General features: G+C 40.4%; 3 protein-coding genes, 1 long non-coding RNA gene and 1 other non-coding gene across 6 annotated transcripts; 2 read left to right on the forward strand and 3 right to left on the reverse strand.

Moving 5' to 3' along the window:
* Positions 1-2,497: 2,497 nt before the first annotated feature.
* On the forward strand, positions 2,498-32,311 carry nacad (NAC alpha domain containing). 2 transcript variants are annotated; one of them, XM_017695784.2, is made up of 9 exons: positions 2,498-2,778; positions 21,321-26,279; positions 26,972-27,241; positions 27,355-27,443; positions 27,600-27,671; positions 27,782-27,928; positions 29,174-29,305; positions 31,534-31,656; positions 32,118-32,311. In XM_017695784.2, exons 1-9 carry the CDS (start codon positions 2,715-2,717, stop codon positions 32,130-32,132), a joined length of 5,871 nt encoding a protein of 1,956 aa, XP_017551273.2. In that variant the 5' UTR covers positions 2,498-2,714; the 3' UTR covers positions 32,133-32,311. The 2 variants fall into 2 exon arrangements, with proteins under 2 accessions (XP_017551273.2, XP_017551274.2); XM_017695785.2 differs by having other exon boundaries at positions 26,975-27,241.
* Positions 32,312-38,072: 5,761 nt separating this feature from the next.
* Positions 38,073-38,179, forward strand: LOC119262404. Its single transcript, XR_005129609.1, has one exon. It is a non-coding gene; the product is annotated as a U6 spliceosomal RNA (small nuclear RNA).
* A 4,423-nt stretch (positions 38,180-42,602) lies between these two features.
* Positions 42,603-57,647, reverse strand: glipr2l (GLI pathogenesis-related 2, like). Its single transcript, XM_017695787.2, has 5 exons — positions 57,297-57,647; positions 54,681-54,789; positions 51,809-51,912; positions 49,704-49,781; positions 42,603-44,537 (listed from the first exon to the last, which is right to left on the reverse strand). Exons 1-5 carry the CDS (start codon positions 57,307-57,309, stop codon positions 44,377-44,379), a joined length of 465 nt encoding a protein of 154 aa, XP_017551276.1. The 5' UTR covers positions 57,310-57,647; the 3' UTR covers positions 42,603-44,376.
* A 3,135-nt stretch (positions 57,648-60,782) lies between these two features.
* Positions 60,783-61,875, reverse strand: LOC108426365. Its single transcript, XR_001857765.2, has 2 exons — positions 61,783-61,875; positions 60,783-61,325 (listed from the first exon to the last, which is right to left on the reverse strand). It is a non-coding gene; the product is annotated as an uncharacterized LOC108426365 (long non-coding RNA).
* Positions 61,876-105,950: 44,075 nt separating this feature from the next.
* On the reverse strand, positions 105,951-136,701 carry si:ch211-107n13.1 (uncharacterized protein LOC798535 homolog). The gene is made up of 3 exons (XM_017695788.2): positions 136,434-136,701; positions 110,599-111,576; positions 105,951-109,618 (listed from the first exon to the last, which is right to left on the reverse strand). The coding sequence occupies exons 2-3, from the start codon at positions 110,904-110,906 to the stop codon at positions 108,682-108,684; spliced, it is 1,245 nt and encodes a 414-aa protein (XP_017551277.1). The 5' UTR covers positions 110,907-111,576; positions 136,434-136,701; the 3' UTR covers positions 105,951-108,681.
* Positions 136,702-144,179: the final 7,478 nt, after the last annotated feature.

Raw genomic sequence — 144,179 nt, forward strand, 5'->3', positions numbered from 1 at the left:
GTCTAGTTAAGAACATAAGTTGTCAGCCACTCAGTTTAAACAGTAAATGGGTTCTTACTTCATCAATATTCTGGGTGATCCATGTGAGCAGCATGGGTGTCAAAGATTCCATTAACAGCACAAGGTTTTTGGGGCAGTGATACAGAGTTCAGTCACTGTGAGGCGTCATAGGTGTGGATTTTACACCGGCTTTGAACACGACTCAGCTAATTAGATTTTAGGAACCAAACTATCCATTTTTATACTGGTCCTTTTCATACATATACCACCCAATTTAGTGAAACAAGAGTAACTGCACAACTGGCTAGAAGAATGCTTTCATGCTTTCAGCTATGAATAACAATATCCACACTGGAAATTAGGATGAATCCTGCATAAACATATAAAATACACTGGTACACTAATGATAAAGCTAAAGAAGGTAAACACTTCTGGGGTGAAGTTTTTGACTAAATGTAGAAAGTGCTGTTATTGTGAAATGGAAGGCTAGTTAGGCCCAATTCCATTTCTTATTTTGATCTATCTCAAGAACAATCGGGACAGCCTACCCCTAGCCACGAACGTGCAAAGTGGAGGGGTAGGGCTAAGTGGTAGGGGCAAGCCGTGGAATGGGATTGGGCCTTAGTCTCTCTTAGAATGAGTAAAAATGTTTTGTTTGTCGTTTAGGCCCAAGCTAAGCCTGAAGCCTTACTGGTGATTGCACTGCACAACTGTATAATACATATTTTGGATTCTCTGTGAAGAACTTTTGATGTTTTGTCTCATTATTACACATTACACACACATTCAATAAGCACACATTTCACATTCTAGACCAGGGGTCAGCAACCCAAATTTTAAGGAGAGCCACAAACACCTTGGGATCCACAACATTTCACATCTATTTTACCATCCTGGCTGTTCATTTGTCTCAGTATGTGCTAATGTACTAGTATAGGATAAAAATATCATGTATACAAAAACACAGACTTCATTTGCTCTGCTTTAAGCTTTGACTCTGAGTTATGGTTGCTTTTCTCACATCTCCAGCAGGAAACTTTTTTTCCACAAAAGTGGCTAAAGTCTCTTCTCAATCGCCAGTTTCTTGTCTGAATTTTCCCATTCCACCTTAAATGGTGCCTGAGGTGACAGAATGTAACCGCTGCATCGTTTAAGTGGAACGGCGCAGTTCGAATGCGAAACTGACTTTAGTGTTTGTCAGTTTATCATTGCAGATTAAATGAAACCAGCTGGAGTGATTATGAACGCAAATAAGTTATCAATGTTCACCTTAAATCCTTCTCTTTGCCGTTTTGTTAACTACTAGCGAGGCGAGACTGTTGTCTGTGTTGCTATGGTGACCAGCAGTTCGGGGCCAGCCTTCAAGGTTAAAGGATGAATTAGCAGTCCTACATTAACTCCAACGTTTAAGACCATTTACTGTTAAAACTGTGTTGAACGATCAGCAGAGCTTTATTTTACTGCGAAGGAGGAATATTTTATTTTTACCTGAGCATCTGATTCTGCTGTGGAGCCACAACAGAGCAGTAAAAGAGCTACATGCGGCTCCGGAGGCACACGTTGTTGGCCCCTGCCCTAGACTGTGTCATAACACTACCACAGCACATTGAAGCTGAAATGAAACCATGAATTTAAGTGCAAAGTGAAAGTTTTAATTAGAATTAAGAATTTACATCCGGGACTTAATGAGTGAGCCCAACACATTAATGCAGCTTCTCTTGTTCTCACACTCTCAGTGGCCCATGCATAGGGTCTCTCTGGGAATTGTCCTGGTCCTCCTGATGGCCAATTAGTCCCTCATAAAGGCTATACAGTTTGAACATTTTGACCATTCATCTTTTCCACGTTTTCAACCTATATTGAAATCATTACATCCCTGCTATCCAATACTTAAAGACTCCGCTGTATACACTGACTCTGAAGTTTGCTGGGTTTATTTGTAGTGTTACAAGCCACAAGTTTACCTTTAAGCAGCGATGTTTTAACTTTGTTGTTCAGTTGTTCTGACCGAGTATTTCAGAGTTTTAATGTGTTGACAGTAAACAGACGGCTGCAGCAGATGCCATGCCTCCAGGGAAGCAACAGAACAACCTACACACTCCCCAGATAGAGAGAGAGAGAGAGAGAGAGGGAGAGAGAGAGCGAGCAGAAGCCTAAACTACTAACTAAACTATTATAACTCTCCATCCCAAACCCTATCTCTCTCTCTCTCTCTCTCTCTTTCTCTCTCTCCTTGTCTGTGCAGATAACAAAAGCAGAAATCTGCTGACATCATTGTCCAAGATCCACTTGCCTATGGGAGAGAAAGGGGGGAGGAGAGAGATGGAGAGAAAAGGAGAAGGAGGAGGAGGGTGGAGTGGTAGAGCGAAGGAGGTAGAAAGAGACACAGGGAGGGAGAGCAAGAGAGAGAAAGAGGGAAGGAGGGAGGGTGAACAGCAGGGGGAGGGAGAGGTTATGAGACTGCAGGAGGGAAAGGAGAGCAAGGGAGGGAGAGAGAGAGAGAGAGAGAGAGAGAGAGAGAGCTCCTGCACTCACACAGAATACTGCAGCTCTGTCTCAGATTCCACACAGCCTCTGCAGCTCCCTCTCTGTCATACAGGCACGCTCATTCAGTGCGAGAGCTCACCGCCACTCATCCTCTCTTCTCTACCCCTCGCTCCTCTCCTCTTCGGACTGCTCTTTTAGCAAGTGCGTCAGAGGGTGGGGAAACAAACATGCCGGGGGAAACAGCGGAGGGTCTGCTGGACAGAGAGACGGACACGGAGCTGCCCGGACCAGGTGAGAGATGATGGGAATGGGGAGGGTTGAAGATAGAGAGAGAGAGATAGAGAGAAAGAGAGTAGTCATGACATGAGAGGCATATGTGGCTGAAAGCATGTGGGTGGAATGACAGAACGTCATAGAGGCATAAAGAGAGAGAGAGAGAGAGAGAGAGATAGTGTGATACATGAGGATGTGTGGCTGAAAAAGGCCTGTGCTTGACCCTGATACTGATATAAGCAGCATTATGCATTATATAAGGCACTGCAACTAATAGTTAACACTACTGCCTTGTAAAGAGACAGCGCAAGAAAGAGGGATAAGAAAAGGCTAGGAATGGGAGATGTTGGCATTTCACAGATGAATGATGGTGCAGTTGAAAGCATGTGGTGGCCACAACAGCACAGAGAGAGAGAGAGAAAGAGAGAGAGAGAGAGATATGAGAGGTTTGGCCGCGCCCTGCAACATCATCAGCATCAGCATCGTCCCAAAACAGCAGTAGCGGTAATGCACCCACACCCTCCTCTCCTCCTCTCCACAAGCGCAGGAGCATGACACAGCATCCCTGGCAGGACCCGGCATACCCCCAGCCCCCCCATCCCCCACGCCCGTTACGGGCCCACTCGAGTGCCTGCTCAAAAATCACACCCAAAAATCACAGTGAAACAGACGGAAAAGCATCGAGCTTTGCCGTCGGATAAGACCGAGTTGGGACATGCGGAGACGATGGAGCTTTAGAATTAGCCCCAAGTGTGCATGTGAGTGAGTTCGGCTTCGGTGTAATGACTAATATTGATGTAAGTGTCATTAGAATTTATGCAGCCTGGCAGACGGACAGCATGTAGTGAACTCTGTGTTGAGGTTAGTGGGTATAAGAGTACATAATTCAAGTGCACTCAAAAATATATTTAAGCCCAAATTTTAAAACCTCTGTGTTTTAATTACAGGTCAATTTTCCATTCCATTTAAATACATAAATCCAATATGAAAAATGGTATTATAATTTATGTTTTTCCATCATGTTCAATAAACCTGAATGAATCAAATCATGTTTAAATTGGAAGTGCTTGCAGGATTTATGCAGTTTTTTTCCACAACATTTATGTATTTCTAAAGAGTTAATAGTACCTTCTGTATTCGTAGCACAATTACTCAGGCTATTAAATGACAAAACATGTTAAAGTCACAAAAATTTATTGAAGTCCAAACTGTATTAAACACTATTTGCTGAGTCTCATTATAAGACACATGTAAACTTTAAAGTCTAATGAGAAAGAAATAAACATCACTTTATAGATTTCACCTCAAATTCCCTGGTTAAGAATTTCTATTCACTCACAACTGAAACTACTAATTACAGCAGATGTTTATGTGCACCACTTCCCCCTTGAGGTGCAGCTCTCGTGCTGACCATCATGCCAGTTAGCCAGCTAATGCTATCAGTCACTTTATGCCACGCTAACATGTCGAGGTCACCTACAGTTACAACAACCGTGGTGTTGATTTGAATATTAATTTAATGCAACTTTACATACTGCTTCACAATAAATCACTGCCATCGTTTATTTAATCTAGCAAGGATGCTAGATAGCTAAATAAGATTTAGTGGAAAAATCGAAAAGGTTTTATACAATTCAATTAAATCAGTTTTGGATTTATCCAAATTGGGTTGCTTCAAATGAATATAAATAAGCAAAGTACATTTTAAAGTTTTAAAAATATGTTTGATGATGATGGCCATAAATAATTTTTTTGAGTGTACCAAGCCATATTCATATGAAGGTAGTTTTATGGCCGGGTACAATGATTTCTGATAGTCTACTTCTACGTAAATGACTGATGTTGATGGAAGAAGAGTCTCATAACCTTTACTATGTACAGCTCAGGACAGAATGGAAGGTTATAACTGTGATTTACGTCATAAATAAAGGTGCATCATGGTGCTAGATACGATCTTTGAAACTGTTTCTTAAAACTCTTATGGTTCTATGTGGCAAAACCATACCAATCTGGACAAAAGTTCTTTGTGGAACCTCTCATCCCAAACATTCTTCACTTATCCCTCTTCCTAGAACCAAAACCGCAACGGCAACTAAATCAAAACTGACCTTTATTCCTTGTTATTTCACGTCATGGTCATATTAAATAATTAAAAGACCACATTGCTCTTTGATATCTTTGATGATATCTGAAATCTTTGATACATCACCACTTTGAGCAAAAGCACTCAGCTAGTTGACAGACCCTCCTTGATGCCATTTTTCATTCAGGAATACTAAGATATAAAAGCTATACGATTCAGACTTACACATTTTTATAAAACCTGTTATAAAACCAGACTTAATTCTAACCAAATAACTTAGAGTCTTTACAAGTTCATCAAAGGCAATGTAAAATATCAAGGTTATAAAATGCTAGCTAGCTGTGCTAGTTACCATATTCTAGCTATCCAGCTAGCACTAATATTCCTGCTGTTATCTTGCTACTCAGTTGGCAAAATGTGTCTGGCTCACTTGTGGGCCACATCCTTGGTTTGTTCTGGCCCACTATACGACTGGGTCCTCAGCCTAGGTCTGGCCCACACACTATAAAGTCAGTAGAAGAAAGGATATGGCCCAAATCTGGTCCCAATTTGGCCCAACTACATTGTTGGTTCACAATATTCACGCCAGAATTGTCCCAAAAATGTAGACATTAGCCAAAACAGTATGAAGCTGTCCAGGATCTGACCCTATTCAGGCCCATATGCCTAACATCTACCCAGTAGTCAACCAAAACTCTACTATCTGGGTAATGAGCTGGCATTTTAGCTTACCAGGCTAATGTTTACTTTGCTGAGGTAAATGTCAGAGCTAACAAGTTAGAATGTAATGATTTAGGGGCCACATCCTTGGTTTGTTCTGGCCCACTATACGGCTGGATCCTCAGCACAGATCTGGCCCACACACTGTAAAGTCAGTAGAAGAAAGGATATGGCCCAAATCTGGTCCCAATTTGCCCCAACTACATTGTTGGTTCACAATGTTCATGCCAGAATTGTCCCAAAAATGTAGACATTAGCCAAAACAGTATGAAGCTGTCCTGGATCTGACCCTATTCAGGCCCATATGCCTAACATCTACCCAGTAGTCAACCAAAACTCTACTATCTGGGTAATGAGCTGGCATTTTAGCTTACCAGGCTAATGTTTACTGTGCTGAGGTAAATGTCAGAGCTAACAAGTTAGAATGTAATGATTTAGGGGCCACATCCTTGTAGATTTAATAGCCCCCTCCTGACTTTAAGGTGGCAATTTAACAAAATAAATGTTGATGTTTAGCATTTTGGTTTTGGTTTGGTTTCGTTTTGCACGATAGAGCTATTCCAAAATGAATACAGGATACATTAACTTCAAATAATGAGCATTTTATTACAGAAAAACCTACACAAATGTGACATATGGTGAATGCAGTGCTTAAAGGAATACATGCTGAAAAAAGTGGTATTTATATAATACGATGAATGAATATAACTTGAAATCGTTGGCTATGCATGTACTTTGAATAGCAATAATGCTAGTTAGTGCATTAGCAAATTTAGCAGAAGATTTAGTAATAGATATTACTTGACTGACGATATACTCGTCACTGCCACCGTATTGTTAATATACCATTGCCATTTGTACATCATTAGGTAATAAAGCACCCTGACAGATAGAATAGCCATGGTGTGCTGTATGGTTCACGGTTGTCAAGTCCAGTCAAATCAAGAGGCTTTTATTGTCATTCCATCTATGTACAAGTACACAATGGAGTGAAATTACGTTCCTCCAGGAACATCAACATAAAACAGAATAAGCAGTACAAAGTGCAACGTGCAGAAACAGTACAATAAATCCATTAAATAAAACAGACATTAGACACAGTAAACAGACTGGACAGTGCAGCGCCGACACAGCACTAATTTCTGAGCATGAGGTAGGATTGTGAAATAAGGTGCAAAGATTATTTAACGTACTGTGATCTGTGAGTAAACACAGTCAGATAACATACGTGAGCACAGCAGTTCCTGAGGTAGGATATACACCATAGTTGAGTAAACAAAGTGTAAATACTGTATTAGCAGCAAGTTCCAGATAGTGCAAAAGAGCATCAAAAGAGGAGAGCGTGTGAGTGTGTGTGAGGGGGGCTTTCAGTTCAGTCCTTGTGAGTTTAAAAACCTGATCGCTTGAGGAACAAAGCTATTGCAGCGTCTGGCAGTGATGGCACGGATGCGTCGGTACCTTCTGCCAGATGGAAGCAGTGAGAAAACTCCGTGTGAGGGATGGATGGGGTTGTCCACAACGCTGGTGACTTTTCAGATACAGTGTGTGTGGTGTAGATGTCCATGATGGAGGGGAGAGAGACCCCGATGATCTTCTCAACTTTCCTCACTGTAGGGTCTTGCATTCTGAGGTGGTGCAATTCCCAAACCAGGCGATGATGCAGCTGCTCAGGAGGGAGGAGATGAGCCTTCCTCAGTCTCCGCAGGAAGTAGTGGCACTGCTGCGTTCTCTTGGCTATGGAGTTGGTGTTGAGGGACCACATGAGGTTTTCTGTGATGTGGACACCAAGGAACTTGGTGCTCCTGACAATCTCCATAGCAGAGCCAGTGATGTTCAGTGGTGGGTGGACACCTCGCACTCTTGTGAAGTCAACAACCATCTTAGTGTTGTCTACATTCAGAGACAAGTTGTTGGCTCCGCACCAGTCCGTTAGCTGCTGCACCTCCTCTCTGTACGCTGACTCATCATTCTTGCTGATCAGACCCACCACAGTCGTGTGAGTCGTGAGGTGGTTTGAGCTGTACTTTACAGTACAGTCATGAGTCAGTAGAGTGAACAGCAGTGGACTGAACACGCAGCCCTGAGCAGCCATGATGGTGTTGAGTGCTGAACTGAAGTCTATGAACAGCATTCTGACATAAGCGTCTTTATTGTCCAGGTGGGTGAGAGCCAGGTGGAGTGTGGTGGAGACGCATCTGTTGAGCAGTTGGGGTGATATGCAAATTGAAGGGGGTTCAGTGAGGGGGGGCTGGTCTTTGATGTGCTTCATGACAAGCCTCTCGAAGCACTTCATGTTGATAGGAGTGAGTGCAACGGGATGGTAGTCATTGAAGCAGGACACTGGAGACTTCTTCGGCACAGGGATGATGGTGGTGGAATTTTGCATCTTGGAACGACTGCAGTGCTCAGAGAGATGTTGAATATGTCTGTGAGAGCATCAGCCAGCTGTCCAGCACATTCTCTGAGCACTTTGTCTGGTAAGCTGTCAAATCCTGGGGCTTTTCGTGGGTTGACTCTGTGTAGAGTTCTGCACATCAGCTGTGGACAGACGCAGTACCTGTTCATTTGGAGGAGGTATGGTTTTCCTCGCTGTTATGCTGTTCTGTGCTTCAAACTGAGCATAGAAGTTATTTAGCACATCTGGAAGGGAGGCATCATCATCACAAGCAGGTGGAGGTGTCTTGTAGTTGGTGATGGCCTGAATGCCTTGCCACATGCGCTGTGTGTGTGTAGTGTCTAGAAAATGTTCATGGATTTTCTTTGAGTAGGCACTCTTTGCCTCTTTGCCTCTCTGTTGGCCTGGGAAAGCTTGACTCTAGCTATCCTGAGACTTGCCTTATCCCCTGACTTGAAAGCCTTTTCATGGGTTCTCAGCAGCATGCACACCTCTGCAGTCATCCATGGCTTCTGGTTGGGGTGTGATGAGTGTGGAGACAGTAACATCATCAATGCACTTGCCGATGTAGCCAGTCACTGATTCTGAGTACTCCTCCAGGTTGATGGAGTCACCAGAAGTTGCTGCTTCTCTGAACATCTAGCAGTCAGTGTGCTAAAAACAGTACTGAGGAGCAGAGAGAGCTTATGGTGGCCAGGTTCTGACATGGTTCTGGTCTGGTTTGGCACGTCTGATGAGAGGTCTGTAAGCTGGAGTGAGCATTACAGAAATGTGGTCTGAGTAGCGTGGTGGGGGCAGCGCTCAGTTTGTGTAAACAAGATCCAGCATGTTAGCCCCCCAGGTTGCAAAGTCCACATACTGGTAGAATTTAGGGAGCACTGACTTCAGCTTGGCATGGTTGAAATCTCCAGCAACAATAAACAGTCCGTCTGGGTTTGTGTTCTGGAGGTCGCTGATTGCACTGTACAGCTCGTTCAGTACGCCGTTAGCATTACCACTGGGAGTTATATACACCGGTATTATGTACAGCATGGTCAGCTCTCTTGGCAAATAAAAAGGCTCTGACAATCGCAAACTCCACCAGCGGTGAGCAGTGACTGGTGACTAGCGCTGCGTTTTTACACCATTTAGTGTTGATGTAAACACACAGTCCCCCACCTCAAGTCTTACTGCACAGCTCAGCGTCTCTGTCCGCCTGGAAGCACAACAGGCCGTCAAGCTGAATGGCCACAGTGGGGCTCGTCATCCATGTCTCCGCAGTCTCTGAACTCACGCTGGGTTTTACGAATACTACACTGCAAAAAATGGTATCTTGTCAAGCAGAATGATCTTATATATAGTCCATATATCTAATAATTCCCAGTTTTGAAATGGTTGTGCACTCATTATAGGACTATTTACCTTATTTCTATATATGATTGACTTATTTTTAATTAAAAGTAAAAATCTCACTATAGTGTCAGATAATTTTGCTGGTTTCAAGCACATCTCTCAAAACAGGCAAAATTATCGGCCAATACAATGAGATAAATTTACATAATAAAACTACTTAAAACAAGTATAAATGTCTATAAATAGAAAAAATCATCTAAATTAAGTTTACAACAACCTCAATGGGAAAAACATTAGATGTATTGACTATATTTAAGATTATTTTACTTGACAAGATATCATTTTTTGCAGTGTATCTATTTAACATTCCTTTGAAGCTTAACAAACCTACAACTGTATTAGCTAATATGCTAGCTAGCTAGCATAGTGACATAGTCTCTTTCCTGTAAACACCACACCCCATGTAGCTCTTCAGTTCTGACCTTCAGACTGAAGGTTCTCCTGTAATGAGAGGCTCGTTTCTGAAAGCTTTTCGGATCGACTGGCTTTTAATAGAGTGTACTTTTGAGCAATATAGCTAAAAATCAGGCTAAAATAAAATTCACTATGGAAGACTCGAGGCTCGACTCAAGTGAGGTAACTTGTGAACATCTCTGGCTGCTTCCAAAGGAGAGTGTGGTGATGTGTACATGTGCATTAGCCACGTATGCGATAGGCAAGGCATACCTACTACAATGCCTATAATCCTTCAGCAAAAAAGCATCCAGGGTTTTAGGGTCTGTGGCAGGCTTTGCTGAAAACAAGCAGGGTATTATTCACTGTGACTAGTTAGCTATAATATAAAGAGAGTAGCCCCTTTAACTGTGTGGGAGTGAGTTCGTGACAGAGAGATTATTAGAGTAGGCCTAGAGATCAAGCGTTATTTGATCTCACCTCTCTTTATACATGATCAAAAGAGCTTAGATTTTTTTTTTCAGCGTGAGTTATGTGAAGATGTGCTAGACTGGAGAATCTAAAGTTCCACCACAAAAGAACCTTCCAAACAATGTTCTTCAATTTTTTTTTTTCATGCCAAGAATCAGAAATTTAAGATAAGACATTTTTATAGTGCAACTTTCTCTTAGACATTAAATTGCCTTTGTGTAGCGCAATAAAATGTTTGTCAAAGCACACGATCTGAAGAGGCAATCTGTGTGTGTGTGTGTGTGTGTGTGTGTGTGTGTGTGTGTGTGTGTGTGTGTGTGTGTGTGTGTGTGAGAGAGAGAGAGAGAGGTGGAAACATTGGCCTAAAAAAATAAAGACCTCTCATGTGTGCCAGTGTGTCGCCACTATCTTTAGACTACTGCACTAATGAGATGAGCAGGTAGGCCTCAGTGGGCTCAGAGCAGGCTAGCTGCAGAGCAATTGGTATCACTAATAAGGGAAGTATCCATATATAGTTTGTTAATACATACTACTACTCAAATATGTGATATAAATACTGCTTTGGGCGTGGAAGATCATATTGCGGTTATTGGAAGAAATGACAACTTTACAGGAGAAGGAAAAAACCTACTTTACTTTTAATATAAGTCTATGGAACCAGATGTTTTTACAAGTCATTTTGGGATGTTTATTTTGGTCTATTCATAATAAAATTTGCACACAATGTAAAGAGCAACAGGTTTGTTCAAATTATGTCCAAAACTGGAAAACAACAAAAATGGAGATACAAGGTTTTCTTCCGACAGCGGCAATATGCTTTGATAATACAATGGATGCAATGATGATTTAAACTCATATTCACACCGGAATCCTATCGACCTTTGCATCACGTACATTTTACATTTATGGCATTTGGCAGACACTTATTACTTGTCCAGATTAACTTACAATTTTGATCATTTTACACAGGTAAACGAAGGAAATGTTGGGAGTCTTGCCCAAGGACTCTTATTGGTATAGTGTAGGGTGAGGATTGAAGCCAAGTTTACAGTGTAGAAGGCATTATCATATTTCACTGAAGGTAGCAAGACCAATCTGCTTGTTTATAACCTTTTCAAGAAAAGTTCATTGAAAACCAATGTGATGTAGTGAATCAAGACTGATTCTTTAAAATGTATAAAAATGCGTAGCATAGCTAAAAGAGTCTGAGCAGCCATTTGGATGCTGTATTTTTATTCATACTGACTTAGAAACCACACTAGCAAGTGTATTTGATATTACTTAACCAAAACACAGTTTATAGTTTGTGAGGATCCAGACATGCATTTTTCACAATACTAATTAGTGGAACATAAGCTCCTATCACAAGTGCAACGCTGAAGAAGCTGACTTCATTCACCAAACATGTCGTGGCTTGTTGCGTACATTTGGGATAAGAGGGAAAATTGTATTTGCTGTTTTTTCTGGTATTTGCTTGTAAAGGTTCTCCGAAGACACTCTAATATTCCTCATGACCGAGCTTGAATGGGTACCGACTGATCTGAATGGATCTTGACTGGTTTTGTTTGGGCTACTCTTATTCTGTCCAGTCCCATTACATCACTCACAGAGAGTTCAGGAACTCAGTGTGAGGCGGTAGACAGGCAGACGACCAGGGGTTAATTTGTCTGTGAAGAGTGCCAGGGGCATTTGTGTTGTGCGTAAGGGTGCAGGAATTTGGGTGGTGTTTCATTTGGATGCAGAGAAAGAGAGAGAGAGAAAAAGACAGACAGAATAAAGGCCTCCTAGAGGGGGTACGATTACTACCCCATAGGATATAAACCTATTAGTACCCATTTTCTTTTCGGCACGAATGGGCATAACAACAAAACAGCAGACCATTCCTGAAAAATCTGTTTAAAATAAATAAACAGGTAGAAGCAATGTTTTGTGTGTACGGTAATACCATATTGGCCTGTCGTGATTATTACATGATCACTTAAACCCATGATTACTTAACCCTCTATTGCATGATGTTGCCTCAGGGCAACAAACTCGTTTTCCTCACTCTACAGTAACGTTATACACATTTAAAAAGAAAAACAGGGTTAACAATAAAGGGAAAAGTTTGAGTGATTCAATAAAAATCATGTACTTGGTCATACTATCTCTTAGTGGGCACATTTAAACCTCTTTTTTAACATTCAGTAACAATTTTTTTCTTATGAGAATTATATGTGTTTGCCTAGAAGCAACAACGTGTGACAGTGGAACAGATTAACCCAGGTCTCACCACTTCAGGGAACATGGCTCTGTGTCATTTCTTCCCATTATTTCACAACGTTGCCTCAAGGCAACACACTCCAAAAAGATCCCTGCACAAATAATTATGTTTTAAAAATGTTTCTGAAATAATTGGGTTGATTATTAATGATCATACTATGGTTTCTAATTATACAATTTAATAATCTGGACCACTTTATGCAAGAAAGTGAAGTTTTTCAATTGCACTTGTAATACAGTAATCAATAGAGCTGATTGCACTGACTGCCATTATTTTCCAGTTGTTAAGTTTTATAATCATATTTTACGGTGCAAGAAACAGAATGTGAGTTGGGTTGAGGCAAAGGCATTAATAGAGACATGTCATGGGTCTTATATATATATAGAGAGAGATCATCTATAGAGGGCAGCAGCGAGTAATGTTTGTCTATTTGAGCGTGAGCTGTTTCTGTTTATTTTTACCTTGGCTAATCAGCCAGAGTAGCCACTTTGTATTTTTATTCTAGTTTTTTATTCTATTCTAATTTTATTCCATTTGTATTCTATTTTTTCACATTTACCTAAGAATAAAGATCGGTCACACCAGTGACCTCCACGAAAAGCTTCACATGATATCATGAGCTAAATGAGTACATGTCTGATAACTGAAAGACACAGTGGACTGACCATGAGCTTTTCTTCACAGATCTTCAGAAAACAGGTTGAAGGAAGTCGTGTGATGTCATCGGTGTGACTTTGATTTCAAAATAAAATATAAAATGCGTCGTAACATCAGTGACACGACTTCTGGAACTTTCATTATACATTGTGTAATGTTTGTTTTCTTTATGTCAAATAAATCATGTAGTTCATAGTCAGGAATAGATTATTGCCTTTAAAATTGTATAAAAACATGTTTTTTTACCTCAAAATATGGCCTCAGCCTCTTCTGTGGTGCTTGGAATTCTAGATAATTGATTTGAAAAAACAATATTGCTGAATTGACGGCGAGGAGGTGTAACTGTTAAAATAAATTATTGTTTTATTTTTAAATATGAATAAATTGTTACCCTAATATGTTTTTCAAGTGTAATATATCAGGAAATGCTAGGGACACAAAAATGGAAAAAAGGTCATTTTTGACCTTTTTGTATTGGTCCATTCATCTTGAAATTTATACACAATGTGGAGTTCAGCTGGCAATCTAAATTATGGCAGAAACTAACTAAAAGTAAAGGTTTTGTTAGAACATAGCGATATGTTCCTCTTCATTGAGCTGAATCTTACACCAAAAAGAGTCAAATGTCTTGTACGTTGAGGTATAATAAGCTGCAAACATCCAATGAAACCTTTAATGCAGTCATTATAAAATAATAAGTGAATTTCAGGAGAAATGGAATGGGATCATTTGCTCCATCATTTCTGCGTTTGAGCTACGAGGCTAATGTAGCAAACAACTAGCGATGCAGTAATTCAGGCTGCAAAATGGTTGTGTCCTTTTAGCTATGCTAATGTGCTTTTTAGCTAAAATATTTGTGCCCATTTTGTAGATAACAATGTCAGAAGCGACATAAACAAGTTTATATGAGATCACTTCATTGCAAACGTTTGGAAGGGGGCACTTTGTGTGATGCTAATTGGTGTTATTAGCTTGCATGACTTGTCAGCTAGCATTAGCCTTGTAGCCTTGTTTTTATTCAACATTGAAAACATTAGTAATTTGTTGTTTTCTGCAACAGGGTCTTTTAAGCATAATATATCCATCCTATCACATAAAACTGACAGACTAAACAGTTTTCATGCCTTTTTTTGCAATTTAGCAGCCAGTTTTGCAAATAGCTCACTCCACCATATTCAGCAACTCAGTATGGTGGGATTGTACTCAGTGTGACATTTGTTAGCCACATTACTTTGGACAAACATGTCTTGGCTAATGGACTACGTTTATGATGACTACAAATGAATTACTGGCGCTGAGCATTAGCATTAGCATTGTTTAAATATTGACAGAGGAAATTCGGCCGAGCCCAGAAAACCAGTAAGTCCTCAGGCTGCGAGACAGAGAACGAGCGGATGAAGAGTGGCTTTATCTGCTGACTCTAGCTGTAACGTTGATGTTCAGGCCTGTGGATGGAGGCAGGAAGAGCTTTTATTTAGGACTTAGCACCATCTGCTCATTCTGTTCTGCAAACTGCGGGGGTTTGGTAGGAAAGGTCATTCAAGGAGGAGGCCACGCGCACACACACACACACACACACACACACAAGCAAGCAAGCAAGCAAGCAAACAAACAAACAAACTGAAACACAGAAACACTGCTGTTATTTAAGTACATGCCTTGAGCAGGTGGAACCTGCAGTGAGTCAAACTTTACACAAACTGCCTAGAGACAGATGGTCTCTCTCTCTCTCTCTCTCTCTCTCTCTCTCCCTCTGTCTCTCTCTCTCTCTCCCTCTGTCTCTCTCTCTCTCTGTCTATCTCTCTCTCTATCTGTCTCTCTCTCTCTGTCTATCTCTCTCTCTCTCGCTCTCTCTCTCTCTGTCTATCTCTATCTCTCTCTCTCGCTATCTATCTCTATCTCTCTCTCTCTCTCTCTCTCCCTCTGTCTCTCTCTCTCTGTCTATCTCTCGCTCTCTCTCTCTCTCTCTCTCTCTCCCTCTGTCTTTCTCTCTCTGTCTATCTCTCGCTCTCTCTCTCTCTCTCTCCCTCTCTCTATATCTGTCTATCTCTCTCTCTATCTTTCTATCTCTATCTGTATATCTCTCTGCCTGTCTGTTTGTCTGTCAATCTATCTGTCTATCCATCTCTATCTCTCTCTCTTTGCCCCTTCATTTCTTCACAATCTCTCTTTTTCTTTCTTTCTAGTGCCATTCTGTGTATAATGACTGGATGAATTTAACACAGAAAAAGCAAAACGCTCTTGACATTTAATTTCCACGTCTCAATGGTCTGAATTACTAAAAACAGAATAACAATCACCGAATTGCAGCTGCATTTTCTCAGTCGTGCTCAAGCTCAGCCTAAATGAACCATATTTGCAATCTGTTTTTCACTGTCAGCGAGGCTTTCTGTCCATCAAACACTGTGGGCGGGACGTCGAGACGGACATTTTACTGCGGGACGTGGTTTAAGAGGAAATTATGGAAAGAAATTGTGACAAAACTTCAGTTAGCAACTGCTAGTGGCGTTTTAACACTCGCCCACCAGGCTGAGAAAAATTCTGTCCAAAGTGATTTCTGCTGTTTCGTGTGGAAGTGATTCTTGACCGAGCTCGTGGCTGCGCAAACACTAATTTTACTGACATTGAGTATTCAAACTTGCATCAAGTAAGTGATCAGCTTCAAGCAAAGGCTCGCAGGACTGTTGGAGAACCTGGAAGGCCAGTGATGGATGTTCCGAATAAGGAGATACAGAACCAATGTGAGTTAGAGTAGTGTTTCCCATCCCTAGACCTGGAAGAACATTGCTCTGCACATTTTGATGTTTTGATTTTGATGGCCATGTGACCTTAATGTCACGCTCAGATCTGAATTCATGTGCTTTTTTTCCTCTGCGCCATCATTCAGAGTTACTCTGGCAGCAGCGCCGAACAGAAGTTACAGCCTGTAAACAGTGGAAAAGCAGCTCATCTCACATTTTCTCCTCCGCTCTAATAATGAAGCTGAGAGCTGATCAGAGTTAATGATCGTCTCAGCGAAGCTCGTTCTGCTCGTTAGTTTGTGCTGATGATGCAGTGATTCATTCATTCATTACTGAGTAGGATGAGCTCATGAGGGTCGTTTCAGGACGCCAGTTCGTTCACATTAATGACAGATTTGAATCACTTACCTAAACAAGTGTGAACGGTCAAATCAGAGAGATCGGATCAGAGCAAAAATCAGGTTTCAGCAATGAGGCTTGTAATGCGAACGTAGCTATTGACTGTGAAAGTGAAATTGCAAACAGGGTTGCAAATACAGTTTAATTTGGGCAGAGTTGGAGTGTGTTCATGAGGAAATGCGGTTCCAGAATTTTTATTCTGTTTTTTTCATGTCAGATTCAGACAAATATGTCAATGATAGTTCAAAGTCAAAAGCACTTTTTCATATTCATGCAGATTTTCATGTGCAAGCTTTGCAGTTGAATTTGGCTTATGTCTTAAATGATGCACACAGTGATGTCATGTGGCAAATGCAGTTGTAAAGTCTAGGTTTAATCAGCACTTTTGAATTTTCAGTCGGATTAGGGAAAGGTCTGGCATATGCTGCCATAGCTTTGCACAACCACTGCAATTGCAACAGCAAACAAAAAAGGGTCTTTCTTTCTCTCTCCACAACACAAACACACACACACACACACATACACACACACACACACACACACACACACACACACACACACACATACACACACACTGCCTCTGTGTTTCACATTCAGCTCCATAACAGACGTTCCCTGTGTGGGGTGTGACGGGATGATGTCACCATTTTGCATCATGACTAAGCATAACAATCCTCCTACAGCAGAGCACACACACACACACACACACACACACACACACACACACACACACGCACGCACACAAACACATAGCAGGGAACTCACTCACATGAACACAGAGAGTCGTGTCTGATTTAACATTACATAGCTTGGGCCTATGATGACATTTGTAGGACACTCAGGGCGAGAGACCCGGGTGTGTGCGAAAGAGAGAGAGAGAGAGAGAGAGAGAGAGAGAGAGAGAGAGAGAGAGAGATGTAAACATTTGAGAGACGGGTGAACGACGCAGTAAGAACAGTTAGGCGAAGCTGAAAGAACATTGTACATTTCTATTAGGGCTCCTACTATTGGATATTATCTAACATTGGTATAATCCAGGCTAAGAAAAGCCCTAAACGTTTTATTTTAATGATTGATTATATATCAAATCAACGTGTAGTTTGATGCTCTGCAGTAGCCATTTTGATCAATAAAAATGTCACTGGTGTTACCTCTCTTATGTGTAACACCGATGACAATCAGTAACACCAGTGACTCCTATGGATAGATAAAAAAAGCATACGTTTCTGTAAAATGACCCTAATAAGATTCACCTTCCTTTATGAATTATGCGACTGTCACATTTAGAAACTGGATTGAAATGACCAGCCAGTGTATGTCAGTGGGAGCTTGTTGATTTCAAACACTAAGGCTAAGCGATCTGTCTGCACGCAAGACCTAAGAGGCTTTACTGTAGTAAAGCTTGCTCATTAAGACCATCACCATAAAGAATGACAATTCAAGCTATAAAACTATGCACGTTGGGCATTCATGAGACAATGATTTTAGAGTTTGCTCCTTTGTTTTTCTCATACGGATTACATAGACACAGCCACTGACTGGAAGGACAGAGCATTAAAAGCGAGCACTCGAAATACGATGTAGATGATGTGGAAAAAAAGGTCACTTAGTAAAGCATTCAATGTAGTAAAGCCACCACACACTCAAACTGAAGGTTACTGAGATGAAGGATGGAGAAGGAGTTGCTTAGAGGAAGGAGAGAGAGAGAGAGAGAGAGACAGAGAGAGAGTGGGGCAAGAGAGATAATCCTATAACTGCTCAATGTGGCCCTAGGCGTACCTGTCTGTCTGATTATAAAGACTGCAGTGAGACAGGTGCTGACAGGAGCTCCACTGTACTAATCATGTCAATAGTTCATGCAAGACCAATGCAAGTGCACCAAATGTCCCTGGGAAGAAGGAAATTTTGAAATGTTTAATGCTGTGGGGACCAGTGATACTAAAAGGAATTATATTCTGTTCTACAGTTGTGCTGCACTTGTCGCTACACTTATAAATAAAGGATCTGTGCAGGTACATTTATTGTTCATCAAGGTACAAACAATGTAAATGTTCCCTTAATGGTACAACAATGGTTTTAAGGTCCAGTTGTGTGGCTTAAATGTCCCCAGGTGTGTGGAGTCAATACAATTTAGAGAATATAATTTTAATGCATTATGTTCCCTGACAAAAGGTACTGAGATGTACCCTTAAGGGTCCCGTCCTAGTGATTTACATTTGGCATTGAATGGAGAAGGAAGGCATATGCACTGTATTGCCAAAAGCATTAGCTCACATGCATATGAACTTGAGTGACATCCCATTCTTAATCCATAGGGTTTAATATGATATTCGCCCACCCTTTGCAGCTATAACAGCTTCAGCTCTTCTGGAAAGGCTTTCCACAAGGGTTAGGAGTGTGTTTATGGGAATTTATGGCCATTCTTCCAGAAGTGCATCTGTGAGGTTAGACACTGATGTTGGACGAGAAGGCCTGGCTCACATTCTCTGCTCTAATTCATCCCAAAGGTGTTCTGTTGGGTTGAGGCCAGGACTCTGTGAAGGCCAGTCAAGTTCTTCCACACCAAACTCACTCATGCATGTCTTTACGGACCTTGCTTTGTGCACTGGTGCACCCCATTCTTTCACAAATGTTTGTAGAAGCAGTCTGTGTGCGTAGGTGTTTGGTTTTATACACCTGTGACAATGGAAGTGATTGGAACATCTGAATTCAATTTGGATGGGTAACTAAATACTTTTGGCACTATAGTGTAGCTAATGTTACAGCTAGAAAGCTTAATTTCTTACTGTAGCAACTCTCTTGAAGTCATCATTATAGTGGGAAAAATGAATGACTCCAACAATAGAAATGACTCGTCAGAAGAGGAGGACAATCTGATTCGCCAACTTCTTGTTTGACTTTTCCTGTTCCACCTTAAACGGTGCAACAATTAGCTACATACTTAGCGACATTGCAGCACCTCTGGTATCATATAGGTGGAATGGGAAAATTCTAACAAGAAGCTGGTGAATTAGAAGCGACTTCAGCCTTGTGAAAAGCCGAACATTGAGAGACATTTAACAAGAAACTTCTAGTTTTGTGGAAAGGTTTCCTGCTGGAGATGTGAGAAAAGTGGCTATAGCTGAGCTAAAGCTTAAAGTAGACCAAAGCTAGTCTGCATTTCTCATTATATTTTTAGGCATACTAGTACATTAGCACATGCTGAGACATATTTACAGCCATGATGGTGAAACAATACTTTAATAAAATTGACAGGATATACTGTGACTCCCAGGGTGGTTAGATTTTTGTTGAAACTTGACAAAATGGCTCTTCTTAACATTTGGGTTGCTAACCCCTTATTTAGTCTAAAGCTCAGTGGTTGAACTAACAGTCAGGACTAGACACTGGAGGGATTCCCAATTCCATGCGTAATGCATGTTGAGTATTGCAGAGAGAAAACATTGACAGATGAAAGCACAAAAAGGACACAAAATCATAAAATCTGTCAAACTGAAGAGGACATGGATATAATGCTGTGCTACATAATATTATATACCATTATATAAAATGGTCGTTTTAGGCCAGAATTCCCCTTTTTTGATTATGGTTCAGTTTAGGATAAAATGTTGCATCATTTAGCTACAGTTATACTGAAGTCAGTGGAAATATTCCACAAAGATAGGAATACAAATGTATGTGTGTGTCTGTAAGTGTGTGCGTGTTAGTGACTTTTTTCTGCTGACAGTGCTGCGTGCTTTCCTCTGCATACAGTCATTACTGTCAGTCTGAGATGCCATGGAGGCAGAAAAGGGCCTCGCTTCCCTGATACAATTACTCAACAGACATTAAAATTGCTGCTTCCTACTGGCCAGCTTAACTGACCTACTAAATGCCCCTCACCACCACCTCTCTAGAGGGATGAGAGAGGTAAAATAACCCTCTTGGAAATGTGTTCTCTAAAGCTGCTTGTCTGCAGCATTACACATTTAATGAGATACTCCACTATTTATCTCTGCATAGGCTTCATTTCTAGGCTAATCTCAATTGGATTTCCTAAAAAGCTAATTAGGGTTAAGATCATCTTGGAATTACAGAGTGTTCTACATGATACTTCAGAGTCTTCCTTTCTATGACAGTGGTTTAGGGAAAGTCATTTCTGTTTTACTAAGGGTAAACTTACTGGTAGATGATTACAATCCAGTACTGTAATTTTAACAGTTTTGCTTTGTTAGAAAGAACAACATGCTCATATCTCAAAGAGCTTTTGCTAATTGTGCTAATGTATTCAGTCCACATTAGACCATGTGCTGTAACTAAACTAACAGCTTTATTTTAAACACCTTCATCACATGCTCCATTAGTGCATGTTCCTAGCATTTACTGTCCACTGACTGGAACAGGGGTGCACAACTCTGGTCCTGGAGTGCCAGTGTCCAGCAAAATTTGGTGATGTACCTGCTCAAACGCTCCTGATTCAACTCATCTGTTAATTGCCAGGGTGTGTTTGAGTAAGGAAACTACCAAACTGTGCTGGACACCAGCCCTCCAGGACTGGAGTTGTGCACCCCTGGACTAGAGCAATCAGTGAGAAAATATTACGTGGGCATTCTACTTGAAGCGAAACTACAATTTTCTGTTGATTTTTGCATGTATAACGTGACACTCTAACCACTGTAGCCAAAGCATTTCCATTTAGATGACCTTTCCAAGTATTACACTGAATATTTTATGTGACATTTTGCTGGCATTGTGACCAACAGCAACCTGACGTGATGAAAAAGTTCAACAAGGCACATTCAGTTTGAAGTTACTCATTGAAGGACAATCCCACCATCTATATTGCAGTCCAGCAATATAAACATCAAAAGTAGTGGCGATATATTGATGAATGTAGTAAAATGCTGTGAATGGATTGCAAATATTACATTTCTGTTGGTATTGTCAATAAAATGTTCTATTTGTTTGTTTTACTGTGAATTTTACATCTAATCCAAACAATGTAATCCATACATAAATACTGTTCTAACACAAAATTAACACATTTGTTATTGCTTTCTTTTTTAGACTTGTCCAGACAGGCCTCCAGTTCTACAGCCTCTACACCAAGCGACAGTGCCTCCACCCCTTCTCCTAGCAGCCCACCCAAACTCTCCCCACAATGTACCTCTCCATTTGGGCCGCGCTTGGTTATGGCAAAGCCAAATACTTCTACTCGGCCTCAACCAGAGGGCGCAAGCTTTGAAACAGATGGACGGTCAGTAGGCCGGCTAACAGGACGGTTCGGCAAAGGAGTATGTAGAAGGGGACCAGTAAAAATGGAGAGGATCAAAGTCTTAACTGGGGCTGAGGTGGAAAGTGACTACCAAGAACCTGAGTCCATGGATGCAAGGGTCGTTATGGGACAAGAAGCTCTGCTGAAGAACATGGAGACACAGATTGGTGTGCTGCTAGGCAAAAAGACAGGTGAGGAGATGTCAAGCTCTGAATCCCACACCTCTCAAACTTCATCACCTTCAGTGGAGGAACAAACTTGGGTGGAAGAGAAACTCAAACTTGATACTGGTCAAGAGAGTCCCAAATCTGAGCAGGATAAATCTTTGACCCCAACTCCTGAGCAAGAGAAAAGCTTAAATCAGCTACTTGAATGCACAGATCCAGAGCCTGAAGCAACAGACACTGGATTGCCAGAAAGCAGCACCTTTTTCCCAGATGATGAGGGAGACCCAGTCTCTCTATCTCAGGGTGAAGTGCCTTCCTTATCCTTTTCCGAGCCCTCATACCCAGTTGATCCCCAACGAATTGGTGTCCTTCCTGGATTGGACCCAGATCGTTATTACACAGCCCCTTCCACCCCTATTAAGATGGCCTATTGCTCACATCTCAAGCAACAGTGGCACCCAAACAGTCCAAGCACAGGTCCTGGTTCACCAACTGATGAGTCTGATCTGTGCTCCCCACCCACTTCTCCATCTGGATCTTACATTACTGCTGAGGGAGGCAGTTGGACCTCGTCCTATACCTCCAGCACCTCTCACTCCTGTTCCCCAAATCTCATTGCAGAAGCAGAATTGCAAGAGGCCCCTGCTTGCTATGTGGGATCTCTGTCCGAAATTGGAGATGAACTGGGAGATGAGCGACTGGGAGCTGATAGGGAGCATTGCCTGTGTAAGCCTGTCATGCCAGGGCTAGTCGAAGATGTGGAGTATGCAGAGGAGAGGATAACAAGGGAGACCTGCAGGCCTCACTGGGTGACTGAGAATGTTTCTCCACACAGGAGCAGTAGTGGCAGAAGCACAGACTCACAAGATGGGTTAGGAGGGTCTGAGGCTTCTTTAGTGCAGGCAGAAATTCAGCGAGCCACTGACATAACCCAGCCTTTTGATGATCCCGATCAGGATCTAGAACTGGACCTTGATGCCTGTGTCTCAGAGCACTTTGCCAGACTGGATGCCCCTCTAAGCCCAGAAGAGGACTTTCCCCCAGATTTGACATCTTCTTTTCCCTTCAGTCACCGACTGGCAACAGCTGCTACTGCCCTGGAGACAGGCAGCCTAACCCCTGCCACTTGCTCCTCAGAGATTTCAGACACTGACAACAACAGCTTGTACAGTGAGATGGGATCTTCTGCTCTATTCTTCCATGGGTGCTCTAGAGATGACGGACCCGGTGGAGATGGAATGATTCCTGCCTCCCTGCTGCCTGTCCATGCCAGCTTGATATTCCAGGCAGATTCCATGGAGATAACATTATTCCCAACAGATGAGGAACCTGAAAATGATGTCGATGCATATGCTGCTGGAGAGGAAGAAGGTGATGTAGACGAGTATGATGATGAGGATGATGATGATGACAATTATTTGGAAGAGCAAGCAGAAGCCTTAAAGACTGGGCCAAGGGATGTGGATGACCCAAATGAGGAGGACACATCTGCCTCTTTCCTAAATTCACTTTCAGAGAACTCCATAAATGAAGGGGTAGACGAGTCTTTTGCTTATCAGGATGACACAGAAGAGTCAATTGATTCCACTTCTTGTAACGGAGAAGAAGAAGACCATCTGTACAGCACAGAGAGACATGCTGAAATTGCCCAGCAATTTCCAGGACAAGATGATCATGTGGAGTCAATAACCCATGCACGACCAGAGTCTTCTGGAAGTGAGAGTGAAATGGAGATTTCCTCTGAATCCTCTGAGCTTCCAAATGTTGTGGCTCACGAGCATGTGCCAGTCTGCACTACAAGTACTGAAGACATGATCATGCCAAAATACATTGAGAGGGAATGTACAGAGACAGCCGAGATCATGGAACAAACTGGGGAAGATAGTCAGTGCACAGATCTCAAAGAAACAGGAGAAACAGACAATCCATGCTGTGTGGAGCCTCAACAGACAGGTCATTTAAGGACCCAGGAGTCAGAAATTCAAACAAAATCATCAGAACTAGATGAAGTAACTGAAACATGTATTAAACCAGTTCTTTGTATGCTTGGTGCCACTGCAGCAGGCATGGACCATGAATTCAATTTTCAGGACGACCAGGAGCTAGATCAGAAAAATGGAAACAACTCTGAGTTCTTGGATACTTCACTGAGGCTTGATGAGACTGCAACGAATGACCTTAACAAAGGAGTCCCTTTGTTGTCTTACCCTAAAGATGACTGTAGCCCCACAAACATACCAGTTTGTGCCTATCCTGAGCTGTCAGAAATACCAGATAACTTAACTCCAGCTGATATCTCCCCATTTGAACACTCTCTTGACCAAGATAACCTGACAGAAAATCATCCTGGCCCTGAAGATGTAAGTCTTGGCCCTTTAAATATGTCCTCTGCTACTTACAGCATGCTCGCCATTTCACCAAAGAAAGAGAACTCTGAAAATAGCATGTCAGAAAGGAGTGTTTCATCAGAGGGTTGGGCTCCAGCTGAGCCCTTGTCCCTGTCATTAGGGGAATGCTGTGACTTTGAGGCAGAGAATTTGCTTATGTGTGAGACAGCTGGGTCACTGCACAACAAGGGCCTATCTGTAACTCCCAATATTGCTGCTGGAGATGACATCATGGGTGACCTTGAGGACAACAACAGCTACTGTGACTTGCCAGAGAAGATGGCAGATATTGAGGCTGGCATGTTGGAGTCAAACCTGTCCACTTGGAGATCCATTGAGGACCTGTCAGAAGCAGGAGGGGGTGAAGATGATGCAAACATCCTTCAAAACCCAGAAAATAATGCACTTATACAATGCAATTCTGAAAAACTTCTGGTGACCACATGGGAAGATCCAGAAAAGAGCTGCATCCCAAGTGCACAATCTACACTAAATATACTTTCAGATGATGGGAAAGATGACAAAGATCAGACCCCTAACACAGAGTTTAACATTCCAGGAGAATCCATTTCAAACCTATGCAAGGACGGAACTGATGTTTCTCCTAAACAGTCACTGCAAGTCCTGGAATCAGCTCAAGAAGCACAGGCTCCAGCTTTGATTGGTTCTTATGAACAAAATGATCTCTGTGGTCCTACCACAACAACTGATTTACCAGACCAATCAAACAACCCAGTTGCTGTCTCAGATTCATGCCTATCACTGATCCATGAAGTCCCTAAACAAATTTGCCTGGTAAATGAATCCACAGTCTCTATAAATGAGACTATCTTCAAATTAGAAGGGGGGGCATTTGGCACCTTCACACCCAGAAAGAAATCAAGTGATTCAAAGCTTGAGAGTTCCTCTTCCGACAACTGTCTGACACAAAAGGAAACAGTAACATGCACTAATGAGAAAGGTTTGAATGAGAAACCAAATATAAATAGCAGACAGTTGCAGTCTAACATTACAAAAGAGGAAAGTCAACAGAATTATGGCAGTCAAGTCACTGAACCAAAGACTGAAATTGCCTTTGAGGATCAGATCAGGGATGTATGTATGTCACCGATGGAAAAGGAAGATGAGGAGGCTGTGAAAACATGTCCAGAGGAGGAGGTAGACAAAGATGCTGGAGAAAACAGTGAACTTTTGGAAATGAACCAAAAGGACACAGATGTTTTGCAGAAATTAAGTATCACTGTGACAGAAAAAACATGCAAAGAGCATCCAAAAGAGGAGGTGAACGAAGATGCTGCAGAAGCTACATCTGTTCTGGAGACAAAACAGGATGTTACAGACCCTTTTCCACAATCAAATATTTCTGAAAGAGAAAAAGGAGAACTGAATGACACCACAATAATTTTTGCTGAAGGAACAGTTGATTCAGATGATGGCACGAAACCAAAGCTACATGTACCTTTTGACACCAGCGTAGTTTCTGCCCTGGAGGAAAAGGAAGAGATCCAAAGTAAAGACAGCACACCTGAGACTCAGATGTGTCAAATGCCGGAAACCGATACATTCAGTCAGACTGAAACATCTATTGAAAATCTTCAGCAAACAGACACAAATTATGCTGCAACAGAGAAAAATGAACAAGACCAAACACCAAATCAGTTTATTTTCCACCATGGGAGCTCTATCTCCAACACTCTGGAAAGACAAGATAATTTGACAGAGTCAGAGAGTCTGACAAAAGCAAATAGTCTTGCCAATACAGATCAAGAAAAAGAACATGACCATAGCACTTTAGAGGGGCTGAAACTTCAAGAAAGCACACGGGACATCAATGATAATCATGTAGGGAGCACTTTGGAGAGCACATTTGAAACAGCAAGCTCAGAACAGAGCAGGCAGTCCCCTCCTGTCTCATCCATATATGTGCTGGATGAGGACCTTCCTACCCCTATACAGGAATCACAGCCTTCAAGTGACAGTTCCCACTTACACGGTCTTCTCACTCATACAGAATCAGCCACAATTGACCAGCCATGTCAAGATAAGTTACAAAGGTCCTCACATGTCGCCAATGTGGAAGTGTCAACAGTGGAGTCTGAGCAAGAATTACCAGCCTCCTTCCCCATAGAGGACATGCAAAGGGTGCATGAGCAGTTAACTTTACAATTGAAGCCAAGCAGACCAGGGAACTCAGAAGGTGAGCTATACTTTGAAATATAGTTTTTTGTGCCAATGAGAACATCTAGTGTCACAATAACTTTTCAGGAAGTCTAAATGAATGTTTCTTACAAAAATTATTGTAAAAATAGGGCTTGACTTTGACATCAACTCCTGAACAATGCAAACAAATTACGCATAAAACATATAATGTGAGAACAACACTCTACCACCCCACATAAAGAAATAGACAGCTAACAGGACATCACACAATGACAGTGTGTGGTATTTCGGACTAAATTTGCTACAGTATTGGATCAGATCATAATTTTTTCCCCTCCAATATATGACCAAGCATTTTCTGCTGATATCAGCTTGATATCAGATTGAATTGGTGTCAACATTTTCAGTCACAGGTTATCAGCCAATGACAAGGTTCTGGTGCAAGCGTGCATGCATACTGACTCACTACTTAAAATTTGGCATATTTAATGGTTGAAAAAGAGACGTGTACATGTGACAAGCCTTTCAAAGATTTAAAGAACCTTCACATAATACACCAGTTCTATACCAATTTAAATGTCTTTCATAGTTTTTTTACATTATGTGGTGGTTCCTCAAACTTTGGGCACCTTTATTTTTAAGAGTGCAGCCCTTATTGTGTAGCTGACATGCTGGTCAGTTTTGTACATATGTCATCGTTGATGAAATTCTTGATTCATTTTGTTTCAGCAGTATGCCAGGTACACAGAACAGAGCCTTCTAAAAGCCCCAAAACCCTTCCCACTGGATGTATGGGACACAGAAATGCTAGCCCTGCTCGCAGAACGCCCACCTTGACCAATGAAAGGGAGATCTTACCCTGCATTAACCCCACATTAAATTGCCCTGTTGAAACAAGGCAAAAGCCAGCCGGAAAGCACAGTAACCACCAGGACGGATGTTCAATCAGCTACAGAACAAAGGATTCAGATGACATGGATCTGTCCTTAAAAAACAACAGTATGTGTCCTTGCCAGTCTCCTGCATAAGTTCTGTCCTTGCTAGTGTGTCAGCATTGCACGCTTAGCACAAAGGGTATGAGGCAGTTCATTCTCTATCTCTTAAACACACAGTGGGTTCCTGTAATGATACAGACAGTGATGGTTCAGTTCCTGAGCTGGAAGAGCCAGATGGGAATCTTCTAAGACCCTCCGACCCACAGGTGAGTTATGAAAAATGAAACGAGTGCAAAAACATGAAACACTATTGGGTTTGTGCAAGTCCAACACACTGCAAATGAGATGCAATCAGACTTTCCTCTCTAGTTAGTATTTCTCATTGTCAAATTCTTCCATTTCTCTTGTCTAACTTCTCTCAGATATCACATTCTGCAGCTGATGAGTCAGTGAGCAAAACTAAGCAGAGCCGAAGTGAGAAGAAGGCTCGGAAGGTGAGGCATTATTGATCCCGTTCTGCAGATTGCTGACATGCCTGTCATGCTAATGCTGTATCATGTCTATTCAGCATTTAACTAATTTTTTTGTGTGTTATCAACACAAGGCTATGTCTAAGCTTGGGCTGAAACAGATCCATGGAGTTACACGCATCACCATCCGGAAGTCCAAGAACATCCTCTTTGTTATCACTCGTCCAGACGTCTTCAAAAGCCCTGCATCAGACATCTACATAGTCTTTGGAGAAGCCAAGGTTGGCATTTTTGTGTTAACGACTTTCTTGACAGATTTCGAGAGATTTCTTGTCTGAATTTTCCTTCTTCAGTTTAGCATTGAATGTAGCTAACAGTAATGGAAGCTTTTACCATATCAATTAGCGCTGTGCAAACCGCATGCTTAAATCCTCACTGTACAGAGTCATCAAGTCATCTCAAATACACTTGACATAAGTATGCTGCATAGCTAAAAAACGGTGAAAGCAGCTAAGCCTCTGCTATGAACAGTCTTGGGTGACCATGTGGAAAATAACTGCATGAGGTGCAGTTCAATAAAGGCTCTGCTTGTAGTATATTATCTTTAAATTGGCCATGAAACTGTACTCTAGTAAGGAAGAACAGAATTGCAAATGTCACACCATCTGAGAGTGTGCGGCCAATTAGCTTAGCACTTAGTATTCTTATCTAAAGCCATTTCACCTGGGCCCATTTGAAATGACCAGTTTTGCCTGGTGAACGAGAGCTGAGACATTTTTACTCAAGTGTTTTTCCTGATTCTGTGGTGTAGGGATGTCTTAAAATGTACAGCTTACCATAGAGGCGGCTTTTTGAACAGGCATGATATCTGCTTGCAGCACAGAGTGTGTTTAACCAGTGCAGCCGTATTTCTAGAACAATCTCATCTACACCGATCATGCATAACCTTGTTTCTACACTCATTGTCCATTTTATCAGCTCCACTTACTGTATAGGTGCACTTTGTAGTTCTACAGTTACAGACTGTAGTCCGTCTGTTTCTCTGATACTTTGTTAGCCCCCTTTTACCCTGTTCTTCAGTGATCAGGAGCCCCATGGACCCTCACAGAGCAGGTAGTATTTGGGTGGCGGATCCTTCTCAGCACTGCATTAACACTGATGTGGTGGTGGTGTGTTAGTGTATGTTGTGCTGGTCTAAGCAGATCAGTGTTTGTTAGGTACAGTAGATATGGTATTAATGTAGGACATCACCCAAAGTTTAAATGCCAAATGGCAGTTAAACAAGCAGTTAATAAATATTTTCTGGCACTGGAGGCTTGAACCAGACACAGGCCACCTTAAACCTTATTGGTGCTTTTATCCTTTTATATAGAAAACAGTTTGTCATGCAGAATGTTGTACTAACACAGGTAGTTGGGATTATTCATATTGCACAGTATAGACCAGCATCCTTAGACACAATGAAAGCAAACCATGAGCAATAGACTTAATTCATGAAATACATGCTCTCCTGACTTTTATTCCAGATTGAGGACCTGTCACAGCAGGTGCACAAGGCTGCGGCAGAGAAGTTTAAGGTTCCCCTTGACCCTTCGCCTTTGACCCCAGACATCATCCCCAGCCTAACCATAAAAGAGGAGAGTGAGGAAGAAGAGGAGGTAAAGAGTCATTCTGTCAGTGTCATTTGAACGTCTTGATGTTTTTTTTTTTAAAATTAGAACAGCACAGAGAGGGGGGAAGTACTTTGGCTTGAAGTGTAGTCCCTCCAAATTCACATATACACTATATATCTAAAAAGTATTCCGACACCTTTTCTAATTCAGATTTCAGATACTTTAACCCTTTTACACCATAGCCATAAAATGCAATTTCTGTTTTGAAGGATCAAGTTAATTTGATAGATCAGAATAGAGTTGTAGCGGAAAATACACTATATAGCCAAAAGTATTCACTCACCCATCCAAATCATTGAATCCTGGTGTTCCATGGCCACAGGTGTATAAAACCAAGCACCTAGGCCTGCAGACTGCTTCTACAAACATTAGTGAAAGAATGGGTCGCTCTCAGGAGCTCAGTGAATTCCAGCATGGTACTGTGATAGGATGCCACCTGTGCAACAAGTCCAGTCGTGAAATTTCCTCACTACTAAATATTCCACTGTCAACTGTCAGTGGGATTATAACAAAGTGGAAATGATTGGGAACGACAGCAGCTCAGCCACAAAGTAATAGGCCATGTAAAATGACAGAGTGTGGTCTGTGGATGTTGAAGTGCATAGTGCGCAGAGGTCGCCAACTTTCTGCAGAGTCAATCGCTACAGACCTCCAAACTTCATGTGGCCTTCAGATTATCTTAAGAACAGTGTAGAGAGCTTCATGGAATGAGTTTCCATGGCCAAGCAGCTGCATCCAAGCAATCCGATGGATGACTCTGGGTTTGGCGGTTGCCAGGAGAACAGTACTTGTCTGACTGCATTGTGCCAAGCGTAAATTTGGTGGAGGGGGGATTATAGTGTGGGGTTATTTTTCAGGAGTTGGGCTTGGCCCCTTAGTTCCAGTGAAAGGAACTCTTAATGCTTCAGCACCAAGAGATTTTGGACAATTTCATGCTCCCAACTTTATGGGAACAGTTTGGGGACGACCCCATTTCTGTTCCATCATGACTGCTCAAAGCAAGGTCCATAAAGACATGGATGAGCGAATTTGGTTGAGAAGAACTTGGTGTGGAAGAACCCGCACAAAGTCCCAATAGAACACCTTTGGGATGAATTAGAGCAGAGTCTGCGAGCCAGGCCTTATCGTCCAATATCAGTGTCTGACCTCACAAATGTGCTTCTGGAAGAATGGCCATAATTCCCATAAACATACTCCTAAACCTTGTGGAAAACCTTCCCAGAAGAGTTGAAGCTGTTGTAGCTGCAAAGGGTGGGCCGACATCATATTTAACCCTATGGATTAAGAATGGGATCTCACTCAAATTCACATGTGTGTGAAGGCAGACGAGCGAATACTTTTGGCAATATAGTGTATATTCTATTTGATAATATAATTAAAATGATCTGAAACAGATTCAGTGGCACGTGGCGTGTTAGGTCGCACTGTCACAGTTGGACATGGTAAATTGCCCCAAGGTGTGAATGTGTATGTCTGTCTGTCTGCCCTGCGATGGACTGGCGACCTGTCCAGGGTGTATCCTGCCTTCCGCCCAATGACAGCTGGGATAGGCTCCAGCACCCCCCATGACCCAGATGGAGAAGCGGCTTAGAAGATGCGTGTGTGTGTGAAACATTTTCCATGCCTTCGGTGGAACTGCCACTAGGGGGCCTGTAGAAAGAGGCTGGGGTGCATAAATTGTTGACACAGGCATTCATTTGCTCAACTTGTATAATCTCCATAGTAAAGCACTGCCAATAGAACGGGAGCAGCTGTGCACAAGCCTAAAGTCACCATGATGGCGAGCGTCAGCTAGAGTGCAATAGTACCCCCAAGTACTGAGCTACTCTTGTGGCTCAGATCCTCACAGCAATGTTCTAACATCTAGAGTAAAGACTTCCCAGAGGAATAGAGGCTGTTACTGCAGCAAAGGGAGGACCAAGTCCCTATTTTAAAAAAAAGCACAGCTGAATACATACAGTGCATACAGTGAAAACTACATTTGCTCATTTGTTATACAAATGTAAACATGCATGTCTGAATGATGTATTCAAAAATATGGAAATTGCATTCAAATTTGGCATGTTTTCAGTCGCATTTGAGAGAAATGTATACTATTGTGTTCCAAAGTTTTGAATAGTAGTGTGTTACCTTCCCTCATATAAATAATGCGGCAGTTAGGTTTCCACTTACTTGATTTCACAGTGTGACATGAACTGTTTTCACTTAATCAGGTGGACGAGAGTGGACTGGAACAGAGAGATATAGAGCTGGTGATGGCCCAGGCTAACGTGGCTCGCGCTAAAGCTGTCCGTGCACTACGTCACAACAAGAACGATATCGTCAATGCTATTATGGTAGGACCTTATTCAATTAAACTTTGTTGTCATTATAAATATGGCTGTTGTCGGAATAAAGCCTCGTTTTTCAATTGTTGCCATAATCTGAAAATGGCTGTTGTCCTATACATTTTTTTGTTGTTGTAAATTTCATCATGAACGGACCAATTGAAACGGCCCAAACAGGTCTGGTTCCATCGACTTACATTAACAGTAAAGTAGTTTTTTCCCTCCTCCTCTAAAGTTATCATTTTGGAGATACGAGGTTTGTTCTGACAAGAGCGATATACAGGGTATAGTATGATCTTCAGAGTACTCTGGTGCATAAACATGAAGACAAGGACATGAATTTATGTATTTACATATACTTCAACTGGCTGTAAAATTTAGTGTCAGCACTGTTATGATATATGAGACTCAGAAAAACACAGTAAACAGTTTACTTGCTTTAAATAAATGTTTCTCTTTATGTCCTTTAGGAGCTGACCATGTGAGAGAAGAGGTCTTGCCTGCCCCCCGCTTCTCTCCCTGGCATACCCATCTCCCCTCCCAGTAATGCTGCTACATTGTACCTTCGATACCCCTTACCTGCTGAATAAACTCTGTTAAAACCGGAGCTAGCTGTTGTTTCAGTTGCCCCTATGTAGAAACCAAATAAATCTGAGATCACCCACGCACAGTCTCATGAATATGCTGGGTTTGGCATGTATAGAAACATTCGTTCACACTTTAGTCCAAGCAAATGTGCTGCTTTGTAATGTCAGCCATGCAGCCTAAGAAGGAACCTGACACCTACCAAGGCTGTCATTACACCATCTCCCACAAGATGGTACTGTAAAAAACGATAAAGGACCACACCGCCTGCACAGTGCGCACTGCTAACCCCAGTATTAAAACCATATGTAATAAAAATTCATTTCTATATTCATCTATTTGAGTTTATATTTCAAAATCAGCCATCATTCCTTTTTACATGACAAACCTCTCTTTATCTCTTTCAAGTTAAACAGGCTGTTTTTGTTACCGTGTCTTTAAGATCGACATATGTAAATGATCTGAGTTATGACTGGCTGCCGTGTATTATGGCTCGTTCAACTGTAGTCTGTGCTTATAACTTGAAAGATAGAGCTGAAGTGTAGATTGAATGGGTGGGTATATGGAAAGTTGTTGAGTTTTTTTTTTGTGACATCACAAAAGCAGTGAATTCAAAATCGGCAGCTATCCATCTAAAGCCTTGGGTTCACTACACAACTTTTAACGTCTGAACAGATTCTAAAAAGCCTGGGCATCTCGCACCATCACACTGTTTTTTGCAGATATTTTTTGGGTGACTGAAATATTGGCCATCACACACTACTCAACTCCTTAGCTTCTGCTGAACCGAATAGAACTGACTGAACTCTCGCAAACTCGCGTGTTTTCCTGTTACTAAGGACACGCAAATAAACAAACGTGTTTCATCTGTGGTTTGCGCCGACACAGTAAGGAAGCAGCAGATAAACATGTCTAAATGAGGGTCATGGATTTAAAAATGTGATTAGTGTGGGATTTTTAGAGTTTTAAATATGCATAAACTCAATTGTGCCTTAAGTCGGCTCATTAAAAAGCTTCGCTCCACACGTGACAGACTTGTCGCCATTTTTCTTTGCCTGCTTGCCGTGTTTTCTTCTTTTACACTCTCAGTTTTTCATAGGCGGCTGCAGGAATCCGTTCAGATTGTCGTTGATCAGTTTACTCTAGATTTCGCTCACAGTCGGGTCAAAAAAAATCAAACATGTTTGATAAACACTGACTGCTCTGAAACGCAATTGGGAGGAAAGAAATCAGAGTCTGCGCCCCTCAAACACCACTCGACTCTCTCTCCCACTGTCGACCAGAGCCAACCAGCACAGGCTCGGCCAGAATCGGGGCTAAAATAGGGGTAAAGTTTGTGTAGTGTAACCCCAGCTTAAGAACCTAATGGGCAAGGAAGTGAATGGCGCTGTATCTTTTTAAAATTTTAACATTGTTGACGTGATACAAATGATTTTATTTCAGAAAATCAAAGACATCTAGTTTTCCATCAAATGATTCCTTTGTCATCAGTGTAATGATGACGACAATTAAAGGACCCATATTCTTAAAGATCTTCCCATACAGTATTGTACAGTACAAATACAAGTTAGAAGTACAGTTAGAAGAACACAGATTAGGTTCCTGACTTCTCTCTGCACTTTATTCATTGCGTGGATTTGTAAAATTCCATTTGCAGGACATATCTTTGCCTATCATCTTCTCAGATTGCTGGTATAGTGTAGTGGGTAACACCTCTGCCTTCTATTCTGTAGACTGGGGTTCAAGCACCCTGCACTATACCAATAAAAGTCCTTGGGCAAGACTCCTAACACCACCTTGGCCTACCTGTGTAAAATGATCAAATTGTAAGTCGCTCTGGATAAGAGTGTCAGCCAAATGCCGTAAATGTAATGTAAGACGGCCTAAGAATTTTGAACAGAACAGACTGGCTAAACATTTGTGGGGAAAATGTAAGTGGGTCCTCAAGGTCTTTAATCTGATGAAGAGAGGTTTTGCTTGAAACACATTACAGCTTTGAGAAATGGATCATTTTGATATTGGGGGCAACAGTGCGCAGGCTTTTCTGTTGGTTTATCCTTTTAGATGGCAGGCCATTACGTTTTTCAAGGATTTGCATGCCTGGTTACTGTAGAATGGTAATCAAATAATCACCTAATCCGTTAGACCTTACGGTCCTATAGCTCCAGTGTTTTTCAGGAATGCCATTATATTCAACTGAAGGAGACTAATGTCTTGACACTCTCTAATATTAATGACTTTTGGGGAACAGACTGGACAAACAGTCTGAAATCTTTTAAAAACACATCCTTTATAAAAACAGGGTAAATCCAATGGTGACTCAGGACTACTAGTATGCTTTCAGTTTAGGACAAAAGTATCTGAAGTCGGTAAAAAACAAGGTAAAAAACACGTCTACCATCATCCTAAATTTCTGCTAGCACCCCTGTGGGTCAGTAGTCATATGTAAGTGCTAAGCTAATGCCAATTTACATGGTTTATTTATTTATTTTTTGTCTGTAACAGATATATTGCCAAAGCCCTAACACAGGGACGGTACAGATTTCCCCTGTGGTTGAAACGCATTGAACAGGCTACCACTCACACTCTCTGAGTTCCACAAGACCTGGGGATACACAACTCCAGTCCTAGAGCGCCGGTGTCCTGCACAGTTTGGTGATTTTCCTGCTCAAACACACCTGAATTAACTCATCCGTTCATTGCTAGGTTTCAGTAGCGAACCATGATTCTTAAACATCAGCCCTCTGAAACTTCCATCTTTGGTCCGAGAGCCCCTCTCCGCACCAAACAGCAAGCAATCCCAGCTGCTGCGCCTCTCCTGCTTGGACGATCCTATCATCCTAGGGTTTTGCAGTGTAATTGCTGGAGTTGAAATGCTTCTCAAAAGCATTTTTTGCACCAAATTAAGCTCTGGCTTCTGTCACGAACCAACAAGCTAGCTAGCTAGCTTTTTTTGCTAGCTTTGTGTCCTCAGGGCCTGCGTGCCTCCACAGTGGGCAGAACTTGGCAGGGCTGGGCAAAGTTAGTGATAACAAAGCCCACTCCTGTAGAGAGAAGATATAATAAGGTCAATTCTACTGTCATTTGAAATGGGTCTCATTGAATTACTATTGCTTGGCCCTCTGAAAATGTACAGTTGGACAACCAATCACCATCATTTACCATCACCCTCAGAAACTACCAAACTGCGTTGGACACTGACCATCCAGGACTGAAGTTGTGCCCTAGAGTGATGTTTTTTCCACAAAAAAAATAACGATCCCACTTACTGCAAATCCAAACACGATTGATTCCACTGCCAGCTCCTGGTTATGTGGGTGGTTTAATATGATACTTCAGGAATTGAGTTCAGCTCATGAATGACTAACCAGCTACCTTGGCTGCATGGAGGCTACTTAGATACCTCAAAAAAATTCTGTTGGGCGTTTCGAGAACTTAACCCCTGTGTTTCCACCCAAATCCTAACAACAGATTAAGCATCATTTCAATATTTATTTGGGTCATTCTACAGAAACGTCCACTTTTCTATCTATCCATAGGAGTCACTGGTGTTACTGATCGTCAGTGGGGTTACACATAAGAAAGGTGACACCAGTGACATTTTTAACGAATAATGCATTTTACAAAATGGCTGCTACAGAGCATCAAACCACATGTTGTCAGTCATGGAATATCCACTAAAATATTTAATTTAATCCATTTGTGTTCTATTTTTCCACAATTACCTAAGAATAAAGTCGGTCACACCAGGGACTTCAGCTAAAAGCTTGAAATCATATGAAATCGTGAGCTAAATGAGAAGATTTCTGGTAACTGAAAAGACACAGTGGACTAAGCATGTGCTTTTCTTCATGGAGCTTCAGAAAACAGGTAAAAGGAAGTCGAGTGAGGTCATCGGTGTGATTGTTATTTCAAAATGAGAGATTTTTTGTTACGTGGTAACACCAGTGACACATGGAGCATTCAATATATATCTTATAACATTTATTAGGCATTAGTTTTTTATGTCATCTAAATCCTACATTTCATAGTCATTTATAGACTATTGCAGTTAAAAATGCAGAAAAACATGGTTTTTCCTTCAAAATAGGGCCTCAGCCTTTACACATGACTGTGAGGACGAGCTCTATTGTGGTGCTTGGAATTCTAGACAATTGATTTAAAAACCAATATTGCTAAATTGATCAAGAAGGTGTAATTGTTAAAATAACTTATGTTTTATTTTGAAATATAAATAAATTGTAACCCTAACATGTTTTTCAAGTGTAATATATCTATAAACGCTAGGGACACAAAAATGGACGTTTCCGTGGAATGACCCATTTACATTTAATAAGTATATTAACTAAAAATTACAGACATCTATTCATTTTTTATGTCACAGAAATCATTTTGTCAAACAGAGCACTGAATTATGCTGAGAAGAACTATGAGTGTTCCCTACTGTGTGATCCATACTCCCTGAAATTGGAGCCGTCTTGCAGTCTTGCCTTCCCCTACAGGAGAGTAACACTTTTTGTTGAAATATAATGACCTCATCATGATCCGAAAAATTGGCAGGCGTGCAAGATTTTTTCACATAAACAAGTCCACGTCAAATGCATGAGTGATCGAGTCTCAGGTGTTATTAAAGGGGATTTATCAAAGGGGTGAAAGGAAACAGCAGAAATTAACATTATTTTAAGATTAAGTGACCCTTATTAGTCCTACAAGAGGGAAATTCTACTTCACCTCTACTTTTAACCCATCCGTGCAGTGAAACACCACACACACACTAATGAAGACATGCACTAGGGGGCAATGACTAAATTTCCCTGGAGCGTTGGGCAGCCCTATCCACAGCGCCCGGGGAGCAGTTGGGTGGTTAGGCGTCTTGCTCAAGGACACCTCAGTCACAAACTGTCGGCTCAGGGGATCAAACCAGCGACCTTCCGAGCACAGGGCTGGTTCCCATTATGATTCATTTTGATTAAAAGATTCTGTTGCTTTCTGGTGGCGTCTAAAAGTGTATGAATTTTTTTTGTGTTTGCCTGATGGCTTGATATCACAGTGGAAAGAAGGATTCGAATGGGTTAACAGGTGTTCTGGGACTGCTTTCAGATGCATTTTGGGATGCATTTAGGATTTGGGACCTTAATAGGGTCTAACAGAATCCTGCTAGTGGTCTCTAATTGTAACAATTAAGTCAATTTATTATTAGAAAGCAAACCATTAGGTTTTGTTCCTTATGGTTTCAACGATCTTTTTCAGCAGGTAGGGGTCACAATGGCTTCAGCTCAAGCCGTTTTATTTGCTATCCAAAATGACCAGTAAGCCTACATATCATTGCTGTTGTAACAAAACCTCGTATCTCCATTTTGGTGAGTTTTTAGTTTTTATCAGCATTTGAAAGTGCCTGTTGCCCTTTACATTGTGTGCAAATTTCATGATGAATAAACCAAAAGAAATGGGTCAAAATTGGCCTCTGGTTCCATTGAATTACATTAAAAGTCGAGTGTTTTTTTCCTTCTCCTTTAAAGTTATCATTTTAGAGATACAAGGTTTTATTCTCATGTTTGTTTACTGAGTATTTGTATATGCATATATTCTTATTCTGGGACTATTTTGCCTTACAACACCCTGCATGTACCTCTCTTTCATGAATGCATTACAAAAATACATTTTAAACCAAAAGCTTATCTTAAAATTATAATAAAACAATGTCTCAGCCATTAGGCAATGTATTCATAACTATTTCATGTAACGTAGTGTTGGGGTAGCTGTTAAATGCATGAAATGCTTCAGACATTTGGCTCCAATGGTGGTGCTTCCAGCCACCACCATTGGTGGTAGTTCCAGTGGTGCTCGCTACGGCAGCACATATACTAAAATTGGATTGATACAGAGAAGATTAGCATGGCCCCTGCGAAAGGATGACACGCAAATCCGTGAAGCGCTCCATTTTTTTGGGGGCAGTCATGGGCTGGAGGTTAGGGTTCTGGCCCTGTGACCAGAAGGTTGCCGGTTCGATCCCCAGGGCCGACAGTCCATGACTGAGGTATCCTTGAGCAAGACACCTAACCCCCAACTGCTCCCCGGGCACCGCGGATAGGGCTGCCCACCGCTCCGGGCAAGTGTGCTCACTGCCCCCTAGTGTGTGTGTTCACTGGTGTGTATGTGGTGTTTCACTTCACGGATGGGTTAAATGCGGAGGTGGAATTTCCCCGGTTGTGGGATCAAAAAAGTATCACTTATCACTAATCAATCACCAACACTGTGAAGAAATTTGACCTGATAAGTTTTTCTATGATGTCACATTTCAAGTGAAACTACTCTGAATGACTTTGTTTATATACTAACAGTTTAATCATGAAGCAGTGAAATTCTCATTTAGGTACAACTGTTCAGATATAAACTGTCCCTCAAAGTACTACAATATAGACCCACATATGCTGAGGTGAGCTGAGCAGTGGTCGACGAAGTACACAAATCATGCACACGAGTTAAAGTAGAGATACCCAAGGTGAAATATTACTCCAGTAAAAGTAGAAATTCCTCCCTTTAGACCTCCACTTGAGTAAAAGTACTAAAGTATTTGCCTTCAAATGTACTTAAGTATCAAAGTAAAAGTACTAAAAGAGTAATTCTGGCTCTGATGTTCTGCTATCATCTTTATAACAAGACTGGCTTCATGAACTCATTTCAGGTGAAAGTCCTCCAGCGTCTCTGTTGGTAAACCAGTCTTTTAATAGAACGTCATTAATTAGTGACGCTGACGTCTATTAAAATGATCATAAGCACAAAACACTGAAGGTAAACAGTTTCCATCAGGGAGAACCGAGTGGCTCTGAAATCACTTTTTACACACAAGCAAAGTTTCAGTTTCAGATTTATTTACAACTTTAGTTCCAAGTTTAAGTTGAATAAAAACTGGCTTTAAACTCAGGATCACAGATGAGCTCCTTTACTATGTTGATCTGTAGGCCTCTGTTCATAAACATAAACCAGCCCAAACTAATTTACTATAAAATGAAATGGTGTTTGTAGAAATTCAGAAAAAAGCAGCATCAGTCTCGACTGCATATGTGGACATATTTCTATATTGAGCTCTATTTACACAAAGTTAGGTTAGTTCATCATTTATGTTGAACAGACTCTCCCAAAATTTTACGCTGCTGCGCTGACGTTGAACCGTGTGCTGCATTGGGTCGGTATGACCAACAGGTCAAAACCAGCTCTAAACAAAGTGACCACTGTGCCCTGATTGGTGCTCTGGCTTTGTGCTTCTTTTGTTTTGACGTGTTACGTTTTTATACACACAGAAACCAAAAGGAACAAAAGATTTCTCAAAATGTAGGAGGAAAAAGTCAGATATTAGACTTTGAAATGTAGCGGAGTGAAAGTAAAAAGTCACCCAGAATGGAAAAACTTCAGTACAGATACATGAAAAAATACTTAAATACAGTAACCAATTACATTTACTTAGTTACTCTCCACCACTGGAACTGAAACACTTCCACAGTTTAGTGTTCATCTTGTTTGCACATGTCGTATGTGAGCCCACACCTACAGCCAAGGATGTATAATCACTGAAAACATAAGTTCTTACATGAGGTTCTCTTTCTGTGCTCAATAGGAGAATCAGTGTGGAGTTAGTGCCACCTGCTGTCGTTGAGTGGAAAAGCTTTCCAGTAGCCTCGACCAGGATTGTGTAGCTGTGATCAGCTGATTTTTGTTAGGAGAACAAGAAACACACAGTACTGTGCAAAAGTCAGAGACCACCCATTCAGTCACTCAAGTTTCAGCCAAAATGACCATTACAAGTTACTTAGTCAGAAGAAAACAAACATATTTAACCAAAAGTGACAAAGGCCTCCATTGCTATGTATATCAAACTTAGCATTTATCATTTGTCCACTCTCTGAATGCATATATGGAGCATTTTAAGCTGTTCTCTGACATCTACGTTGAAGATGACCTTAGTCAGGGTGAAAAATGCCCAGATGTGGTTTCACACGCTCTGATTTGGGCCTAGAATGAAACAGGCTGTTGTCTAGTTTTCCTTTTTGCTCGGTGGGCTTATGAATAATTTGACGAGCTGTGCTCTGATTGGCTGGTTTACAGAGAGGCCCTGTGAGGCAGCCCAGACCCAGGCAGAAAAGTAAAATGAACCTCAGGGCTAGGCAAGGCTACCAAGTTAATTGGGTCATTGTATACTAAACTTTTTTCTCAAACGTTCACTTCATCTATCTATAAGAGTCACTGGTGTTACTGATCGTCACTGGTGTTCCACATAGGAAAGGTAACCCCAGAGACCGTAGCACCATAATGGCTGCTACAGAGCATTAAGCCACATGTTGGCAATCATGGAACATCCACTAAAACATGCAGTTTAATCCATTTGTATTCTATTTTTTCACAATTACCTTATTGTGGAAAAATACATACGGTCAGCTTAGGGGATCAAACTGGCGATCTTCTGGTCACAAGGCTGGTTCCCTGGCCTCCAGCCCACGACTGCCCTGCCATAACTACCCAAACTCACCTTAGCTGCCTTCTCTTCTTTCTCAAGTGTATCTAAAACAGCCAAAGGAAATATTGCTGAAGAAACTGAACGATTCACTTACGTAGGGAAGAGCAAAGTCAAAAGAAAAGTGGGAAAACAGGAGTTTCCACAACTGGAGCTCAAAAAATGATTAAAAGATAATAAGAAGATGGGAACAACCGCACAAGACCTGATGGAAAACCACACCTTGAAGCCTTCATCTTTATGAAAATAAGAGAAATTGAAGCCCCACTCTTGCTGCAGATCTGAAAACATCCACAGATGTTTCTGTCCATCCTTCCACTGGGAGTGATACTGAGTGATTTGGGGCATCTCGGTCCCAAAGATATTACAAATAATAAAAGAAATGCTGTTTCGCATTATGTATGTTTCATCTACTAGTTAAGATACATAAACATGGCAAACTAGCTCATTCAAACTGACCCATATGGCACATAATACAGCAATACATCATTATTTAACATTATTAAACAGCACATTGGGATCACCAGTAAGCCCCAGCTGGCAAGCCCTGCTTTGTACTGCAACAACAAAGACTTTCAGCTGGGAAATGTGTGCGCTTTTGGGGGTGGTGGGGGAGTGGCGCATTTATCTGCTTAAAACACTCATAGCCATATCTCAGAACAGGACGCTTGTGGGTGGAGGGTCCCGGAGCATGAAACCACACACACGCTGACTTTCACCCACAACCCCCTCAGTCACCAAAAAGAGAGCTCAGAAATAACTGCAATGTAATTTAATCGAAACTATCATAGCTTGTTTAAAAAGGGGGCAAACAATAACAAACTATGGCAGATTGCAAAATACTTTATGGGCAATAACACTATGCGGCTCAGAGCTAACTTTGGCAGGGCGGGGCAATGTGACGAAATTTATCACCGTCGTGATAAATGACATCATAATGTGTCGCTATGTTTTCGGAGCATATTGTGGTTATCGTCAGTACCAAGAAAATCCTTTCCAACTACTTGTTTGATTTAAAAAAAAAAAAAAAAAGTATATCACTTCCGTCAGAACAAAACCTCGTATCTCTAAAATGGTAACTTTACAGGAGAAGGAAAAAATCTACTTTACTTGTAAATTAAGTCAATGGAACCAGACGTCTTTCCAAGAATTTTGGAATGAATCTTTTAGTCCATTCATCATGAAATTTACACACAATGTAAAGGCTAACACGTTTTCAAATCCTGTCAAAAATTGAAAGACGACAAAAATGGAGATACAAGGTTTTCTTCCCACAACAGCAATAACATTCCTGGATTTTATTGCAATGAAGTATGGAAAATGTTGAATATAAAGAATAAAATAACAAGAATCATTTTTTATGGTAACTTATATGTTAAAAAAAAATACCGTGACATTGTGTACTGTGAAAACATCTTGAAGTATTGTGATTTTACATTTTTGCCACAACACCCACCTCTACTTTAGGGCTTTGTTTGAAATTATGTATCGTCGCTGTCCAATGAAAACCATGTATCTAATATTTTTACTTTTTGGCATCAAAAAGAGGAGGCAATGGATAGGGCAAGATGGAGGCAGATGATCCGCTGTGGCGACCCCTAAAGGGAGCAGCCGAAAGAAGAAGAAGACTTTTTGGCATCATTTGACCTCAGCAGCTGTCCTTTACGTTGTGTTAAAATTTCATGATGACTGGACCAATAGAAATGCTCCAAAAATTGCTTAGAATAAAAACTTTTTCTTTTAACTTACATTGAAAGTAAAGAAAGGTTTAGCCTTCTCCTGTAAAGTCACTATTTTGGAGATACTTGTTTTTCACTGGACAGCAACAATACTCATATCAGTACAAACCTAGCATACCAGGTTATTTCAAAACAGCTATGAGTTTAATACATAATACACAAGCAACAAATGATATTTCTGTGCAAGACATGAAAAATGGTCAAACAATGAAGAGCACAAGTTGGACATTTAGAATTTATGTAGCAGTCATTCCAAATACTTTGGCTATGTTCACATTACCAGGTTGAATTCGTGCAAATCTGATTTTTTGCCCTAATGTGACTCACATCTGATGTTTTCAGGCCTATGTGGACACAAACCTGATCTTTGCAAAACCGGCCTAAGCCACTTTCATATCTCATCCTAGTTCGCATATGTAGCCGATTCCATGTGACCTTAATGTGATACTCAGAACGGAATTCTTGTGCTTTTTTTCCACTGCGCCATCATTCAGAGTTACTCTGGCAGCAGCGCCGCAGAAGTTAAAGCCTGTAAACGGTGGAAAAGCAGCTCATCTCACCTTTTTCTCCTTCGTCTGGCTCTAATAATGAAGCTGAGAGCTGATCAGAGTTAATGATCTTCTCAGCGAAGCTCGTTCTGCTTGTTAGTTTGTGCTTATGACGCAGTGATTCATTCACATGACGATACTGAGTAGGATGTTCATGCAAGTCATTTCAGGATGCCGGTTCATCCGCATTATTAAAAAATTTGAGTCATTTACCTAAACAAGGTTGAACCATCATGTCAAACAAATCGGATTTAAGCAAAAAATCAGATTTGAACAATGAGGCCTATAATGTGAATGTAGGTTCTGTAACACTGAAGAATGAAGATGTTCCCTGCGGAAATAAGCATGTGTACAATACTGTGCACCATTTGTTTATTTAACTTCCAGTCAAAATGGCCATTATGTGCAAGATATTTAATTTTCAGGGGATATTTCTGAAGAGTTTAGATGTAAGATAATCCACTCACATGAAGAAGGGAAAGTCATCTTGAAAAAGCAGGAGTTTACAAAACTAGTGGTTCAAAAATTATTATAAGATAGAGAGAACATTGGGCCTCTTGGATCTGGAGAAGTTATAAATGCGACCAACTTCTAAGACTGAACTTTTCAGAGTATGTGTCTGCAGATTTTTGTGAAATACTGAAAGCAGGCTTCCCAAAATAATGAGAACAGTAAAAAAGGCGAAATATGTTCGTACTAAATACTTAAAAAAAGAGATTATATTTAGTTTTTGAAGTTGATTTTTATTAAATATATTTTTTGTTTTTTTCTCAGATGTAAAATGTAATTTGTTCCTGATGGCCTGTACTTGATGGCTGTATTTCCAGACTGGAAATTAAATAAAAAGTGATTCCTGACTTTCCCACTGTATTGCATGAAAATGAATGAGTTTCCCTCTGGCTAACAACAAACATCAGCCATAATACTTAAAAGCACTGTGTGGACTATGTGAGACTTTGTTGGAATACAAAAAATGTAAAGGCACCTCTCCACTAAAGATCCTGCATCCCACATTACATTCAGTCCATCTTCAAGTTCTTAAAATGTTCTGAAGATACAATTCTCCCCATGTTCACAAAGATCAGGAACAGCGAGTGGTTCGTTAGAATAATAAAGATGTTAAAGAGGATGGACACCTCTGAACAGATATGAACTGAGGGTCAGCAGATCTACATGTGCTGATGTTTGTGAACACAGGCTAAACTTAGTATTCAAGTAAGTTTAACAGGTTAAGGCCGTCAGTGTGATAATGCTTGGCCCTCCAGGGCCTCTGTTAGCTGTTCTTAGACCTTCATCTCTCTCCCCATGTCCATGTCTTCTGTGCTCTGGCTCCATGGCTTTTCTGGGGTCAGCTCTTTGGCGGTAGGACGTTGGCCTGGAAGTGGCCCTGATTGGTGATGTTGCCGGCAGGAAAGTAGCGAGCCACCACAAAGGTAGAACCATCCGACGCCACTGCTTTACCCACGCCCAGCTTCTTTGAGCTCTTCCACACCATCGCGGTGAAGTGACCTGAATCAGAAATGGATGTTAGGCTTTGTTTACACAGCAGATAAAAGTGGCCTGAATCTGAGCTTTTTCTTCATGTGTGATGGATGTGTGTCTGTGTGTTTATGTGAACAGCAAAAACCACTGAATCTGACATTTTCAATTCTGATTTGAAACGCTTTTATAATTAGAAGACATTTATCACAACTGCTCCATGTTTAAAGAGTTTTTTAAAGAAATGTCTGAACGCGGCTGTAGGAGAGTGAGGCTGCAGCGTCAAAGAACAGTTACAGGTTTAAAAGCGATGTTTAAAGAATCCGAGGACACGAACCAAAGAAGTGACTGCGCCCTTTTTACGGATCAAACACATTCAGGGTGATGAGCCCAGCTGTCAGTCAGTGAAGCTTCATGATGGCTCCTGTTGTGCTGGTGAAGATGAAGCTGATCGGCGTTTGTTGGCAGTCGTGATTGTTTACCTCTGAATGAAGCAGCGTAAAGCTATGTTCTTTTGCGCATGTGGGTCGGTTTAGGAGCTGATCTGTTCAGACTGATGTCGTATACAGATCCCATTTAAAAGACAATGTGAACAGCCAAACAACAAAATCAGATTTGGTGAGAAAATCTGATTTGGGCCACGTTTACCTGCTATGCGAACATGGCCCAAGTCAAAGAATTAAACCAAATGTTCACACAATTGAGTAATTCCTGATTCCCAGGCTGCCTCGTATCACACGATAGTTACTCTAAAAAAATAAAAGGTGTTGCAATGATGCCTTAGAACACCCACCTTTGGTTTCCTCCTGAAACGTTCAATGGCTGTTTCTTCAAAGAATGATTTCTAACTATCACTTCATTTGGAGAGTCCACTATAGTCCCCTATTGATTTTCTACAGATGTTCAAATTGTCAACAAACTATCAACAAACCGAGTTTTTAACTCTGTTGATTCTAAACAGTGGTGGGGTTGGGATTTGGACCAGGGTTAGGGCTAAGGCTAAGGGTTAGGATTTGTTTTGGGAAGAGGTTAAGGTTAGGATTAGGATTAGAGCCAGGTTTAGAGTTAAAGACAATCATGGTCAAATTAGTAGATATTTAGTTGAACGTAACTTAAGAGTAATTAAGTATCTACAAAACATCTAAAGTGGACTATCCAAATAAAGTGTTACCTGATTTTGTAAATCAAAGTAAAGAACCATAAACTTTTTTAGTACAGGACATTCAAGCCGAGAACCAGTCAGAAACTTTTACAGTGGTGTACAAAAGTATGAACACCTCTAAAAAAACAAAAAAACAAAATATGGCCTGTGAAAAAGTTAAGGTACATTTTGTATTTTCATATGTTGTATTTTTCCCAATGTTTAAACTTTGCAAATAAGCAGAAGCTATGCATTAAAATTTGCAAAAACAATGCTACATTTAATGTTATTCTATGTAGAGGATGTGTTAACTTATTTTTCGCTTAGAAAAGGCGCATGTCCTTCCACCAAGATATGTAAAGCCAGTCACTGCATCTTTCTCGAGCGGCTGCGTTCTGCGTTAATACATCATCAAGATGTAAAAGTCATTCAGAATTGATATGAAATGTTCTACAGAAACTTAATGAGTCAGAATTATTCACAGTGGTGATAGGAACCAGAGCTCTGGGACCTTTTAAATGAAGCTTTTCAGATTAGGGGTGCTGATATAGGATCTGTTCCAAAGTCAAAGTCAAAGTAAATAATTGAGGAATCTGCTACTCTAAGAAGCTTTGTGAATATGACCCTGAGGCAGAAGGTTATTAGACAAAATGGTTATTAATATGCCAGAGACATTGTTTTGTGATACTTTTGAGCTAAAACGATGCTTTTTTAAAAAGCCATTCATGGAAAAGAGGTCAATGCAGGGCACTTTAACTGGAGCTTATTGAATTTTAATTTAAGACCTCTGGCCTAGAGCAAACTACCATTGCAACCAAAAACCAAAACCATTATAAGTCAGTCCACTGTCAACTCCTAATTATATTAGTACAACCCCATTTCCAAAAAAAGTTAGGATGCTGTGCAGAATGTAAATAAAAATAGTGCAATGATATGCAAATTATGTAAACCTTTAAAGGAAAATACTAAAAGACAACTAATCAAATGTTGAGAGAAATGTTATTGTTTTTTGAAAAAGATATGGCCATTTGTGTTTGGGAACTGAGGAGACACTGCTTTAATTTTGAAAGTGATGTGAAATGTATTCTGTTCTTGTTTGATGTAGGACTTCAGAGGCTCATCAGACCAGGATCTCATTTGTCATATATTTAATTTCATAATGCACCAGATGTTTTCAGTGGTGACGGGTCTTGACTGTGAGCAGGTGAATTTAGCACCCAGACTCTTTTAAAACAGATCAATGCTGTTGTAATATGTACAGAATGTGGTTTGACATTGTGTTGCTGAAATAATCAAGGCCTTCCCTGAAAGAGACGTCATCCGGATGGCAGCATATGTTGCCAAAACATGTATATATCATTCAACATTAATGGTACTTTCACAGATGACGGCGCTTCTGGAACCTGTTTATATATGATTTGCTCTTTGCATTTTAGTTTTAACTTGCATTTGTGGATGCAGCGGCAAACTGTTTACACAGATAGTGGTTTTCAGAAGTGTTTCTGAACCCATGCAATGCTTTTCACTTCAGAATCATGTCTGTTTGTAATGCAGTGCCACCTGAAGGCCCAAATATCACAGCCCTGCAAATGCTTCTTTTTGGTCTTGTCCCTTGCATCCACAGATTTCTCAGAATTTTCTGAATCTTTTAATGTTATTTTGTTTTGGAGATGATTAAAAGCAAAACTTCTTTTCTGTTTTACGTTGGGAAACGTTATTCTTGAATTGTTGCATCATTTGCTTGTGCGGTCTTTCATAGAGTGGTGAACCCCTCCTCATCTTTACTTCCAAAAGACTAACCCATTTTGGAATGCTTTTTATACTCAATCATGTTACTGACCTGTTGCCAATTAACCACTCGTCTTTTCGTTTTTTTGCATTACACAACTTTACCAGCCTTTTTTGCCCCAGTCCCAACTTTTTTGTAATGTGTTGCTGCCATCAAATTCAAAATGGGCATATATTTTCCAAAAAACTAAGATTTTTCAGATTTAACATTTGATTTGTTGTCTTTGTACTATATCCAATGAAATATATGGTGTAAAGGATTTGCACATCATTGCATTTTCTTTGTATTTACATTTTGCAAAGCATCCCAACCTTCTTGGAAATGAGGTTGTAGTTAATCTGACATATTAGGCTCTCAGTTCAGGTTTTGAACACCTAACCAATGGGAGAGCTCGCTTGGCTGTATCTACCTAGATACCTACATATAAACTGAATTACATCGCACATGGCAATCATCGGGGTCCAAGCACTATGTGCCTTATGGAGCCAGGAGAACGCAGGGTGGGTTTTTAGAAATGCCTCAGTTTATCACAGACATGGGGTCTCAGTAAAGTTTGTGCACACTGACCTTGGTACAGTAAGCCGATTTTAAACAAATATTTTTAAATGCCGGAAAAAACAAACAGTAAACTATTTGGATATGACATATTTGTGAAGTTGATAAAAATCACTAAAACTTTCTCATAGGACAGATGGTGCCAGACGCGATGCAGGGATTTTAGTTTCTGAACTGGTCACCTTTTTCACTGCTCGTGAGTTTTTTCTGTGTGTTAGTTACTTAAGTATTTGTGGCATGCAAGTCTGCACGAACGTCTGATTTGCTCTGTGTGTGTGCATTGCTAATATAAACCTCATGACAACTATGTGACTGCAAACGTAAATATTTATATGCAGTGAGAGGAGGTGGAAAGGAATGGATCATATTAATCACTCTCAACTCAAGTTCCTCCAAGGCTTTCTTTGCTTCCCTTTGCTAATCCCACATCAATGTTATGAAAGGCTGGTTGAAAGAAGAGTGGTAAGGGGGACATGATCTGGTGTGTGTTATGGTGGAAGGGACTGTTCATTAGTGAGTCTTTAAGGGAACATCCAGGGAGAAGGAAATTTGCGAAACATCTCATGCCAATCTGATGAATCATAAGGCCTCTTACAAAGTATCCTGTTACTAAATTCCTGCCTTTTTCAGAGATATTACACTAGTATAGTTCATAGCTTAAGTGACCCATATCCTGCCTACACACTCTTATCCATCTTATAATATTAGTGTGGTTTTATGAAAAAATAAATATAATAAATTATAATTTCATTCCATAATTCCATTGTACATTTTCCAACCTCTCTTTATCCCTTAGAATTAGACTGCAGACTGTTTTGAGCCTTGAAGACTGATATGGCCAAATGCATGTGGAAACCTGACCATCATACCTTTATGGGGTTGCTGAACATTATATTTTAAAATATGGGCATTCATATGAAGTCACTCCCTTTTTTGCAGCTTTAATAGCCTCTCTTTTCTGGAAAGGCTTTCCACAAGATTTTGGAGTGTGTCTGTGGGAATTTGTGCCCCTTCAGTCAAAAGAGCATTGGTGAGTTCAGGCGCTTAAGGCCTGGCTCACAATGAACGTTCCAGTTCATTCCGAAAGTGGGGTTAAGGTCAGGGCTCTGTGCAGGCCACTGGAGTTCCTCCACACCAAACTCATCAAACCATGTCATCATGGAGCTGCTTTGTGCACAAGGGCTCAGTCATGCTGGAACAGGAAAAGTTGTTCCCCAAACTGCTGACACAAAGTTGGAAGCAAATAATTGTCTAAAATAATGTGTGCTGTAGCATTAACATCACCCTTCCCTGGAACTAAGGAACCAAAACCCTGAAAAACAGCCGAAGCTCATTATACCTCCTTTACCAAATGTTACCATTGGCACTATGCATTCCAGGAGATGGTTTTCTCCCAGCATCCACCAAACACAGATTTGTCCATCAGACTGCCAGATATTCCAATAATAGCACGTACAGTAATGCGAAGGTGGTGTCATATGATGGTTTAAAGTCATAGTTTGTGTAGAGTGACAAACACGGCTATGTGCTTGATGTATTTTTACACCTGCAGTAATGGTTGGAAGACTTGAATTTAATAATTAGGAGGTGTGTCCACATACTATATTAGGCCAAAAAATGTTTTGTGAAACTATCATAACAATAGCGTTAGCAACAATTTCATTTCATAATTTTGCGAAGTAGCTTTTACAGATTATAAGTGCATACGTACCGGTGCCGGAGGAGAATCCAGGATGGTTAAAGTTGTACTGATTCACCTCGTTATACCAGCGGTCAGACACGTCTTTACCTACAAGCATAAACACAGCTATCAGCAGTAAATAACAGAAATCATATGGACCAAGTTCACATTTGCAAAATCAAAGTTTAATGCAGGTTAAGCAGTCATGGTTAATCTGCCAGTGGGTCATCATGTGCCATCTTTCTGACTGACTGAATGATCAAACCACTGAAGCTGAAAAGCTGAAAATAATTACAAATCTGATATTTATTTAGTTGGACTTAGAAAAGATCTGAAAACACGTTGACTTGAAACACATTATAATAGAAGCCTTTGTGCAGATGCTGCATCAGTAACAATTCCAGTCATATGTAAAAGTTTTAACACTAATGGTCAGATTACATGATTTGTTGGTTTTAGACGTGAGCACAGGTTTACACATCTTCTACAATGTAAATATGGCATGTTTCTGCAAATATTGATGCACAATTTTGATTTATTGCTTGAGTACTGAACGTTAGAAAAAAGATAAAACATAAAATGTGAATATCAACTTTTGCACATGCTACATTTTATATATTTATTCTCAATATGTCTAATTCAGCACATATTTAGCAAAAAAATTGCTGTTGTCAGAAGCAAACCTCGTATCTCCGAAATGGTAACTTTACAGGAGAAGGAAAAAACTACTTTACTTTTAATCTAAGTCAATGTTTTTTCCAAGTCATTTGGGTCCATTTCTTTTAGTCTATTCATTATGAAATTTACACACCATATAAAGAGTTAATGGCATTTTTAAATTATGTCAAAAACCACCAATAAATGGAGATATGATGTTTTCCACCAACAACAGTACAATGCATTATAATGTGTACCAGTGTACTCTGTAGAGCAGGGGTGTCAAACTTAACCAGTAAAAGGGCCACATTAATAAAATGTTTTTATTTCATTTTTAATTAATGTTGTACTGTAACCCCAACTGACCATTGTTTATTCAAAATATGCAAAAACCTCAACAGTAAAATGCAAACACTTGTAGTAGACCTTAAAATCTAGTTCATTAAGACTTGGACTCCGCTGTCCCATAAACTGTTGTTGGGGTAGGTGAGTCAGAGCACACATTATGTTGGAACATAGTGCAGTACATTGTGAAATGAGCTATTATTAATGGAAATTTAAAATATTTTAGCGTGCTGAATAGGATTGTGTGATGGGCCTGATCTGGCCTGTGGGCCTTGTGTTGGACACATGGGCTATAAAGTCGTTAACAAGGTGCAAACATGCACCTAAGCTTCTGCATAAAACTACTTTTATACAGGGAAGAATTGGTGGTAATATGTTAGCAGCATAGTTGTGTGGACAGAAAATGAGAAAACGAGAAAAACATGTCATTCGTTCATATCTTTTCCATCCCAAGACCTGTGCAGTGCACAACAGCTGTAGTATTGAATTTTGCATTATGTAGTCAAATGTTTAGTCAAGAAATTCAGCAAGTGGCCAGTGGCGTCTACTACAAAGTGATCTTCAGTTCTTTTCTATGAAAGACGAAACTGAAAACAACTGCCAGTGGCAATCAATGGTAGAAGACAGATGTGGCGGCCAGAGATGAATATTGTTGTCCTCAACATGAGGTCATGAGGATAATGGAACCCCAAGAGAATTGAATGCCTTGAGTTTGAAGACTTCCAACCATAAAACAGCCATTAAAATTTAATTACATTTGACTTATTGAGTTTCTCAGTCAAAAGGTGTCTCCAAAACGTCATTATTACTTAACAGCTAATTGTTCTTTTGGTGGGGTCTCTGGCCAGACTGTTGGGCAGTTCCAGTGATGCATCATAGATTCTCAGGCATGAAATGGCTTTTCAGCCAAGGCAAACTCTATATGACCCATGATACATAAGTGTTTGACACTTTATAAATCTCCTTGGACTGGCCAGACATTCCATTCCACTTACTCACCCAGTTACAAAGTGAACATGGAGACTGTCACTACAAAATCAGTCCCAGCTGTTGCGAGAGGAGAGAAGAGGGTTTTCTGGTCACCTCATAGCCAAAATGTTCTCAACAGAGAGCAACCAAAACGGTAATCCTACCTGATTGATCGTAAGATGCCCAGGCTAGGTTTTCTCCACAGCTTCCTCTACTAGACTCAACACTGTGCTTTAGAATCCTTGTGCTGGCCAGACTCTCTGCATATCTACAACACATACACAGGCAATAAAGTTTAGCTGAGAAGCTGAAATGTATTAACTAGGGGTGAAGAGGGGTCGTTCTTAGCACTGCAGTAACACTGACGTGGTGGTGCTGTGTTAGTGTGTGTGGCGCTGGTATGAGTGGATCAGACACAGCAGTGCTGCTAGAGTTTTTAAACACTGTGTTCACTCACTGTCCACTCCATTAGACACTCCCTACCTTGTCAGTCCACCTTATAGATGTAAAGTCAGAGACTTTAGAGACAGCTCATCTGCAGCTGCACGGTTTGTGTTGGTCATCCTCTAGTCCTTCATCAGCGGTCTCAGGACGCTGCCCACAGGATGATATTGGCTGGATAGTTCTGGTTGGTGGACTATTCTCAGTCCAGCAGTGACACTGAGGTGTTAAAACTCCAGCAGCACTGCTGTGTCTGATCCACTCAGACCAGTGCAACACACACTAACACACCAACACCATGTCAGTGTTACCACAGTGCTGAGAAGGATCCAGTACCCAAATAGTACCTGCACTCTGAGGGTCCATGGGGGTCCTGACCACTGAAGAACAGGGTAAAAAGATGGACTACAGTCTGTAAGTGATCTGATAACTGAGCTGATAAAATGGACAATGAGCATAGAAACCAGGAGGTGGTCATAATGTCATGCCTGATCAGTGTATATTGCTCATTTTATCAGGTCCACTTGTTATATAGGTGCACTTAGTTCTACAATAATAGTCGGTGGTCTATTTGTTAGCTCATCTTTACCACATTCATCAGTGGTCAGGACCCCTACAGGACCACAGCTGAGCAGGGATTATTTGGATGGTGGATCATTCTCAGCACTATGACACTGACATGGTAGTGGTATGCAGCAAAGGTTGCTAGATCTGGAGTCCTGTGGAAACTGCCCACCAATGTGTAGGACTAGAGGATGGCTAACATACTGCAGCAGCTGATAAACTATCAGTAACTTTACATGTCATCTACGAACTGAAGCTACAAGTCAGATGTGTCTAAAAGGGTGGTCAGTATGTCTTTAAACCCTGTGCCTGATGTACTAAGCATTTTATGCCAGGTTTAGGTACAAACGAAACCCATTCTGTTCATGTACACAAGTACACAAACTGTTGAAATAAGTTAAAACATCCTCTACACGGAATAAGCATAAAAGGCCCAGGTCAGGTAGTTTCATGTAGTGTGTAAACACTGTCAAAGTGTCAAAATGCACTGTTCACTCCCCAGTTAAGCTCCGCCCATTTACATTGACGTTATAAGTACTGTATCAACATGGCCTGCTTTTTGAATGAGAACCCAATGCAAGGCAGTCAATTAGAACAGTTGTAATATACATACACTACATTTCCAAAAGTATTTGCTCATCTGCCTTCACACGCATATGAAATTGAATGACATCCCATTCTTAATCCATAGGCCTTAACATTATGTCGGCCCACCCTTTGCAGCTATAACAGCTTCAACTCTTCTGGGAAGGCTTTCCAGAAAGTTTAGGAGTGTGTTTATGGAAAATTAACCTGCAAAAATTGGTTAAAATATGGACATTTAATCAATCAATTATAAAAGGACAAATATTGTTAATTACAAAAATAACACCTCATACTTAAATCAAGCTCAGTCATTAGGCCAATTGCTAGCTATTTATATTTTCAGTGCAAGTCAATGAGACATGTTTCACTTTTCAATCAACTCATCTAACATGTATAAATGGTTAAAGGGTCTATCAAAGGCTGAGCCATCTATAAGCAAAGCGGCCTCTGTATCTCAGACTGAGAAAATGAAGCATAAACTCAAATACAGAAAAATTGAAGATATGCCTGTTTAAGGTCCTGCCACAGGATCTCAATGGGGTTCAATTTAGGACTTTGACTAGGTCAAACCCCAATTTAGTTTCTTTTGAACCATTCAGAGGTGGACTTGCTCTTGTGTATCCGATCGTTGTCTTGCTGCATTACCTAATGGGACTTGAGCTCGAGAACCAGACATTCACCTGCAGGATTTTTTTGGTAGAGAGCAGAATTAATGGTTCGGTCAATTACAACAAGCTGCCCAGGCCCTGAAACAGCAAAGCATCCCTACACCATCACACTGCCACCACCATGTTTCGCTGTTGGTATGATGTCTTATTCTCTTTCAAACGTTGGAACCACGAGTGCTGACCTTATAGGTGAGTGTGGCCTACAGTTCCTTAGATGTTCGTCTGTGATCTTTTGTGACTTCCTCGATGAGTTGTCACTGTTTTCTAGAAGACTTTGGTAGGCTGGACACTTCTGGAATAAGATTCACTAATGTTCCAGGTTTTCCCTATTTGGAGGGAATGGCTCTCACTGAGGCACAATGACTTTCACAATGACTTTTACATAGGTCAGCTGATGTTGGTGTTTCGATTAATAAAATGGTTATTTCAACAAGGTCTCTGTTGAAGGTTCAGGGGTATGTGTGTAGGTTTGTACCTAGGGGCCCAAAATGCATTAATACATTCCTGCTAATGAGAATACAACAGGAAGTGCAGAGATGCAAACTGAAATTGAGCTTTGATAAAGCTATAGCAATACAGTCTTAAAAATAAAATTGTCATGAAGGCTTTTTGGAGCAATGCCGTAGAAGTTCCCCAAAGAGCCTTTAAACAATGAGATAATCAAGTGTGAATATCCTCTCTAAATTTTTACTGTCCAAGAACCATTTAGGAACCTTTACATTCAGAGTGTAGACTGACAGCATGCCATGGAAGGCCTGTGAAGTGGAACTAGCCTTACCTCTCTGCATCTCTGCTTAGCTCCTTGCTGAGCTTTAATGGTGGGGCCTGGTGCTTCTTCCTGTACTCATTATGAGTCTTCAACACCTCCTCACAAAACAGCCTGGAGGCTGGAGACAAAGAGAAAAGGACAAAAATGCAAAGAGAGGTAAAGATAACTAAAATTCTAATCCGTTGACGGTCAGCTGTGCAGTTAGCAATATGTAAAACTGCAGTTACTAAAAGGGCTTTAGCCTCATTGCTGTAGTAACACAATCTTCAATGTCTGATAAAGGGGCAGCCCAAAACTAGAGCTTTATATGATTTTTGTAACATTGTGTAGTATTCTGCTGCAAGGCGTTATATCCCTTAGCCCAAGAGTCGGCAACATTCAGCTCTTTTACTTTCCTGTTGTGGCTCCACAGCAGAATTAGATTTGTAGGTAAAAATAAAATAATCCTCCTTTTCAGTAAAATAAAGCTCTGCTGATTGTTCAACACTGTTTCAAAATAAACGGTCTTCAACGCTGGAGTTAATGTAGAACTGCTAATTCACCCTTTAACCCTGAAGGTTGACGCGCAGATTGCTGGTCACCACAGCAACACAGACCTCACCTAGCTAGTAGCTATCGAAAAGGCAAAGAGAAAGATTTAAGACGAACATTGATCATTTGCGGATGAATGGACTTATTTGCATTTATCGTCACTCCAGATGGTTTCCTGATATGTTTAATCTGCAATGAGAAACTGGCAAACACTAAAAAGCCAAGAAGCTGAAGTCAGTTTGTCGCTCGCCAGCTTCTTGTTTGAATTTTCATGTTCCACCTTAAATGGTGCAACAATTAGCAACACACTTAGCTACATTCTGGCGCCTCAGGTACCTTTTAAGGTGGAACGGGGAAATTCTAACAAGAAGCTGGTGAGTGAGAAACTGACTTCAGCTTCGTAAGAAGTTGAACGTTGAGACATTTTACATGAAACTGTTCTACTCAGAAGATGAGAGAAAAGCAGCCATAGCTGAGCTAAAGCTTTATAGCAGAGTAGAAGTAAGTCTGTGTTTTCGTTTATATTATTTTAGCCTTTACTAGAACATCAGCACATACTGAGACATATTTACAGCCAAGATGGTGAAACATTACTTCATTAAAATGAACATAAAATGCTGTGGCTCCCAAGGTGGTTGGATTTTTGATGAAATTTGACAAAACAGCTCTTATTAACATTTGGGTTGCCGACCCCTGACTCAGCCTCATTGATCTGACAGAATTAAACATTTCAAATTGGTTTCATGCTCACGTTAATCAATGTTTTCACATCCAGCAAGCAGATACATCTTACAACCACTGGGAAACCCTGTGGTGTCATCAATCCTGACTGCCGGCCAAGCCACAGATCTGCTAACGACAAGCTAGCTTTAGTGTAAGACTTACCTCTGGGATCGAACAAAATTGTAAGGGAAAAATCTTTATTTGGCATAAAATTCACACTAGAGACAGCATTTTTTCCCCATTCGGCATGAGAAAAGGAGCTGGACTGAGGTAAATTTCTGTCAGGAAAAATCGCCTCCTTTATAACGATGATTTGAAAACAGTTACCACAGTAATGGCTGCAATAAAACATTTAGTTTCCTAGTATTAACATTAGCAATCTGCTTTCCTTTTCCAAAAATCCACCCCAAATAGTATTTTTTAAGTTCCCCACCTTCCAATCTTCAAGATATTTCACCAAAAGGGGGTTTCCTAGTGTTTAATAAGGAAGAAAAGGGTCCCAGCTTAAAAGCTTTTAAGGGTGTCACTACAGTCGTATACAAATGTTTACCCCTATACAAATGACACATTTAGGTGATTTTCTAAGTGAAACACACTTCTGCTCATGTTAATGCACAATTACTGTTTATTTGCTGGATTTAACACATTGGGAAAAAGTAAAATAAATAAAATGTGCCACATGCAAATGTTATGGCACATTTTATACACTGTGGGAAAATGCTGTATGTATGTCTGTTACCTATAATGGATGTATTAACTTATTTTCACTTAAAGTCAACAAAACGTCATTTGAATAAGGCCATTCAAACTTTGCCAGAACAATATTTATCATCCCCTTAGGACCATAAGTTATGAATCGTCATTTACATTTTTGATGTACATTTTCCTTTAACATTAAAATTAACAGAAAAACATTAAATGAATACATAAAAATACATTAGAGTTTTGGTGAGTTTTTGAACATGCAAAATCTTTAAATATGCCAAGTTTTCCGGGTTTACTGGAGTAGAGTTAATTGGGTTGGCTGTAAACATGCAAGACAAGCTAAAAAAAAGGACTTTACATGTGAAGTTGTTGCCACTTAACCCTCAAAAACGACCAACGCATCATCTGAATCACACTTGTGACTATTGAGGCCTTTTCAGAAATCCGACTACATCATGCTCACCAAACAATGCAATCATTGAAAGTGCTTCACGCACACACACACACTGCAACAGAGCTTGGCAAGTTGGCACAGAAAAGCTGGCACATGCCTGTCGGCCTAATAAAAATGACAGCAGCTGCATCAGAGGTGGACAAAACAATGTTACATCAGGCCAACATTAGTAACATTCGGCTCCATGGACCACCTTAAAGCAGCGCTCTTACCTGATTTGCCCATGATGAGGAGAGGTTCTCTTCTCTGGCTTCTACAAACTGCTTCCTCACTGTTTCTGGCAGCTGCTACAGTAGATCAGCCTCTCCCTCTCTCTCTCTCTCTCTCTCTCTCTCCCTCCCTCTCTCGCTCTCTGTCTTTCTCTATCTCTCTCCTGTAATATGTATAAAGATCTCCTCAAGGCGTGCTCCTCCTGTAGTAAAATGCTGCTGTTTTCTTTCAAGATGATCCTCTTGTCTTTCTCCTTCTGTCACATTCCCTCTTCACGTCCTCCTCTTTCCTTTCTCTCTCTCGCTCTGCCCTCCTTTTTTCTGTGCATGTGTAAAGGAGAGGGAACTCTCTGGCTGTGATTACATCATCACTGTGGGCCATGTGACCTTATATGGGGCTGGCACTGCTGCTTTCAGATGGAAACACTGAGTTGGAGAAGAGCTATAAACTTTAAGCAGGAACACACAGAGGCGCAGGAGGGACTCTGCTGGCGTGTCAGGGGTGTTCCAGGTTATATTTACAGCTCCCTGCCCTGCTTTCGCTTTACGGTTGCTTGCGCAGTTTCAAGGAAAAGTTTTGAGGGTTGGTTTTTCCAATGATCTATAATGTTCCAGATATAAGCATGTATTGCTCAGACTGAAGTGGTGAGTCATCCGGGGGGATTATTCATGATCTGAGCTTGATGTTTTACCCAGTGTCATGGAGTTCTGTGGCCATGCCAGGCATTACAGTGCAGCTCCAGAGCTGGACTGGGATGGGGAGATGTGTAATGGATGGATATCTGTAATGAATATTGAGACGGACCGTGTAAAGTATATCGTCTTTTAATGAAAAGGTACATTTTCTTCCATTTTTGCCTAAACAGTTTAATGTAGTAGGTAAAAGTTTAAAGGCCAGTCCATTTATTGAAACTAAGCTGCAAAAGCACATTTTTAATGAATCATTTTTGTGATGTCACAAAAACTAACATATGGTGAGTGTTTTAGCATAAGCTTTTTTTTTTAAACTCAGTTTTCTACCCAGTTTTAACAGTGACCCCTATCACACACACTCAGAAAAAAGAAGGAAACTGCCCCTCTTTTCACTGGGATGGGACCCTCAAGGGTTCATCTCAGTACCTTTAGGCAGGCAACATAACTATCATAATCCTTTGAAAAAGTTGTACTGACTCCACACACTCCGTCTGGCACAAACATGTATTTTTATTTAAGGTTCACAATTAGACATTAAAATCACTGCCACTTAATTTGAATAATTAAGATGCACCATGCTGTTCTAGGAAATATCGCTTTTGGCTTTTCTTGCAAACACAATGGCAGGTCAAGCCAAGTGGCATACTTGATCAAATATAAAACGGTGTCCAATGTCAATAGGCTGGGAATGGTTAACGAATCACACACGGGTGTGGATATGTACGCCCTGGTAACATGCAAACACGGGTTTGTAAGTGCCTTACAAAATATTTTGAATTTAAAGCAATTCTCAAATCCCGAAAACTTTTAGATAAGAAAACAGGTTCAAGCAACCACCCTGCAAAACTTAAATATGCTGTTTGCATAAGTATTTAATGCTTGTGGTTCATAAGCTGAAGTGAAAATCAACTGCCCTACACTGTTCAAAATAAAGGTCCTGTTCAGGTACATTTTTCATCAAGGAAAAATTTGTAGTTAGCTACTTTGTATCTACTTTCCCAAAATTTTTAGCTAATTTAACTACCGCTGGCGTTTGTTTCTTGAAGAAAACGGGAATGGAGACTCGAGGAAAAAGAGGTTTAATGAACATGCCTCTTCCCAACAAAGCAAGACTAACTAAGCTTACAAAAATAATGACCTTATAGTCACCCATTTAACCCACACCATCTAGCTGACCATTTTGTTAACGACTCTGAAACCCCCCCTACTTGATGGGCGGCTGCCTCTACCTTTGTAATTAAAATAGAGGTGTTGAGGCCCACCTAGGAATTTACAGTCTCCCCCATCTAGAAGCCAGGATGTCTCCAAGATGTCCCTTCAACAAATGGCATTGCTAGATTGGGGAGCTATAGACAACCAGATGTGAAATAGGCTAAACATTGGAGGTCGTTACATAACAAAAGGTATTGCTCTCTTCAGTCGAAAGTTGACAGATACTTTGCAAGAAACTCACGGAGAGGTTGCCTGAGATGCACGAAAATTGTCTACAGCTTCAGTTTCATTTTTGTTGAAAGGACAAAACGGCACTTCTTAACATTTTGGTTTTGACCCCTGAGTTAAGCCTACAAGTAAGGGGTGACCAGTCCATACGACTGTGTTCTGTGGCTTGAATTGTGTGTGGATTGCCTGACGCCTGTAGCAAAATTGTAGTGAAAATTATCGCTATAGCTACACAAAAATTTATTGGCGCTACATCTACTAACTACAAAAAGTAGTGCGCTACTTAGCTACTCCCAAATCATTTGTGTGGAACAAACTGAGAGTAAATTTTAAAACCAATCCAGCTCCTATTGAACTTAAAGCTCAAAGCAAGGGGGACATGGTGTGTAAGTCTGTTTAGAGCCCAAATAAGTAACAATAGTTAACATGGTTAAAAGTCCCCCAAAACACGTCCAATTAACCGTGTAGAACAGTTCCATTAAACCAGGCTATACTTTAGATTTAGAAAATAATGCTGGGCTGTTCATAAAAGATGGGTTACCAGTGGCTCTGCTGTTCACATTTGGGGTTTTATAGGGGAGTCTGGACCAATGAGAACAGCTGGGGGGCTGCTCTTCATTAGCAGTGACTAGACATTGTGAACTTGTGTGGTTTGACCGGATAAAAATAAGCAGTTTAAACTTTATAAGAAATAGTACCATATGAAAATGCTTGGATTCCTGGACTTCTGTGTTCAGGAATAGCATTATTTTCTCCTGGACAGGTAACCAAAAAACCTGGTCAATCCACAAAAACGCCTGGACTACTGGCAACCCTAGTAAGGGCACACATTTCCAGCTGGAAGAGTAGATTTGAAACATTTGATTTTCACAATGGGTTTGTACGCCAGGGTGTAAAAAGTTAAGCTGCTTGTTTTAGGTGCTGCATCCAGCTTTTCATATTGTACACACACACACACACATATATACATTTATGCTTTTGTTTAAATCACTATTACATTATTTTCTTTTTCTTTCCCTAAAGTAGCTTTAGCAGTCAACAATGAATATCTGGAACTTCAACAAAGAGGACGGTATATAAATATGTAAATATGTAAAATGCCGAATCAATAAAAAGGTAAAATAAATGAAATGAAGTTCTGAAAGAAATTGTAAAATACCTATTGGACTCACAGATGCACATCTTTGGCACATGGGCTTCCTCAGTGTGCTCATGGCATTCTAGCCAATAACCCACTAAACAGGTCTACCAGGGAACTTGGAGAGGAGAGAGAAGCATTACCGCTACAAACACTAGAGGGCGCTCCTGAGTGAGTCCAAAATGACTGGGTTAAGATGGAGGACTTGAGCAAAATCATAGTTTATAAATGCTTAAACATTTTTTATTATAAAAGAGCACATTCATTTCCTGAACAATGAACAGCCTAAACATGTTCATGTAACCTAGTACACAAGGAACACTGTCCAAACCACCTTGTATATACAATAAGGGATTAACGAGAAACTTGTTTTATGTGGGTCCGATAGCAATGTACTACTGTAGAGTCTGAATAAAGAAATATCAGGCCCAAGCATACCGGACTTACGGTAGGAACTTTTGTTTTTACTTTCAAATGTACCAATGCAAGAATGTGGTTTCTTTTCTTTTTTTCTTTTAAGCATCCGTGAATTGAACGTCAATGTGGGTGGGGTTCACCTTAATGCAGTCCTTTTGTACCGAAATACAAAAAAAAAAATTGTCTTTAGGCCTTTCTGTTCAAAAAAAAAAAATTTCACCTGCAGGTAAAAAAATAAAAACACAGCAGCAACAAATCCTCACGGGTCCGTTTGCATGGCATCAGCAGTCGGTCAGCATCATAGGGCACAGCAGAGCAGTCCCACAAAGCAAGACCTCTCCCATCTAGCATAAAATCAGGGTATTAGTGAGGTTATATGGATGAAAACTGTGTTTTGGCTGACGAGCTCTCTCCTCTCCCTCCAATCTGCTGGTTTCACCCCGTACTCACTGAGCATGCGCTGCTCAGTGAGCGATATGAACAAATACAAAAAAAAACATCGCTAGCTTACATTGTAGTGTGCTTATTTACCAAATTCTCCAAAAAATACACACATCTCAGATATATGCATGAGCAGTAACCAAGAAATATTCATTATTTTACGACTAACACTGTGCATTATTAACATTAACACGTAACTTCTGCACAAATTACCAACATGTCTGTTAGCCACTTAGCCTACAGCCAACGAAGCAGCAGCCCGCACTGCCGCTAGCAACCTTGATAAAACAGCGTAACAGTACCGTTTAAAAGTTACAGAACCTCCAAAATACTGTACCAAATATACTTTAACATGCTCACCTAGCGTAAAATCAGGGTATTAGTGAGGTTATGTGGATGAAAACTGTGTTTTGGCTGACGAGCTCTCTACTCTCCCTCCAATCTGCTGGGTTCACCCCGCGCTCACTGAGCATGCGCTGCAGCGCGGTGCAACAGCGTAAACTAACCTAGTCTTTTGCTTTAAAAATTATATTATACTATATTATATTATTATATTATACTTATTATTCATCTATTCATCTATTATTCATCTTTTGTTTTTAATTAATGTAGTTTACTATAATTTTATGTGGAGTTTAATATGTTTTTTTAGAGTGGATTACAACTTATTTGATTATTAATATTTTGAGTGGGTTACATTAATGCTGTTGTATTTTTAAGAGCTTTTAAACTCGAGTTATAGGAGCTTAAAATAGCGCCTCATGTACGTTGATGATTTCAGTGAACGTGAACAGCCAATGAGCTTCTCCGCTCGCCAACCAATCTCAAGCTCTCAGCAGCAGTAATGCTAGTGTCCTGTTGCCCAAAACCCAATTACTGTAGAAAAAAGGAAATATACAGAAAAAAGGAAATATACAATCCTTCTACTTTCTAAAATGAAAGGAAAGTTCTGGTCGAGTGATTATAAACTATTTTAACTTTTTACTGTAGCCATTTAGCTCCAGTGTCTCCCATTCACAGAGGGCTCACTCACCGGTTGTTTTCAAAATAATGGGGGAAATAGGAAGCGGCCAGGATCCTCATAAACTTCTGGGACTACCAGTTACATGAACCACTCACATATGATGTCTTTCAAGCGAGTCAGAACCTGTTCCCAGAAAGGTAAGGAGAGTAATAAACAGCTGCCCCCTGATGGTCAAAGCTGGTGTTACATGCTTAGTGAATGCCACTTAGGTCCCCAAATGTTTTGGTTTTTTTTTTCAACTTGTAGCTGAAAGGATAAGGGAAAAAACAATGTCCCCTGCTGGTCAAAGATGGGGTTAAGTGTCAGTAATTGTGAAAGTTTTAAGAAAAGAAATGAAACAAAATAGCGCTTCCTATTGTTTCCGTCGTTTTTATTCAGGTTTCTTCAACAAATTTTACAACATTATTAAGTCGTGCGAAACTGCAATAACCAAAGAGAACACATTAGAGAAAATGTGTGGAAAATATTACAATGAATGCCTTTGTCAAAGAAGTTATACATCATAATGTCATTTCAGTAAATATCTGCATTACAGAGATGAGAGCTGCACTGATTGGCCTTCCTCTCATTTGGTAGGCTATGTAGCTCTATACAGCCATCTAGTGGGCAGTAGTTGCATGTGAAATTGAATGTGCACAAAGATTTGAGAAAAAAGTTGTATATAAGACTTACGTTTAAGTACATCTTCTAAGCGGAGTTATGGAATTACTACAGTTTAGGAGGAGTACCATGTCTAAACTAACTATATATGCACTGATCAGGCTTTAGATTATGACCACCTCCTTGTTTCTACACTCATTGTCCACTTTATCAGCTCCACTTACTGTATAGCTACACTTTGTAGTTCTACAGTTACAGACTGTAGTCCATCTGTTTCTCTGATACTTTGTTAGCCCCCTTTTACCCTGTTCTTTAGTAGTCAGGACCCCCATGGACCCTCACAGAGCAGGTACTATTTGGGTGGTGGATCCTTCTCAGCACTGCAGTAACACTGACGTGGTGGTGGTGTGTTAGTCTGTGTTGTGCTGGTCTGTGTGGATCAGACACAGCAGTGCTGCTGGAGTTTGTAAACACCTCAGTGTCAGTGCTGGACTGAGAACAGTCCACCATCCAAAAATATCCAGCCTGGTTCTGGTAAAGCAGATATCTACTACTCTACTAAATCGGATTACTGTCTCACTCATGTAGAAGTCAAGTGCATGTAAACAGGTCATTCAGATTACTGGCAAAATCTGGCTGAAGTAAAACATTCAAATGACTTTAGCGTCTCCTACAGTTATCAGAGTCATCGCTTAGCAACGGAATCTTAGCGGAGTGATACAGTGTTTGTGAAAAAACGTGATGTTATGTCGAAATAACAGCACAGTTAGAACCTTCTCAACCAATCAGCTTGTGTGATCAGAATAAACTGTTGTACAAAATAACGTAAATTATTTTCTGGAAAAAAAAGTATATTTTATGTTTCCCACCGTTTTATAAAAGTAGTAAGCCACTCGAGGCTGTGCGTTACTGCAATTTTATTACAGGGAAAGGAATTTTCTAAGAATCTCCCTCTTTTCCACTGAAGGGCCGAATGGTTCTGAGCATGGAGGGTAACTGTTCCAGAAGCATTTCCACATGGACACGGTTCGACAAGGAATTCTTAAACACTGGGCTCAGTCTGTTTCTTTTACCTTGGTCAGCTAACCGTACTTGGGGTCTCAGAACTGTTGAGTGGGATGATGTAACAACGTAGCTGTTCGCTGATAGGTTCTACGTCCTTATCTGTATTGTGCCACACCATCCTGCTGCGTTAATTCACACCCGAAAAGCCTTCAGACAAGTTCACTTTGCTCAAATAAATGAAAGCAGTGCACGATTTTAAATCCGCCATTCAGTAAACATCAAAGCTTCAATCTAAAACCAATTTCTAAATGTTCAACTCTGCTGCCTAACCAGCTAGAATAGAGCAGCTGGTTAGCGTTAGCTAACTGACACAAATTTAAGATTAAGAAACCCTTATTAGTCCCACAATGGGGAAATTTCACCTCTACATTTAACCCATCCATGAAGTGAAGCACCACATACACTCTAGTGAGCACACTTGCCCAGAGCGGTGGGCAGCCCAATCCGCAGCACTCGGAGAGCAGTTGGGGGTTAGGTGTCTTGCTAAAGGACACCTCAGTCATGCGCTGTCAGCTCTGGGGAGTAAACCAGCGACATTCCGGTCACAAGGCTGGTTACCTAACCTCAAGCCCATGACTGCCCCCATTTAGATGAAAATAGCTCAAATCTGAGGTAGAGAAGTCGAGTGTCTGATGTCAGAGAGACAGAAAGCTGAAATTAAGCCTGTTCTCTGGTGTCTGGAGCTGAAGCTGAAGCCTGCTAGCTGAGCTAATGCTAACGTAGCATAGAGGTCCAAACACCACAATACATGTACAATTCGTCTAACTGGTGCTGTGCTATCACAAGTATCACAAGTATAGAAGATACTTATAAGAGCGAGAGCAAAGTGTTGGAGAAAGCTGAAATCAGACCTGTTCTGTTAGTGGTTTAGGCTGTAGCCTGCTAGGCTAAGCTAGCATGAGTGCACAGTGCCTCACACTGCAATGCAGGCTCAGTTTCAGCGAACTACTGCTCAAAAACTCCCATTTAGAGGATAAAGACTCGTATCTGAGAGCTCAAATTCGAATGACTGGTGTTGAAGTGACTGAAAGATATAAAATAGTTCTGTGGTGCTTTGAGCTGTACCCTGCCGGGCCACGCCAATGCTAATGTGGCGAGCTAGTTATCCAGTTACATGCAAAACCCACTGCAGTACAGGCTGCTTTAGAAACTCATGCTCAAATACCAGCCATTTAGAGGATAAACTAGACGACAAAATGAGAGCATGCTGAGAGACAGGATGTGTTGTTATATTGTCTCTGAAATATTGCTGGAGTGAAAGGCCCAAAGTGGATTTTAAATGAATTATAGCCTGATGTCAAAGAAATATCAGCTTTATATCGATGACCTTGCTGTCAGTATCTAGTCATGACTGCCTGCGCTGGGTTACTGCAGTCTGTCTGAGTGATGAGCTTCAGCAGAGAAGGCACTCTGGCCTTGGACAATGAGGGTCAGTGGATGAGTGGGCAGACGAGTAGCTGTGCAAGTGCAGTGATTTTAACAAGAACCGCCTTTGAATGACTTTGAATTTATGACTATGAAATGAAACACAGTGATAACTCTGTTGATATTTAGTCTGACTGCAGTACATTGTCGTTGTTTATTGGAGGTGGAGAGCAACTAAGTAAATGTACTTTGTCAAGTCAAGTCAAGAGGCTTTTATTGTCATTCCGTCTATGTACAAGTACACAGTGGAGTGGAATTACGTTCCTCCAGGAACATCACGGTGCAACAAGGAGCAAAAACTACAAAGTGCGAACGTGCAGACGTGGTGTGCAAACGAAAAAATTAAACTAGAAACACTATGAAACAATATGATAAATTAAACAGACATTAGACACAATAAACAGACAGGACAGTGCAGCACCGACCCAGCACTCATTCTGGACATGAGGTCGTAGAATAAGGTGCAGAGATATTTAACATGCTGTGATCCGTGAGTCATGCCAGATGACAAACATAATCACACAGTGCCACAGCAGCAATGTTCCAGGTAGTGCAAGTAGAGCATCAAAGAGGTGAGTGTGTAGTTTGTGGGGGGTGGAGGGTGTTATTAGCTCAGTCCTTGTGAGTTTAAAAACCTGATTGCTTGAGGAATAAAGCTGTTGCAGAGTCTGGCAGTGGTGGTACAGATGCTCCGGTACCTTCTGCCAGACGGCAGCAGTGGAAAAAGCGAGTGTGAGGGATGGATGGGGTCGTCCACAATGCTAATGGCTTTCCGGATACAATGTGTGGTGTAGATGTCCATGATGGAGGGGAGAGAGACCCCAATGATCTTCTCTGTCCTCACTATACGCTGTAGGGTCTTGCGGTCTGAGGCGGTGCAATTCCCAAACCAAGTGATGATGCAGCTGCTCAGGATGCTCTCCACAGTCCCCCTGTAGAACATGGTGAGGATGGGAGGGGGGAGATGAGCCCTCTTCAGTCTCCGCAGGAAGTAGAGGTGCTGTTACTGTACTTAAGTAGTTTTTTTTGTGTATCTATACTGAAGTTTTTCCATTTTGGGCGACTTTTTACTTTCACTCCACTACATTTCAAAGTCAAATATCTTACTTTTTACTCCACTACATTTTGATTAATCTGACACGTCTTTTTTCTGAATTTCTACAAACCCCATTTCATTTTATAGTAAATTAGTTTGGGCTGGTTTATGTTTATGAACAGAGGCCTACAGATCAACATAGTAAAGGAGCTCATTTGTGATCCTGAGTTTAAAACTTGGAACTAAGTTGTAAATAAATCTTAAACTGAAATTTTGCTTGTGTGTAAAAAGTGATTTCAGAGCCACTCGGTTCTCCTTGATGGAAACTGTTTACCTTCAGTGTTTTGTGCTTATGATCATTATAATAGACGTCAGCGTCACTAATTAATGACGTTCTATTAAAAGACTGGTTTACCAAGAGAGACGCTGGAGGACTTTCACCTGAAATGAGTTCATGAAGCCAGTCTTGTTATAAAGATGATAACAGGACATCAGAGCCATAATTACTCTTTTAGTACTTTTACTTTTGATACTTAAGTACAATTGAAGGCAAATACTGTTGTACTTTTACTCAAGTGGAGGTCTAAAGGGAGGAACTTCTACTTTTGCTGGAGTAATATTTTACCTTGGGGGTCTCTACTTTAACTCAAGTACATGGTTTGAGTCCATCGTCCACAGCTGCGCATCTGCAGAACTGGAGGATCTACATTATTTCAGCTGTTCTACTGTTTCACAGCAGAGTGTTTTCTTTAATTTGGACAATAGGGGGCGCCGTTTGCATGAAAAAGTATTACTTCTGGCTGCAGCTCTCTTGCTCTTTTTGTTGGTCGCTATTGCTCTCTCTCTTCTTCTGTCTTTTGCTCTCTCTTTCTCTGTCTCTATCATTATCACTATTTTTGTCTCTATTTCTCTCTTTGTCTCTATTGCTCTCACTATTTTTTCTCTGTCTCTATTGCTTTTGCTCTCTCTCTCTCTCTCTCTCTCTCTCTCTCTCTCTCACTGTCTCTCTCACTCTGTCTCTATCTCTCTCTCTGTCTCTATCTCACTCTGTTTCTCTGTCTACTCTTGCTCCCTATTTCTCTGTATCTTTCTCTTCTATCTATCTCTCTTCTTTCTGTCTATCTTTTTCACGCTCTATATCCCCCTTTAACACTCTTTGTCTTTCTATCCCTCTATCTCCCTCTCTTCTTTGTCTCTCACTCTCTGTCTCTATCACTCGGTCTACTTTTTGTCTCTTTTTTGTCTCCCTCTCTTCTTTGTCTCTCACTCTCTGTCTCTATCAGTCGCTCTACTTTTTGTATCTCTTTTTGTCTTTATTGCTCTCAATCTATTTCTCTCTGTCTCTCTCTCACTTTGGTTCTCTCTCTCCGTGTCTCTCTCCATGTCTCTGTCTGTTTCTCTCTATTCCTTCTGTCTTTCTTAGTCTATCGCTTTCGCTCTCTATTTCTCTCTCTCAGCTTTGTCCCTTACTGTCTGTTTCTCTGTCTCTCTTGTTTCCTATTTCTCTGTCTCTCTCTTCTTTCTTTTTCTTTTGTCTTTATCGCTCTCAAGTGCTATTTCTCTCTCTTTCTCTTCTTTCTGTCTCTCTCTCTCTCCTTGTCTCAATCTCTCTCCCTCTGTTTCTCTCTCATTCTCTCTTGCTAACTGTTTCTGCCTCTCTCTCTTTCTGTCTCTGTCTTTCTTTTTTGTCTCAATCTTTCTTTCTCTCTGTTTCTCTGTCTCCCTTGCTACCTGTTTCTGTCTCTCTTTCTCATTCTCCTTTACCGTCTCCCTTTTTTCTCTATTTAGCTCTCTCTCTTTTTGTCTCTATCTCGCTCTGTTTCTCTGTCTCTGTCTCTCTTTCTCGTCTTTCTGTTTCTGCCCGAAACAACATTTCTAAAGTATTGAAGTTCAAATTACTCGAGTACGTTCTGTACCTGAGCAGCGTGTCTCTCTATCCGTCTCTCAGTTTTTCTCCTCTCTCGCTTTTTTTGTCTACTCTCACTCGTTTATGTCTCGTCTGTTCTCTCCCTGTTGCTGTATAAAGAATTCACCCACCGCCGCTGTGTTACGTCTTTCTAGGTGAAGTTACGAGACAAACATAATAAAAACAAATGTAGTCACTCTCTGCAGACAGACCCGCCCCACAGCACCTGAGTGTGACGGAGAGGCGTCTGAGGGGCTCTGACTCATCAGCCCATCCATCTGGAGGAAAGCTGTGTGAACCACACGCACTAACAAAAACAGACCTTCCTCAGACCAGGTGCACCCCCACCCCCACACACACGCATTACCACACATACAGCCAAGCACCCAGGTGAGCAGATGTCACCACTAGTGACGGTGATGATCTTTGACCCCACCTTGCTGTCTGCTCGCCTCCTTTAAACCGTTGTGTGGTGTTGATGTGTTTGTTACTCAGTGAGCTGGTGGACCCACCGCATTATTGTTTATTAAATCAATACGGTCATAACAATTTATGTAAAAAAGCCAGATGTTGAAAATATCACAAGTGTCCAGTGTAGGGTTCTCCATCAGCAGCTGTAGCCAGTCAGCAGCCTGTCTATGTAGTCCACCCTCCCACACATACACACTAACAGCAGGCCATGTAGGAGGAGAACAGAGTGAAGGACGCAGCACCTCCACACTTTTACTCCCTGCGGGTTCAGCCCAACATCACGTGTAATATAAACATGTGGGGGCTTCACAGTGTGAAGGCACTGAAAATGGGTTATTTTATACACTGATCAGGCACAACATTATTACCTCCTCCTTGTTTCTACATTCATTGTCCATTTTATCAAATCATTTATTTTTAAACACTGTGTCCACTTATTGTCCACTCTATTAGACACCCCTACCTTGTCAGTTCACCTTGTAGATGTAAAGTCAGAGACAACAGCTCATCCGCTGCTGCACAGTTTGTGTTGATCATCTTCAAGTCCTTCATCAGTGGTCACAGGACGCTGCCCACAGGACGCTGTTGGCTGGATATTTCTGGTTGGTGGACTATTCTCAGTCCAGCTGTGACACTGTGGTGTTTCAAAACTCCAGCAGCACTGCTGTGTCTGATCCACTAACACACCACCACCACGCCAGTGTAACTGCAGTGCCGAGAATGGTCCACCACCCAAACAGTACCTGCTCTGTGAGGGTCCATGGGGTCCTGACCACTGAAGAACAGGGTAAAAGGGGGCTAACAAAGTATCAGAGTAACAGATGGACTACAGTCTGTAACTGTAGAACTACAAAGTGCAGCTATACAGTAAGTGGAGCTGATAAAATGGACAATGAGTGTAGAAACAAGGAGGTGGTCATAATGTTATGCCTGATCGGTGTATGTTCTTCACAGAAAATGAGCAAATGACAAGGAGGTTGAAATAATAAATCACATCATTTTTTTCTTTTGGTAAGCATTGAATATGAGTTCCAAAGACCTGAACTCAACATAAGGCTACGCTAGGTTGTGTAAATGGGAGAAATCCCCTGCTGGAGCTTCTGAAACTCCCAGGCAGTGTTTAGGTTCATAATCTGTTGCCCAATCTGAGATAATAATCTTTCACTCCTATACATTCTCACACTCTCTCTCTCACTGCCCCAAAGGGCTAATCACCCTTTAAGCTACTTTCAAACCCCTCCTCAGTTTGCCCCCAACCTCCCCGTCCCCCGACTGTGTTTTCTCACAGGAAATCTGATCCACGCTACCATCCGGGCTCCTCCTGGGAGCTCCTGTTCAAACACACTGATTTGTCGATAATTATTAGTGGTTTCAGCTGTGAGGCTGTATTAAAAGGCTTTCCTGGTTTAGCGGAACGGCTCCCTTAAGGCCCTTTTCCACTAATCAATATGGATTATTAGCGAGTGGTTTCTGAGCCCGGTTACTGACCTCTCTGTCTCTTTAATATGTCCTGCGAGACACGAAGGGCCTTAACGGTCTCTGTAACTGACCATCTCTGTATACTTATGACAGACAGGGTGGACCGTCCTGCTGGGTTCAGTTTGTGAATGTGGTTTTGAGTCTGATGAGGTCAGTTGTGAGTTTGAAGGTGTATTTTGGGCTGAGGTGGTGTTGGGTGTTGGGAAGGATGACAGACCCCCCCCCCCCCTTCCCCCTCCTCCACCTCCACCTCCACCTCCACCACCAGCATGTCTGTGTCAGTGTCCAGTTACTGTTTCTACAGCTGTTGGGGATGTTGACTTTTTCACAACAAATCTCTAAGTGTCTTCTCTTCTCATCTTTTCTCTTCCCTAATCTTCTCCTCTCTTCTTCCTTTCTCTTCTCTTTTCTTCTCTCTTTCACTTGTTTTTCTTTTCTCTTCTCTTCTTTTCACTTCTCTTCTGTTTTTCCCTTCTTGCTTTTCTTTTCTTTTCTTTCTTTTCTCTTCTCTTCTTCAATTTTCTCTCCTTTTTTCTCTTGTTTCTTCTCTCTTTCACTTCTCCTGTTTGTTCTTTCTCTTCTCCTCTCTTCTTTCTTTTCTCTTCTCTTTTCTTCTCTCTTTCACTTGTTTTTCTTTTCTCTTCTCTTCTTACTCATCTCTTCTTTTCTCCTCTCTTCCCCAATCTTTGCATCTCTTCTTCCTTTCTTTTCTTCTCTTTCATTCTCTTCTGTTTTTCCCCTCTCTTTCTTTTCTTTTCTTTCTTTTCTCTTCTCTTCTTCAATTTTCTCTCCTTTTTTCTCTTGTTTCTTCTCTCTTTCACTTCTCCTGTTTTTTCTTTCTCTTCTCCTCTATTCTGTCTTTTCTTTTCTCTTCTTTCTCTTCTCTTCTTTTCTCTTCTCTTCCCTCTCTTCCTTTCTTTTCTTCTCTCTTTCACTTCTCTTCTGTTTTTCCTTCTCTTTCTTTTCTTTTCTTTTCTTTTCTTTCTCTTCTTACTTTTCTTTCTTTTCTCCTCTCTTCTTTCTTTTCTCTTCTTTCTTTTCTCTTTTTTGTCTTCTCTGCTCTTCTCTTCTCCTTCCTTCCTTTCTCTTCTCTTCTCTCTTTCAATTCTCCTGTTTTTTCCTTCTCTTCTCCTCTCTTCTTTCTTTTTCCTTCTCTGCTCTTCTCTCCCCTTCTTCCTTTCTCTTCTCTTCTCTTCTCTTCTCTAATTTTCTCATCTCTTTTCTTCTTTCATTTCTCCTGTTTTTTCTTTCTCTTCTCCTCTCTTTCTTTTTTCTTCTCTGCTCTTCTCTTCCCTTCGTCCTTTCTCTTCTCTTCTTTCTCTTCTTTCTTTTCTCTTCTCTTCTCTCTTTCACTTCTCTTCTGTTTTCCCTTCTCTTTTTTTTTGTTTTCTTTCTTTTCTCTTCTCTTCTTTAATTTTCTCCTGTTTTTCTTTCTCTTCTCCTCTCTTCTTTCTTTCCTCTTTTCTTCTCTTCTCTTCTCTTCTCTTCTCTTCTCTTCTCTTCTCTTCTCTGTACTTCCTTTCTCTCCTCTTCTCTTCTGTTTTATTTCTCTTATTTTTCCTTTCTCTTCTCCTTTCTTCTCTTTTTTCTTCTCTGCTCTGCTCGTCTCTATCCTTCTTCCTTTCTCTTCTCTTCTCTTCCCTAATTTTCTCTTCTCTTTTCTTCTCTCTTTCACTTCTGCTGTTTTTCCTTTCCCTTCTCCTCTCTTCTTTCTTTCTTCTCTCCTTCCTTTCTCTTCTCTTTTCTTCTCTCCTTCCTTTTTTCACTCTTCTCTTGTCTCCTCTCTTCTGCTTATTCCTTTCTCCTCATTTCTCTTCTTTTCTTCCTTTTTCTTCTCGTCTTTTCTATTTTGTCTTTTGATTTGTTCTCATCTCTTTTTGTTGTTGTTCTTTCTCCTCTTCTATCTTTTTGTCTTCTGTTCTTTTGTGTTTCCTTCTCTTTCTGGCATTTCCCTTCGTCTTCTCTCCTTCTCTCTTCTTCTGTCTTTTCCTTTTTTTCTTCTTTTCTTCTGCTCTTATCTTTTCTCCTTTTCTTTCGGTGTTCTTTCCTCCTAACTTCTCTCTTCTTTTCTTCTCTTCTGTCTTTTTTCATACCCATTTCCTTGGCTTTTTCCTTTTCTCTCCTCTTCTGTTTTTTCTGTCTTTTATGTCTTCCCTTTTGACTTTTTGCTTCTCTCTTTTTTCTGCTCTTCCTTCCATTGTGTTCCCTTTTTCCTCTTCCGTTTTGTACGCTCTTCGTTTTATCTGCTGTTACTCTCTTCTTGTCTTCACTTAACTTCTCTCTTCTCCTCTCTTCATCTCTCCTTTTTTCTTTTTGTTGTTTTTTTCCATCTTCTTGTCTGCCTTTCCCCACATCCTTCTCTTCTCTTTTTTCTTCTTGTTCCTCTCTTTTTCTTCTCCTCCCTCCTTTCAGTTTTTTCTTCTCATCTGTTTTACACACTCCTTCCCTTTCTCTGTATTTATTTTTTGCTGTCTTCTTATCTTTACTTATCATCTATTTTCGCTTCTCCTCTCTTCATCTCTTTTTTCTCTTTGGTTCTGTCCTGTCTTTTTTCTTCTTTTGTCTTGTCTTCTTTCTACTTCTCTTCTCTTTATAGTGGGTCTGAATCTGCAGTATTCAATCAACCAGTAGACAGACAGTAAGTGAAGACTGTACAGTCTCATATTTCCAGTGTTACATGGCGTGTTGCCTCTGAAACCTGTCAGTGTTTACAGTGTGGTGAATGTCGAGGTTTAATGATTCACACCTTTTCCATCATCAGCATTCAGAGCTTGGCTGACTGTGAAGTGTGTCTAGAAAGTTCCACACTGTAAAGTCATATTAAGAACAGCAAGACAAAAATATTCTAAAAACAGTTTGTGTCAGTTTAGGACACAATGACATTTACATGTGGCAGCTTTAGTCATTACCTCACATTCAAATGAGGCTCTTCCACTCATTCATTTAGAGCTGAGTTCTAAAATTAAACTGGAGAAAAGTCCATCACTAGATAAACATCTATCCATCCATTCCATCCATCCATGGATGGATGGATGGATGGATGGATGGATGGAATGGATGGATAGATAAACATAATTCTCTCTACAAAGTACAACCGCATGTAAATCATTTAAGCCCTACATTTAATTGAAAATGCTTTATAGACAACAAATCAAGTATTGAAACTGAGAAATTTTAATGTGTTTTATATGCACATTTTGAATTTGATGCCACACGTTCCAAAAATGTTGGGATGGGGTCAACAAAAGGCTGACAAAGTTGTATAATGCTAATAAAAACACCAAGTGGCTGGTTGGCAACAGGTCAATAACATGATTAGGTATAAAAGATTACAAGTAATTCAGAAGTAAAGATGAGGAGGGGTTCACCTGAAAGACTGCACAATCAAATATTGCTTAATATAAAATAGCAAAGAACTTCTGCTTTTCATGGCCTACAGTACATAGTATTATTAAAAGATTCAGAGAATCTGGAGAAATTTCTGTATGCAAGGGACAAGACTTGCTGGCTGTGATTTTTGGGCCCTCAGGCAACAATGCATTAAAATCTGATATGATTCTGTAGTGGAAATCACTGCATGGGCTCAGAAACACTTCTGAAAACAATTGTCTGTGAAAATGGTTTGTCACTGCATCCACAAATGCTAACAAAAACTCTTAAACAGGATCCAGAAATGCTGCCACCTTCTCTGGGCCTGAGCTCATTTAAAATGGACTGAGGGGACGTGGAAAAAAAGTGTCCTGAGATCCAACAAATCAACATTTGAGATTCTTTTTGGAAATCATGGACACCGTGTCCTCCAGACTAAAGACCACTTAGCTTGTTATTAGTGCAGAGTTCAAAAGCCAGTTTTTATGATGTATAGGGGTGCATTATAATAATAATAATAATAATAATAATAAAAAATTTACATGTTTGGGCAACATATGCTGCCATCCAGGCAACGTCTTTTTCATGGAAGGACTTGCTTATTTCAGCAAGACAATGACAAACCCAAATATATTCTGTACATATTAAAAAAGCATTGCTCCATTTTAAAAGAGTCCTGGTGCTGAACTGGCCTGCCTGTAGTCCAGACCTGTCACCACTGAAAACATCTTGCACATTATAAAATGAAAAATATGACAAAGGAGCCCCCAAACTGCTGAGCAGCTGAAATCCTATGTTAAGCAAAAATGGCAAAACATTTATCTTTCAAAATCACAGCAATCAGTCTCCTCAGTTCCCAAATGCTTACAGAGTGTTGTTAAAAGACGAGGTGATGAAACACAGTGGTAAACATGCCCCCATCCCAACTTTTTTGGAATGTGTTGTTGGCATCAAATTCAAAATGGGCACATTTTTTCAAAAACAATCAAAAACATTTGATTTGTTGTACTATGTTCAGTGAAATATAGGGTTTAAATGATTTGTACATCATTGTATTTTGTTTTTATTTACATTTTGCACAGCATCCCAACTTTTTTTTAAATGGGGCTGTACTTTACAATCAGTTTACAATACATAACTGTGTTTCTGAAACTACTGCAGGAAGAGAAAAGCTCTTTTGTCTGATAGTGAGCCCCTTGCTGTCTTGTGATAAGACCCCTATCAGGAGCTGAATCTCAGCACTTTGTCTCTATTTTCACCCTTCCTGTCCTGCTCTCGGTCAGGCATTCCCCCATCCAACCTGTCAGCAAGATGCCATTAAAATCTGGCCTTGGATTCTCGGAGTTGTTTTTGGACTCCTGCATGAAATTCTTTCGGATGAAGGCTTCAATGGCTCTATTTCAGGCTGGACATGCTGGCTTTTGAGGTCAGTGAATCTCGTCAGGTGGTGCTGTAAGTTATGGTCACTGAAGTTGGTATATAATGATATGAAACACTATTCAAATGGGCTTTGTTTCAACTGAGGAGGTGGGGTAACGTAATTTTACCAGTGTTTCTCAGTGTTTTTAGTGCCATTTGAATACAGATTATATGCATTCTGTGCTATAAAACCAACTGTAGAAATAAAACCCAGATTATAAACCTGTGCTGTGAAATGAACAGCAGAAACAACCCTACTTTATATTTATCCTGTGCTGTCTAATAAACAGTTTAAATAACCCAGATTACATGAATTCTCTGCTATAAATTGATTACATGCTCCTGCCTCAGTAGTAATAACCCCAGATTATATTAATCCCATGCTGTGGAACAACCTATAGAAATACCTCCAGATTATATTAATGTCATGCTATTAAACAAATAATAGAAATAAATCCAGATTATATTAATCCCACACTGTGTAACAACCTGTAGAAATACCACCAGATTATATTAATATCATGCTGTTAAACAAATAGTAGAAATAACCATAGATTATATTAATCTCATGCTGTGAAACAAACTGTAGAAATAACCCAAGATTACATTAATCTCATGCTGTAAAACAAACTGTAGAAATAACCTCAGATTATATTAATCCCATATTGTAAAAGTACCTGTGGAAATAACCTCAGATTATATTAATCCCATGCTGAACATAAAAATTAAACTACAGAAATAACTCCAGATTGTAGTAATCCCATGCTGTAAAACAAACAGTAGAAATCATTCCAGTTCATATTAATCCCATGCTGTAAAACAAACAGTAGAAATAACTCCAGATTATATTGATATCATATTGTAAAACAAACAGTAGAAATCATTCCAGATCATATTAATCCCATGCTGTAAAACAAATAATAGAAATAATTCCAGATTTTATTAATCCCATGCTATAAAACAAATAGTAGAAATAACTCCAGATTATATTGATATCATGTTGTAAAACATAGATTGAACTCCAGATTATATTAATACCATGCTGTACAACAAACTGCAGAAATAGCCCAAGATTATACTTTATATAGATCATACTATCCCATATTGTAAAACAACCTGTAGAAATAACTCCAGATTACATTAATAATATGCTATATAGCAGGCTATAGATAAATAACCCATGCCATGTTAAACACACAATAATCCTTATTTGGCTCATACCATCCAAACTCATTGTGCAATCACTGCTTAGCTCTTATGGTTTAAAGAGTTTAGACTGGCGTCACATTCTGCAATCTTATACATTCTGCAGTCTTATACCTGCATGAATGACCCGTTATTACCCCAGTTAGATGCCTGTACCAAGATGTCACCTCAGGGAACGACTGAACCACCTCACCTACTCTGTGAATTTTAGTTCATTTTTATAAGTCATGCCTTGTCCTAAACCACATCAAGAAACCTGCATGACCCTAATGAAGAGCTGGAGGCTGGGATGTGGGGGTTCATGGACATCGATTATTGCAGTGACTGGGGGTGATGGTGCTGTCGTCCTGCTGCTGTCATGCTTTCCCTCAAATCTGTTGATGGCGCCCACTGCTCGCCTGCTTTCTGGACCTGTTTGACCACCATGGAGCTTCTCGCTGTACAACCTCACCTGCGTGAACTGACCCTCCTGATGATGTTGCTGCGTTTTTGGAATCATAGACATTACTACTCCTGCTTTTCTCCTTTTTCTGTGTCTGTATTATACTAATGGTCAGATCTCATTCTCTGCTGTTATTGTTTTGCTAGCTGGTGTCGACCAGAGGAGGATAGGTTCCCCTTCTGAGCCTTGAGCTACATTTACATTCCAAGCCTCGCTACTCAAATCCAATTTTTTGCTCTCTCTGACACAATGATTCACACTCGTTTAGGTAAGTGATTCAAATTGGTCATTAATGTGGACGAACCGGCATCCTGAAATGACCTTCATGACCACATCCTACTCAGTAACGTCACGTGAATGAATCACTGCATCATCAGCACTAGCTAACGAGCAGAACGAGCTTCGCTGAGAAGATCATTAACTCTGATCAGCTCTCAGCTTCATTATTAGAGCAAGGCGAAGACGATGAGCTGCTTTTCCACCGTTTACAGGCTTTAACTTCTGTTCAGCGCTGCTGCCAGAGTAACTCTGAATGATGGCGCAGAGGAAAAAAAGCACCTGAATTCAGATCTGAGCGTCACATTATGGTCACATGGCCATGAATCAGATATGTATCCAATCTAGGATCTAAAAGATCAGATTTGCCTGTCCTGAAAACTCCAGATCTGAGTCACATTAGGGCAAAAAATCGGATTTTCGCCACTTCAGGGAGTGTAAACATACCCTTGGTTCCTCTTACCCTGCGTTCCCACTGACAGCGACACTACAAGGCAGCCGATGGTCATTTATTTTCGATGAAAGCGAGAACATTTGCAACATGAAGTGGGCGGCGTCAGCGATGCAACAAAGTTTAACTTTATGCAAATAAAGAATGAAGTGATGTGGCGTTTACCAATAGGAAACGAGCATTGAGCAGCTTATCTCCAGCATTGTTAAATGGTATGCTCCTTTTATGGTTCCTAGATAACTTTTCCTACTAGAGAACTGGAACAGGTAACTGGTAACTGGAACAGTAATAGCAACGACCAAATACTGTTTTCCTCACATACTAACTGCACAGACACAAAGATTAAATAGAAATAAGCACACAAGTGATTTCTCACCAGTATTTTTATTTGCAGTGGGAGCAGATCTGATTTGTGCGTGGTGTCAGTGAAACCATGGCAACCAACGGCTCGCTGGGCGACAAGAGGTGAAAAGATGCTGCTTGTGTGAACGCAGGGTTAAGGTTTTTCCTCGTGCTCTTAGAGAGTTTTTCCTTGCTGCTGTTACCGATGGAGATGCTCATGGGGGCTTGGACTTGGATTTTTTCTGTAAAGCTGCTTTGTGACAACACCCATGTATAAATAAACTTTGACTTGACTTGACTTGGAGGCAGTTTGAGAGAAGTTTGGGAGAAGTTTGGGACTAATGGCTTGTAGTGTTTGTCAGTAGCATTAGCCTTGTAGCTTTAGCACTAAACTAAAGAGCAGAGCATGTCTTGGCTGATCAGCTACATCTGAAGTGGACAACTGATTATATTTCTTGCCAAATCATTCCACGGAAGCCCCGAACTATCGGCTTCTGTTATAAGTGTGTTTTAAGTCAACAGATCTTCTGTTCTTTTGTAAGTACTGGGAAACATGTCAAAAGTCTTGTCAATTGTAACCGACCATGTGTTCCAGATTCAGCAGATCGAGATTAGGTAGAAACACACAAGACTATACCTTTAATATAATAAGCCAGTGCTTTATATGGTGTATTATGAGTGTAATCAGGGATGTTAGGGGAGGTGAAGCTCTAACCAGTGCGGTTTTAAAGGACCACTGAAGTGTTAAAGTCTCAGGCCAGTTCAGGCATGGCTGTTGTTTAGGTGAAATCAAGGGCCTCATTCCTTCAGCCTTTGTGGATAACTCAAGGGATTTACGTCTTTTTACCTTCAGTAAGGCCGACTGATTGCTTCTAAGCTCGTAAGTGTCGTTGGTTTTGCTTGTTTCATCCACTCAATGGCTGAATGGGTCTGAAATGGGTGAGAATTGAGGTCAGGAGAACTGGTAATGATCCTCAGAGCCTTACAGCTTGTGCTAAAACTTAAGACAATTTAGAAGAGACAGAGATGTAAGGTACAGTAGCCATGTTTACATGCAGCCTAATAATCTGAGTAATAAATTAACCTCAATACAATACGTCCATGTATACACCTAACTCAGAATAGACTAGTCTAGAATAGACTAAACAGAAGAATAATATCAGTGTAAACGCCTGTATCTGATTACCTTCCCTATCGGAAAGTTTAAGTACATTCTGCTTGTGCGTCGCGTCATAGGGAAAGTTTATAACGTTCAACATGGCGGAGCAGAAACTGGCCTGCAGAGGAGACGAAGTTTATGCTCTGATCTTTAAAAGACGGCAGGCGGGATGGACATCCAGTTTATGTGTCTTAGAACATGATGTCTTCCTCTGCCTTCTTTAATAAGGATATGTGAAGGACATTTTAATCATGCAAGCACTGCTCACTGCTGCTCATCTCACTCTGTCTGGACTTACGTGACGCTGGTTACGTCTACACTAAGTGGTTCTCTACATGTGTGTCATTTTGGATCAAATTACTTGTAGTGAGCATCTAAACAATGATTTTTAATCAGATTGTTGAATAGAGTGAGCATAAACACCTCAGTCTTAATCTATAATCAGAACACATTCATTCGGATTGGCAAAACTTTTTGCATGTGAACACTGCCACTAATAGCTATATAAATAGCTAATCAGCCAATCACATGACCACAACTCAATGCATTTAGACATGTAGAGGTGGTCAAGACGACTTGCTGAAGTGCAGACCGAGCGTCAGAACGGGGAAGAAAGGTGATTTAAGGGACTTTGAACGTGGCGTGGTTGTTGGTGCCAGACGATCTGGTCTGAGTATTTCAGAAACTGCTGATCTACTGGGATTTTCACACACAACCATCTCTAGGGTTTACAGAGAACGGTCCGAAAAAGTGGAAATATCCAGTGAGCGGCAGTTGTGTGGACGAAAACGCCTTGTTGATATGAGAGGTCAGAGGAGAATGGGCAGACTGGTTCCAGATGATAGAAAGGCAACAGGAACTCAAATAACCAACCAAAATCTCTGAGCAATGTTTCCAACACCTTGTTGAAAGTATTTCACGAAGAATTAAGGCAGTTCTGAAGGCAAAAGGGGGTCCAACCTTTTACTAGCAAGGTACCAATAAAGTGGCTGGTGAGTGCATATTCATATTGTCAGGTAAACTGACTCAATGTTCTATAAAAAGCCATGGAAAGAACTTTGTGTTATATATTACATTTAAGTCATGTCTTCTTCTGTGAGTTTATTGCTTGGTTCCATAGCAGAAATCCAATTTGCACATTATCTGATTTGCTAAGTGCATGCAAACGCATCGATCGGATTCGGACTTGCAGCCGTTGGAAAAAACCTTGTACCTCCATTTTTGTCAATTTTCAGTTTTTGATGTAATTTGAAAATGCCTGTTGCCCTTTACATTGTGTGTAAATATTATGATGAATGAACTAACAGAAAAAAGTCTGGTTCCATTGACTTACATTGAAAGTAAAGTATGTTTTTCCCTTGTTGTCATTTTGGAGATACGAGGTTTTCTTCCAACAACGACGACACGCAAGTCTACTGAGATTACTGAACAAATAAGCCCAGCTTCAGGCGACTCTTTTGGGGTAAGGAGGAAACTGTGGAAATTAGCTTTTTCGTTTACATTTCCTTGGAACAAAATACCGGGTATGTTTTTTTTTTTTTGGTGATTATTATGAGAAGCTGGTTCTGACGCTCTTCACATTTCATCCACATCATCCACACAAACTCCATGAAAGCTCTGTAGACTAATCAGGAAATTAGCTGAGCCTGTAATGAAAGCTTACTGTGATCAGTGAGGGCAGTGTAATGAGAGAGTATGTGTAACTGCCTCTCTGAGAGGGGATGGATTTCTTCTTCTTTTAGGACACAGCTGGGTTACATAGATCTGCCTTGCAGGACACCTCTATCTTTATAAAAGTACCACATATCTTGTCCATCATAAGAAATGCAATACTTTTATAAAAATGTCAATATGGTGCAAATCCGTCTTCAGATGTTCTTTAATTTCCTGTAAGTGCCTAATCACAGGATGCTGGAAATGTAAGACAGAATAAATGGGCTCTGATGAGTGGTTCTCTAATAAATGGTTCCTGTTCAGTCATATTGGACCCTTTGAAATGCAGACTGGTGTTTTTCCTGCTACACTGAAAAATATGCTGCATTAATCAACTTGATTCAAGTGTGTACATCATTTTAGTATAAATAAAATCAACAGAATTAATGCAAAATGTGAGTAAACTGAAAGCCAAAGGCTAAACTTCTAAAAGCTGAATGGGTGGAGCTTAACTTCTGTAAAATGAATGGGTGGAGCTAAACTGCTGTAAGATGAATGGGTGGAGCTAAACTGCTGTAAGATGAATGGGTGGAGCTAAATTGCTATAAGATGAATGGGTGGAGCTAAACTGCTATAAGATGAATGGGTGGGTCTAAACTGCTGTAAGATGAATGGGTGAGTCTAAACTGCTGTAAGATGAATGGGTGGAGCTAAACTGCTGTAAGATGAATGGGTGGGTCTAAACTGCTGTAAGCTGAATGGGTGGAGCTAAACTGCTGTAAGATGAATGGGTGAGTCTAAACTGCTGTAAGATGAATGGGTGGAGCTAAACTGCTGTAAGATGAATGGGTGGAGCTAAACTGCTATAAGATGAATGGGTGGAGCTAAACTGCTATAAGATGAATGGGTGGGTCTAAACTGCTGTAAGATGAATGGGTGAGTCTAAACTGCTGTAAGATGAATGGGTGGAGCTAAACTGCTGTAGCTGAATGGGTGGAGCTAAACTGCTGTAAGATGAATGGGTGAGTCTAAACTGCTGTAAGCTGAATGGGTGAGTCTAAACTGCTGTAAGATTAATGTGTGGAGCTAAACTGATGTAGCTGAATGGGTGGAGCTAAACTGCTGTAAGATGAATGGGTGAAGCTAAACTGCTGTAAGATGAATGGGTGGAGCTAAACTGCTGTAAGATGAATGGGTGGGTCTAAACTGCTGTAAGCTGAATGTGTGGAGCTAAACTGCTGTAAGATGAATGGGTGGAGCTGAGCTGCTCTAGCTGAATATGGGTGGAGCTTAACAGCTATAGAACTCTGATACTGCTAGAAACAAAAAGTCACTGTTGATACCCAGAGAAAAAAAGGAACAACATGGAATTCAGAAAAATACAATACATAAGTGCAGTACAATCGCCCCGTAAGTGTGAACAGCCTTCCCTTGTTATGGAGATATGCGTGTGAGCACGATCCAGAAAATAACTGGGAAATACTGTTAGTGCCGCTACTGCTAAGATGGCCACAGAGTGGACAGATCGTCCTGTGAGCACTTTAGGCGAAGGGCAGTCATGTGTAAATAATTCTAACCAGCCTGTTTTGCAGCTTGAACGGTAAATTTTGAAACTTCAACCGTTTTTCTGACTGGAAGATTTTGATAGAACATGCAAGTCGAATGAGCCATATTAGGAAAACTGGCTATGTGTACTAAGACTGATAACAGTGTAGCATCTGGATGTTTAATTCCCTGATCCCACCCTTCAGATGACACTGATTTTCATCAGCTGTTATTATATGGGGGGTTGAAGGCAGACTTGATGAAGATGCTCAGGGTTAAAAACGGAATAACACAGCCTAAAACTTTGGGTAAGGACACACCCGGAGATCAGCTTTGATCTGATTTTGCACATGGAGAGCAGACTGGAGTTTAGGGAAGGACACACACACACACACACACACACACACACACACAGAAATGTCCTCACTTCTGTAAAAGTCATTTTTCCTGTCGTCAAGAAAACATCTGGTCCTCACAACGTGCTGAAAACGAATGACCTCTGTCCCGTGACGACCATGACCATCAGTTCAGGCAATAAATATCAAAACTCAGTCACAGTTTACTAAAAATCTCTGTGATAATGCTCATTTTTGCTATTGTCCCTATGAGATTTCTCTAGTACATGGGAGATTCACTCGAACGAGGCCCCAAATATTCTGTAATTACTCTCTCTAGGATGAAGCAATCTGAACAAAACAATGTGCAATGTGCTCCTCAGTATATGGGGCTTCGAACAAGCTGAAATGCCCCTGCATTGGAGAGATAGAGTAGGCGCCAAACAGCTGTAGCAATGTTTAACCTCCTTTTCCAATTCCGGGTGCATACCCCCCATACCCCTTCGCACACTCAGTCACTCATCGTCAACAGTATTGAGCAGTGCGTCTTCATGGTACAAACCTATTGGGTCACCAATTGGTTTAAGAGATGTCAGAGTGAATTTAAGAAGAAATATGGTGTTTGCAACATACCCTCAAATAGTGTTATTCAGAAGCTGGTATGGAAACTGGAAAAGATGAGATCATTGGTCCCTTTCATGAATTTAACACTTTTTCCAACCAAAACAATGAAATATAAGTATTATTACAATATTCAGACTTTAAATGCAACAATCATGATAGAAGGCCTGAGGTTTCCCCACTGCCTCAATCACAAAAACTAACTAAAATAACTGGAGGTTCTTCCCTATAGACAGAAGTAGACTGAGCTTTTTCAGGTTTTGCTGTTAAACACCCTCTTTTCTCTGCACAGGAGTCTTAGAATCCAGAGCTTCACCTGATCCTAAACAGAAACATCGTCTAGCCCCCCTGACCTCACCACTCAGACTGTGGAAATGGCCACGTTGACCATAGCCCACAGATGAACAGTCTGCAATTACAGGGAAAGAGAGAAACCACAGTAAATCAGTAAGAATCCATCTGTCCATCTGCACTCAGCTTTGTAATTAAACTCATGAGTGGAGTTAACTGAGCTTCTGCAGCAAAGATTCAGTCACTGCCACTCTATAGCAAAGCAATGCTGCTGAGGTTACACACAGATACATTCTTAACAGACACCGTATGCAGACTTTACACAAGAAGTGAAGCAGTGCGTGTGGCAAGTTGACACTTTTCCGAATTGAAAAGACAAAGTTTAATATGATGTCAGCCCACCCTTTGCAGCTATAACAGCTTCAACTCTTCTAGGAAGGCTTTCCACAAGGTTTAGGAGTGTGTTTATGGGAATTTTTGACCGTTCTTCCAGAAGCTCTTTAGTGAGGTCAGACACTGATGTTGGACGAGAAGGCCTGGCTCGCAGTCTCCACTCTAATTGATCCCAAAGGTGTTTTATCACGTTGAGGTCAGGACTCAGGAAGTGCAGGCCAGTCAAGTTCTTCCCCACCAGACTCGCTCATCCAGGTCTTTATGAACCTTGCTTTGTGCACTGGTGTGCAGTCATGTTGGAACAGGAAGGGGCCATCCCCAAACTGTTCCCACAAAGTTGGGAGCATGAAATTGTCCAAAAGCTCTTGGTCTACTGAAGCATTAAGAGTTCCTTTCACTGGAACTAAGGGGCCGAGCCCAATTCCTGAAAAACAACCCACACCATAATCCCCCCTCCACCAAACTTTACACTTGGCGCAATGCAGTCAGACAAGTCCCGTTCTCCTGGCAACTGCCAAACCCAGACTTGTCCATTGGATTGCCAAGCTGGAGAAGCATGATTCGTCACTCCAAGAACACGTCTCCACTGCTCTAGAGTCCAGTGGCAGTGCTTTACACCACTGCATTCAACGCTTAGCATTGCGCTACTCAGCCATGGAAACCCATTCCATGACACTCTCTACGCATTATTCTTGATCCAATCTGAAGGCCACATGAAGTTTGGAGGTCTGTAGTGATTGACTCTGCAGAAAGTTGACATCCACTGACCCTGCTCTGTCAGCTTATGTGGCCTTCTGTCATTCCCACGCGCTTCCACTTTGTTATAATATCATTGACAGTTGACTGTGGAATATTTAGTAGCAAGGAAATTTCACGACTGGACTTGTTTCACAGGTGGTGTCCTATCATGATACCACACTGGAATTCACTGAGCTCCTGAGAGTGACCCATTCTCCATCAAATGTTTGCAGAAGCAGTGCTTGGTTTTACACACCTGTCTCCATGGAAGTTTTTGGAACACCTGAATTCAATGATTCGGATGGGTGAGTGAATACTTTTGGAAATATAGGTAAATCAGTTGATTATAGTGGCATCACAAAATCACTGAATTCAAAATGGGCCCAAATCTGATTTTCTCACCAGAGGTCGACAATCGTGATGCCAGCGAACACCAGTCACTCCAGGAGCTTCAGTTTCGTCTTCACCAGCATCACAGAAGCGATTATAAAGTTTGAATGGTTCACAGCTGGGCTCATCACCCAGAAGGTGTTCGAGTTATTCAGCCACTTATTTGGTTTTTCTTTAAACTGTTCTCTGATGCTACAGCCTCGGTCTCCTCCAGCCGCATTCAGCCATTTCGTTTGAAACCTCTTCAAACACGGAGTGGTTTGATGAGCCTATTCTAATTTTTTGGTACAGAAACATCAGCCTAAATGTTTATGAGTCTCAGCAGCATGAAATTATGATGAATGTTGAGTTGGATTGACGTAAAAGTTGCATGAATTCCGATCTGTCTGTTCATACTGAGCTGCGTTGCCCGAGATTGGATACCTATTGTATTTCAGTACCACATATGAAAGTTTTTTTGCTGTTCACACTGACACACATCTGTGTCCCATATAGAGAAAAAGATCAGATTTGGGCCACTTTTACCTGCTGTGTAAACGCAGCCTTAGATTCCATGTATGCTCCATATGAATTGAACGAGTGGTATATTTTGAAACTTGAGCAATGTTTACATCCTATGTGAAACACTTAAAAAAAAGAGAAGAACATTTGATTTTAACAAATTGAAAGTGGTTTTGATTATCTGATTCCCTGGCTAGTTATTTTCCTCATTCATCCAGTAGACCTCTAGAAGTTCAGACTAGTTACATTTACAACATTTGGCAGTTGCTCTTATCCAGAGCAACTTACAATCTGGTAGTTTTACTCAGGTAAGAAATGGTAGGGTTAGGAGTCTTGCCCAAGGACTCTTATTGGTATAGTGTAGGGTACTTACCCAGGCAGGGATTGAACCCCAGTCTACCGCATAGAAGGTAGAAGTGTTACCTACTACACTATACCAAGTTCAGTGTTGCTGCTACAGCTCAAAATCTAGTTGTCCACTGCTTTGTAGATCCACAAAATGACAGATCATAAATAAAACAGTGATTCTGTTCTTATTTGGCACAAAATGGACTACAGGGCCCAATTTTCACCCTTTCAGTCAGAGAAAAGGAGCCAAACTGAGGTAGGATATCTAGAAAGCCAGGTAGCTTTCAGTTAACCTTCAGCTTTTAATCACTGACTAGTCATTTCTGTTGTTTGAATCCATTCCCTGTGTAGTGATGATGATTTGAAGATGGTAACAGCAGTTATATGGCAGCATTAAGATATTATGCTTCCTAGCAGTAACATTAGCAGTAGCAGTAGCAATAACGTAAGCTATGACTTTCTTCTAGAAAAAATATGAAAAACATCAAAAATGCAGCCAAAATCAGTTGTTTTTCAGGCGTTCCACCAACCCTCAAGATATATCCTACAATGGTACTGATATAAATAAGCATGCTAACAACAATTTTAGCCAGAGTGTCCTGTTAACCTCAGCAACCGAAAAGATCAGTTTTAGCATTTTTTTACTTTTTGTCTAATAAAAGCTGCAGTTTTTTGGAGAGAACAGTATGTTTACATGTGGACAGGATGCTAAAGTTCTCACAACCACAAAACCTTTTCATCAAATTGGAGGATTTGGTCCTCACAAAGAGACAAATACACACAGAAACACACACTGGATTTTTCCATTTGGTCCCACTTATATTTCCAAAGCACCTGCAAAACTGTGTAGCTCCTTTTTATAACTGGCCTTTAGCTTTCTATTATTCACTGTGAAATTACGGTTTTGTAACCAGTTGACTAAACTTCCTCCAGCTGTTGACCTTAAGTCATTAGCCCTAAATGTTCTCTGACCCCTTCAGTTGACCCTTTGGCTCATAGCACAGGTTTTTGCCTCTAGTGCCTGTTCTTCATCCCTCATGATCAGTCATTTTCACATTATTCTCAGCCTCAGAAGTTCCACCAACACAGAGTTGGATGTACTGTATGCTAAGATGGCTGTCAGAATGTCATCAGTTCTGGTCAGATTGGCAGCTCAAACTACTCTCTAGCTAGTCACCATTAGCTAGCAGTTGCCTGTTCTGGACATTGTCTCTGTTCATAAACATAAACTAGCCAAAACCATTTACTATAAAATGAAATAATGTGCATATAAATTCAGAAAAAACATGCGTCAGTCACGACTGCATATGTGTACATATTTCTTTATTGTGGTCTATTTACACAAAGTTAGGTTAGTTCATCATTTATGTTGTCACAATTGGCCCCTCCCAGTCCTGTCCATGTGCTTTGTTTTGGTTTTCAGTCCTGCCCCCTTGTTTCGTGACTCCACCCCTGATTGTCCATCGGTGATTGATCGCCCAGAATAGAAAAACTTCAGTAAAGTACAGATACATGAAAAAAAACTACTTAAGTACAGTAACAAAGTACATTTACTTAGATACTCTCCACCACTGATCTCAAATTACATTAATATATTTTAAGGGACTTGATCTATAGTCTCCATGTACTTGAGACAGCTGGAACTGTGGAGGAGACCCATTGAGTGCCATGGATGGAATGCACTGGAGCGCCACAGTCGTCTCTCAAGTACGTGAAAAATGAACTAGAGCTAGAACTGTAAGTGCCATTGGCTCCCATTTAAGTCAGTTCTTGTTTGAATGTGCATTAGGAAAAAAAACAAATATCATTAGGGGTTAAAACACAGGCTGTCCCATTTTTTGCCATTTATTTATTTGGCTGTTTGACATATAGACTCAACTACACACACACACAAGCAAAACAATGATGTGGATTTTATACATTTCCGTTTAATACATCCTGACCTTTCGTCTCTGAGGATCTGTCCTGATGTAATTACATATTTTTATTACATAATTAAACCGGCACAACAAAGCTAACTTATGTTTTCTTCTTTGTCTTATTATTACTGTATATTTTTATATTTTTATTATTATAATTATTATACACAGAAATTTGTCAGCACTACTACTAGGCACTCAGACTGACACTCGTATATGAATATGTTATCTACAGTTGTGTACATGCTAGCACACATAGATTCACCCATAATAGCAACCACCTGGAACACCACAGGAAACCTCTATCAAACATGAGAGATAGTAGTCACCTCACAACACCCTAGCAATCACCATCATTACCTTAGCAACCATCTAGCGACACCCTAACGACTATATGGCATGGCAACCTACCAACAAAACCCAAGGAAACAAATGGTATACATAAGCAACCACTTTTTACCACCTGTTGATACCATAGTAGCTTCCTAGCAGCAACCATAATAATACATAATAGCAACTACCTGGAATACCATAGGAAGCATCAAACAACAACCCAGCACTCACCTGGAATGCTACTCACTATAGCAACTACTTTGCAGCATCCTAGAAAACACCTGGAACACCATAACAACCTTCTAGCAACATACTAGCAATAATTGGAAAATGCTTCAGGTATGCAATTACTCTGTATGTCCTTCAGGAAACTTTGTTATTGATTAAGCGTTATTAATGAGTTCATTAAGAAAACCTTTTTATTCTACTTAAATAATTTATTTCATTTGCATTTGATTTACACTTTATTAACATTCATATCTGCGCTTCTGACTTTTTTTCATTCGTTTAGATTGAAAAACTGAAGTGAAAACGTGACAAAAATGTAATGGATGTTTTTTCTTCCAAATTATGCAGCACTTTCCACAGAATTTCTTGTTTCAGTGAGCTACAAGTGAGAAATAATTCATCCAAGTATAAAACAAGGCATTTCAAGGTGTGCCATGGGGGACATAGGAGGGTAAAGAGAGCTGAAGACAACCCTTGCTCCCCGCCCCCTTAGCCAACTTACTGACTGAGAGGTCATGCATGAGAGAACAGGGGGACATTAAAAGGCCTGGTCGCTGATTTATGGCCTTTTGGTGCCATCTGATCCCAAAGAGAGAGAGAGCATGAGAGGCAGAGAGAGAGCTGATCTCTTTCCATTCTCAGGTAGTTTCGGTAGCACTGAAACTGACCCGACCCATCAATCCCCCTCACAGAGAGCCACATATCCAACGTTTCTTGACTATAATACTAACTACTAAAAGCCATCGAGTCGTCTGAAGGGTTAAAATATATTTATACCCCTAAATATAATCAATCAGCCAAGACATGTGTGGTGCCTGAAGTTAGTCAAGCCTCTTTAGTTTTAGAGCTACGAGGTTTTCAAGCTAATGTAGTTAAACTTTATAGTTATGAACATGGGGCTAACTACAGGCCTGAGTTGCCTGAGCTGCTCTGTAGCTCTAATAGACTTCGTTATGTGGTTTCTGATACTCTATGACTGACTGTTATTGATAAAGATGAACAAAATTACAGAGGAAATCTGAGCTTATACTTCCATTTTTACATTTTAAGACCATTTAAGTCCATTTTAAGACTCTTTCATAATCAATACTTAGCCAAATGAGTCCTTCTTCTGGCCTTACAAGAACAGTGGTGAATGATGAGAACAATTTCAATAGAAAATGAAACATTGACCAAAGTTAAAATGAATTACAAACAGGTTTTATCGTCATTCACCAGTAGCTAAGTAAATGTAATTAGTTTCTGTACTAAAGTAGTTTTTTTCATGTATCTGTACTGAAGTTTTTCCATTTTGGGCGACTTTTTACTTTCACTCCACTACATTTCAAAGTCTAATATCTCACTTTTTACTCCGCTACATTTTGAGAAATCTGTCGTTCTTTTAGGTTTCTGTGTGTATAAAAACGTAACATTAAAATGAAAGAAGTGCAAAACGAGACCACCAATCAGGGCACAGTGGTCACTTTGTTTAGAGCTGGTTTTGACCTGTTGGTCATACCGACCCAGTGCAGCACACAGTTCAACGTCAGCGCAGCAGCGTAAAATTTTGGGAGAGTCTTTTCAACATAAATGATGAACTAACCTAACTTTGTGTAAATAGAGCACAATATAGAAATATGTCCACATATGCAGTCGAGACTGACGCGGCTTTTTTCTGAATTTCTACAAACACCATTTCATTTTATAGTAAATTAGTTTGGGCTGGTTTATGTTTATGAACAGAGGCCTACAGATCAACATAGTAAAGGAGCTCATCTGTGATCCTGAGTTTAAAGCCAGTTTTTATTCAACTTAAACTTGGAACTAAGTTGTAAATAAATCTGAAACTGAAACTTTGCTTGTGTGTAAAAAGTGATTTCAGAGCCACTCGGTTCTTCCTGATGGAAACTGTTTACCTTCAGTGTTTTGTGCTTATGATCATTTTAATAGACGTCAGCGTCACTAATTAATGACGTTCTATTAAAAGACTGGTTTACCAAGAGAGACGCTGGAGGACTTTCACCTGAAATGAGTTCATGAAGCGGCTTTTTTCTGAATTTATACAAACACCATTTCATTTTATAGTAAATTAGTTTTGGTGTCACGATTGGCTCCTCCCACTCCTCCATGTGCCCTTTCTGGTCGTCCACGTGCCCCTTTGTTTTGGTCTTCCATGTACTTTTGTTGTTTTTCCATCTAATCCTGCCCCTTGTTTTGTGACTCCACCCCTGTTTCGTTCCACCTGTTTTCCACCTGTCCCTCATCATCCTTGTGATTATTTAAGCCCTGTGCTTGCCCCAAGGTTTCGCTGGTCTTTGTTTGGATGTTTGATGTGTGTGCTGTTGGTTTTGTTTGGTGTTCGTTCCTCCAGCCCCCGTTGTAGTTTTCCTGTGTTTGTCATCATGTCTGCTTATTGTTCTATCTGTGTTGATCATCTGAACCTGCACTGTTATGACCATGACCCTGGATTTTCCCTTAATAAAAGTCACTTATCTTTGCATATGCATCCGCCTCCTCGCTCCCCTCGTTACCTTTGGCTAGTTTATGTTTATGAACAGAGGCCTACAGATCAACATAGTAAAGGAGCTCATTTGTGATCCTGAGTTTAAAGCCAGTTTTTATTCAACTTAAACTTGGAACTAAGTTGTAAATAAATCTCAAACTGAAACTTTGCTTGTGTGTAAAAAGTGATTTCAGAGCCACTCGGTTCTCCCTGATGGAAACTGTTTACCTTCAGTGTTTTGTGCTTATGATCATTTTAATAGACGTCAGCGTCACTAATTAATGACGTTCTATTAAAAGACTGGTTTACCAAGAGAGACGCTGGAGGACTTTCACCTGCAATGAGAGAACTAATCAATTAATACTTTTACTTTCAATACTTAAGTACATTTGAAGGCAAATACTTTAGTAGTTTTACTCAAGTGGAGGTCTAAAAGGAGGAACTTCTACTTTTACTGGAGTAATATTTTACCTTGAGTATCTCTACTTTAACTCAAGTACATGATTTGTGTACTTTGTCCACCACTGGTAGCTTCCACCTGGAAAAACGTATTTAAGGTGCACAATTGGACCGTAAAACCACTGTTCTACATGTTTGTACTTTGATAAACAGAAAATTTACCTGCACAGAACCTTTACAGTGTAGAAGCTACTTAACTTGCGTGGGGCCACTTAACATTTTTGAGTAAATCCAACATTTCATTTTTTTTAGCATACGTGGCTCATAATTTCATTATATAAGTTTCATTTTTTAAAAAAGGCTTGAGCTTTCTTGCATCTACTGGACTTCAGTGAACTAATTAATGACTTTCTATTAAAAAACTGTTTTACCAAGAGAGACACTGGAGGATTTTCACCTAAAATGAGTTCTGATGGATCTCAATCAGCTGCACTTCCTTCACAAAGTCAGTCCTGATGGCTTGAAAGCTGCCGACCATGAAGCCCACAGAAAGATTGCGGAAAATGAAGGAACCGACAATGAGCTAGATGATCATGAAGGCACCGCAGGAGACTTTGTTCAGCTCTGGAACCTTCCATCCATCCTCCAGCAGGGCGTACCAGTGACCAGTGAACGGTATGTAAACAGTACTGATGGAGTTGCTGATGCCTGCAAAGCTCTTGGTGCAGGCGAGGTTCTGAATGCAAGTTCCTGAACTGAGTGTGTTCTTTAAACAGTGGAATGCCTGTCACAGCGAAGATGTACATCAGTACGAGCAGTGGCAGAAAGACAGGAACCAGATCCTCAAAAGATTTGGTGATGGCCAGCAGAGTCAGTCTAATCTGCCTCAATTTGGATGTGATTTTCAATCAAGGGAGGACCAGCAGAAATCAAAGATGTTCCATGCATTTCTCTATAACTGCAGTCGTGACTGGGAAAACATTTGCTTCAAAACAATGGGGAGTACCTGCTCATCATGTGGCCATGAGGGACAGGAATCCAGTCTGAGTTCCTGCTCCAAAATGCAGGGAAATGCAGGGGTGTGGCTAAAATAAGGCTCCGCCTAGGGACTAAAATGTTTGTGTTTTGGTGGTGACATGAATGTGTTTCATGTAGATATTTAACTCACAATAAATTTAAATATGTCATCTTTAAAATGAGGGCGGCACGGTGGCGTGGTGGGTAGTGCTGTTGCCTCACAGCAAGGAGGGCCTGGGTTCGATTCCCCGGCTGGGTGACCGGGGTCCTCTCTGTGTGGAGTTTGCATGGTCTCCCTGTGTCTGCGTGGGTTTCCTCCGCGTTCTCCGGTTTCCTCTCACAGTCCAAAGACATGCAGTCAGGTTGATTGGACATGCTAAATTGCCCCTGGGTGTGAGTGTCTGTCTGTGTGTCTGCCTTGCGATGGACTGGTGGCCCATCCAGGGTGTATCCTGCCTTCCGCCTGAAGACTGCTGGGATAGGCTCCAGCACCCCCCGCGACCCTGACGGAGAAGCGGCTTAGAAAATGGATGGATGGATGGATCTTTAAAATGAATCAAAAAGGTCTTAATTAGTTTTTAAAAAAAAGAACAAATTATTTAAAATATTATTTTTACAAGAGTAAATTTAAGGGTTAGGGTCTGATACAGACCCCTAGTACAGAAAGTACACTATAAATGATGATTTTGTATATTTAGCTCATTAGTATCTCTGTTATTGCCTCAGTATGAAATAGGTCATGAATGGAGGGTCCTCTCTGTGTGGAGTTTGCATATTCTCCCCGTGTCTGCTGTTCTCTGTGGGTTCTCTGGTTTCCTCTCACAGTCCAAAGACATGCAGTCAGGCCAATTGGACATGCTAAATTGCCCCTGGGTGTGAGTGTGTGAGTGACTGTCTATGTCTGTCTGTCTGCCCTGCGATGGACTGGCGACCTGTCCAGGGTGTATCCTACCTTCCGCCCGATGGCCACTGGGATAGGCCCCATTTCCCCCCCACAACCCTGAGGGAGAAGCGGCTTAGAAAATGGATGGATGGATGATTGGAGTGGCTGTGAAGGAATGTGTTTGATGGAGTTCTATAGGGTTCTTCTATTGTTTCATACTTGACTTCGTAACAATAACAAAACCCATTTTGCTACACAGAACCATATACAACACGTTCTCCATCATTCTGAAGAACCATTTCATCATGCAATGAACTATTTAAGCATACCCTGGTTCTTTAGAACTCGTGTTTCTGAATAAAACCATTGCCTTTACCAAAGAACCCTTGAGGAACCATCTTTTTTAACTGTGTACTCTTCTGAAGTTTGACATCCTGAGGATGTTTTGCTGTACAAATGTATGAATAAAGCAGTTATTTTCAGACTGTCTTAAAAAAGAAAGAAAGGAGTAAAGACAGAAAGATTGCTCACAGGTGTGCATTTGTGCTGCTTCCTGCTCAAATTCTGTGGTTGTATGGAATAGCTCCCTCAGCTCTCACTCAAACAGAGTTCCTGCACGGAAATAAAGCACATCTTCTCAGTGACCTTTGTTTCCACTTGTACATCTGCTTTGTTCTCGTCTGTGAAGCTGCACTGAATGCTAGGATTGTAGGCCACGCTACAGATTTTGTCCTCTTTCTCTTTCTTGTCAACTCTCTCTCGCACTCGCTCTCAATTCAAGTTTATTTGTATAGCACTTTTTACAACAATGTTGTCACAAAGCAGCTTTACAGAAGTTTGAAAACGCACAGTTACAACATATATCCCCCAGTGAGCAAGCCAGAGGCGACGGTGGCAAGGAAAAACTCCCTCAGTCTGGAGGACGAAACCTTGGGAGGAACCCAGACTCACAAGGGGAGACCCATACTCCTCTGGTCAAACAGTATAATTTAATAAGCTAAATACCAAATAAAAGTGATGAAGAGTGAGTGATGAGTGATGAAAAGTGGGAGTCTCTCACGTTGGCCCACGAGAGAAAAGTCTCTCACGTTGGGCCCAATGCCATTTCTTCTTTTCCCCCTATACCTTGTTTTCGAGTGTCGCCTTGGCCCTTGGAACTGAGTTACAAGGGGTAGTGATTGAAATCTTCCCTATGAAATGAAGAGCATTGCTTCATTAACGGCTACTAGCGCTGCAGCAGAGGACGGTAAAGTTCAGCTCCTCACTGCTGGGCTTTGGTTACATTTAGGGAATTAAATGATTTCAAAGCGGGGGACTATTATTTATTATCGCCCACACCTAATTATTCAGTGATATGAAGCTGAAGTCAGATATTCACCAGCTTCTTGTTCAGATTTTCCCGTTTCACCTTAAATGGTGCAGCAGTTGTGATGCCTGAGGTGCCAGAATGCAACTGTTGTACCATTTAAATGTGGGAAATTTAGCTAGCTAGTTACAGAGATGCCAGCATACTATTAGTGATTTTTTTGTGCTTGTTATGAAGAAAAGGACCATAGTATATTGAAACCACATTAAACTAAGATAATACAGATAATACAGTAATTTTTTTTTTTGATCTCCTGTTCAGCTATCTTGACAGTTTTTCTTTTATCACATAACTCTGAAGTGTGCCTCTAGAAACCTTTATTTGGAGGGCCTTGTAGCCCTAACACTTCACCCTACCCCTCTATCTCAACAAAAATCGGGACACCCTACCCCAAGACGTGGACACACGCAATAGAGCGGTTAGGGCTAAGTGATAGCGATGATGGGTTAAATGGCCTTTGCCTACCATTCTAAGCTTTTCTTTCAATTTAATTCTATTCAATAGGCTTCATTCTCATGACCAGTGACTGAAATTAAGTATAATTCAGTTACCACGATGATAACGCTCATTTCTGCTAGCACACCTAGAAGATTCTAATAGTATGTTAGCGCTAAGCTTACAGTGATTCACATAAGTGTTCTTTGGCTGTTCTAGATTGAGCACAATCATCTGAAGACAGTCTGTATTTTCATTTGAAACTTATGAGCGACATGAACATATATCTTACCTTGTAGCAGTTTTACAGGGACTCACTAAAGAGTCCTGTTGCTGCTGTTTCCATTCCTACCAGCTAACTGAAACCTGGTTAGATTACAGTGACATATCTAGAACTTCCAAAAGATGTAGAGTGACCCTTATTTTCTCCAAATTGGACTCAAAAGTGTGATTACTTTGATTCCATTGTCAGTTCCTAATCACATTGGTAGTTAATCTAATGCGTAAGGCCTTCAGCCCAGCTCCTGAATTCCTAACCAATGGCAGAGCTTGGTTGGCTGTATCTATCACAGAGAAAAATATCCTGATTGGACAATTTCCCATTACCTGTATCAAGAATTTAACCCTTTAATTTCCAACCAAATCTTAATGGTGAGAAGTCTTCCTGGCGATAAGAGTATTGCTACGATACTTGCAGACCTTAAATACAACAAGATTCTATGAAGTGAAAATGAATAATCGATGGTTCTGTTACATAAAAATGAAGTACAAATTACAGAGAAATGTGTTTTTCATTTCACAGTAAACATAAAACCTTCTGTGAAGGCTCAGAAGCCGTGGGGTTTCCCTCTGGTAAAGAGATCTAAGAAAACAAAGTTTTGATTTCAGAAAGATTTCTTTCTAAATAATGAATGAAAAAATAGCAGATTAGAAAACTGGACTACAGTGCAATTCGTTTCTTATTCTCACATTTCGTGTGATGTCACGCTGTATAGTTGCTGCCATTTTGAGGACCTAATCAGGGAGCGACTGCGTCGTACGATGACTTTAATTAGCTGTGCTGTGTGAACGATTCACCAGCAAGATGCAAAAGCCGAGAGACAAGAGACACACAGACCTTTAATTCAGTGTTTTCACTCCAGGTTTGGAGCCGCTACACTGTGTAGTTTAGTGTTTCTCTGCTGTTCACACCTCGTTCAGCTCAAGAAGGGATTAATTAGCTCATAATATCAGGCATTTTAACCAGGAAACCACAGTTATGCAGTGCAGGGGTTTCAGGACTGGAGCTGAACTGTCCTGAACTGTTTCTGTCGAAACACGACGTCGTTTTCCGAGCCACGACATTCAGTCTGATATTTAACGTCTATGTTTCTCCATTCAAACCTCATTTAAATCTCCAGAAACAGAGAGTAAAGTTATAGCGGGGATCTGCAGCTCCGTTAGGGGGACGACTGTTTACCTCTCGGCTGTTAACATTAGCTAAAGATATCTAATGACCTGCATTGATCACATCTGTGTTAATTATCTGATGTCTTTATCCTCCTATGATGACAACACCATGGGATCCTTTACACTCCTTGACATGAAGAGCTGGTGGGCTTCTGTGCTCTTGAATGTGGTGAGAGACTCTCCAGAATAGGGAGAGGAGCTGTGTATGAGATAAATATAAATGTCAGGAAAACACAAATTTGTTTGCCTTTAAGTACTAAGTAAGCCAGTTTAGTGGGACCAGGAGTTCAGGGGGAAACTGGGGACTAAAATAGGACCATGGCCTATTTTACAGATTTTGTCGAGGTAAAGTTTTTTTTTTTTCCCCCCAAAGTAAGGAGAGTAATTTTAGCCATCTTTCACCTCTAGTTACATTTGTGAGAAGCAGCGAAGCCAGAAATTTGGTCCCAAATATGGCAGCCACAACAGAAAAATCACATGACTGAAACCCTAGGATACATCCTAGTGGCAGGGAGGTGTGTGTGATACATTGTCCTGCCAAAGCACTTCTTTCTTTCTTTTCCCTATTAGCATTGTCACCTTGTTAATATTAGTGACATGGCAAAATTAGGGACACATTTTTGTTGCACAACTGACAGACCCTCCTCTTTTAAAAATGTATAAAACCATGATTCTCTCTCTCGCTCGCTATCTCTCTCTCTCTTTATGACTCATGCACATCTCTCCTCTCAGGCATGGATGGCATTGGCATGTTGGAGCTGCTGGCCCAGAAGAATTAGGCCAGATTTGCCACACTCCACAAACCCGGCCAGACTGGCCATGCCTTTCTCTGCTGCTTTCAAACATCTCGACATCCGCACGCAGCCTCCAAAACCACTGGCCACAGGATAATTCACGCTATATTAGCATAATGCTAGACTACATGCAGCACTTTGCTTGAATAAAGCACCTGCCTATTCAACCTGGATGTGTTTTTATTGTGAGACTGTAAAAACTACACATGCTGTAGATTCATACTGGATTAAAAATCACTCCACAATTATTACTGTCAGACTGTAAAACTCCACACGCTGTAGATTCATACTGGATTAAAATCACTCCACAATTATTACCGTCAGACTGTATAAACTACACACTGCAGATTCATACTGGATTAAAAACACTCCACAATTATTACTGTCAGACTGTAAAACTACACACACTGCAGATTCATACTGGATTAAAATCACTCCACAATTATTACCGTCAGACTGTAAAACTACACACACTGCAGATTCATACTGGATTAAAATCACTCCACAATTATTACCGTCAGACTGTATAAACTACACACTGCAGATTTATACTGGATTAAAATCACTCCACAATTATTACTGTCAGACTGTAAAACTCCACACGCTGCAGATTCATACTGGATTAAAATCACTCCACAATTATTGCTGTCAGACTGTAAAACTCCACACTGCAGATTCATACTGGATTAAAATCACTCCACAATTATTACCGTCAGACTGTAAAACTACACACACTGCAGATTCATACTGGATTAAAATCACTCCACAATTATTACCATCAGACTGTAAAACTACACACGCTGCAGATTCATACTGGATTAAAATCACTCCACAATTATTACCGTCAGACTGTAAAACTCCACATGCTGCAGATTCATACTGGATTAAAATCACTCCACAATTATTACTGTCAGACTGTAAAACTCCACACGCTGCAGATTCATACTGGATTAAAATCACTCCACAATTATTACTGTCAGACTGTAAAACTCCACACGCTGCAGATTCATACTGGATTAATATCACTCCACAATTATTACTGTCAGACTGTAAAACTACACACACTGCAGATTCATACTGGATTAAAATCACTCCACAATTATTACTGTCAGACTGTAAAACTAAACACATAAGAGCAGTTATAGGACTTTTGTCCCGATTTGCTGAAAATGTCAATGCTTGCCATTTTTTGCTTTGATCAACTAGACGTTTGTTTTGTCTCTTTTCGCTGGCCCTGTACTTTTTTTTTCCAACAGTGCCAGAAATAGATGTTCATCTGCCTCTGGCTGCCCCCAGAATCCACAGATACTAATAAAAGTCAGTTTTAGCTGTGTGTTATGATTATGAATTTACACTTAATTAACTTTTCATATGGCCTGAACACTGGCAAGAAGTTAGCCAGGAGCACACTCGGAATCATTTTCCGAGTTGAGAGACAAATCCTGTGATGTTCCTCTGCAGCTCTGAAGCTGCACAGGGGAAAAATTTTTCACTTTTTATGTGCTTTTGAAGATGAATATGGGATAAATCTTTAAACTTAAACACCCAAACCATGTTACTGGCCTACAGGGATAAAGCTCTGGTCAGTCATTTTGGATGAGTAGCTGTTGTACTTCTCCAGTCTTTCACGTCCAGGATCAGCTTTGGAATTTGATAGATCCCAACAGATCAATAGAAGTTCAGCATAACAGCTTTAGAGTTTAATCGCTTTAAAGGGCCACATTTTTTCCCTTGTGAAGTCCACTTATAACGTCAGTGTGGTATTTAGGTACAATGCTTCTGTTCTTCCCTTAGCATTAAATAGTCTGTTTGCCTTAAGACAGATTTATGTACATGAGCTCTGTTCTGATTGGCTGCCCTGTATTATACCACATCCAAAAAGTAGTCCAGGCTGAAATGTTGAATAAACTGTGAAATCCTTGAGGAAACCAGCAGCTCCTTTCAGATGTGTGGATCTTTTGCTTCCCAACCCCCAAACAAGGTGTGGTAACTGTGTATGTTCATAGTTGTGACATCACAACCATGACGTACAGCATTTGCAGCTTAGCTTCCTATTGTTCTTGAAGAGTTATGGGCTTAGAATTATAAGGTTCTACATTTTGATGAAATTAATTTACATGCATATAGTTAAAGTTACACTAAGTATGCTTAGGTAATTTGGAGACCTCTGTGGTGGAAATGTGTAATTGCATGCAATGTGTTGAACTTTTTGTTCCCCTTCCCCGAGTGGATGAATCTGATGATTGTGAATGTGTTGAAGGAGAATTCAAAGAGATATGAGTGAATTGTCTATTACTGTCATCATATTTTCATCACTGCAATGCTGGTTTGCATTTGAGATCTAAACATCCAACCGGACCTTCTTTTCAGCCTGTGCATGTGTTGTTAATATGTGAAGTTGTATGACGTGGTGTTACAAGGTTCTATCTGCAGCTCAATCCGTGCAGATGTTGAATGTGGAATAAAATTTAAAATTCATGGTTTACCCATGTACTCAATCTCAGCAATAGGCTAAAAGGGTAGTAACACTCCTAACTGACCAGCTACTTCAACATAGATTTATTCAAGTTAGCTAAAGTTACTAAAGTTCACTAAAGTTAGTCAGCTTAGTAGCCAGCTAGCTAAATTATCATCTCTATAAAACAGAAAATTACTAACTAAAAGCTGTGTTGAAGGGTCAGTCACTGATTAGCTGATATGGATGTATTCAGAGATTAGTAGTTGCTTGAAAGAAGTTAGCTGGTGTTTGTTAGCAAGCTAGCTATCTAATATCTGTCTTAATTAGCAAAATTACCTAATCTTCATAGCAGCAAGCTAGCTACCAGAGTGGCATGATACATTTGCAAGCTAAAATAAGGTCAGAAACATGCATTTTACACATTTCATTGTAAAAATACTGAGGATAGCTGACGCAAGACAGTGGCGGTGAAGCAAAGATGCACACACAGCAGCAGATAGCAAATATGATAGAACCGTATAATTCTAGGCTCAAGGACAATAAGGCAATTTGGCCCTTTAAGTGGCCTTTAAAGGGGAGGGGCGCTCCAGCCAAAATGAAAAATGATTCAGTTGCTATGACATTAGTATTCGTGACTTTTCACCTCCAGCAGTGCTGCCGCAATAACGGCCGAGACTCAGATTTAAGGCCTTACTTACGATGCACCTTAAAGGTGGGAGGACGTTTTTTAAAACTACAACTAGGGCTTGCAACTAATGATTATTTTGGTAGTCGACTAATGTCGATTATTTTATCGATTAGTCGATTATTTCTGTCGTGCCCTCCATCTCTGCTTCCTGTGGGGGTGGCTCCTGTTCCTGTTGTACTGCTCCTGCTCAAATGTGCAAATGTCCCTTAACATGTCCCTTAAGTTCCCACAGAAACTTAAAGTAATGAACCATGAAACATAAATATGAAACTTAAGCTTGATAGCTAAATTAAAGGCATTTAACATTAATACATGTAATCACAGTAAAAGTCAAATAAACAAAATTAATAATACAAATTAAAGTGCAAGAAGGTTTTTGAAATGAAGATACTGTGCAAAAATTTAACAAATAACAGCTTCTGGGAAGTAGACTTGGACTCAAGTCCGACTTGAGTCACAAATTTGATAACTTTAGACGTTGACACAAGAAAATCGAGAAAGACCAGCATCTTGTCTTTGACTTTAAGACCAATGATTTGGACTTCAGACTTGGTAAGACTCAAGAAAGTAGAAGAAACTTGGAGAGAGTCTGACTGCAGATGGCTACACAGCCAGTTACTTTTCATGTGAATGGGTTGGTTTCCCACTGTAAACTGAATAAACGGGCAGCATCGTCAGATGTCTGTCACTGTACAGATGTCTGTAGAAGCTTGACAACCTAATGGTGGAAGAACCCTTTGGTGCTATATAGAACCGTCTACAGCACATTCCTAAGAACGCTTTCATAATGCAAAGAGCACTTTAGCCATGCAGAGGATTCTTCGAGTGTTTTTAGAACTATTTTCGAATAAAATTCCCTTGAAGAGCCATCCTTTTTAAGAGTGGTTATCTGTGTACCATGGATTTTGTTGGAAGAATAAAAAAGGAAGGAAAAATGAATATACAGCTAAACACTGCTAACATGCTGTTGTTAACAGGCTGTATTACTGCTACCTTTATTCAGTGTTATGGTTTTAAATTAGTGAAAAATGCAGACTGACTTGTTTAGCACTCGAAGATTAGAACTACTGAATTGGGCCTCGACGTCAGCGACTCGGGACTTGAACTGAGACTCGACTACCTTGACTTCGGAGTGTCAAGATTTAAGACTTACTTCTTACTTGCAACTTAGTGACTTGTTCCCATCTCTGTTGATTAACTATTAGCTAACATAACTGAAATAACATTTGTTAGCAAGCCCAATTCATGAGACCTTGCTTTCCGATAGGTAAACTAACAAATATTACGATGCTAACATTAGTTGGCTAAAGAACAAAGTGGTAGAAAACATGTACCCTATTGCAGTAGCACTAGACAACACAGCTCCAGGGTGCTTGTGTTTCAGATACTCATGCATCAATGTAGTGATGCCGTGAAATGCTTTGCAGTGCCTGCATTCGACTTGTTTTATTGGTTTACTTTCACTGAAATGCCCTCATATGACCTGCAGACAGTACATTGCCAAAAGTATTCACTCACTCATCCAAATCATTGAATACAGGTGTTCCAATCGCTTCCATGGCCACAGGTGTATAAGACCAAGCCCCTAGGCCTGCAGACAGACATTACAGACATTAGTGAAAGAATGGGTCGCTCTCAGGAGCTCAGTGAATTCCAGCATGGTACCGTGATCGGATTTCACCTGTGCAACAAGTCCAGTCGTGGAATTTCCTCGCTACTAAATATTCCCCAGTCAACTGTCAGTGGTCTTATAACAAAGTGTAAGTGATTGGGAACGACAGCATTTCAGCCACGAAGTGGTCGGCCACAAAAAATTACAGCGCTGGATCAGTGGATGCTGAGGCGCATAGCGTGCAGAGGTCACCAACTTTCTGCATTCATTCGCTATAGACCTCCAAACTTAATATGGCCTTCAGATCAGCTCAAGAACAGCATGGAGAGCTTTGTGGAATGGGTTTCCATGGCTGAGCAGCTGCATGCAAGCCTACCATCACCAAGCACAATGCAAAGCAAGGTATGCAGCGCCACCACTGGACTCTAGAAGAGTGGAGACATGTTCTCTGGATTGACAAATCACACTTCTCCGTCTGACAATCCGATGGATGAGTCTGAGTTTGGCAGTTGCCAGGAGAACGGGACTTGTCTGACTGCATTGTGCCAAATGTAAAGTTTGGTGGGGGGAGATCATGGCGTGGGGGTGCTTTTCGGGAGTTGAGCTCGGCCCCTTAGTTCCAGTGAAAGGAACTCTTAATGCTTCAGCAGACCAAGAGATTTTGGACAAGTTCATGCTCCCAACTTTGTGGGAACAGTTTGGGGACGGCCCCTTCCAGTTCCAACATGACTGTGCACCAGTGCACAAAGCATGGTCCATAAAGACATGGATGAGCGAGTTTGGTGGGGAAGAACTGGCCTTCACATCCTGAGTCCTGAATTAGAGCGGAGACTGCAAGCCAGGCCTTCTCGTCCAGCATCAGTGTCTGACCTCACAAATGTGCTTCTGGAAGAATGGTCAAAAATTCTCATGAACACACTCCTACACCTTGTGGAAAGCCTTCCCATAACAGTTAAAGCTGTTATAACTGCAAAGGGTGGGCCGACATCATATTAAGAATGGATCTCACTCAATTTCATATGCTTGTGAAGGCAGACAAGCGAATACTTTTTGGAAATATAGTGTATTTGTACAACGCATGTTGGGTACTGTAGTGAGTTGAAATTGTGAATTCTGTCAAATGAGGGATGCACTGCAGCCACCAACAATCCTATATAACACATAACATTAAATGCTAGTTTTAGGCCAGGATGTTCCAGGCAGGCTCACCCTGTAGGTGATCAGGAACAGAGTGATGTGAAACTTCTACTTGATGTACTTGAGCCCACGTTTTTACTCCATCTGTAACCATTTGGCAGTGGGATATTTTTAACTCTGTTTGAGAGGTTTCAGACTGGAGTAATGGATCTTTGAGGAAAGAACAAGAATTAGATTCATTATTGATGCCTTCTGAAGCATTATGGATAAAAAAAAAAAGCTACCGTCAGCTGAAAAGTTTGGTACATTAACTTTTAGCGAATGCAGGCTGATGAGAAGGAAGGAAGAAAGTGATGTCTGCTCATTAGCATTGTGCTGTGCAACATCATTACCCTCAAATGCATATATTACAGTCATAGTCAGACTAGTTACATACAGTATGTGTCTAAGCGTTTGAAGAAATCCAGTATTTCTTCAGCAAATGAAGGGTCTTCATAAGGGGGTTGTCTCTCTTTGCTGCAATAACAGCCTCTACTCCTCTGGGAAGGCTGTACACTAGATGTTGGAACATTGCTGTGAGGATTTGATTGAGCATTAATGAGGTCAGGTACTGATGTTGGATGGTCAGTGTTGGATCACTCCAACTCATCCAAGAGGTAATGGATGGAGCTCCATCACTCCAGAGAACACAGCGCCACTGCTGTTTAAATGCTGGGGAACTTCATACCCCTCTAGGCCACGCTTGGCATTGGGAATGGTGGCCTTAGGCTCATTGGTCAATGCTGTTCTATGGAGATAATATATTTCAGCTTTTCTTTTTGACATTTTGTACTGTATTTGCACTATTTGTTAATGTTGTGGGTTTATTTTATTTGACTGTTTAGGATTTAAAACTGACCCAAACAGGAGCCCACAAAATCTACAGTTCATTTTTTCTGCTACTTGAGAAACAACTACAACTTCTATTATAACTACAAAAAGAAGATTAAATTAACTTGTTGATTGGTCATTTTATGCCACTTTCAAGCATCTGATTTGTCTAAATAGATGCTTTGTTTGTTAGTTAGCATATTAACTGATATGCAATAGTACTCAAACATTCACAAAACCCCTTCAGTGACTGTTAATCACGTAGAATCAAGCACATTTTCTTTCTGTTAAATGTGAAAATCTGACCAAAAACGCTCATGTGGAGTCTAGCATGAGCACTAATGGTGTTAATGACGGCTTCTAGCCTATGCTAATATAGCAAAATTGCTACATAAGTGTAAGCTTAAAAGTTTACAACTACTGTTGCATTGGAGCATTTAGTCAGTTCCAGCTCAACATTGTGATACATTCGTTGTGAAAATGCCTCGTAGTATCATGATATCATCTTTCTTGCCACCCTTATTGCTCACTCACACAAAGTAAAGGGTGAGATAAAAAAGAGAAGGCGGGGTGTAATTTAACTACTGAGACGAAACGCAGCCCTCTTGGCTCCTCCTAGGTGCTTTTAAATAGACCCTGTAGTGTCCAGCTCGTGTGAGCTACATGCTATGGTTTCCAAAGGGATAACAGACACTTCAGCCTCTGTGAAAAACACACTATAACTCAACCAAAGCACACACTTTAACTCATCCGTGACCAATTTCAAACCTTCTATCATAAACTTGTCTGACATTATGTAGTTAAGGCTCTTCTATTTCTTTAGCCAAAGTTATTGAGAAGAGGCCTGCATTTTTTTCTGTTTGTACAGCTGTGGGAAACTGTAAAAATGTTTATTTTTCATCAGAAATGTTGGGCACTGAAGAGATATTTTATAAAAAGTTGGACTGCTATTGAGACCTGCAAGTTAAAACACTAAAAAAGACATCTATAATCATAAACACGCTTACAGATAGCAGTGTTTCATGTAGAACAGGGGTCTTTAATTAAAATTCAGTAAGGTCCAGTTAGGGAACTTTTCCTCAAGCAAAGGTCTGGAACATCATAATGTCTAACTTGCATTATGATTCAGTGCCATATACTGTTTACTGAAGTAGTCTAGTAGGTAGATCAACATCTTATACAGTCAAAGACTGAATATCAAATCAAATAAAGTACAATTCAGTAAGTTTTCTCTTTTTAAAGCATGACGTAAAATAATCTGGCTCACTTTCTTCTCTGACTGCTGTTTCTCGCCTCATCCCTCCCGTGTGAGCGTCACTCACTCGAGTCTCAGTGCTCATCGATAATGCAGAGATCCGATTGGCTGAGTAGGGTCACGTGTGATATTTACAACTAATGAGATCGGTCTGTGAGTCCGCCTATTAGTTTGGGGTACGCCTATTAGTGACCTCTGTAGAAGCTTCTATATTATGAGAAGCTGTTTCATGCTTTTAATGCTATTTCTGACTTCCATAAGCACTTTAATGAGATTTCTAATATTAAGTTAGCACCAAGCTAAAGATGTACCTTGGCTGTACTTTGGCTTCCTTAGACTGGCTTTAATGTTTTTTTATCGCAGTTCTAGCTGGAACGTGTATATATCAAGCATCTAACAGACATTCCCGTAACATATTTTTCCTTTGTTTGTTGGACTTTTACAGATAATCCTTTTGTAAATCTTTCATTTAAAGCCTAACTCTGAATATTACTGCATTAGCCTGTTAGCAATTTGCAAAGGTGCTTGTTAAACAAAGTGGTGAGCTTGTATATGGTCACGTTTACAAAACACGCAAAGTAGAGGCAGCATACTTCATTAAATAATTGATTATATTCGATTCTAACATTTGAAAATGTGCCTTTGAATCAGTTCTGACGGAAATCCAATGGTGCATTTTTATATCCCATTCATTCAGAAACAAGACAAGAACGAAAAATGTAATTAAAGAATAGTTTTATTTTTACTTTCTGTGTGATTTTATACACATTTGTCTTTGGACATAGAATCTAAATCTCTTCCATGTAGCAAACGTGTGAACTTTTGTTCTGTAAACATGCAGGAGAGAGAGATGCTCGGGAACTTCTTGAGCGCTAGCAGGAAGGATTTTTGGAGATTTTTTAAAGATTTGGAGATTTGGGTGTCATGCTGCAGGGAAATGTCCATGTTTATGAAAGAATCTTGTCTCCAGCACTATTGCAAGCCTTAACCAGCTCCCTCTACGCTCACCCCAGTGACCTCGGGATTCCACAGCAGGCCTCAGCTTAATTTTTCAGTGTCGTTTCTAAAAAAATAACCCCAGCCCTCTGACCGGCAGGACGGGCCTTCATTGTGAAAGAGAGGAATCAGTGACTGATGGACACAGTGGCAGGTCAAGGGGAGGCTGTGTCTTTCTCTTGTTTCTGACTATGAGGAATTTGCTTGGGAACTCATACATGTCAGTGTCCTCAGTATTGTAGGAGTGGTCAGATGGTCAGCCCTGTTGTAAACAGCGACTTGTCCATTTAGGTGATCAAAAATAGGATTGCATACTTGTTCACTGTAAGTTTTTTTTTTCTTGTTAAAACACATTCCATGCTTTTGAACATAATTTTACTTCTAAGATGTACAGCAAATGGCAATAAAAGTGATGTTTGGTGTGTCTGAGATGTGGCGCTCAATAAAACTCAACAAAATAGCAGGAAAAAAATGGGGAATTATTCACATTATCAAGTCTCTATGAATGATTCAACAAAAAGAGCAAAAGAAAAATAAATATAGTTTTTCCCTTTACCCTAAAGACAAGCCAAGATATTACATTTGCCTCTTTCCTTTTGTACTGGAGCTACAAGGCTAATGTAGCTAAGTAAAGGAAGCTTATCCAGCAATTAACATCATGCTAAATGCATGTCTGAATTACCACACTGGTCTTAAACCACATATACTTCTTGAATAATGTCAAAAAGATTGGCTAATGTGGTTTCTGGACAAATGTGCAAAAATTCAGGCTTCAAAATTGCTCTGGCTACTGTTTTTAGCGATGCATTAATGCTAGCTGCTGTTTAGCATACTTCTGTCAGATAACAGTGTCTGAAACTACATGAGAAAGTCATTTTGAGCTTACTTAGCAACTCGACCCAGCTGAATGACTACATTTAGAGTAAAGGGAACACTGTAAATCAGGCTTTCACCTTTTTTCGACCAGTTTTTTATTGGGTAATGGCTATTTCTTTGGCAAAAGATGTATGATAAGCTACACCAATGAAATCTCACTTTGCATAGGTTAAGATCGCTGTTTCTCTCTCTCCAGTTCAGTGCATCAGTGCTTTAGCAGGCCTGCCGAGCAGGGGTTTGCCTATTTGTTCCAACGCCTGCGCTTAATGGGGGAAAAAACAGCACCACACAAACTGGGCCAGTTGGGGAAGGAAAGGAGGTACACACGGTTCACTTCACACTCACACCGTCCAGGAAGAAAAAAGCTTAGTAGTTTTCCATCATTCATTATCCATCTACTGAGCAAACAGCATTGTGGTTTTCCGACAACAACAAAAAAATCAGTACTTGTATGTTTCTTATTTAAAGAGATGACCAAGTTACAGAGAGGGGAATTGCTAAATGACAGCCTCGTCTTGACAGGGAAAACAGCTCACTGCACAAATATGAAAAAGTATCTGTCATTTATCATCCTGTTTAAGGAGTAGTTCTGTGAAAAATGACATTTACACAGTTTTCCCTCTTACCCTAAATGGAGTCTATCAGCCAAAACATGTTTGGTGACTTGAGTTTGCTTCTTTCATTTTACCTTGGGGCTACGGGGCTAATGCAGCTAGCAAGTATACTGGACAAAAGAACAGAGAAATATTTTAACTATTTGAAACACAGTCCATTTTGTGTGTCATACAGGGTCAGAAACCAGATAAGAAAATCTTTTTGAGACTACTTAACAACTCAATGTGGTTTAAGTTAAGCGTTTGAGTGTTTAAGTATACAATTTGCCTGATGCTAAGTGGTGAGTTGCTACTACTTGTTAGCTACATGAGCCTCAGCTCCAGTGCAAACTATAGAAGGACTTCAGTCACTAAACACGTCTTGGTTAAGTTAAAAAGAATTAAAGAGACACTCCAGCCAAAAGAAAAAATATAATCCATATTACATCTGTTGTAAACATGTCTACTTTCCTCGTATAGTGGTACCACAGTTTCTAAACTGAGATTTTTCGATTTAAAGACTAGAAAAAAAAACATCTGATGATGTATCTTGAAGGTGGCAGGAAGTTTTGGGGTGGATACCGTTCGACACGGCTTTGTTCAATGACTGAGTTAAGAGAGTAATGCTAGTATGGCTGACACCACAGGGATACTCAATGGTTTATTGTAGTGAGAGATGAATGAAAACCTAAAAATGATAAATGCTGTCACACCAATGAGTATGAGGGCTACAACAGAGCATGCTGCCCTGGACAACAAATAACCAAATTTTAGGCCGGAATGCCCCTTTTAAGGAAGGAAAATGTGTAATTTAACTGTTGGCCAAACTACTACATTAAGGACCCGTAATTGCTGAACAAATCTCTCACAAATAGAAATTTCCAAAATAAAATAAATACAGCATATTAGCTTCTCAGAAGTATGACAACCCTGCGTCATGCATTTAGTCCTTAAACAGGAGTCTGAGATCCATCTTGTCTGTGGCTACACGGTCGACTCTTTTGGACCTTTAGGTGCTTCCCGCGCTGCGTTCTTGCAGCCGTAGAGCCACTTGATCACACGAGCGTTCCTCTCGATGATGGACACACCCGAGGGCGCCTGCTCAGCAACCTCTTCCTGGACCAGCCCGTCCCCTGAGTGGCGGGAGAACTCGCTGGGCTCAGAGCCACCCCCTACGCTGCGGAGAGCCAGCGAGAGCGTGTCAGCTGAACTGCCTCCTGACAAAAAGTTCTCAGGCCCTAGATGGTCCACCATGTCCCGGTCCAGGCCACAGAAGTCAAAGAAGCGTTCCTGCTCAGATAGAGCCACTGAGACACGAAGGTGAAGATCTGATTCGGAGCGCCGTAGGCTTGCCCGAAGCCAAGGGTCCCTACTATTCCCGTTTCCATTGTCTGGGACATCACGTAGGGCACTTATTGTTGGATTTAAGGGCTCTAGGAATCCACTGTTGCCACTGTTAGATTCTGCTGTCCTGCTAGACCTCCTGGTTTCTGTCCCACCGTCAGAAATATCCCGATCATTGGACCATGACATGCGTGAGTCACCATCCCGGGACGAACCCTTTTCCTCGCTGATTGTCATTTTTGTGCTCTTTTCACGCATTGACCCCTGGAAAAGGCGCCGGACAAAGCTATATCCCTTCACCTCTGAGGTCACAGTTCCACCAGTTCCACCATTGCTGGGACTCTTACACTCTTTTTTCTGTCTGTAGATGACAAGAGAGTCCGGTCGTAGCATGCGCTTGCCTGTGCTCCTCCGCAGCACCGGTGCACTGTGGGGAGCCACAAGAGGGGTCCTGATGGGGCTCCTGGGGGCCAGAGGAGGGAGCCGGATGGTGTTGCCATTCTGCATCTCCATGTCTCGCAGGTTCTCCTTCCTAGAATCATCCTCGTTGTCATCACGGGCTGAGGGCGCTGGAACCCTGAGAATAGAGGAGAGAGGTCAAGAAAGCACAACTACATTAATGTACCATATTGAAAGCAATAAGACAGACAACTATATCATTCACGTTATCCAAGCCCAGTAGGCAGACAATGGTGCACAGAATTATGGAGAAAGACCTGGTGGACAATGACTGAGAATACACTGAGCCAAAACCGGCTCCAGTCACAGTATTTAGGCTTGTTTTAGTGTGAGCTAGTAGCGACTCTATGATAGACTGGTGACCTGTACAGGCTGCTTCCTGCCTTCCATCCATCCAGTTAATTCATTTTAACTTTTTTAGTTTTTGGTCATACAATCATGAACATATTAAAGCCCCTTAGTGAAACCAGGTTCTTGCATAGAGTAACATTTCAGGTTGTTTCCTTCATATACATGCTTAGGCCTCTAGTACCTGCCAGTACTACATTCCAATGTCCATTCATACACTTTTGAATATCTTGGGTGTATTAATACAGACTTAATTTGACGTGTGTATATATCAGGTATTTGCAATGGCTTCCAATTTGGGTCATTTTACAAAAGATATTTTGATGGGTTGTGTCCTGGATTTTGGGCTTGCTAGTTAATGATTAACCACCAATTTCTGACAGCTGGTTATCAGTCAAAAGAATTTATACATGTACATCTTTGATGATTTGTATAATAAATATGCAATAATAAATGCATATTAATAAAAAAAGTAATACAACATTTAGTGATTAGATTCTGTTAATATGACTACCATATGTCATGAGCACCAAAAGGCCCATGTGCATGTACTTGGCGTAAATTCTCTGGGGAGACAGCATGGCCTTGCGGGAGGGAGCATATGTGGCATGAACGGATGTCCCTGTAGCTTTCGGTGTGCAGTAATGGACTGACAGTTGGAGTCCAGAGAGAAGGAAACGGAAAAAACATCCCATTTTGCCCAGTTTCCATCCCCTCTAACAGAAAAAAGTTGAAAGTAAAGACTCAAACCTGGGTGGAGTAGGAACTGCGCTGACCAGCGGCCGCCGCGGCAGAACAGGAGTGGAGGTCACTGGCGTGGTTAAGTTACGGCGGGGCTGTGGTGGTGGTGTTCCACAGGGTACCAGTGCAGGCTCCTGCTTGGTGTTGATCACTTGCTGGCTCTTCACGTATTTGGCCTTGTCAGCCTCCAGACGCTCCACAGCACTGATGGAGTGACCACCACGGCTCCCGCTGTCCATCTGTCGGCGTAGATAGTCCGGACCCTTGTTGAGAAGCCGCAGGGGCGAGGGCGACCCAATGGGTGTTAGTGGCTTCATCGTGGACAGTCCCAGGGGAAAAAGGCATCCAAATGCGAGTCAGTCTTGCTCCACAGCTAGACAGGACGTCCTGAGTAAGAATTTAACTCAGGACTTAAGATTTATAATCCAGTAACTACTATGAAGTAAGGTATGTAGGACTACTAGGTTACCCTCTCTGTCAGTTTTTTAGCAAAGACCAGCTTTTGGTCACACAAATACGTGACCTACATCTAACTGAGTGAGTAAGTAAGTATGACCGACATCCATGTCGTACAGTTTTACTCTCCAATTTGAACACTTCTGGAAGGAGAATAAATTGATATCTCCATACAGTATTTATACAGCCACTGGAATAAATGGGCAGGGCATGGGGAAATCCTTTTGCTTCCTTCCAAAAAGCCGTCCCAAATGAGATGTTCCCCACGCCACAGAGCAGCAGAAATAGAAAGTTCCAGTTAACTCTGAATATGCCTTTTTTCCCCCCTTCCACAACGTCTTCTAACTCTGACAGAACTTCCTCCTCTCTGAGAAGGTCATCTTGGCATAGAAACACAAAGTTTTTGGCTGTTTGCTTTCCAATAGCTGTATCTGGTTCCTTGGAGCCAGGCTTGGAGTGACCTGTCCGGCTCCAGGACACCTTGATTGATGGAGGTTTTGTCTCGTTTCCTCTCCACACTGGGCTGGAACTCTGTGAAAACAGAAGGAGAGAGTCAGGTTAGGTTTCTGAAGCATTTCTCCAGGGGGACGCTGTGTCCCTGAGCGAGGGAGCATATGTGGCACGGACGGATGTCCCAATACCTCAGGACTGCGCCCGAGAATGAAGCTATTACAGGCCGTGGACTGATCTGACCTCACTGAATCAGATGTGTACTAAACCTCGACCTCACGCACACACATTCAGAATGTTTTTGTATTATTTCCATTCAATGTTCAACTTATTTAACCCTCTCAGTTCCCCTATGGCATATATGCCCTGGAATATTTTCTTTTGGTCACTTGCGGTGACCACAGAGCTTTAAATCCATAGAATTTGCAGGCAATAACAAAAGCATATAGTAGCATATAAGTATAAATTACTCACCATTTACCTAAAAAGGGGTACTTTCTGTGGAAAGTGAATTTCAATGAATGCGTTTGTAAGTAGAAGTGGAGAAATTTTATTATGATTTAAATTTCATGAAATGTATGCCCTCAATAGAAGTAGAAAAATTCAGAACCTGTCCATACAAATGTAAATTGAACATTATGAGGCATATACATTATGAGGATAGATGGCAAACCAGATAGTCCATTGTTTTAAATAGAGTAATTACAGAAAATGTTTCTACTGCCAGCAGCAATGACATTTCACAGCAGCGAAATGAACTGGACATGGATTTTATGGAATGTAGAACATCCCAATATTGGGAAAACATTTAAAGAGTACAGAGCATCCTTCTGATGTTTCCCACTTTATGTCAGCAATAGTCAATGCTAGAGCTCTCATTCTGATAACCATCCATTTTCACCAATAACACTGTCACTCTGTCACCTTAGTTTTTGTGGCTGCATGCCACAATCAGTCGCTTACCACTATGAAGCACAGAAAGAAAACACAAAATGCCCCACATAAACAAGCAAGCACTGTCAAACGCAGTTTTTGGCAGTTTTAGTTGCTGATGATTCTTTCTCATTTAGAAAAGCTTTGACCCAGAGTTCCTAATAAAGGCATTATGGCAGTTATAGATACAACTATATACAATTTTAGAGGGATAGAGTGCAGGTAAGGGCACAGGTAAGGGCACCTGATACAATGTTTGGCTGATAATACTGGCCTATACCAGGGCAACACACGGCTCCGGGGCCACACACAGCTCTTTGACTGCCCTGTTGCAGCTCAAAAGCAGAATTAGATTTGTAGGTAAAAATAAAATAATCCTCCTGTACAGTAAAATAAAGCTCTGCTGATCATCAAAGTCACCCTTTAACCATGAAGGTTGGTGCGCAGACTGCTGGTCACCATAGCAACCCAGACTACTGTGTCGCCTAGCTAGTAACTAATGAAACGCTAAAGAGAAAGATTTAAGATAAACATTGATAATTTGGAGATGAATGGACGTATTTGCATTTATAATCAATGCAGCTGGTTTCCTGATACGTTTAATCTGCAACGAGAAACTATTGAACACTAATAAGTTGTGAAGCTGAAGTCACTTCTTTATGCCAGCTTTTAGTTGGAACTGTCCCGTTCCACCTTAAACGGTGCAGCGGTTACATTCTTAGGTGCCTTAGGTACTATTTAAGGTGCAGCGTGAAAATTCGAACAATAAGCTGAAGAATGAGACGCGACTTTAGCCTCGTAAAAAGTCGAGAGTTGAGAGACATTTTACAACAAACTGTTCTAGTTTTGAGGAAGGTTCCTGCCAGAGATACGAGAAAAGCAGCTGTAGCTAAGCTAAAACGCAAAGCAGAGCAAAGTTGGATATTATATTTGTTAGCCTACAATAATGAGTACATTAGCACATACTTTTACAAATTTACAGGCAAGATGGTAAAACATAAATCAATACACTTTACAATCATGTGATTTAAGTTTTGTTTAAAAGAAAAAATGAGTCTTCTTAACATTTGGGTTGCCGCCCCCAGGCCTATATGAACAACTCGTGGATTTGTCTGCACTGACAAAAATATCGCAGCTAATGCTAATGGCTGTGGCATTGCCAGGATTTAGACATACAATCACTCGACAGCTGTCCCACTGTATAACCTAATATGAGTCACTATGGGACAGCAATACAGACTAACCTGATCAATCTGAATACAAAACACAATCTTGGTTAAAACAACATAAAATGTCAAATGAATACAAACCTTTAGCATGAATATGTATATTTCTTCTAAAGCCTCAAAAGTAGGCAACCATAATTGCATTTACCATAAAGGCACAGACGTTCTTTGATATTATATACACTCACAATGCTGTTGACAGTCTGTCATATTTGGATCATGTCAGGGCAAAATATGAGCTCAGTCTGACTCATATGAGATGAACCATAAGCTGAAGGAGCATGTGGACAGCCAGAAGCTCAAAGACTTTTCTAAACTTTAAGGCATTCTTCAGTGGAATTACTCCAGACTGGAGGCCTGTGTGAGGAGGTGCCAACATCAAACTGCAGCGTAATTCAAAACATGACACATCAAAGTGCTATTTTAGTGCGTCCTGTCCTGTGCGAAAAAAGACAATACTGAGCCTGTAGGGCCGGAAAAGAAGTGTGTGACCCAGTAAGCAGTAACGACTGCGGAAATGTCACTACTTCCCAGCTTTGCTCCAAGGACGAGACGCTTGCTGGCAAAATTAAAGCGGCCGGTCAGCAAAAAATTCAAACGTAAACAGTCTCCTCCTTTAGCGTACGTGATCAGCCAAGACATGGTCAATTGATTCTTTTGTTTTGCATTGGAGCTTCAAGGCTAATGTACCTAACAATTAATAGAAATCTATGTTCTCCAGTTAGCATCATGCTGTATGCATGGATTGTATGGCTAAATCTCAAACAGACTTGCTTATGTGGTTTCTGATTTGGTATGAAAATGGACAGTTGTGAGCAAAAGTTTGGGAACCCCCAGTCAAATGATGCAATGTTCTGTTCATCTTCTGTAAACACACTTCTGCACATTCATTACTAACTTTGACATATTTGGGAAAGGTGAAAATTATGTGGTCCAAAATTAAGACTTTTCTATTTTGTTTTATTTTTTTCTGATGTGTTAAACTCGGCAAATAAAGAAAAATTGCTCACTAAGATTTGCAGAAAAATTACATAATAAAGTTTGTTGCCTGTAGAAAGCGTGATAACTTTGTCATATAGAAAATCAACAAAATATGTAAAAAAAAAAGTTCATACTTGTCTGTGTCACATAGCTAAAAACAGCAGCGGCAGCCAAATTCTGTTTTTCCATGTAAAGGTAAAAAAACCAAAGAGTGAACATATCTAAACAATCACTTTAAAATGCCACTTGGAGTCATCTTACAGCCAAAGAGTTGCCAAAATATGAGCAGGAGAAACTGCAGCCTAATATGATAGGCAGGACACTTACCCACTGGGTTCAAAAAGCTTGTTTACCTTTGAATTTGAACACCTTCTCCTGACCAGACCCCCATCCCCAAAGTCCTTCTGCAGCCCTCTGCCGTAAATCAGGCCAAACGGCGGATTGCAACATTTTCCAGATGTCAGAGGGGTTGGGAAACGAAGCCATTGTTTAGGAAAGTTACGGGAAAGAATTCTGAACAGGTGTGGAGCGAGAAAAGGGCTGAGGATTAAGGGAGTTAGCGAGAATGAGGGGAGAGAGAGGGTAATAGAGGTAGCTTAGTAGTGTACACTGCACTTCCAGTAAGGTCTTCATTAGCCATATTTTTGGCTACTTCCAGGTCCCTCAAGGCTTATCCACCTTGGAACATGTCTACATTTTGTTCACTTAGTACTGACTCATAGCTCACTGAAAAAAGTATTAGTCACATCTGTCTTTGTAGTTTTATTATGATTTGAATTTGATAGAAAGTTATTATTGTGTCTTTTTTTTGCAGAAAGATAAGACAAAAAAATTATATTTGGCCATGTTTCTGTGATTTTCTGATGTGGAAACAAGTGCAAAAAGTTCTAAAGTACAGACTCAAACCTGTAGATACAGAACTGTTATGCTGTGTTTACGATGGTCAACAGTTGACAGGAAACACGATATACAATATTTTTATGTTAAGAACGAGGACACAAACACTACTGTTACGAAGATCCAAAAGCAATTTGAATGGTAACAGTGCCCTTTTTGAAGAATCTTTAACCTGCTAAACATGAGTGAGTGAGTGAATGAGTTACAAGCCAGGCCCAAGAAGTGCATTCCTGACATTCTTGCCCTTTTTTTTTGCTTGTTTCATCACACAGAACAAGTTATCAGAACAAATTAAACAAGCATAAACTTAACAGAATGTAAACACAATTCAAATCACTCATGAAGTAACTATGTAATTACTTTACTATTATTTACATTGGTTTCCTTGTCTTGCTACATATTTCTGTTCAAGCTAATGGAGGAACCTTGTGGTTAGTGATAAAACATCTCACTAACATATATAGTCATTGTTTGATGTCCCTTACTACTGTTTAACTGTGGTTTTTGGTGAACATGTTGTAATTGTCTAACATGTCTGGACAATCCCGTGTGATTAGTTTGTGCACTCTGTTGGCCCCTGGGGCAGTTATTGACATGTAAATGTGCTGCCTCAATATCATTGATTTCTCTAAAGTAGCGTGGCAGCGATTCAGATGTTAAGACAACATGTAGGCAGGACACAGACCTATTAATAGTGGAGCACTGGCCCAGATTAAAACACACCCGTGATTCTGTAAGAATTACAGGCTGATTGCTTAAAGATGTGACATTAAGTTTAACAGAACAGCAGAAATGGGTGAGGTCAGAAGAAAGAGCCACTGTGCCCTTGTGTTCAAACATTCTTACATACAGTTACTCAAGGTATCGCATCTTTAGTCTCAAGCAGGATAAATATAACTCTAAAAAGAACTATTTTTAGCTGTACTGCAGCAATACTTCACTCAAAATAACTTTTTGGCCGACATGAATGAAGGCTAGCAGCTAGCTCCAAGCACGATCCAAAACTGCACCATGCTAGTTCTCCTGCTAGCCTTCAATCATAATTAGCACTTGAAGGATTGAGAGTTAAGTATAACTTTAACTCTAATGAGACAAATTAAAGTCCTTCACCTTTTGCTGTGATCCTCTGCCATCTAAGGTCAGGCTTTCTGGGAAGTGACAGGCCCTCTCCTTTTCCATGCTAGGCCATGCTAATCTCTCAAGGGCTTGTAATTAACCCCTGCTGTTCCAGTCCCTTCTCATCTCCCTTGGCTTTCATGCCCTTGTTAGTGACCCTCTACTTGGAGACAAAGTAAAAGCCCGGACGCCTGCGAGGAAGTCTGGACCCGGTGCTCCACACACTTTAAGAGAAACCAGATGTTGAGCTTCATGCTGCATCAGAGATTTAGACCAATCTGTGGTGCGAGTCCAAAAGAGAAATAAATAGCTTAAAAGTCTCTGTAACAAATTGTTGAACACCAACCTGACTAGCATTATGGCGACTAACTAAAAAAACTACAGGCTGACTTATTTCTACAATGCAATTTATGCAATGTTGTGAGCGCATATAACAAGAAAAATGCAGGCAGCTTTTCGCTAAACTTTGAAGGCTCTTGTTGTCATTGTCATGCTAAGAAAAGGGTAAAATTGGGAAGGATGCTAACATGATCTTCACGTTTCCTTTTTCTGTTCTCTCAGGAACATTTAACCTCTGTTATACCCCAACATTCTCTGTATATACCTCGCTAAAGCTAGGAACAACAGAAATAGACTGTTTTCTGACAGGAAAAAATTTGCTAAAATGGCTAATGTGTGAAAAGTCATGGGATGACTGGTTAGCCTGATTAAAGTAGCAAAATGCTAACTGCTAGTTTTCATTTTTAGCAGTAACATCACGTTCGTTTCCACTTATAAACTGTGTACATTCGTCTGTTTGTTTGGCTAATGTGTTAGCAAGCCATGCTACACAGGAATAGGATCCAGGGCAAGGCTTTTACAAGCCAGACAGTGTCTTGCATTATTGATAGGTCGAGACAATAGACCCCTCTGGCACTCAAGATAAGAGAGAGTCCAGGGTGCTGTGCCTCATTAGGACTGAATAAAAAGGCAGGGTAAAGAAAAAACATGACAATAAACGTCAGCCCAAACATTCCTCTTGAGACAAAGCCAAAAGCGGTGTAAACCTCCACACCATTGTGAGGTGGAGAGTGCCATTAGTCAACTGATATATCTAGGGATGCACTGTCATATGGGGCACGGGTAGGTCACCTCTTTAAATCCCCTTCAACCCCCCCGACCCAGATCCAACACAGTCCGGTTCAAAAGATGGACACTTAACTGACTGGGCGCATCCTCCTTTTGTTATTCAGAGATGACAAATGTTAAACAGGACTATGGAAGGGTAGCCAAAGCACACACTGGGGAGGAGAAAGTGTTTAAAAAGGGAATTCCGTGGTGCAGGACCGGGCACTGAGCAGCTTTTTAATCACCATTGTCCCAAGTGTGAAATGCCCTAGCTCAGCTGACCCCAAACAAAAGGCCGCCTATTAGTCATCATAGTTTTCTTATGCTTGATAAAGGCTAAATATCACACTTTGTGAATGAAAAAAAAAAACATGTGACTAGTGCTTATAATCTTATCAACCTATTTACTGACTTACGCCCAAGAAGCAAAGGAGATAAGAGGGCAATGATACAACTTCCATATACTCTTCGTTTTATCTACGTAGTTACATGAAAGCTTACTGCAGAACGCACTGCGCTGCCTTATCACTTCAGCTCATTACTAATTATCCATCTGAGGCAGATCTGCACTTTTTAACTCACAGGGGAACATGTCTAATGTACATGCTGCACTTTATAAACACAGTGGACGTTTCTTCACAGGTTCTTTTACACTATTTCACAACGTCAGCTGCTCTTATTTTTTTTTATTGGCCAACGCTCTTATCCACAGCGACTTACAATTTGATCATTTTACACAGGGAGGCCAAGGCGGTGTTAGGAGTCTTGCCCAAGGTCTCTTATTGGTATAGTGTAGGGTGTTTGACCAGGTGGGGATTGAACCTCAGTCTATAGTGTCAAAGGCAGAGGTGTTGTCCACTACACTATCCCAACCACATGATCTTCATATGATCCTCTTATGACCTTCATAATGTGCGCATTTACATCCCATAACTGCAGAAAATCAGATTTTGTCAGTAATCTAATCAACACGTTTATTTGCACTTGAATAATCAGACAATGCGAAAACTCCAGGTCTACATGAGTCAGACAGTGATCGGATTTCTGCTTTGCAATCAGCCAAAAAACTCACAGAAACTCACACAAAACGCTGAAACTGACTACAGTTACAATGAAATTGAGGTGTTAAATATTCATCTTTTACATGATTTATGTTCATATTTTTAAACAAAAAGCGGTGTGATGTTTTTAATCAAAAAAGCCGGGGCATGAAGTTTGAGTTTTATGTTAGGTTTACGTCACGTCTTCTGTGAGTTTATTGGCCGGTTGTAAAGCAGAAATCTCATGACTCATGTCGACCCCATTATCTGATTACTCAAATCCATGTAAACGTGTCGAGCGGATTATTGATAATACAGATCTGATTTATTGTTACTCGCACATGCGCAGACTGTGAAATCTGAAAGAAATCAAAGTAAGAGTGAATCTGATTACTACACTAAAATCCAGTTCTCTTTATCGGATTTCTAGATCAGAGTATTGTGTTTACATGACTATTTGAATAATTGGATAGCTGCAGAAATCTGATAATGATCAGAGTATGGAGTGCATGTAAACACACTTATTATGTGAATACATTTCATGAGAAAAGGACCAACAGAAATGTTGAATTTTTTTATGTTGCCTTAAAAACCCCATATCAGTGAACATCCCAACCCAAATTTCTAGTCTATCAAGAGTTCACTTGCTAGTCTAGACAGCCCATATATGGAAACTAAGGTGTAAGCAGTCTGTTTTGAATATAATGTTTCAGTGATGTAACAAAAACCAATCATTTCACACATATACGCCTACGCTGCCTACAGCAATTTAGCTCTGCCCACTCCTGCTGAAGTTATAAGGAGTGTTTCAGCTTTGACTGCTTTCTGAACAAGGCACAATACCGGACAGCCAGTGAGAACAGAGCTCATTTACATAGATCTATCTTGAAAGAACAGCAACAAAAAACTGTTTAAGGGATTAAAAATGGATTGAATTACTTTTTTGTACATAAAAATGATTGGAGCACAGAGGAAAAACATAAAATACAAGACACGGGCCTGTAAATGTGTTTTTATCTTCTACAAAGGTCTTTCTGAGAGATGAGGTCTTCATACAATGATGACAAAATGCTAAATCCAGCTGCGCTAAGGAGCTCTTCTCCAAACTGTGTCCACACTCTCCCTCTTCCATTAACCACATCATAAAACATGCTGAGTTTGGAGTTTTTAGACCGCACTTGCCTGAAGAAGCTTCTGTAATGTTACTAGTTTAAAACAGCGAATAAATCTCAGAGGTGCTCTTGTGAATCTTGGCTATTTTTTCACCTTGTACTTTCTGCTCCTGACTAATCCCAGCACTGATACACATATGATTTAGCCTCTGTGCTGGAATGTTAAGCTCTGGCCGCACTGCCTTATGAAAGATGAATGAAATTACTTAGACAGGTTCAAGTATATGTTGTGCTTACTGTGCTTTCTCTAGATAGAAAAGCTCAAGCTCAGGCCTTCAGGTCTGGTGGATTACAGCATTGGACAGGTTGGGTCTTAAGCTAGCCAAAAATCTACTTTACACAATATTCCATTTATTCCAAACATACTCAATCATCTATATTAGTTGTCTGAAGGTGGCTTCTTTAGTTTGGCACAAGATCTATGAGGTAATGTAGCTAACATATAAAGAAATGTTATTAGAACCAATTACACAGTTACCTCAAACTGTGTAAAGTTGTTTAGTATCTCTAATAGACTTGTGTATGTGGTTTCTGACACTCTATGACACACAGGAATATATAGGGTTGGGATGTAACAGAATACAAGCAGTGGGAATACATATTCAAAATCAGTGGTGGATGAAGTTCAAAAATTGTGTACTTGAGTTAAAGTAGAGATACCCAAGGTGAAATATTACTCCAGTAAAAGTAGAAGTTCCTCCCTTTAGACCTCCACTTGAGTAAAAGTAGAAATGTATTTGCCTTCAAATGTACTTAAGTATCAAAAGTAAAAGTACTAAAAGAGTAATTCTGGCTCTGATGTCCTGTTATCATTTTTATAACAAGACTGGCTTCATGAACTCATTTCAGGTGAAAGTCCTCCAGCGTCTATCTTGGTAAACAGTCCTTTAAAAGAACGTCATTAATTAGTGACGCTGATGTCTATTAAAATGATCATAAGCACAAAACACTGAAGGTAAACAGTTTCCATCAGGGAGAACCGAGTGGCTCTGACATCACTTTATACACACAAGCAAAGTTTCAGTTTAAGATTTATTTACAACTTTAGTTCCAAGTTTAAGTTGAATAAAAACTGGCTTTAAACTCAGGATCAGAGATGAGCTCCTTTACTATGTTGATCTGTAGGCCTCTGTTCATAAACATAAACCAGCCCAAACTAATTTACTATAAAATGAAATGGTGTTTGTAGAAATTCAGAAAAAAGCCGTGTCAGTCTCGACTGCATATGTGGACATATTTCTATATTGAGCTCTATTTACACAAAGTTAGGTTAGTTCATCATTTATGTTGAACAGACTCTCCCAAAATTTTACGCTGCTGCGCTGATGTTGAACTATGTGCTGCACTGGGTCGGTATGACCAACAGGTCAAAACCAGCTCTGAACAAAGTGACCGCTGTGCCCTGATTGGTGCTCTTGCTTTGCGCTTCTTTTGTTTTGCCATGTTACATTTTTTTAACACACATAAGCCAGAAGGAACGACAGATTTCTCAAAATGTAGTGGAGTAAAACGTCAGATATTAGACTTTGAAATGTAGTGGAGTGAAAGTAAAAAGTCACCCAGAATGGAAAAACCTGAGTAAAATACAGATACACAAAAAAAAACTACTTAAATACAGTAACAAATTACATTTACATTCCACCACTGTTCAAAATGCACAAATTAAGTATCTGTATTCAGTCCAAGTTACATATTGTAAAGGCAGCATTCAGAATACAGTTAATTTTTTAGGAGAATACTTTTAGAATACATACACACTAAAAAAACAAAACAAAATTTTAAAAGAAATTCCATCAATGCTTGCTTTGTAAAAACTTTAAAATCTGCTTTTTTGACTGCTTTATAAACAGTGATGTGCACACTAAAGCCTGAGTAGACTGATAAATCATTGGGCCAATCAATGAGGAATGAGGCAGTTATTTATTTCTGCATTATTGAGCTATATTTTTTCAGGGGTGATCAAACTAGTTATTTCCTCAGTAGTGGACATAATAAACTCTTGATTGGGGGAGTGTGGGAGTAGAGATGGACTGAAGCAAAATCTTTGAGAATTCTGGATCTTCATTTAATCGATAAGAACATTTTTCATGACACAAATGCACAGAAGTATTACACAAAGAAAACGAGTAATGTGTAACAGTGTGAATTAAATAAACCACACTCATTATTGGTGTTGGAGGTTGGTGTTGTGTGAGAGGGAGCATTAAATGTGGTGTGCGTTTTAGGTGGAGAACTGTTCAAATGACCTTCTGACGAACTCCAGCCAGGTGAACGCTGCATGCGTCATCATATGTGGAAACAATCTTGCTTTAAGCCAATAAAGTTCTCCTCTACCACAGAGTCTGCCTATGTAAACTCATTAATCTAGATGCTCCTCCAGCTTTCGGGGCTTTTAAATAATGCAACTCTCTCTGAACAGCGAGGCTTTGCTTTCCGTGCGGTCTACTGCAGAGAGCGGCCAGTTTCTGGAGGAAAGCCAGATGTTTACTCCGCAGAATTCTCCCCTTGTGAACACGAGGGTGTTTCTGCAGCGCTTTGAAAAAGTTCACTCCAGGAACATGGCCTGTTTACAGGGCCTTCAGCGCACGTGTGATCCTTCTGGTGCTGGTTTTAAACATTATTTACATGGAAAGGTGATCTGACCTACATTCAACCTGCCAATTATAATCCAGTGTAGCCACATGCGCTCTGTATTTCAGCTGAAATGAATTATAGTGTCAGGTTAGAATGAATTAGGTTAGAATGACCTGACAGAAATAGAATGTATAGAAATAGAATAGAAATGAAAGAAATAGAATGGATCTACGCAGAACCAAACAACAGCTGCATGCAGCATATCTCCATGAGAAAGGTGTGTTCTCCTCACACTCCAAGGCCAAACGCTTGTTTTTCCCCCTGACGAAACATCGCACACGCTTCTCAGAAGAGACTCAGGGCCTCAACACGTTTTCACAGCGTTCACCAACTGTTAGCGTAATGTGGTAACCATGTGTTAAGGTTATGGAAACCTAAGGGCTGCATTAACAACACAGCAGGGTACAAACAAACGTGGCTGCTAAGTGGTGTGGGTCAGTGCGAGCGCTCAGAATGGCAGCTCCGGCTAAACGCATCATTAGGCCTGTTCGATTTCAGAATTTCTGGAGATTTTTCAATTCCAAATGAGGGAATTTTCGCCTTAAACAGGTCTGAAATTTTGGTCCGGAACCAAGTATAGTCCGAGAATTTTCACATCATCAGATTTTGTGTCTGAAACTTACTCAAACTGGCCAATCACCAAAAGTGCCGAATAAAGCTAGCTAGGATAACACTAGTTAAACTGATATGTAGTAACAGCAATAGCTGTCATTAGATCATTCACATATAAAACAAATATACCATATACATATACAATAAATAAAAAATGCTATATAATCTGTCATGCAAAAAGTTCAAATTCTGCTTTAATAAATGCTTTCTAACAATATCCCAAATTATTTCGCATGGAAAACATTACAAAATGCAATGCCTGGTGTAGCCAGACCTATTTAATCCTACACATCAGTTTCTGTCCATTGGGGCTGGGCAATATGACAGTATATATCATTATTGTGATAAATTATGGCATAATACAGTACAATATGCTTTTCTGGACATACTGTGTATATCAGTACTTGACAGAAGCACTGACCAACTGCCTGTTTCATTATAGACAGCAAAATTAGCCCAGTTTAACTGGATTTAATGCAACACAGCATTCCAAATATTGAATACAAATCCTTGTGTTCACAGTTAATGATTCATATCAAGTACATATCAAGTATTGTGAAAATTCTTGAAGTATCTCGATAGTATATGCTTGCTATATCGCCCACCTCTACTTTATATAAAATGCTTTTTGGCTGCACTAATTTGCCCTTTCTTGAGTCAGTGGACTACTTTATTTCTAGCACGTCCACATATCGCTGTTTTCGGAACAAAACCACGTATCTCTAAAATGGTCTCTTTACAGGAGAAGGAAAAAGCATACTTTACTTTTAATGTAAGAATTTTTTCTGGGTCATTTTGGGCTCTTTCTTTTGGTCCATTCCTCGTGAAATTTACACACAGTGTGAAGGGTATGAGGTATTTTCAAGTTATGTCAAAAACTGAAAAAAAAACGACAAAAAATGGAGATACGCGGTTTTGTCATGGCAGCAGCAATATATTGTTGTATTAAGTGTGCAACAAAAGCACATTCATTATGGCTATTTTGCCAAAGAATACAGTGCAGAAATATAAATCACTTTCCATTCGCTGGGCCACCGGGAATTTCTCATGAGCATGGTTTTGGGAAATGAGGTGAGCCGTCAGGTCCTTTGACCTTTAATGGGAGTTGATTCCACCCAGTCATCTTTTTCGATTTCCGATTCCAAAAATGAAGATGTAAACCCTTTTCATATATATGCTTTTTTCACATGGGAATTTAACTCAGTGCTAAGTGTGAATATAAGAATTGAAAAGCTGATGAGACTATGGCTAATTTTCCTGCAAAAATGACCAAGAAGGCTCACCTGAGAAGCTGATGCATTACCAGGACAACAAAGATGTTTTAAATATGGCTGGCAAAGCAGAATATTTCTGCAATGCTTTTGTTATTACAGTGTTCACTTTCAACATTTGTGAGTGTAAAATGCACCAGCATGACATGACTTTAAAGGCAGATCGCTCAAGAGAAGCGCCAAAATTGGCCTCTTGTGCGTTGAGTGGCTGCTACTGCAGGAAAGCGATGCAGCATGACCTGTAAAGCAGAACGCTACTGTGAGGTGTTTCTTTATCCGAAGTACAAACACTTTTGTCCACTTTGTCCAAAGTAAAATATAGCGTATCTGTTGATGTATGATTTGTCTTGACAGTCTTAGCAGAATATCTCACTCTCTGTGTGTGAAGGCACAGGTGAACGTGAACATCGTTTATTGGAACTGAGTTCAAAGCTGTAGAGTTGGCTGTTTATTCCTAAATGCCAGGAATGTGAAAATTAACTCTTTTTGGGATCAACTCCCAGCTCTCCTTATCGTCCTTTTCCCAGGTAAAACAGTGGACACCCACCACAACTTACATGAAGTCACTGATGAAGCCTGAATGTACTGGGTACCTTTTCCAAACTGCGCTAACTTCTGCTACATCTCATTGTGTTACAAACCCACATTTGCCGGCCCAGCGTGTTTGCAGTCCTGTCAAAACAGTACGAGAGCTATTAGCCACATTAGTCATCTGATCTGCTGTAGCCTATGCAGTGGAAACTGGAGCATGTTTCATCGTGTTCATTTTCACTGCAATGCCTGTGGCCTACTTAGTGATTTTTCTCTTTTGGGCAGATGCAGTGTAGCTCTACAGTCTGTCTGCCTCCATTACGTTTGGATTGTTGGCTGCAGATCTTTCAGTGCAGCAGAGATGGGTGTGCTTTAGTTTTGCACATCAGCTTTCTCTCAGCTATCACCTGGCCGGCACATGGCCACCTCAGATCTCAAAGGAACACCTCACACCATGTGGGCGATAATGAATGGAAGCTAGCAACCACCAATTAGCCTGAAGGTGCTACCATAATGCTAATTTTTACAGCTACTGGCTTCATTCTTTGTTAGCCGTGCAAGGCGTCTTTGAGCTTTTGTTGTGACTGATGATTTATCAGTTTTTATTTCTGTATTTACCAGAGGTGGACGAAGTACACAAATCATGTACTTGAGTTAAAGTAGAGATACCCAAGGTAAAATATTACTCCAGTAAAAGTAGAAGTCCTTACTCTAGACCTCAACTTGAGTAAAAGTACAAAAATTTTTGCCTTCAAATGTACTTCAAAAGTATCGAAAGTATAAGTAATAAAAGATTATTTTAATAGAACATCATTAATTAGTGACGCTGACGTCTATTAAAATGAGCACAAAACACTGAAGGTAAACAGGTTCCATCAGGGAGAACCGAGTGGCTCTGAAATCACTTTTACAAACAAGCAAAGTTTCAGTTTAAGATTACTTTGTAAATTAGTTACAAGTTGAATAAAAACTGGCTTTAAACTCAGAATCACAAATAAGTTTTCCTTTACTATATTGATCTGTAGGTCTCTGTTCATAAACATAAATTAACCCAAACTAATTTACTATAAAATTAAAGTGTTTGTATGAATTCAGAAAAAAAGAAACACGCCAGTCACGACTGCATATGTATACATATTTCTATATTGTGGTCTATTTACAGGTTAGGTTAGTTCATCATTTAGGTGACGTATGTGCTCCCAAATTTTTATGCTGCTGCGCTGCCGTTGAACCGTGTGCTGCACTGGGTCGGTAAGACCAACAGGTCAAAACAAGCTCAGAACAAAGTGACCACTGTGCCCTGATTGGTGCTCTGGCTTTGCGCTTCTTTTGTTTTGACATGTTACGTTTTTATACAAAAGGAACGACAGATTTCTCAAAATGTAGTGGAGTAAAAAGTCAGATATTTTAGTCTCTGAAATGTAGTGGAGTGAAAGTAAAAAGTCGCCCAGAATGGAAAAACTTTAGTAAAGTACAAATAAACAAAAAACTACTTAAATACAGTAACAAATTACATTTACTTAGTTACTGTCCACCACTGGTATTTACTACAGTAAGAAACCCAAGGCTGGTATCTCATTCAAAAAGCAGTGCAGAATGAACCACACCATATAACTTCACTTTGACTGGGCAGAGCTAAAACTTCTGATTGAAAATGATTGAACACATCCTCTACAGAGACCAAACTTCTGCATATTTAATGTACATTTAATCAGTTTGTTTGTTGAATGTAACCATACTGGAGGAAAAAAAAACAAAATGTGCCCTGTGCAAAAGCTGTGACACATTTTGTGTTTCATTTTTTCCAGTTTGTTAAACTTAACAAATAAATAGAAATTTTGCACTAAAATTCTGCTTTAAAATTTTTGGGGTTGTTCTCTCTACAGAACGTATTAACTTTCAGGAAATCAACAAAATATCATTTCACTGAGGATTTTCAGATGTTTGCATATGACTGTATGTGGATGGTTTTTCTTCAGCACTCATCCAAGAGGCCCTTGTTTCAGTGTAAATATAAATCCTATATGTAATGTCAAGTCTGAATTGATAAAATTTGAAAATAAAGAATTTATGTATGTATATCACTGTCGGAAGAAAACATTGTATCTCCATTTTTGTTGTTTTTCAGTTTGACATATTTGAAAACACCTGTTGCCCTTTACATTGTGTGTAAATTTCATGAAGAATGGACTAAAAGAAATGACCCAAAATGACTTGGAAAAATGTCTGGTTCCATTGACTTACATTAAAAGTGGAGTAGGTTTTTTCTTTCTCCTATAAAGTTGCAAGGTTTTCTTCTGACAACAGTGTGATATATATACATAACTTTCCTTCTCTATTGGGCTCCTGAATCCCTTTTTTTTCCCTGAAGAACCTCTGATGAACCTGCCGGCTGTCTTTTCTCATTAGGCGCTAGCCACAAACAGCCCCAAAGTGCCACTGAAATAACACCCATCTTCCGTCCCCCCTGTCAGAGCCGTGATGTGCAGAGACGAGGGAAAGATCATGGGATTCTAGCTCTGTCAGAGCAGTGTGGCATCTGAGCGGGACAAAGGGTTATCGGCCTTGTCACGTGGGACCCCCATATCCCCCATGACTCTGATCGGAGCTGGCAGAAGCGCGGCATTAACCAGTGCGGCTGCCGACAATTAGGCGAATGTGAGAGTATGAGTGAGCCGCCCTCGCAGCTGTCAGCAGGCCACTGGGGACTTGGGCAAAGATGGAATGAGCTTTTTTTGTGGGTTTTGGTGATTGACTATTTATAATATAGAGAGTTAATAAGTTATGAGCTTTATAAGTTATAGATGCTTTTATGCTTTGGGAAGAGAACAGATGATTGCATTGTGATTCAGTAAATGGCAAATGATGATAGTAATTTTTCTAAATGGCGAACTATTTCGGCATTACAAAACAAGCCTAAACAATGAATTAATGACTGTTTTCCAACATCTCTTTGTTGCTCAGAATTAGACCGAATGTTTTCATTACTGTGCCTTTAAGACTCATATATGTAAATGAGCTCTGGTGTGACTGGCTGCTCCGTATTGTGCCTTGTTCACAAAGCAGTCAGGCTGAAACACTCCTTATAACTTCAGTTTAGCAGGCGGGGCTAAACTGTTGTAGACTGAATATGCAAATAAATAGATTTTTCAATCACAAAAGCAATGAAATTAAAAGATGCTTGGTTGCCATATATATGTATTACCATCTTAAACTCTTATTTTAAAAAATGGGGAAAATTCCGTTTCACACTATATGGGCCCTTTAATATACATTAACATAATAAGAATTTATTCATTTTGGGGGCATTTCGATTGGTCTGTTTGTTCACAATGTTCACATGATGCAAAGGCCAGCTGGTATTTTCACTTTATGAAAAAATAAGTAAAGCGACAAAATGCTAGAACCCTGGCTTTTTTTTTTACCATTGATTAACATGTTTAACGTCATTGTACCTTACAAAACAGCTGTCTTTGAAAACACACACAGACGCCTTTAACTTTTACCTGTAGACTCGGAGGAAGCTGATGTCACTTGGAAAGGCCCGGACCCTTACCCTCTAATTAGAAACATGAGCCTCCTGCTGCAGGTTGGGGGCTTTATGAGCGGCCCCTGGGTCACCCACGTCAATCCTACAGACGTCGACGCAGCCTTTTGGGGGGAAATTACTGTTTACAAGAAGGGGCTTGTAGAGAAAATAGAGGGTGGAATGAGGAGCAACACGTTGCTTTGTGAAGTTCACGAGAAAAAAAAGGAAGGAAAACAAAAACAGCTGGTGCTTTTTGTGCTTAAGCCACAAAAAATGCTTGTGGGATCACAATATCCTGGCAGGCCAGACTTACATGGTCTAAGCTACAATGTGCCATTATATGTCTGAGTGATCTTGGAAGAGAGTTGAGAATCAATGGGCAGGTCCAATGGGGAAAGTAAAAGACTGCTTATGAGAGCTTTCCCAGGACAAGACAGTACTCCAGCGCTCGCAGGGGTCAGTGGCGTACCACTGTAGCATGAGCAACAGTGTTGCCTCTCACTTGTGGCTTGGCTATCACAGCCCAAAAATAAAGTGTGCAGGCTTTGTTGCAGCTCTTCTTCTCCATGCTCAGAATATCCAGCCATGCAAACCCTTTAACGCGACAGTCTGTCACGACCTATTTAGTGTTAAATTCACTTCATTGGTTTTGCGCTGCAGCTACAAAGCTAGCTTCATTATCAATCGAAACGTATACCCTGTCTACTAGCATCATGCTAACTGTTTGCCTCAATCATCAAACATTTTTCCTATGATAAATGGTTCTTTAATCTCTAATAGACTTGCTTATGTAGTTTCCAACACTGCATGATATACTAGCAGATATGACAGCTCAGAGCAGAAGTAGATGGCATTGTTTAATAGACAATGCAGCTAACATGGCTAACAACAAAGCAAAAACAGCTAGCATTTATACAGCTGCTACCAAGTGTTACCAGTGTGCTAATTACAGCCCAACAAAGCAGTTAGCACATTACAAGTGAAACACTGAGGAAAATTTTGATTAATTTTTCATTTCACTCAGCAAAAATTGCCAACACAGCTAACAATGAATGACTGGTGAACCAATTAGCATTTATAGTCACTAGCAGGACCAGTTAGCATTCATTCTAACTGCATTCAGGACCTTTTTATAGCGTTCAATCAAAAAATATATTATGGCTGTTTTGTCCGTACCACTGAAATATTTTCTGTGCTTTTGTACATTTTAATAGAAAATAAGGCAACAAATGACGGCTACCAGGAGCAGCTAGCGTCTATACAGCTGCTGCCAGTGACCAGACTTCTTAAGAAAAATATTGCCAATGTGGTTATTAACACATCAATGAAGAAAAATTAGCATAAACCTCAGTTCATTCCAGGCTAGATTTTATTCACTCAACAAAAATGTTAACACAGCTAATAACGAACGACTTATGAACCAGCTAGCATTTATGGCTACTGGCAGGACCAGTCAGCATTCATTCTTACAGTATAGTGGCACATATTTTTGGCGTTTGACCAAAAAGTGTTCGCCTCTTACTAAAAACAATGATATTTCTATCTAAACTATCCTGTTAACAGCAGTGACAGAGCTTGTGTTGTAGATCATCTGGCTATTTCGATTTCAGTGTTTCTGTCAACACTTCACATTGAAGGATGCGGCCTGGCAGAGCTCCATTTGGCCCTCTGGCAACACTGTATGACATAATGTTATCCATAAAAATGAACAAAAGCGCATTGCTTAGCTAAAAACAGTACCTGTCATTTTGAACTTGAAGCCTGAATTTTGTCTGTACTTTTGTACATTTTTATAGAAAATGTGGCAACAAATGACTGCTACCAGACACAGTGATCTGCCAGTGCTGCCAGTGATCAGACTTCTTCAGGAAAGTATTGCTAATGTGGTTATTAACAAATTACGACCTAACAAAACAGTGAGGAAAAATGAGATTAAATTGCAGTTCATTCCATGCTAGCCTTCATTCACTCAACAAAAACGCTTACACAGCTAATAATGAAGGACTGGTGCACCAGTTAGCGTTTATAGCTGCTGGCAGGACCAGTTGGCATTCATTCATACAGTATAACGGTACATATTTTTAGTTTTAACCAAAAATTCTGCAAAACAGCTGTATTTCTAGATGAACTATCCTTTTGAACAGGAGAGACAGATAATAAAAATGCTAATTGCTAAAACAGTTATAATCAGACAAGTGAGAAAGTTAGGAGAATGAGACTGAAGTGGTTGGTTAGTGTAGTGGTTAACACCTTTGCCTTGTAGACTGGGGATCAATCCCCCACCAGGGCAAGCACCCTACACTATACCAATAAGAGTCCTTGGGCAAGACTCCTAACACCGCCTTGGCCTACCTGTGTAAAATGACTGGATAAGAGCGTCAGCCAAATGCCATAAATGTAAATGTAAGCGAGACAGGATTTGCCACAATTCAATCCATGCTAGCAGCCGCAATTTTTGAAAGAAATAAATCTGCCGAAAAGTAAAGACAGCAACTATCAACTGACTGCTACTAGGACTAGCTAGTATTTATGCATTCTTAAGAGGGGTGTTTAACCAAAAATGTGAATGTGGCTATCAATGAATAACAGCCAACAATGATTGACTGGTGGCTGTGCCAGGTAGCATTATATTCATATAGCTATAAATATTCATAGTGTTTGACCAAAAATGCCATTATGGCTGTCAGCAAATGACAAAATAGCAAAAAGAAATCGCTGCTCTTCAGTCCCTCTTAGCTTTCATGCTAACCACAGCTTTATTTCTGGCTGCACTATCCCATTAAACAGGAGAGACAGAGCGTGTGTTGTAGCTCATCTAGCTATCTCGATGATGTCAGACTGGCTGTCAACACTTCAGATGGAGGACGCGGCCTGGCGGAGCTCCATTTGAGCCTCTGGGTGTCTCCTCCTTTTACTACACAGATAAAAAAAGTGTTCGAGTCTGCTAATCCTCGTTTGAAAGGCTTTACGTGCCTCATAAATGGGCAGGCTGAACTCAGTGGCACGTTTGAGGTCATTATTTGGACGAGATGTGTTGCAGGACTGCTCGGCAAGGCTGCAGAGGTTTTTATCGCTTTGCCAAAAACATCCGCCGTGTCTCCTCTTTGAGTTATTGGCCAACACTGATGAATATGAGAATGAATAACTGTGAAACATGAAAAATGGACAGAGTCCACTTCTCTGTGCCTCTGCACATAGCCGCTGTAATGGTGGTTAGAGGCGATTCTGTCATTTGAATGGTCTACATGTTTTACAGCAAGCAGTTCAGTGTCAGCCTGATGCAGATGCCAGCCTTCGCAGTGCTTCAGATAAAAGATAAGATAAGATAAAGCACAGACTAATGTTTATCCTATTTGAGGGAAGGAGGATAATATACCCTCATCGTCAGAGACTCTTCAGTGGTTCGAGGGCAGGTGAAATGTGTAAGTTTGGTCTAGATTGGAATGTTTAGACTGGCTGTGAGAGGTTTGGGCTGCCAGCCCTGTGTAGTACAAGCCCACACCTATGTACATTTGGTTAAACCTTGTGGTGATGCAGGGTGGAGAATATAACACCTGGAATTTAAAATACTCAAAATTCACTAATTCTGATTTTTTTTCTAAATGTCAGCTGCCCTTAAAAATATGAACATTTCACCGTGAATGGACCAACAGAAATGGCCCAAACGACTTACAGTAAGACGTAAAGAAAACCTTTTTCTACACGTGAAGACAGCAAGGTTTTGCTATGACAATAACATGTAATCCAAGTCATACAGGCTACTGTTTCCATGCAGGCTAATAACTGTATAGCATGAAATTCATAATCCCTTCAGATGTAGCATGCGTCACTTTGCCTGAACCATGATCAGTCGTACGCAAATGTTTCGGCACCCCTAGTCAAATGACATGTCTTATTGATTATTTAAGTGAAAATATGTGAACACACCCTCTGCAGGGAACACATTTATGAACATATTTTTAAATGATGGCATGTTAGTTTTCTGCATTTTCTCTTTTATTTTTGTTCAATATGTTAAATTCAGCAAATACACAGAAATTGTGCACTAGAATTTTCAGAAAAAATGCCATATTTAAGTGTGCCCTCTATAGCATATATGTTCACTTAGAAAATCAACAAAATTTAATATAACCGGGGGGTTTTCAAACATTCACACATAACCACACACACACACACACACACACATATATATATATTTATGCACTAATTGACATTTTGCAGCGTGTAATGAATCAGTTGACTAGTGCTGAACTCTTGAACATTGCAGTTATTGCTGGTGATAACATAATTGTTTTTTTCTCACAATTCTGTTAAATATTCGAAACAAATTTGCATTTGTAAGTACATTAGGTTATTGTTGTGTGTGCAGTCTTGCTTTGTGGAAAGCAAAAAAATAATCCTTTTACTCATGAAATAAAAAGGAAAATTAATCATTTTACACACATACATATATAAATAAACCTGTCAATACAGAATGTAAACTGAAAATAATTCATGCGTAACCTACTATGTAAATAAAGCTATACTTTATAAGTTTTGGGGATTTCCACATTTTGTGGAAATGTGTAATTGCATTGCACCACTGCATGAACTTTTTGTAACGTGGGTTTGGACCCCTTCCCCAAGCGGATGAATCTGGTGATTGCGAATGTGTTGAAAGTGAATTTAAAGAGAACTAAGTCCAAAATTGGTATAGGACGTGTCTCCAGAGGATGTGAGTGTTTTATCTACTGTAGGCATCATATTTGCTTCAGTATAATGTTGATTTTTAGATCATTTCAGACCTAAAAACCAAGCCAGCCCTTATCTTTGACCCTGTGTGTGTGACATTAATGTGTAAAGACATACATCATGGTCTGAAAAACTCTCAACCCGACACCCTCTGTCTTTTAAATTATTGTTGCAGGGCTTACAAGGTGACTCAGTAATGCTACTTCTTACATAGTGCAGCTTTAAACATAATTTATTTAAACATGAATTATGTAATCAAATAATTACATTTGAATAGTAAGAAACAGTACTAGTAAAAAACAATAGCAAGAATAACAGTAATAGCTCTGCACTTCTATGGGATAAAGCTCAAGACTCTATGTACTGCCATAAAGTACATAGAGCTGGAAAACAATGACTACATGCTTTCAGTTCCAGGTCAGGATGTGATAAGACCTTACAAGTCACCTTTCTCTGCCCACTGGTGTTTGTCCGGTTACACATTCTGACCATATGAAGATTATCAGCCCCCTTTTAACTGTTTATGAACAGCTTTGAACAACTGAGGTCAATGAACACTGAAGTCCAGCCAGGTCTGCTACCAAGTCACTAATTAAATATGCAGGCGCGCTCAAATTAAAGACATAACAGCAGTAGCAGTTTTTCAGCATCGGCATTACAGCGTCTTTAAATCCGTCTGACCACAAACCCACACTCACAGCTTGTATTCCCGCCTTTGTGGGGTCTTTCTATATGACTGTATCTAAATGCTGCTGTGTTACCTCTAACTCAACCTTAACCTGAACCTCAGCTTTGGCCTCTTTTACTTTTTCTAATAAAAGCTGCAGATTTTAAGAGGAAAACCATTCTTTGCCAAAAACAGAATATATATATATATATATATATATATATATATATATATATATATATATATATATATATATATATATATTGCTGTCAGAACAAACCCTTGTATCTCCAAAATGGTACCTCTATTAGAGAAGGGAAAAACATACTCTACCTTTAATGTAAGTCAATGGAGTTCTTTAAGTAATTTTGGGCCATTTCTTTTAGTCCATTCATCATGAGATTTACACACAGTCTAAAGGGGACCAGGCATTTTCAAATTCTATCAAAAAAACAGAAAAATGACAAAAATGGAGGTGTGTGTGTGTATATATATATATATATATATATATATATATAAAGAAAGAAAACCTTGTATCTCCATTTTTTCAGTTTTTGACAGAATTTGAAAATGCCTGGTCCCCTTTAGACTGTGTGTAAATTTCATTTTCAACTTTTTTCCTGTAAAGTTACCATTTTGGATATACAAGGTTTTCTTCTGACGACATATATATATATATATATATATATATATATATATATATATATATATATATGAGAGAAGGACAAATATAAAAGTATTTCTAACTTGTCTTCTTAAAGTTGTGTAATTTTTTTATTCACGATTTATAACCAATTTTGTTTTGTCCGTTTTAACATAACACAAAGCATGACAGGTGTTTTAAAGTTATGCAACACGGTACAAACATATACACATAATTACATAATAATTTGAAAATGCAAGCCAGTCTTTACACTCCTTGAAATTCTTTGATGAATGGACCAAGAGAAGTCTAGAAATGCAACAGAATTATACACACACACACACACACACACACACACACAGACACACACATTTTCAGAAACCGCTTTACCTTCTGGGTTCACGGGGCAACAAAATTACTTGGAATGAAATTGTTTTTGTACTACCCTCCAACAAAAACAATAAAAGTTGAAATGTTTTTCCTCCTGTAAAGTTTAAAGTTTTGCAGACACAAGGTTTTGTTTTGATAGTGACAATATACACATACACACACACACACATATATATGTATATATATATATATATATATATATATATATATATATGTGTGTGTGTGTGTGTGTGTGTGTGTGTGTGTGTGTGTGTGTATCCCCCATGACTCGATTCATTGTACTGCTTCGTGAATCGATTCACCTGGGTTTGATTCAAACTGGGTTCACAGTTCTCACAATATTTTGAGCAAAATGTGTAAAATGATGACTGCAGTCATGGTGCTGCGTTCCAGGATAGCTGGAGTGAGTTGATGTTGATCATTTGTGAATGTTGGCGTTCCAACAATACAGCTAGATTAGGTGGCATAAGTAGCCCGAATGCCCCACTGATCTGGCCCTCGCTCCCTTCTGTGCATCTCTCGTTTACTTCTGAGGGAACCGAACTAGACACTCTACCTGTTTCTGTGCTGTTTATAGCTCAGCCGCTCTGCACAGGGATATCAAGGCTGTCGGAACAAAACCTCATGTGTCTGTGTTTGTTCTTCTTTTTTGGCACCTTTATTGGCTGCCCTTCACCTTGTGTGATGGATGGATGAACAGAGACGCTCCAGAATGGCTCGAAATAAAATATCTTTACATTCATTTGCACAGGCACTTCAGAAATGTTTGGAAGTCACTTGGAACATGGAAGTCATGTTCAGAAGCAATAATGTTTGTTGTATTGACACAAAATTGGACTCTTTCTCAGCCAGACCAGTCTACTAGAGCTCTCTCACACCACAAAAAAACATCTGAGATCAGAAAATCTGATCAGCATCTGAGCTCAGACTCCACAATCTGAAAAACGCTATGGTTTCACCTCTGCAACAAGGCACCAGCTCCTACGTTATCACAGGATTTCTGTGAAACAGTCACCAAAGCATCCAGCCTTCAGTCAATCACTGACTGCCCAACGTCCATCAAACAAGCGGCTCATTAATCACGATTAGCACGCGCTGATTTCACACTGAGCACCAATCAGCAGCCACGACACGCTGGTTATCAGCGGGATAATCAGCAATCCACCTGATAACAACCCACTCGCGACACGCACGTGGGTCAATCGCGCAGGTCTCGCGCACAACCTGAAGGACAGATTCAAGTAAAGCGAGATGATTTTTTTTTCTTGTTTATGTTTAGCCGTGATTATAAGACCGCGCGCGCCTTCTGAAACATCAGAAAAGTGATCGTTTCATTTCTAAACACGCGCGCGAGAAAATAATCCCCGCGTGAGAATCCGAGCAGGATTAATCCCGCCTGGCCTGCCGTTAGCGACTTCAGCTCAGACTCGCTGCTCGGTTAGTGAATGATAAACTCACCTTTCAGGGTCCGCGTGTCCAGCAGCGCTCCTCTCTCTCTCGCGCGCGCTGACCTCTCTCTCTCTCTCTCTCTCTCTCTCTCTCTCTCTCTCTCTCTCTCTCTCTCTCTCGCTGCCCTCTCTCTCGCTCTCTCTCGCGCTGCCCTCTCTCTCTCTCGCTCGCTCTGGTCAGTCCAGTCCGACGGTCAGAGAAACTTTCCTGCGGCTTTGAATATAAAACTTGTCCAGTGTAACCTGTGTGCTCTCCGGTCAGAGCAGCGCGAGCTCTGTGCCCGAACAGCGCGAGCTGCTCTAATGAGACTGCTGGGAAACAGGACCTGCCCACCGCAGTGCGAGGGGGGGAGCGCGTGTGTGTGTGTGTGTGTGTGTGTGTGTGTGTGTGTGTGTGTGTGTGTGTGTGTGTGTGTGTGTGTGTTGGGGGGCAGGTAGCGTATATATTGAGGGGTAATGGGGCAAGGTAGCGTGTGGGGGTGTTTGGGGGTTGGGGGGAGGATGGGGGGGGGGGGCAGGTAGCGTGTGGTGGGAGCTGGTGGGTAATGGGGGGGCAGGTATTGTGTGGGGGGGTTGAGGAGGGTAATGGGGGGTAGGTAGCGTGTGAGGGGAGTTGGGCGGTAATGGGGGGCAGGTAGCGTGTGGTGGGTAATCCATTTATGGTGAATGTGCGTTGTGAGGCAAAATAGTCCCAAAAGAAAACTTATTTTCCCACTATTTGACCATCATCAACATTCCATATCAACTGGACACTGATAGTTGTGTGGACGTTTCGGACCTGACTTCAGGGTGGAGGGATACATGCAGGGCGTTGTGAGGCAAAAATAGTCCTCAAAAGATTTAGTTTCTCAGATTTTCCACTATTTTGCCATCATCATCAAGGGATGTAAAGGAGGAAAAGTGAAAGGTTGGGGACTGGAGCACTATTCGGGTCAGGTAGATGGTGGGGGATGGGGGGTTGGAGGGTGTTCAACAGGCTTCTCTAGTTCTGCCACAGTGTAATCCTATTGTAAAGCCACCAGACCCATTAATGAGAAAGTTGTAAGAAATTCCTGTAGACTTTACTGAAGTGCCCACTTATTCTTGTAAAGCAAAATGTTCAACGGACCCATATCCATATTTTATTCCAGTCCCACCAGATCCACCCACATATACCAAAACCTGTCATAACTTATTTTTATATTACTATTTTCAAGCCTCTCTTTATCCCTCAGAATCAATCTGCCTAATTTTCTTACTGCGCCTCTAAGACTGATCTGTTTAACCCCATTAAATGGCCAGGGCTCACTGGTCAGCCCAAAGTTTTATTATACACTTCTATAACCTAAGAATAGCCCAGCCAGTTTGCCTTGAAGTCAATGTAGTTACGGAATAATAAGCCTTTGTATGCAGTAAGCCTGGGATTGTAAGGGATTAAAGGGGAACTCCATAATTTTTCAGAAAGTTCAGCATAGTCAAATGGTTAATATGTAAACAAAGTCTTTCAGAGTGGTTTGGTGTGAAACGCTCTGTTCTAGACAAACTGACCAGTCAGAATTGCTCACAGTGGTGGTGATAGGAACCAGACGTCCACCTCTAGAAGCTCCTCACAGGAAGTTATTACATGAAATGGTTATGAATTCACCGCCTGATGACTGCGACACTGTTTATCAAGCCATTCATGGTGGAGGGATACATGCAGGGTGTCGTGAGGCAAATTAGTCCCAAAAGACAACTATATTTTCAGATTTTCCACTATTTTACCATCATCATTCTATATAAAACTCGTGTAGGTTCGCTGGTGGTTTTGGATAGTCAATATAATGTCCATATTTGTGTTGTAGTCATGGTGACGTCTGGTTCCTATCACCACCACTGTAAAGACATCTATATGTCTATAGTTATAGAGTCTATAGGGTTCTCTACAATCAACCATTTCACACCAAACCGCTGTTTGACTCTGTTTACATCTCAAGGACTGCATTATGCAATTTTTTTGGAAAAATTCACCAAGCAGTCCAGAATGAAACACTCCTTAAAACTTCAGCGTGAGTGGGCGGGGCTAGAAGGCTGAATAGGCAGAGTAGGCAGATATACATGAATGTGTTGGTTGTTGTGACATCACAAAAGCAACGAATGTAAAACATGCTGTTTTTGAAGCTTGGTTTCCACACATGAACTCTATGGACCTGGGAGTTAACAGATGTTTTTTAATTCTAGCAGCGTTTATAGAAAATACAGGGCCTATAAGGATGGCACAGAATTCTTTTTAAGCACACATATTTACTTATAATAGCTTATGTTGCACATACATATGTGTGTGAACAACGCCTGCAGCAGTTCATTCAAAACCGACTGCAAGTCTGATTCAAATTAAGCCAGTACTGACTCAGTCAAGTATTCAGTGCTTTAGAGCTGTTTTGAGTGCAAGGAGGTGCTGAAATAGTGTGGAAGGACTCTCTGATGAGAAGGTAGAGAGAAAGAGATGTATGCCCCCCCCCCCCCCCCCCCCCCATCCCCACCCTGCCCCCTACTCCCACTATAAACATAGATCAACATGTCAACCTGCAGAAGGAGAGAGAGCGAGAGAGCAAGAGAGAGAGAGGGAGAGAGAGCGAGAGAGCGAAGGGGGATCAACATGCTTCTCACACCTGTTTCCCTCATTCTTTCTCATCCTGACAGCACAGGAACACTCACACATCACAGTTGTGTTAGATCAGGGGTCGCAACCCAAATGTTAAGAAGAACCACTTTGTCCATTCAGTAAAATTCAAACCACCTTGGGAGCAACAACATTTGATGTCCATTTTACCATCTTGGCTGTAAATGTGTCTCAGTATGTGCTAATGTCCTCATATGGGCTGAAAAACATAATATAAACGAACATTCAGACTGACTTTGCTCTGCCTTAAGCTTTAGCTCAGCTATAGGTGGTTTTCTCACATCTCTGGCAGGAAACCTTTCCACAAAATTAGAATAGTGTCTAGTAAAACGTCTCTCAGCGTTGGACTTTTCATGAAGCTGAAGTCGCTTCTCATCTGCCAGCTTCTTGTCCGAATTTTTCCTTGAATGGCGACTGAGGCGCCAGATTGTAACTGCTGCACCATTTAAGGTGGAATAGAAGAATTTGATTAAGAAGCAGGCGAGCAGACGCTGACGACAGCTTTGTGTCTTTTTAGTGTGTGACAGTTTCTCATTGCAGATTAAACGTATCTGGAAACCAGCTGGACTGATTATGAACGTAAATAATTGAATTTGTCTCCAAATTACTGATGTTAAATCTTAAATCTCTCTCTTTGGCATTTCGTTAGCCACTAGCTAGATGAGATTGTTGTCTGTGTTGCTGTGGTGACCAGCAGTCTGCATGCCATCCTTCAGGGTTAAAGGGTGAATTAGCAGCTCTACATTAACTCCAGTTTAAGGCCATTTATTGTTAAACTGTGTTGAACAATCAGCAGAGCTTTATTTTACTATAAAGGAGGATTATTTTATTTTTACCTACAAGTCTGATTCTGCTGTGGATCCGCAACAGGACAGCTTACATGCTAAACCAATTAGTAAACAATGTAAACAGGGATGCCGGCCTGAACCAGCTATACAGTGACTCTCATAACTTTATAATAACCTGCTTTACATATCGTCACGGACTAAAACAAAAGAAGTTTCTCTAAAATGGTCACTTTTCCAGGAGTTATATATTTTGGCAGCTAATGCAATTAAAAAGAATGCTAAAAACTTTAAGCTTCCAAATGATTTGATAAACAAACAGTGGTAATTTTATTGGTAATATTTTTAAAATTATGTATATGTTGTTTACAATCTCTGCAGCCTTTAATTAGGCTTTAGCAGAGCTCAGTAACACTGAGATTAATAACTGATCATCACACTGATTTATCAGTCTACTCAGGCTTTAGCAGAGCTCAGTAACACTGAGATTAATAACTGATCACATTGATTTATCAGTCTACTCAGGCTTTAGCAGAGCTCAGTAACACTGAGATTAATAACTGATCATCACATTGATTTATCAGTCTACTCAGGCTTTAGCAGAGCTCAGTAACACTGAGATTAATAACTGATCACATTGATTTATCAGTCTACTCAGGCTTTAGCAGAGCTCAGTAACACTGAGATTAATAACTGATCACATTGATTTATCAGTCTACTCAGGCTTTAGCAGAGCTCAGTAACACTGAGATTAATAACTGATCACATTGATTTATCAGTCTACTCAGGCTTTAGCAGAGCTCAGTAACACTGAGATTAATAACTGATCATCACATTGATTTATCAGTCTACTCAGGCTTTAGCAGAGCTCAGGAACACTGACATTAATAACTGATCACATTGATTTATCAGTCTTATTTAGCAGATGCTGTTAAGTTTATGGTTTCAAAATTATTATAAGTTTTTAAACCAAATTTTGATATGATATGATATGATATTTGAATGATAAGCTTATGTTGCAGGCACCAAAATGCCCTTGTGTATGTATTTGTGGTACACTGCTCCAACACATCTGTAAGGAGAAACCCAAGACCCTCCTGACCCTGACCCCACTGACCCCTGTCCCGGAGACCCAGAACCTCCACATTTCCTGTGGGCCACCAAGTTTTGATGTCAGGGGGGCCCTGACCAATGTCTATGTGTCCCATGGGGGGTTTCTGGGAGATCTAACATGCTGTTAAACCTCAGTATTACACTGCCCCACAATGCTGAAACCCTCCAGAGCAGGTGAGGAAATCCACGCATGGCTGGTGGAGCCACGCAGCTGCTTTAGAGCCCTTTTAGCGCATGGTTCTAATCTGAAGGACTCTACAAATGATCACGTTCAGGAGTTGATGGAGATGCCTATGAAGCTCACATATGATGTGGGTGTGGTTTTATGCACCAAAAACAATCATAATTAATTGTTACATGACATTCTTCCAGCTTCTCTTTATTCCTTAGAATTGGACAGCCTGTTTTCGTTACTGTGCCTTTAAGACTGATATATTTAAATAAGCTCTGTTCTGACTGGATGCCCTCATGCAAAGAGTAGTCCAGGCTGAAATACTACAGATGAAACTTTATGATGTATTGATGCATTTAAAATGATCTTTTTATGGACTGCATACATGTTTTTGTTATTGTTTTCAATAATATGTTAAACACTTTTAAATCAAAAAGGCAAGGGAGAGTTTGTTTTCCACAGGATGGGCCCTTTAACTCCTTTAACTCTGAGGGTCTATATGTGAAGCACTGGATTCAATTCTAACATTAATATTAATATTATCTAATATTAATTTAACGCTAATTGTTTTATGTCATTTATATGTTTTTCATTATGTCTTAAGGATTATTATGTGGCAATTACATGGACTACAAGTTATACATAAGGGGCCCATATCATGAAAAACTGAGTTTTTCCTCGCGTTGACACTTAAACAGTCAGAAGTATTCACAGTGGTGGTGATAGGAACCAGACGTCCACCTCTAAAAGCTCCCTCACAGAAAGTTATTAAATAAAATGATTATGAATTCACAACCTGATGTCTAAGATGTTGTTTAATGATAGTTTTAGCAAGATTTAGGCCTAAAATGTACTTTCCATTCTTGGTGGATGGATACATATAGGGCGTTATGAGGCAAAATAGTCCTAAAAAAATTCATTTCAAAGTTACCACTTTTTTCCCATCATTAATGTTCCATATAAAACTCACATGGAGGTTCACTGGTGGTTTTGGATGGTGAATAAAATGACTATATTTGTGCTGTAGTCATGGCAACCCCTGGTTCCTATCACCACCACTGTAAAGAATGTTTGTACTGCAAATGACTGTTTATATTTCAGTGATTAAATTCTATTCTTAATTTAGGAAAATCAGTGTAATTGGTGTTTAATATGACAGACACATTGAAAACATCATAAATGGTGCAGTTTAATAAGCCCAAAAATGTGGTCAGTAAAGGCTTTAAGTGTGTTGTAAGATAGACAGGCTCACTCCTACATTTACATTTATGGCATTTGGCTGACGCTCTTATCCAGAGCAACTTACAGTTTGATCATTTTGCACAGGCAGGCCAAGGCGGTGTTAGGAGTCTTGCCCAAGGACTCTTATTGGTGTAGTGTAGGGTGTTTGCCCAGGTGGGGATTGAACCCCAGTCTACAGTGTAGAAAGCAGAGGTGTTACCCACTACACTAACCAACCACCTATTATGGCATTTGGCTGATGCTCTTATCCAGAGCGACTTACAATTTGATCATTTTACACAGGGAGGCCAAGGCGGTGTTAGGAGTCTTGCCCAAGGACCCTTATTGGTGTAGTGTAGGGGTTTACCCAGGTGGGAATTGAACCCCAGTCTAGAAGGCAGAGGTGTTAACCACTACACTAACCAACCACTCCTACTCTGATACACCCAAAGACCAACTGATTCACAACACCTTCAGGGTAGGAAGTAACGGAAGCCCAGGTTTCCCGGCCAGGACGTCAGCACCATTTGCTCATGCTTTTCCCATTTTTGATGAGCCTCTCGTTAACCAGGCAGTGGCTATCAGCAGATCAAAGCACCTCATCACTGAGGCCTTGTGATGTCCAGAGTCTCATAACGTCCTTCACCAGCATCTGCGTCCACAAGCTCCTCTTGTGTGAACTGCACCAAACATTATCAGCCTTGTGTCTTATCTTGTATCTAGGAACAGTTCATAGCTTCCACTAATGAACTACTATACCTATCTATCACTGGTCAGTTTCATACGCTGTTGTCCGTATATGAATTGGGTGGTGGATCATTCTCAGCCCAGCAGTGATACAAACACAGCAGAGTGTGTAGTGCTGGTACAAGTGTATCAGTGTTACTGGCTGTAAGTAGACCACCACCCAGCCAGAAACTAGTGGTGGATCAAGTACACAAACCATGTACTTGAGTTAAAGTAGAGATACCCAAGGTAAAATATTACTCCAGTAAAAGTAGAAGTTCCACCTTTAGACCTAAAAGTACAAAAGTATCTGCCTTTAAATGTACTTAAGTATCAAAAGTAAAAGTACTAAAAGAGTAATTATGACTAATGTCCTGTTATCATTTTTATAACAAGACTCGCTTTTCAGGTGAAAGTCCTCCAGCGTCTCTCTTGGTAAACCAGTCTTTTAATAGAACGTCATTAATTAGTAAAGTACAGACATATGAAAAAGTACAGTAACAAATTACATTTACTGTCTTACTGTCCACCACTGCCAGAAACTGACCACTGATGAAAATATGCATTAACAAAAAAGTTCAGAATAAATCTCAACCAGGGGTCGTAACACAAGATGGGAAGAGGTTGCGCTACAAGGGAGGGGTTTTGATAAAGTGGCCAGTGATTGTAGATTCAAATAGTCCTGCATATTAACTATGCTGTATATATTACTTTATCTAAAGTTTTCTAAAGTCTATTTTTGTTATTTTTTGTACATTGTTGCTAAATTTCCCCCTGACCAGTGACATACATGTTCGAACTACGTCTTCAGTTCAGGCAATCGGTCTGAAAACTTGGTCGAAAATAAGAAAAAAAAACAATGTTACCAATAAAAAGCTGATTTCTGCTAATCCCTATAGGGATTCTATTACTATGTTAGCACTAAGCTAATTCGATTCACAAAAACATTTTCGATGCTGCACAGACTGAATGTTATTTTGTCCCATTGTTGAACACAACGCAACAATACGGCTCTTCTTCTTGATTCCTCAGCCAAAATAAACATGTATACAAAACAGTGGTCATTCAGCAGAATGTAATGTAATAGAACTGGACATT

This window comes from Pygocentrus nattereri, chromosome 24, assembly GCF_015220715.1.
Source record: "Pygocentrus nattereri isolate fPygNat1 chromosome 24, fPygNat1.pri, whole genome shotgun sequence".
Taxonomy (NCBI): Eukaryota; Metazoa; Chordata; class Actinopteri; order Characiformes; family Serrasalmidae; genus Pygocentrus; species Pygocentrus nattereri.

What these genes read in the sequence shown, in the direction of transcription:
- nacad (XM_017695784.2), top strand. Translation starts at nt 2,715, where the DNA reads ATGCCGGGGGAAACAGCGGAGGGTCTGCTGGACAGAGAGACGGACACG. An exon ending in CAGACCAGGGAACTCAGAAG is followed by an intron (nt 26,280 to 26,971) that starts GTGAGCTATACT and finishes ATTTTGTTTCAG; the next exon opens with CAGTATGCCAGGTACACAGA. An exon ending in TAAGACCCTCCGACCCACAG is followed by an intron (nt 27,444 to 27,599) that starts GTGAGTTATGAA and finishes AACTTCTCTCAG; the next exon opens with ATATCACATTCTGCAGCTGA.
- glipr2l (XM_017695787.2), bottom strand. An exon ending in CTAAGCAGAGATGCAGAGAG is followed by an intron (nt 51,913 to 54,680) that starts GTAAGGCTAGTT and finishes TATGTGTTGTAG; the next exon opens with ATATGCAGAGAGTCTGGCCA. An exon ending in GGCATCTTACGATCAATCAG is followed by an intron (nt 49,782 to 51,808) that starts GTAGGATTACCG and finishes TTATGCTTGTAG; the next exon opens with GTAAAGACGTGTCTGACCGC.
- si:ch211-107n13.1 (XM_017695788.2), bottom strand. Translation starts at nt 110,906, where the DNA reads ATGAAGCCACTAACACCCATTGGGTCGCCCTCGCCCCTGCGGCTTCTC. An exon ending in GCAGTTCCTACTCCACCCAG is followed by an intron (nt 109,619 to 110,598) that starts GTTTGAGTCTTT and finishes CTCTATTCTCAG; the next exon opens with GGTTCCAGCGCCCTCAGCCC.